Source organism: Phoenix dactylifera, unplaced genomic scaffold, assembly GCF_009389715.1.
Source record: "Phoenix dactylifera cultivar Barhee BC4 unplaced genomic scaffold, palm_55x_up_171113_PBpolish2nd_filt_p 001313F, whole genome shotgun sequence".
In the NCBI taxonomy this organism is placed as follows: Eukaryota; Viridiplantae; Streptophyta; class Magnoliopsida; order Arecales; family Arecaceae; genus Phoenix; species Phoenix dactylifera.
This window is the reverse complement of record NW_024068644.1, coordinates 1-114,036: the sequence shown is the minus strand read 5'-3', so window position 1 is coordinate 114,036 and position 114,036 is coordinate 1. Positions and strand designations below refer to the sequence as shown.

Sequence of the window (114,036 nt, the reverse complement as noted above, 5' to 3'; positions counted from 1 at the left end):
GATTAGCCAGCCATCAACATCAAAGACTCTCCCCTGTTACTTCTCTCTCTATTTTTTTTCTTTTTCTTCTCGGAAACAGGGCATCCCCTGTTTCCTTCTTCTTCTTTTCCTTCAACCCCAGCAGGCGGCCCCCCTGTTCTTCCTCTCGAATGAGCTTTCCTCCCCTATTTTCTTTTCTTCGATTGAATGGCTATCTTCTTCTTCCCCGAATGAGAGCTCTCTATTTTCGGATCAGAGGCCTCCTCATATAGATCCCCAGAGTCCATGAATCAATGATTCCCCTGATCGCGCGTGGGGAGGAGCGGACGGCAAGGATCTGCGAGGACCCTTGGGCTGATATTGGTGCGGACAATGCGCGCGGACGTTGCGACGCTTCACGGGATGCTGGTGGTGCCGAGATGCTTCACGAATGGCTTAGAATGGAGGAAGAAGCGGGCGCTGATCTCGGCTGGAGGTGCGTGAGATGGGCGGAAGAGGAGCAGGTTACGGTCCGGACTGCTGAAATCTCGGACAAGGGGCTGATCGCCGTGGGCTTGCTTCGCAGACAGCTGGGAACGTGGAGAGGGGGATGAACGCCGTGGCTCACTCGCGGGAGGCGGATGGAAGCGGGACCCTTGGCTCGGACGTGCAAGGACCCGGAATGGGCGGAGAAGACGGATACGGTGCCTTGCTGTGATGCTGGAGCTTGGAGATCTCGGGAGGTTGCACGGACAACAGGATTGCTGACGAAGAAGACTGCCGCGGGATGCTGGGAATCTAATGCGGAACTGGAAGGAGGTTGCACGCGGAAGGAGGAAGCTGGGAGGCGCCTTAAATGGGCGGAAGATGAGGGCGTTGATCGCGGGAGGCTTGCTTCGTGGACGCTGTGGAGGAGGAGGGCGGATGCGTGGGATCACACGCGGAAGAAGATGGATGCGGTGCCTTGCTGTTCGGGATCTCCTCGCTGGTCCTCTGTTACTAAGAATCGGGTGCACATATACTCGATGAATGGTGAATTCGATTAGACCATGATGAGGTTGGGCATACGCGGTCTGAGTCATGCATTTGTCTAAGCCCAATCTGTACTGAATACATATTTTGGCCTCGATTTACGATCACCTACACTCAACAAAAAATATAATATTAATCTAATGAGATTATCATTATCTTGTTAGCAATAATACTAATTTAAGTGGTATGTAGATCGCACTTTTGTGCTCTCATCACACCCCCCAACTAGCTTATTGCTAGTCTCTAGCAATTCAGAGTAAACAATAACATGAGAGTACATAAAGTGGTTGGTCAATCCTTTGACTTTTTATTAAAGCTAAAGACATAAAACTAAGATATGTACCCACTTTCGTAGAGCATCACGATTGCACCTAGCATGTGCAACAAGCCGTAAAACCCCTAGGTTACCCTAGTGGACGAGTGTTGTCTCGTGAGGATTTTCAGGGATGTTACCCACAAACATCATAAATGATATGACACGAGATCCTAAAAATATGAAAAAAAAAACCTAAGCTAATACACATGTAATTAATTAATATATATTTTCAAGCACGGCAACTTTGAAAGCAAGAAAAATATGAAAGTGTAGTGTGCATAAAATAGTAATGACTTTCTCAGAGTACTAATACCTCCACCACAACATGGTACCGCTTGAATTTTAGGTGTACTACTCAAGTTCACAAGTGTTTACTACAGTTTATTAGAGCCTGATCCATCAAATTTTCGGAATATCTCATGTTGTCTAAAATTGTCAAGAATGGTTCGCATAAAGAAGGAGCTATCAATCCCAACTAAATATCCAAAGTACACAAAGGTCCAATGCAATGGAGTCAAACCAGCTATTACCACATGTCACTGGGTTCAGCCCGACCAACCCTATTCATGCTTCTTTTTTTTTTAATATAGTGATTACAATAGTCCAACCCCGTTAGGCTCTAGCAAGGTCCATGTAGCGAGTTTTCAGCCAATAACTTCTGAACCAATTGGCTCAAGGCATTAGATGAAACACCCCTCGGGCTTAATTACTAGAACCAGACTACGCCACGAGGTTAGACTTGTCATCTCCTCTTTTTTTTTTCAAAATAGAGAAGGTAAAACTGAACCATATAATGTGACTGCAACGTGACTATAGGTCAACCATGGTCGGAACATAAGGCACTTAGATGATCTAGCCAGGGTATTCAACCTCTATCTTTATGTGAAAACCAAATCAAGAACCTTATAGTACAGACAAGGATACTCGTACTTCTTTACAGATATGGCTTAATAAAAATGCATTAAACAAATGTGAACTCCTGAGGCCTTCCTATTGTCATTAAGTATACGTGTGGGGATCTAATAATAGGTCTCTGATCAGTCATAGTATGCATGTGTTCCTTGTCTTAATAGTTGCACAAGCTCAATATGAAAATACATGTGCATTTGCTCAGAAAAGAAAGTAATAGAATGCAAAAACAAGTTTTTTTTTGGCTAAATATTTTCCTCCCTCCAACTTAAGCATTGCATTGTCCTCAATGTAAAAGATGCAAGAAAATTATATATGAGAGACAACAGAGAAAATAATATTGGAGAGAAGAAGAATACCTTGAGCTGTTGATTTTCAGAAAAGAAGACCTACAAAATAAGAAAAATAATCCTAACTAATATACACATATCTTTGCCTTCATGCTCAGTCATAAGAAGGTGCTCCCAAGAAAAAGGAGTCCTCTTCATCTGCAAAATTCTCAAGAAAAGGTTTTAACCTATGTCCATTTACCTTAAAAATTCTACCATCCCGTGGATTCTCAATCTCAACCGCCCCATATGGAAAAAACAGTTTTTATAATGTAAGGACCTATCCATCTTGATCGCAACTTACCAGAAAACAGATGTAAGCAGGAATCATATAAAAGAACTTTTTGCAAAGGTTCGAAAGATTTTTTTAAAATTTATTTATCATGTAAGATCTTCATTCGTTCTTTGCAAATTTTAGCATTGTCATAAGTATCTCTGCGGATCTCATTAAGCTCGTTCAATTGCAATTTTCTAGCTGGACCGGCATTATGTAAATCAAAATTCAATTTTCTAATTGCCCAATACGATTTATGCTCTAGTTCTACAGGCAGATGACATGCTTTTCCGTAGACTAGCCGGTGGAAGACATGCCAAGAATGGTTTTGTATGCAGTACGATAAGCCCATAATGCATCTGATAGTTTCAAGGACAAATCTTTCCGTGATGGGTTCACCGTTTTCTCTAAAATACGCTTGATCTCCCTATTGGCTAACTCTACCTGGCCACTAGTTTGTGGATGATATGGGGTAGCAACTCTATGGGTGACACCATACTTTTTCAATAAGGTCTCGAAAGGCTTATTACAAAGTGTTTTCCACCATTACTAATTATAACCTTAGGCATCCCAAATCGTGAAAAAATATTTTCTTTTAAAAACTTCAGGATAGGTTTGTGATCATTAGTCCTACAAGCGACAGCTTCTACCCATTTGGACACATACTCGACACCGACTAAAATGTACTCATATCCAAAAGATGGTGGGAATGGGCCCATAAAATCGATGCCCCAACAATCGAAAATTTCGATAATAGTAATGGGTTGAAGAGGCATCATTTGCCTACGAGTTAGACTTCCAATACGTTGACATGGATCACATGTCCTGCAGAACTCGTGGGCATCTTTGAACATAGTAGGCTAATAGAAACCACATTGCAAGACCTTTGCAACAGTTTTCTTAGAAGCAAAGTGTCCACCACAAGCATCAGTATGGCAGAAAGAGAGTACGCTTTGTATATCATGATCCGGTATGCATCGTCTAAAGATTTGATCATTGCAATATTTAAATAAATAGGGTTCGTCATAGTAATAATTCTTTACTTCGCGCAAAAAAAATTTTCTATCTGTCGACCCCCAATGCTCCGAAATCCGGTTTGTAGGCAAGAAAATTTACAATGTCAGCGTACCATGGCACAGTAGAGAGTGCAAACAACTGGTCTTCAGGGAATGAGTCTTTAATAGGAAACTGTGGCACCGAATCATTAAAAACTAGCCGTGATAAATGGTCAGCAACCACATTTTCTACTCCCTTTTTATCTTTGATGGTGATGTTAAATTCTTGGAGTAGAAGTATCCATCGTATTAGGCGTGGTTTGGCCTCTTTCTTATCTAGCAAATATTTTAGTGCTGCATGGTCTGTGAAGATAACAATAGGAGCACCAAGATATAAGAACGAAATTTGTCTAATGCAAATACTACTGCAAGCAATTTCTTTTCGGTGGTGGTGTAATTCATTTGAGCATCGTTTAAGGTTTTGCTTGCATAGTAAATGACATATGGCTTATTATCCTTACATTATCCTAGGACAGCTCCTATCGCATAGTCGCTAGCGTCGCACATAATCTCAAAAGGTAATGACCAATCGGGTGGTCGCACGATGGGTGCAGTGCTAAGCATAGACTTCAACTTTTGGAATGCTTCTGACAGGTTTCAGTCCAATTGAATGGTGCATCAAGGGACAGGAGGTTACATAATGGTCAAGCTATGACACTAAAGTCCTTGATGAACCTCCTATAAAATCCGGCGTGACCCAAAAATGATCGAACATCTCTAACCGTCTTGGGTGCAGGTAGCTTAGCAATTAAATCGATCTTAGCTCTATCTACTTCCATGCCCTTCGATGAAACAATATGTCCTAGGACAATTCCCTTTGGTACCATGAAGTGGCATTTCTCCCAATTCAATATCAAATTCTTTTCTATACATCGAGGCTAAAACTGCTTGTAAATGTGATAAGCAATCATCAAATGAGTCACCAAAAACGGAGAAGTCATCCATGAACACTTCCAAAAACTTCTCGTTCATGTCTTCAAAGATGCTGAGCATGCATCTTTGGAATGTTGTAGGTGCATTACACAACCCGAATGGCATTCGTCGAAAAGCAAATGTGCCAAAAGGACAAGTGAAGGTAGTCTTCTCTTGATCTTCTGGTGAAATTTCAATTTGATAATATCTCGAATAGCCATCGAGAAAACAATAGAAATCATGCCCTGCAACTCTCTCCAACACTTGGTCTAGGAAGGGTAGAGGAAAGTGATCCTTTCGTGTGACCAAATTCAGCTTTCGGTAGTCAACACACATGCGCCAACTCATCGGGACACGAGTTGGAACTAGTTCCCCTGGTTCATTTTCTACCACCGTCAAACCTGACTTCTTAGGAACGACTTGAGTAGGGCTTACCCACTTGCTGTCGGAAATTGGATAAATAATACCCACGTCAAGCAACTTGAGGACTTCTGCCTTAACCACATCTCTCATTGTAGAATTTAACCTTCGTTGCATTTGCCTTGTGGTTTTGGCATTGTTCTCCAAATATATCCGGTGCGTGCAAACTAAGGGGCTAATCCCCTTCAAGTCAGCAATAGACCACCCTAAGGCTCTCTTATGATTTTTTAGAACACCAAGTAATTTTCTTTCTTGGATATGATCAAGTCCAGACGAGATGATTACAGGAAAAGTATCTTCGGGTCCAAGAAAAGCATGCTTAAGTTCCTTTGGTAAGGGTTTCAATTCGAGCTTGGGTGCTTGCTTATGGGGATGGTACTATTTTCGCCTCTCGAGGCGACAACCCTCTCAAATTCTCCTATTTTCGGTCTCCACCTATTGACCATCTTGATATCCAAACTATCCACAATAGGTGTGACTGACAAATCACCATCATTGGTGCCATTAGGACACCAATCAATCAAGCTATCATCGGATGGATCGTTAATTGCTTTAGCTAACAAATATTCTTCTGCGATGGTTTCAACCCAATCAACCTCCTTACTCTCTTCGGGATCATTAGGTTGTTTGCACACATTAAAAATGTTCAGTTCTAAGGTCATGTTACCAAAAGAAAGCTTCATGACGCCATTCCTACAATTAATCAATGCATTAGAAGTTGCAAGGAATGGACGTCCTAAAATGACCGGAATCTGAGACCGTGAGTTCGAAGCCGGATGTGTGTCCAATACAATAAAATCGACAGAAAAGTAGAACTTGTCTACTTGGACTAATACATCCTCGATAATCCCCCTTGGAATTTTAACTGACCTGTCAGCTAATTGCAAAGTGACGGAGGTTGGCTTCAACTCACCTAAACCAAGTCGCTCATATACAGAATATGGCAACAAATTCACACTCGCCCCTAAATCTAACAATGCTCGCTCTATCCTAAAGTCGCCTATGATGCATGAGATGGTTGGGCAACCTGGATCCTTAAATTTAGGGAGAATGTTATGCCGCAAAATAGCACTCACATTTTCAGTTAAGAATGCCTTCTTCTTAACATTTAATCGGCGCTTGACAACCTTCAAAAATTTGGCATATGAGGGTACTTGTTTGATTGCACCAAGAAGAGGTATGTTGATCTTTACTTGCTTAAAAAAATCAAGAATTTCAGAATTAGGTTCGAGCTTTTGCAACGGCTTTAACCGTTGTGGAAAAGGTGGAGGAAAAGGACATTCAACTTTCTCGGTAGAAGTTGGGACCTCAACTTCTTCTTTGTTCCTTTCATCGACTTTGGGAGCATCAGAATTAGAAGTGACTCACGGTCTCAATGGGACGGTCTGATCGATGACTTTTCCATTACGCAAAGTCATAATGCTTTTTGCATGTTCTGTATGCGAACTAGAGGGAGCCGTATTATTACTACCGTGCACTTGTGGGTTAGGTTGGGGTTGAGCTGGAAGCTTACCCTTCTCTTGGGTACTTAGGACGGTAGTCAACATTGACAATTGGTTCCTTATATCTTCAAAATTTCGAATATTTTGAGCATTGATATTAGCTTGACCTTGTAGAAAAGTTTGTATAGATTGCAAGGTATCCTCAATATTCGACTTTTGGGAGGGTGGTGATGCAAAAGTAGGATGTGCAGGTGGAGGAGCTGAATGGTGTGACTGTTGAGGATGATCGTTTCTCCACCTAAAATTTGGATGATTCTTCCAACCAGGGTTATAGGTATTCGAGTATGGATCGTTATAAGACTTTTGGTAGGAGTTCATAGCATTTGCTTGATCGTGCAAGACTTCTTTGAATGCCGGTATGGTGGGGCAATCTGTAGTGGTATGACCCGACATATCGCAGATACCACAACACTCGTTTCTAAGCTCTATAGTCTTGACAGGCTCAACCTTCCTAAGCTCAATTTCTTCTACTTTCCTAGTGAGGGCTGCCATTTTAGCATGAAGATCATCCTCAGTTTTGAGGTTGTAAAGGCCTCCCTATACAGAGCTAGTAGGCTTAGGTAAAGACTTATTGTTTCTATCCCCGTTATCCCAAAGTTGGGCAGTTTCAGCAAGGAAATCCAAATACTCCCACGCCTCATCAGGGTGTTTTTCTAAAAATCTACCATTGCACATGGTCTCTACAAACTGTTTCAACTGTGGAGATAAACCTTCATAAAAGAAGTTAATGGTTCTCCAAGTTTCGAATCCGTGATGAGGGCATGAGAGAAGAAGGTCTTTAAATCTTTTCCAACATTCATAAAATGTTTCATTATCTTTTTGTTGGAAATTGCTGATATGTCTTTTCAAAAAGTTGGTTCTTTGTGTGGGGAAGAACTTCTTTAAAAATTCTCTCTGCATATCTTGCCAAGTTCTTATTGATCTAGGTCGCAAAGAGTTTAGCCATGTTTTGGCCTTATCCTTTAGAGAGAAAGGGAATAATGTCAGCTTGAGGACATCCTCGGTGACGTTTGGCACTCTAAATGTAATGCTCAATTCTTCAAAATCCTTTAAATGAAGATACGGACTCTCGGACTCTAACCCGTGAAACTTGGGCAGCAATTGAATTACCCCTGGTTTGATGTCAAAATGTCCTACATTATCAGAAAAAATTATGCATGAAGGCTGACTAGTCCTAGCCGGTTGTAGGTATTGTCTTAGAGTCATAACATGGGATTCTCGTTCTCGATTGTGGTGACTCCCCGCATCTTCATTTAAATCAGCCATCTCACAAGGTGTGAGATACTGCGAAGGAATTTCAGGGGTATGTCCTAATGGATTATCTAAAGTTGTACGACTTAATCGACCGATGTCGTCCCTATTCCACCTTAGCATGCAAAATATTTTCCTCTCTTTTTTTTCTTTTTTTTAAAAAAATAATAAATATAAGTACCAACTAAAGATACCCTAAAACGACACCCTAAAACAAAAATATATTCATAATCAAACATGCAACAAAACATTACACCTCAATTTCTAATGTTTTTTTTAAATTTTTAGACAGCTCCTAACTGGTTTGAAGAGGGCACCTAAGCCTCCAATCCGGTCTAATGAACCGAGTTGACCAGGTAAGCTCCCAAGTAAGTGGAGGGGTCACGATGCGTCGCAAAGGTCCCACTTAAAACCCACTTGCCTCGAACAGATGAACTGTCTCCCTTATAAAGACAAAGCTTGCCTAGACATCAACTAAGCCACAGAGCGAAATTGGTGCAACTTTCGGTGGTCTTCATCCTATTGAGCTCGAATGTCCTTAGGGGCCAATGTCTAGTTGATTTTAGTTAAGCTTAGGATATTTATGCACTGGGGTGATTTTTGGGCTAAGGACGAGTGATGAAATTCCGACCTTATCTTTTTAAATAGGTTCAGCCCTTAGAATATTTTATGTTGATGCCTTATATTATATGCAACAATCAAGAAATTTTTTTTTTAATATTTTATGACATGACATTAAATTTCATTGAATAGGTGATCAAGCAAATTATTTATTTTTTTTAAAATTTTATGAGTTGAAGTTTGAAATTTGAATTCTGAAATTTGAAATTTGAAATTTTAAGTTTTTCCTCTGTTTTTTAAATTTTTGAATAATCACCCTTGATCTTTTCTTAAAGTTTTTTTTCTTAAATTTTCAATTAGCAACAAGGGTTAATGAGATATGATAACAATAAAAATTCTGATTCTAAAAAAATTAAATGCAGAAAATTCAAAACAGAAAGCAGAAAGGTTTCGTATTAATCAATCAGACCGTTCAGATTATTGAAAATTGTGTCTTGCACCCGCTGACCAAATTTGAGTCCAATCAGACGGCTACTTTCTATGATATCAGAGTTTGATGCAAACTGTGTAGGGAATTAAAAATAGTAGTAAAGATTTAATTTTTTTTTCAAAAGAAAAATACTAACTACTAAGGTAAAAATTAAATCTAAAATTATACTAATAACTCAGCCGTTCCCCGGCAACGGCGCCAAAAACTTGGTGCTAAAGTAAAATTGCTCTTCCAAGTGCAGGAGATTCGCACAAGTAGTATAACTCGGAAGTCCGAGGTCGATTCCTCAAAGAACGATCTATGGATTATTAGCGTAATCTCAGATTAATTAATTCAGTTAATTTGTTGATTAAGATGATGTTTTGCAAATAGAAAACAAATCAATACACAGAGAATCAAAGTATGGATAGATTAAGATGGAGTAGGGATCTGGAATCCTCCTTGATAATTTTGCATTCAAGAAATAAATTCTTCGATTCTTGATTAAAGATATAAATGTAGCATAGATCAAAGTATGGGATATATTTTAGGGACATATGAACTCTATTTCTAAGCATTTATCGTGCCTATTACATCAACGACAAATCAAATACTAAAGCGGTCCACATGTCGATCAACATAAACCATTAAAGAACTATCTACAAAATAATTATGCAAGAATCCATAATATATTAGAAATATAAATCTATAAGAATTAAAGGTTTAGAATTTACTTCAAAGATAGCAATACATCAAGGGTTCCTCCATCACCCTTCACCTAAAGGATTAGCCAGCCATCAACATCAATGACTCTCCCCTGTTACTTCTCTCTCTATTTTTTTTTTCTTTTTCTTCTCGGAAACAGGGCATCCCCTGTTTCCTTCTGCTCTTTTCCTTCAACCCCAGCAGGCGTTCCCCCTGTTCTTCCTCCCGAATGAGCTTCCTCCCCTGTTTTCTTTTCTTCGATTGAATGGCTATATTCTTCTTCCCCGAATGAGAGCTCTCTATTTTCGGATCAGAGGCCTCCTCATATAGATCCCCAGAATCCATGGAATCAATGATTCCCCTGATCGTGCGTGGGAAGGAGCGGACGGCAAGGATCGTGCGACGCTTCACGGGATGCTGGTGGTGCCGAGATGCTCACGAATGGCTGGAATGGAGGAAGAAGCGGGCGCTGATCTCGGCTGGGAGGTGCGTGAGATGGGCGGAAGAGGAGCAGGTTACGGATCCGGACTGCTGAAATCTCGGACAAGGGGCTGATCGCGGTGGGCTTGCTTCGCGGACAGCTGGGAATGTGGGAGAGGGGGATGAACGCCGTGGCTCACTCGCGGGAGGCGGATGGAAGCGGGACCCTTGGCTCGGACGTGCGAGGACCCGGAATGGGCGGAGAAGACGGATACGGTGCCTTGCTGTGACGCTGGAGCTTGGGAGATCTCGGGAGGTTGCACGGACACGGGATTGCTGACGAAGAAGACTGCCGCGGGATGCTGGGAGATCTGATGCGGAGCTGGAAGGAGGTGCACGCGGAGGAGGAAGCTGGGAGGCGCCTTAAACGGGCGGAAGATGAGGGCGTTGATCGCGGGAGGCTTGCTTCGCGGATGCTGTGGAGGAGGTGGGCGGATGCGTGGGATCACATGCGGAGAAGATGGATGCGGTGCCTTGCTGTTTGGGATCTCCTCGCTGGTCCTCTGTACTAAGAATCGGGTGCACATATACTCGATGAATGGTGAATTTGATTAGACCATGATGAGGTTAGGCATACGCGGTCTGAGTCATGCATTTATCTAAGCCCAATCTGTACTGAATACATATTTTGGCCTCGATTTACGATCACCTACGCTCAACAAAAATATAATATTAATCTAATGAGATTATCATTATCTTGTTAGCAATAATACTAATTTAAGTGGTATGTAGATCGCACTTTTGTGCTCTCATCAAGGAGGAAGACGGCGGTCTAGGGCAGCACCGGAGAGGAGGAAGACGGGGCCTAGGGCAGCGTCGATGAGGAGAAAAAGGAGAGTAGCTAGGGCAGAATGAGGGCTCGGGGTCAGGCACTGGGTTTGGAGGGGGTCTTCGCCTTCGACAATGCTTATAAGCGTCATCTTAGGTCTTGACCTTCGACGACGCTTATAAGCATCGTCTTTGGTCGAAGGACAACAACGACACTAAAAACGTCGTCCCAACTCCACTCCCCATGCTTTCCAACGTCGTCTTAGGTTGAGACCTACGACGACGCTTTTAAGCATCGTCTGTTCCAAATTTACCGATGCATCTTCTTAGCGTCGGCATTCAAGAGTCGGCTTAGCTTCTTTTTTTTAGTGATAATAGAAATTAGAGTAGGTGATTATGGTAGTTGTTTTGTAGATGCACATACATAAATAGGCACACAATCACGAGTGCCATAGTTCCGATAGGTAATCTCTTTTGGATACAATGTGTAGGAGGTCATTCTTTACTTCAAACAAGAACAAAATATTTTAGGTTAATCTTAATTTGTTATTAACTTTCTAATCTATATCATGTACTGGCATAGTTAATGAATTAAATCTTTGCAAAAGAAATGTACCAATATTTGGTAAATTTTTGAAAAATTCAAGAAATATTGTAGCAAGGATCAGTTGAATAGTTATGCCATATTGATTTGCGATTCAGTCATGGATGTGTTGTAAAATTCATGAATTTCACAAACAGTCTGCTAGCAAATGAATGGTTGGTGACACTTAGTGCCATGGGCTTTAAAACTCGTAGGCTTTCAAAAAAACGACCCAAATGCAGTCAAAGCCTAGCACCTCAACTGAACTCTCCCATTGTGACTTATGAGCTCTAATAAATAAAATAAGAAAAATCTTTCATCTCTATCTTCCTTGTCTCTTATTAGGGCAAGAAGTGGGCCAGGGTCGGCTGGGCCATGCCCTTGCCCGAATCCGGCCAGAATTATTTTTAAGCTTTGCGCCGGACTTAGGCTCAAAATTTTTTGGATAATCCAGGCCCCAGCCCGATCAGAGCTTGATTGGGCCGGACCGAATTATCCATTTGAGTCAAAAAAATAAATCTAGCCCGAACTAGATTGAAGTTTAATATTTCATAAATGGACTATCCAAAAATAGGGAGCTCTCTTATAACACAAGTAAATGATGCATGATACCTCATTCTCTGCTAAAGCCATTCTAATTTGTTCTTTACTTTCTCATCATTCTCTCCAAATAATAGCATACAAAAATAATTGGGTTCGGGCCTGAATTCGGGCTCCTTTTTGGACCTTGTTTGGGCTCAGGCTCGGGCTAAGCCAATAACAACCTAAGCCCATCTAAAAAAATAATGGGCTTTATCTTTAAGTCCAAGACCGAACTGAACTTTTTTAGGCCTAGCCCATAGCCCGATCCGAGTCGGCCTATCCTGAGATGCTTTGGTCCAGCCTAAGCCCATTTCCAGCCCTATCTCTCATATTTTTGAGCTAAATGTCGTAGTTTGACATGGCTAATAGGACGGTGCCGCATGGATTTATAAATCTCAACTAGTTTTCCACCCCATAGCTTAAACTTTTTGAGCAGTAAGTCCTTGACATGTGGTATCAAAACCAGGTCTAGTATGTGTCATAGTCTTATCAGTCATGTGGATCTGTCACTAAAGATACCTGGGATCATGTAGGACCTAGGCCATTAGTGGACCTCTCCTCTCAAGTAGGAGCAAATTCGTGATGAGGACAACATGAGGTTGTGTGGGAGAGGTTATCATAGTTCCACATGGCTGATATGAGGCTAACACATGGATTTATAAGGCTCAGCCGGTTTTCCACCCAATAGCTTAAGCATTTTGGATTGTGAATCCATGACAGGTAGGCTTTTTAGGCTATGAGTTGTTATCATAGAGCTCCACTTCTTTTGTTATCTCTCTCTATATGAAGTATCAAAAGACCCTAATAGCCAAACTATAGTAGTTTGTTGACAAATTTGTAGCCCATTATCAAAGATATAACTAGAGAAGCTACATATCTCATTGGAGCTAGTTTTTTTTTATTTGCTGGGGAATACTGCACGCTAAGCTATTTTCCTCTCTCTACTTGATACCACTCAACTCCTCTTTCTCCTTCAGTTGTTAACTATGAACACCTCAAACATTTATCCACAAACCTCTCAAAAGGGCACGTTCCTCTTTGTTTTTGACGGAGAGCTTATTATTGTGATAGAGTTGTTGTCACATGCTTACTGTTGTTGCTGATTAAATAAATACATTAATCTAAATTTTATGTTTTTTATTTTTTCTAAATTTTTCTTTTTTCAAATTTGCCAGATTATTTTTTCAAATTATAAAATTTTCAAGCTCATTAAATTGAACCAAAATATGAAGCTTGTTTATCATGGATAAATAAACAAAATGCCAATAGAATGTGTTCAATGTCCCCATCTCTCCCTTTGCATCTGGAGAAGTGGCAGGGATGCGAAAGCCTCAATGATGTAGAATAATAGAAAACGGCGACAAAGTATTCTTCTCCATGCAACTTTCTACCAAAATCAAGGCAACACGAGGATGAGCTCTAATTTTCTAGAGCCAAGTGATTTTAATGTTGTACTTCATCTGATATAAAATAAAGAGCTTGGAGAAATTCTTAGTCCTTGGCTTGATCATGTTGCATGACTTTGCTTGAGATAGTTGAATCAATAATTGACAAAGGAATGTGATGGATCTAGTTAGCCAACTTATTAGAAAAAAAAATTATGAACTTGATAACATTCCAAGAACCTGATTTGGTAATCAGTATTAGAAAATATAAAATATATAAATAAATCTACCTTATCCTATCAGCTTAAGCTTTTAGGATAAGTGGTGATTTTAACATGGTATCAGAGCAGAGGTCTTGAGTTCGAACCCAGTTCCGTACTCTTTAACCCCATTATTAAAAAAAAAATTCACATGTTGGGCTCGCCCATTGAGGAAAATCCGACCCACATGTGAGGGGGAGTATTAGAAAATATAAAATATATAAATAAATCTACCTTATCCTATCAGCTTAAGCTTTTAGGATAAGTGGTGATTTCAACTATCAGATCAAAGACCTTCATTCCTTCCAACTTTTTTTTCCAAAAATCAAATTATTTTCCTCAAATTTACCTTTATAAATAATTGTACAACTAAAAAATAAATTTTATTTAATAAAAGTTGCATAGAAAAATAATGCTACTACATTTTTATTTATGATCTATTATTTTTTCTCATTTTTAAAAGTGAATAATAATCATATTACAATTATAATGCTAGATAATAGTTCAGTAGGGTTTATTATAATGGCATGATGTATCATTCAAAACCTTGCCATGAGATAAATAAATATATGAACATGCCTCCCGTTTTTATATCCTGCATGGCCATATAACCATTATAGTGGCCATTATAATGATTACTACCCTCCAATTATGTAATGTGGAAAATATAACAGCTATCACCTTCCGTTATCTCCTTTTATTTCATTTTATAGTGGCTTGTTGTAACACAAATAGTATTGTTCAACATGAAATAATAGCCATATTGCTTCCTATTATTGGTTGTTGTAATAGCTATTATAATACAAACAATGATCATTATTTGTTGTATTTCTCTAGGATGAAATTTTGTAATTTTTGAGTGGGGGGCCAGCCCCTATATAAGACTTCCACCTGGCAACATTGTTAGTGTGCTAATAAACTCATCACAACAATATAACCTAATGTAATTTTTTTTGGTACAAAACTCAATGTAATTACTATGATAAAATAGTAATAATTGCTATCACCCAAATGGGGAGTCATATGTTGGGAAAAAGATAGTCAATTCTTGTCTATTTTGTTCTTTTTATATGTTAAAAAATCTTTGATGGAATATTTTTTTATGTACTCCACAGTATCGAAAAACAGAAGCTATGGAGTAGGATCCGGCAACAGTAACAAATATTGATGATGATGTTTATGAGATCCCACACTAGTATTTTACGATAGCAGAGGGAGATGATATTAGTCATGGAAGATGTTGCATTGATTTAGGAAGGTCTAGTCATGGTAAAGGTGGAAAAGTTAGAAATTTTAGTCATAGAATATTTGTAGATATTGGCATCTCTACCCTATACATAGGAAGTAGAAGAGATCTACCAATTTTATTTGACCATGCCCTATCCTAGCGAATTCAATTATGGAGACGCCCTTATGATCAAATGTTCTATATATAAAGCACATTCTCATTTAATGTGGCAAAATTCTACCTCATGTGAAGAATGCTTCCTGCACTATCCAATTATGATAGATAATATAGGACCCCTACATCATATGTCTTGTCTTGCAAATTATTACAAAATTAAATCATTGGATAGTGAAAGAAATTATTCAAAAGCATTGAAAGATTTGTGAGATATATGATTGCACCTTAATAGCGGATGGCTAGAAAGATCAACATGGAAACAAATTGATAAACTTTTTTTTAGTCTATTATTTAGATGCATTTATTGTATTTCTTCAAAGCATTTGCACATCAAGTTTAATCTTATAAGAAATAATTGAACAAACTAGTCCAGAAAATGTTGTCCAAGTAATTACAAATCATGAATCTTGAGGTAAGGTAGCTAGAAGAATACTGAAAATGAAGTATAAAGAGTACTCATTTTGGAGTGCATATGTTGCACATGTTTATGATCTTTTATTACATGATCATGAGAAGAAGATGGGGTTCATCTTAGAAGTAGTTCACCAAACTAAATCTCTCTCTTCCTTTAATGATAACCATGCATGGATGCTCGCTAGATTTTATTGATGCTCCAATGGCAAATACCTTCTCTAACTTGCCTTAGTTTGTTTTTCCACTACCTACCTTGTCACTTCCTTTTATATCCTGAAGAGTATCATAAATCATATCAGTGCTCTTTAAATGCTATTCTTTTCTACCAAGTTGAAAGTGAGCCTTTTGTCAAGGGACTCTAGTATGAAAAAGGCCAGGAAAACTAATTTTAGCAAAACTTCTTGAAGGAGGCAAAGAAAACACTAGCTATTGGTGAGCTTTTTATTAAGCTTATTCATCTAGTTGGTAGTCATATGCTTACAATTGTCCATATGTAAGAAGCTTCTCCTAACTCAAATAGGTAATTATAATGTCACTAAACAAAGAAAAGAAAAAATATAAGGGATATGAAAATTATAGATAATAGAAAGGTCAAGTGCATAATGATCTTCATATCGCAATACATAAGTTAAATCTTCTATAGTACATTTGTATCAAAAAAATTTAGCATTGCAAACACGTAAAAGGAATTTGTACTTTTTGTGATGAAAATGCATAATCTAACCTCGAAAGAAGCTTCCTTAGCAATTATAAAAATAATATTAATTTCAATATAGTCATATATCTTTTTTTAGTATTTACATATCAATAATAACTTTATATGTATACTAGTTTATGGATTCTAAATAGGGCTGAAAACACCGATTAAATATTAGTATATCCATATCTGTTTCCAAATTTGTCAGTGGATATGGATATGAATACAGATTAAATGGATCTCATTATGAGTATCCATATTTATTCTAAACGGATATTGATGCAAGTTAAATATTCATTATCTCTATATTTTCTCTATTCAAATATGAATATAAATCAGATATTATTCAAATATAAATTGAACTTTGGGTGAATCTTGATAATGAAAATCAATATAAAATATGTAGTAAGAAAGGATGGGTATAGCATCCAATATTAAGGTTGCATATGAGGCACAACTAATTAGGTAAGGGTCTAAATTATAGTTATTAAACTTAAATAGAGATTGACCTAACCAAGGGACTATATCATTAGTTCAATTAGATTTATAGTAAAAATATATTAAAAATTAATTAGAAAGTAAAAATATATAACAAAAAATCAACAAATATCTACTTTATTAGATAACTTTCAAAAAACTTTTGTATAGATGTAATAATATGTTATATGTATTAATATTTTTTAATATTTTATACAAATTTTTTTTGAAAATACCATGAGGGAAAATCTAAAATATTTCATTTTATTATAATGAAAATGATTGATTTTTTATAAAAAAATTGATAAATAACATATGAAAATGCTATTTTTATGAAGTGAATAAGTTTTAAAGAAGTATAATAAATATGAATATATGGTAAGAACAATTTTTGTCTCAATGACTAGGTGACTTACTCGAAGCATACGAGGTTGATCCTCGGCAAGAATGACATTTTAAATAATTTTTTTTGCGGATATCTAGATCCGGATCCGGCAAAATTCATGAATGGGTATTCAAATCTGAATCTGAATCCTAACATGATACCGAAGTGGATCTTATCAGATAATATCTGACTTATTTTTAGCCCTAATTCTAAAAACAATGCTGGCATAATGGGAAGCCTAACAGCTTCAAGTAGTGTTAAGGATGGAAATGTCAGTAATTTAACTTATTTTTAATATTAAATAAGATCATGTATAATCGTGGCCACCATTCTGACCATAAACTTTGCAAGGCAACAAAATGGTGGTATGGTTGTGGAGGAAATTTGGAGGCTTTACAAAAAGTACAGTCAGGCTGCTACCTCATATGGTTGTGAGTAGAACATAAGTAGAGCATATTTTTGATGAGATACATTCACGAAAGAAGGAATAGTTTTGAAGGCAAACAATTAAATAATCCAGTTTTTGTGCATTACAGTACTCATCTTTAGGGCTGAAATAAAAATTAAATATATGGACCCTATTTTGTTTACCATTAGTTTTTGGTGTATCCAATAGATGATTGGCTAGAGGATCCCAAAGAGGGAGTTGCTCTTGGACCTCAAGAATTGGAGCATGTCAACCAAACAAGACTTGGTTAGATATTGAAATAGATAAGTTGCTGTATAGTACTAATCCTGCACAATCTATGTTTGCTCAAAATCTTGAATTGCCAAATAATTGGAAAGGAAATCTACTGTTGAATCTTCGGATGATCAATATTTTTAGGTAGCTTTCATCCATAAGTTGGAACATTGCTGCTTGATCATTAGACTTTCTTGTTAACCAAGGTGGCACTCAATATGGAAGCACCTAGTAAGACAATATTCAATACCATGGCACTTGATATGACCACGGTGGACCATTATGGTTTAGAAGGACACAAAAAACCAACCATTCTTGGGTGACTAAATTTTTTTATTTTCATGATACGAACAATTTCCTCTTGGAGTCAAGATATTATTATTAAGATGGTCTCTTATATGCCATCCAAGGTTTATTATTAAGATGGCCTCCTATATTCAAGGTTTGTATAACTATTAATTGAATTATTATGCTGTACTTAGTGATTATATTTGGTAGATGATTTAGTTGAAGTTTGTATTGCCTAATTAATTAATTTCGATCATTGTTAAGTTTATCTTTCAATTATTACTTAAAAACATGTTTAATTAAATCATATATTTATTTTTTAATAAAAATAATGTTTGAGTAACTATGCTCTCATTTTTTTGTTTTACATTTATGTTGAAATATCTGTTCAATTTCTAGAAAATATTCTTGACTAGGCATCTAAGGAAATGATGAAGTAGAAGCTCCTTCAATTAAATTATAAGGTATATCCTCCACAAATTCGGGATTTCTATGCAAAAGCCTTGCCACATTGAAGTTTTTCGGTGATAATGGATTCAATTACAGTCCTTTTATAATTCCACAAACAAATAATTCTCCATAATTATGGTACACACCTTATTCACAATTATAAATTTACTCTTTTGTCCTCTTATTACAATGGGTACTTGGATCGTTGCAGTTCTCTTTTAGAAGAGATATTGTCTTTGCTTTCGTCCCTGACTTTGGCTCCAAGAACTTATCCTTTGATATTTTATTGAGAGATGATTATCCATTAGGGATATTAGTATTGATAAGGATGTTTGAAATATAATAGTTTTTTGAAGAAAACAAGTATACAATGTATGAAGGATTAACAAGCATCCCTACGCGTACAAGTTTGTCATCCTTCAATGAAATGAAAGAGGCCTTATTCTCCCCTCTTACGATATTTATCTATTTTTGGTTATCACAAAATTGTAACTCCCAAAAGGAAATAAAAACTTACAAAATAATATCAAAATGATAAAAGATGAATTCAAATAATGTTGCTATGGTGCTAATTGTTCATGTATTTAACTATTCATGTATTATAACAACTATACGGCCGCTTTTTCTCATAAAAAAATCTCCATCAAAAAGTTGACCAAGTATATAATACATCATAACTATTAAACAACTAATGATGGTTACAGAGATACCCTTATAATAGAGTAATATGTTATTTCAAACTTCAACACCAAGGCTATAATTTTAAATAATGGTGTTATAATGACCATTTCGGCAACTCCCTTCATATTATTATGAAAAATAAAAATATAATAGCCATTATTTTCTATTATTTATCATTCTTTCCAATTATAATGGAACTTTATAACAAAAATAACCCATTATTTTTTTATTCTAATGCTATTATAATGGCTGTAATTTTACTAATTATTTTAATATTCAATTTTTAAAAATAATTTTAAAATAAATAATGATAGTTAAATTGTTATAATAGTCTATAAGTTTTTCGGGATCCATTATGATGTTATTTGAGAGCCGTTTTTTTTTTTGGTACAACGGCTGCTCACCCTACTCTAGTGTAGGAGCAGCCAGCAGAATCAAAGGCAGATGTGGCCAACATATTTTTTCAAAGTGTTGCGCAGCATAGGAAGCGACCCAGTCTGCAGTCTTGTTTGCTTCCCGATACACGTGCACTGCCTGGGAGGCACTAAGAGTCTCTCAGCATCAGACGGATACCACAAAGTAGGGGACTCCCATCCTCCCTCCATCCTTCCTTTTGTATCCAGTCAACCACTGTGGCCGAGTCTCCCTCAAGAATGATGCGCTCAGCTCCCAGCCTCCATCTTGCGTCGGAAATGTGAAAGGGAATCCTAGGTTCTTCGGTGTTAAGCATGCTGAATTTTTTTTTTTTTTGAAAACCATGGCTGAACCTGATCGGGTTGCCTACGTACCTCTTCATAAGGGGGATCAAGCCATACGTAGTTCTTTTTAAATTTCAAAAATGCAGCGGAAAAAATCGAATCAAATAATTTAATTCGTGCATGCTTACAAGATCAAATCTAGAAATCAGCATCGTAAGAACATATAGGATTATGCCGGAATCGTTTAAACAAATATGCTAAAACTTTATGCATGATTAACTATCAGATCTGAAAGGTAAACACTCTATTCCGATTAATCTCCGAATATCCATCGAATGGATTCTGGAGATAACTCCGTGAGGAGCCCCAAAGGAGGGTAAAACCTTGGAAAATCGGACCTAGACCCTGACTCCAAAATAAAAGATTAATATAGAATTAATACCTTTTATGATGGAAGAAACTTATGAATCTGATTCTTGACTTCGTAGCCACACACACGAATGGCCTCTATGAGAAGTACATGCAAAGCCCTAGGTAGATCGTCTTCCGCGGAAGTGCTAGCTCGCGCAGGAATGCTGCAATGGCTGAAGCTTTCTCCTTCTAAATACTCAACCTTTGATTGTTCTTCAAGGAGATGGAGGATGGACGTGAGAAAGAAGGAGAAGAAGGGATGGAGGCCCTTAGAAAATTTTTTCAGAATTTTTTGAAACCTCTAAATATGGTATATCTTGAACCCAAGGCATGGGGATCTTTTATAGCCAAAAGACCCCCCACGTATCACACCTAATTTAGCCAACTAATTTGGGTGATAAAATCTCCAAAAAACTCTGGTGGTTTGAAAGCTAAGAGGAGATAAACATATCCAAATTTCGTGCATTTTGGATCCCTAAAAGATAGAAATTCATGCATCCAAAGTTCAGCCGCAGACCACCCTATTTCATGCACCATGCAATCCCTACAAATTAGGAAATTCATCTAAATCCTTCTAGAAAGATTTATGGTGCCATTTTTATAGAAAATATAGCCCCACGCCTCCTCTATTCTCATGCCAATTTTTGGCCAAAAATAAAGAGGATAGGCATGAAAAATATTGGGGATAAATCAAGGTGTCATTTTTTTCCAAGAAGATAAAGATGGGTTCCTAAAATTTAGGGATTCTTCTCCTTATCCAATTCTGATTATTTGGACTCATAATCCTCATAAAATAAGGTCTTCTAATTGATTTGGATCAAGCCCAATCCAATTGGGTCAAGTTCCATCAATTGGATCAAGCTCAATCTACTTGGGTTGAACCCAATCCAATTAGGTCAAACCCTGATGCAGCCCAAATTGAATCCTATTCAATTTGGCTCAACCTAAGCCCAATTACTCAATCAAATTGAGTTCATTAGCAATCTAATTGCTAATTAATCCTTCAATAATTCAATAATTATTTTAATGCAACTTTTGCTTTGGATAATTTGTCAATCGAATTGACCAAATTATCCCTGAATGATTCTCAATCATCAATCAACCATTTGATCAACCTAGAAACTTCTATGCGTGTGACCTCATAGGTTCGAACCTAAGCCGGTAGTATAGGAACGTCTTCCTATACTAATCGATGTGACCATCTAGCAATGGTACCCGACGTCCGGATAGGCCGAATATATGCGAAGCAAATATTCTGGAACCCTGGACTATGGTTACTGTATAATTCAATCCCTTTGACTCTTGATGCCAGGATGACTTAGAGCTCACTGTCAACCCTATAATTAGTACATCCATTATGTGATTAACTTTAGATATCCCGTAACTCCTCACTAGGATTACCCTGGCCAAGGTTTTGCTAAATTAATCGCAAGACATCATCTTCTGTTTCCAGGAGGGGTCAATTCCATCTCGACTCACAACTGACTATGCAAGTACTTGACTGCACCCAGTGACCTTCTGTCACTGAATTAGAAATTTAGGTAGTCCGGTACCAAAGTACAGTGAGTTGCTTGCTAGTCACAGGTTGCGATCTCAGGTCAGAGGGCCAAACTTATACCCATATCCACTCGGAACATCTCTTGACAGTAGAGCATTCCGGAATTGGTCACGTTCAGTGAAATATACTCCTACACTTCACCTGTGTGGCATACCAGTGTCTCCACACTCCTTGGTTAAGAGGACAACCAACGTATATGTCACACAACGATCTAATCTCAATAATACGGTCGTCACAGTAACAACATATCATTTGGTCGCGAACCAGTTTAAGGACTCAAAGATAAATCCTCCTTTATCATAACATAAGTCCTAAGGACTTCATCATATAAGAGTTAATTTGAAGATGAAATGATGAATAATGCCAAATAACACTTTATTAATTTGTCAATTCATTTACAAAATTCAATCATCAATATGTTGACGATTGACATTTAGGATACAAATCCCAACAACTCCCACTTAGCCTAATGCCAATCGGCACAGTATCTAATACCCATCTTCGACTTGTGTTCGTCGAACTCTTTGATGCCGAGGACTTTGGTAAATGGGTCAGTCAGATTTTCTTTTGTATCAATTTTCTGTAGAATCTACCACTGTGTGCGGCTTGGAACTCTTCCAGTAGATAGCACCACCCTTAAGAGTAAAGATAAAACCCGACACGCTTTTGCTATCATCTCGATCTGACTGGAAACTGGAATCAGTATAACCCTCAAGTTTCAAGTCAGAATCACCATAGACAAGTCACTATGTTGCCCAAGAAGACAACCCAAGAGGGGGGGGGGGGTGAATTGGGTTTGAATTAATTCTCGACCAATTAAAAACTATGATTAGTAATTAACTAAATCTATTGCAAGCAAATTAGTTAAGTTACTAGATGAGGTGAATGAAGAGAGAGAGAGAGAAAACAGCAACCAATACAAACATGAACCAATTTATAGTGGTTCGGAGCTAACCCTTGCTCCTACGTCCACTCCCCAAGCTTCACTTGGGAGTTCACTATAATACCCCGGATTACAGCCGGTTGTTTTACAAGTTCACAACCCAACTTGTTGTTTTTGCGAGATCACAACGAACTCGGTCGGTTTTCACAGGCTCACCGACTAGAACCACCCGATTGTTTTTCCGGGATCACAATCGAACCCTTACACCGTTGGTTTTAACTTCGGCTCACCAACAAACCTTACAACCCTTGATTCAATCTCCTGATTGAATCAAGTAAGAAAATAGTTTGGGAAAAGTTACACGGAAAGCTTCTTAACAAGCAAATATTAAACAATATGAAAAGAGAAGAGTTAGAAGTCCTCAAACAGATTTTGGAAGAGGAAGAAGGAGCTTCTCGAACTCTGAGTCTCCTCTTTGAATGCACTGAAGATCTGATGTCAGAGGAGAGCCTTGAATGCGAAGGAAAGAGTTTGTTGGATGGAGTTCAATGTGCTTCTTCCTTCTTTCTCTTATATTTACTCTTGAGAGCCTTTGGTAGGTGGAAATTCCTTTTTGTTTGAATGGAATAGCTCTCTTGGTGTCTACTACTGTTCACTCTGGCTATTTAAGCAGTCCCCTTTGAAAACTAGCCGTTAGACACTAATTTGTGGCCGTTCTGCATAATCTGCAACTCCTGACAATGTATCCGTTGGGGTCGGAGTCGACTCGCTCGATCTGGAGTCGACTCGGCTATTGCTGGAGTCGACTCATGCTTTCCTGGAGACGACTCGCCCACTATTCAGAATTTGAATTAAGGTGCTGTCCCGTTCTGGGGTCGACTCGGCCAAACCTGGAGTCGACTCACCAATATCCGGAGATGACTCGGCCCTCTGGAGACGACTCGTTCTCAGGGTTCCAGAGATCTATTTTTCTGCATTTCTTTCTCGAGTCGACTCGGATCATCTTGGAGTCGACTCGGCTCTCAGAGCCCGAAAATTGATCCTCTGTCTTTAGAGTTGAACTGCCTCGGAGTCGACTCGGATCGTCTTGGAGTCGATTCGGCTCTCAGAGCCCGAAAACTGATCCTCTGTCTTTAAAGTTGAACTGCCTCGGAGTCGACTCGGATCGTTTTGGAGTCGACTCGGCTGACTTGGGGTCGACTCTCGTATTCTCGGAGTCGACTCGTTCACAGAGTCACTTTATTTGGTTTTCTGCCTTTCAGTCTGCTTTCCTCTGAGAGTCGACACGCCAAACGTTGGAGTCGACTCGTCAAACGTTGGAGTCGACTCGAATTCTTCTGGAGTCGACTCGGTAACAGGGTCCAGAAAATACTTCTCTGTCTTTCTGTCTGTTACTCCTTGGAGTCGACTCGGAACCATCGGGAGTCGACTCGGTAAGCATCGGAATCGACTCGAAACCATTGGAGTCGACTCGGTGACAGGGTCTGAGATTCATCTTTCTGTCCTTCTGTCTATTCTCAGTTGGAGTCGACTCGTAGTGTACCGGAGTCGACTCAAGCTCGTGCCAGAACCTCTAAAACACTTAGAGTCGACTCGTACTCTTCCGGGTCGACTCGAGCTTCAGACTTTGGCTTAAATTAGTTCAACACTTAGCCAAATGACTTTGAACAAAGGCTCGATGTTATTAAAGATAAATTTACATATATTTGCCTGAAACACTAGATTGTATTCATTAGTACAACTTGAAATATACTCAAATGCTTTGAGCTCATCAAAATCAAATAGGGGTATAACCAATCACTCCACAATCTCCCCCTTTTTGATGATGACAAAACATTGAGTATTTGTAAAGTGAATTGCTCAACCAAAAGGAGATTTATAATAAAGTTTTGAAATGAATTCAAATATCTAGTCATTTAATTTATCCAAAATTGAAAGGTATGAAACAGTAAATTCTGAAATTAAAGCTTCCCCTTTCATTTGGAATTATATAAGCCTTCATATTATGCAATCAATTGTTTGGCTTATATGTGTTTAATGAATTTGCTTTCTTAAGATTTCAGATTCTCCCCCTCAACATATGCATTCAATTTTGTTTAGGTTCTCTGAATTTTCTTTTAATATCTTGAAGCTTTTGAGCTTAAATTCTTACTTTTAGAGGAAAAATCTGACAATTTGTTTTTAAGGATTTTCTTTTTAGTGATTCCCTTTACATTTCAATTCATCATATTTTCTCCCCCTTTTTGTCATCATAGTAAAAAGGCACAATACATAGAAAAGCATTAGAACTCAAGAATGCACAATTTTGAAAGGAAATTTCTACTCATTGTATTAAATTCAAAATTTGAGTACAAGTGTGATTACATATCAAAAAAGTCCTCAAGAGACTGTACATCATAAAAACAGATAAAAATACAGTAATTTTTCTTTGTAGTGGAGGATGTGGCTCCCGTACTCAGTCTAGTATGTTTGATGACCATGCTTAACCCCTCATTGACGTTCCCTAGTTATTCAAGGATCTTCGAGGTGGCCCTAGACTGTGTCGAGGTGAGCTGGGTCACACTTTCTTGGAGGGTGTCAAGTTTGTAGATCAAGGCATTTGCTAGCCTTTCTGCACCCTGACTTTGGCTAGCTAGCTCATTTCTGATGCTGTCTCGCATCATCCTTGTGTCATCCTTTATATTGCTAATGTTCCAGTGTTGAGCTTGAACTAGGCTCCTTATGTTGTAGATTTCCTCCTTTAGGTCTGCAACCATCTTGGATACGGCTGCTAAGGAGGGAACGATGTCAGTGGAGGGAGCAGTCAGGGGACCTCGGAGTTCTCTCAACAAGTCATCTCTCAGCTCCCTCACAATGTCATGTCTCATCTCCCGGAGCTGCTCAGAGCTGATCCGGACTTCCAGGGGCTGCTGAGGTGGTGGTGCAGTAGAGGGTCCGGCTGAAGTGGATGGGAATGAAGGACCAGAAGTGGAAGAAAAAGTGGGAGGAGCTATGTAAGGATCCTGGTCATGATCAGGACTAGGTGAGTGATGGGTGGTAGGGTTGGATGGTGTGGATGAAGAGGTTTTCCTAACCCAGACTCCCTCTACTTTATGGAAGTCCATCCTGTGAAGAGTCCCCTCACCCATACGATCAGTGTACCTAAGGAAACGTGTGGGTTCTCCCTCAAGGATAGGGACCTCAAATTCCCTAAAAATAAGAGTAAAGAGCATACCATAGGGAAGGCTTAGCCAAAGCTTATCTAAGGGTTCGCAGAGATATCTATAGATTAGCTTTGGGAAGTTTATAGGAATGTCATGTAGGATGTAGAACATCAATGCTAGGTCCTTTTCTGAGATGAAGTCAAACCGACCAGTCTTAGGAAAAAGGGTCCTAGATATGATGCTCAGGAGGAGTCGCATTTCAGCCGTAAGCTGATTTGCAGACACCTCCTCGAGGGGGGATTGGGGTGGTCTCCCTAAGATGGCCGTAAGGGCCTCTGTCCTATCTGTAAGATGTGTGGGAGCGATCCCATCGCAAGATAAGTGGAGGATCCTAGCAATGAGATCTTCGGAAATGAGAATGGGGACACTGGCTACTACTCCTTGGACACCACCGCCACCCCTTGTGACGGTCCCATAAAATTCCCGAACTAACCCCGGGTAGGTGGGGAGGTCAAGAGAACAAAAATATTCTAAACTTTGGGCTCTAAGGTGATGCCCTAGGTTGAACCCTTCCCGGGAGAGGAAGTCAAAGCTGACTTTCCTCCCGGAAGAAAACTCGAGGGAGAGGACCTAGAATGGGTCGGAGACGAGGTCGGAGACGACTCTAGGGTTTTGGAACAGTGGCGGCCGAGAATAGAAGTGAGGAATAAACGTTTTGATTAGGGTTAAAACTCGGATTTCCGACCTTGAGTCGACTCCGGTAAGTCGCGAGTCGACTCGACCTCGAGTCGACTCCTAAATATGCGCGAGTTGACTCGCCCACGAGCCGACTCTGAAATCTATTTGAGTCGACTCGAACTCTGGCACATAACCAAAAAAAACTTGTTATTACCGTGCCAAAGGAGAGAGTTATGGAAATATCTAAGATTTAAGATCTGATTTGATGACCATAGATAAGAAATCCTATATCTAACATAAGCTAATCATCAAAATCAATCATTTAGAGGGGAGTATCACAAGAATGGATCAATCACTCCTAATCCTCTTCTAAGAATGCAAAATCGATCTTCACTCAAAGGTTTTGTAAAGATATCAGCAAGTTGATCATCAGTACAAACAAATTGAAGTGTCACATCACCATTCAGTACATGATCTCGTATGAAGTGATGTCTTATCTCAATGTGTTTAGTTCTTGAATGCTGAATTGGATTTTTAGTTAGATTAATGGCACTTGTATTATCACAGTTTATGGAAATTTTATCTTGTTTAATGCCATAATCTTCAAGTTGTTGTTTAATCCACAAGATTTAAGCACAACAACTCCTGGCAGCAACATATTCGACTTCTGCCGTAGATAGTGCAACCGAGTTTTGTTTCTTGCTAAACCAAGAGATTAAGTTTTCTCCTAAGAATTGACATGATCCGCTGGTGCTTTTTCTATCAAGTTTACAGCCAGCAAAGTCTGAATCAGTATACCCTATTAAGTTTATGCTTGATTCTTTAGAGTACCATAGACCTATATTTTTTGTTCCTATGAGATATTTAAAAATTCTCTTAACTGCAATTAGGTGTGATTTCTTAGGATTAGATTGATATCTAGCACACATGCATACACTAAACATAATATCAGGTCTACTTGCTGTAAGATATAGTAAAGATCCTATCATAACTCTATACAGCTTTTGATCAACTGAATTACCTGATTCATCTTTGTCTAGTTTGCATGATGAGCTCATGGGGGTGCCAATTGCCTTATTTCCATCCATATCAAACTTCTTTAGCATTTCCTTGATGTATTTAGCTTGATTGATGAAAATTCCTTCCTTGGATTGTTTGATTTGAAGTCCGAGGAAGTAGTTCAATTCTTTCATCATGCTCATCTCAAATTCACTCTGCATTAACTCAGCAAACTCTTCGCAAAGACGATTGTTAGTAGCACCGAAAATAATATCATCTACATAAATCTGCACTACCAACATATTTTTGTTTTTCTTTTTCAAAAATAGAGTTGTATCAACATTTCCTCTAGAAAATTAATGGTTTAATAGAAATTTGCTAAGTCTTTCATACCATGCTCTAGGGGCTTGTTTTAGACCATAAAGTGCTTTGTTTAGTTTATAAACATGATTGGGGTATTGATGATTCTCAAAACCAGGAGGTTGTTCTACATAAACTACCTCATTAATATATCCATTCAAGAAAGCACTTTTTACATCCATTTGGAATAATTTGAAATCTTTATTGTATGCAAATGCTAGTAACAATCTAATTGCCTCAAGTCTAGCTACAGGAGCAAAAGTCTCATCAAAATCTATACCTTCTTCTTGATTATAGCCCTTTGCTACTAGTCTAGCCTTGTTTCTAATCACAATTCTATTTTCATCAAGTTTATTTTTGTATATCCATTTAGTTCCTATGATTGAGTATTCAGTGGGTCTTTCAACTAAGTTCCATACTTTATTTCTTGTAAATTGGTTAAGTTCCTCTTGCATAGCATTTATCTAATTTACATCACTTTCAGCTTCTTCTATGTTCTTAGGTTCAAAGTGTGAGACAAATGCAAGATGATTATTTAAGTTCCTAAGAGATGCTCTAGTTCTAACAGGTTGAGATGGATCATCTAAAATTAATTCTTTAGGATGACCATGAGCATACCTCCAAGCCTTAGTAAGCCCATGATCAACAATTACCTCTTGGCTTGTTGAAGTTTCTCCAATTTGCTTCGGTTCATTCTCTTGTAATGTCATATCATCTATCCTTTTCTCAAGTATTCCTGCATCATCATCAAGAGCTACTCTCTTGCTAGAAGAGACATCATTAGTATCATTAAAAACAACATGTATAGACTCTTCAATAACAAGAGTTCTTTTGTTGAAGACTCTATAAGCTTTACTTGATGTAGAATATCCCAAAAAAATACCTTCATCAGATTTAGAATCAAATTTGCCTAAGTTATCTTTGCCATTATTATGAATGAAACACCTACACCCAAAAACATGAAAATAGTTTACTTTGAGCTTTCTATCTCTCCAAAGTTCATAAGGTGTTTTCTTTATAATTGGTCTCAATAAAACTCCATTTAATATATGACATGACATGTTAATGGCTTCTCTCCAAAAATACTTAGGAAGGTTACTTTCACACAACATGGTTCTAGCCATTTTCTCTAGGGTTTTATTCTTTCTTTCCACAACTCCATTTTGTTGTGGTGTCCTAGGTGCAGAGAAATTATGAGTTATCCCCTTTTTACTACAGATCACTCCTAATAGCTATAACTGAAGCATTTTTTGAGTTAGTTACTTCCTTATGAAATTTCTTAAATACTGAAAATGCTTCATCTTTATGAGCTAAAAACATGACCCATGTGTATCTAGAAAAATCATCTATAATGACAAGATCATACTTGTTTCCACCAAGGCTTGTGGTTCTAGTTGGTCCAAAAAGATCCATGTGAAGTAGTTCAAGGGGTCTAGCAGTAGAGACACAATTTATGGATTTAAAGAAACTTCTAGATTGTTTGCCATATTGACATGCTTCACAAATTTTATTTTTCTCAAATTTTAGCTTCGGCAAACCAATCACAGAATCTCTTTTAACTAATTTTGATATTGTATCCATACTTGCATGACCTAATTTACGGTGCCATAACCAACTTGCATCATTGACTTTAGAATCACTAGCTACTAGGCAACGGCTATTATTAGCGAGATCTTCAAGATCTACTACATAAACATTGCCACGTCTTATTCCTTTGAATACTAAGCTATTGTCAATTGAGTTGGTTATGATGCATAGAGATGGCTTAAACAGAACATCAAAACCTCTATCACATAATTGACTAACGCTAAGTAAGTTATGCTTAAGACCATCTACAAATCATACATTACCAACGAAGGTTGAAGAGGTGATTTGTACTTTACCTATGCCAACGATGTGACCTTGGTTATCGTCTCCAAAAGTCACAGCACCTCCCTTTTTAGGCTCTAGGGTGAAAAATTGCTCCTTGTCATCCGTCATGTGTCTTGAGCAGCCACTATCCAAGTACCAACAGTTTTTGTCGACTTTGGCTGCAAGACACTCCCACACAAGGAAATCATATAATTTTAGGTACCCAAGTTTTCTTGGGTCCTTCAAGGTTAGTAATGTTGGTTTCTTTTGGAACCCAAACCTTTTTAATTTTTCTTTTAGCTTCTACTTTCCTATGGTCACACACATTAGCTTTATGTCCTACTTTTCCACAGCAAAAACAGGTTATATTTTTAGTTTTACTTTTCCCAGCTTTTACAAAAAAGTTTTTAAGAAACTTTTGCTTATTCTTAGGCTTATACCCTAAACCAGCTCTATTAAACACAGCTTGTTGATTATTAAGGATCATCTCCAATTTTTCAGAACTATATGTAAACTTTTCTACAATAGGTTTGTATTTTTCAAGTTCTTTTGTTAACTTCAGTTTTTCTGTTTTTAGTAAGTTTAAGTCTTTTGTAAGATTATCTTTTATAGTTTGTTTACTGTTTTTAAGTTCTGAAACTTCCTTAGTTAGTCTTTCGTTATCTTTAATTAAGATATTAGTTTTTTGAGTTAACATTTGGTTGCTTGTTTTAAGTTCTAAATTTTCTTTGATGATAGAATCCTTGTCCTTAATTAATTTATCGTACTTATGGGAGTGAGATTGATTAGTTAGTTTTAATTCTTTATTTTTAAGATTTATTGTCTTATATTCATCCATTAGTTCATTAAAAGCATCATACAATTCATCAAAGATAAAATCTAAATGCGTTTCAGATGTTACCTCATTTTCATTTGCCATAAAACAGAAGTTGGCCTTTTCCTCTTGTTCCTCATCCGATGATGATGATGATGAATCGGAGTCCGTCAAAGTGGAGACGAGAGCTTTCTTTTTCTTGTATCTGCTGCCCTTATTCAGTAAGGGACAGTCGACTCTAAAATGTCCCGGCTTCTTACATTCATAGCATCCGATTCCCTCACTTTCCCTTTTCTTACCTTTATCCTTGTTGTAGGAACTTGAGGAACCTCTCTTCTGATGAACGGACTTCTTCCGGTTGATGAATCTTCGAAACTTTCTCCCAAGAAGAGCCTCTTCATCATCTCCCTCATTATCTTCTTCTTCGCTGCTGCTACTGCAAGATGGATCTTTGTTAGAAGAAGTAGATTTGAGGGCTATTACCTTTTTCTTATGAGAGGATTCTTCTTCGCTGTGTTATTTCATCGTAAGCTCATGCGTCATCAGGGATCCAAGAAGCTCCTCGAGTGGTAGCTTGTTCAAGTTCTTGGCTTCTTGAATTGCCGTTATCTTGGCTTCCCATAACCTCGGCAAAGATCGAAGAATTTTTCTGACAAGGTCACTGTTAGCATAACTTTTGCCAAGGCTTTTTAGACCATTGACAATATCAGTAAATCTAGTAAACATGCAAGTGATAGTTTCATTAGAATCCATTTTAAATAGTTCATACTTATGAACTAGCATGTTTATTTTAGATTTCTTGACTTGATTCGTGCCCTCGTGGGTCACTTCAAGTCTGTCCCATATCTCTTTTGCAGAATTGCAAGTAGAGACTCTATTGAATTCATTACGGTTTAAGGCACAATAAAGCACATTCATCGCTTTGGCATTTAGTTGTGCCTTCCTTCTATCATTATCATCCCAATCTTTTTCAAGCTTGGATATAGTAATGTTATCTACAAAAATAGAAGGAATGTATGGTCCATTAACTATGATGCTCCAAATCTCATAGTCTTGGGTTTGGATAAATATCCTCATTCTAGCCTTCCAATAGGTGTAGTCGGTTCGATTGAAGAATGGAGGCCTATGGGTGGATTGCCCCTCAATAAGTGAAGATCCAAAAGGGGTTGTCATTTTGATCTTTTACTCTTTTAATATAAGAGCTCCTGCTCTGATACCACTTGTTGCCCAAGAAGACAACCCAAGAGGGGGGGTGAATTGGGTTTGGATTAATTCTCGACCAATTAAAAACTATGATTAGTAATTAACTAAATCTATTGCAAGCAAATTAGTTAAGTTACTAGATGAGGTGAATGAAGAGAGAGAGAGAAAACAACAACCAATACCAACACGAACCAATTTATAGTGGTTTGGAGCTAATCCTTGCTCCTATGTCCACTCCCCAAGCTTCACTTGGGAGTTCACTATAATTTTCCGGATTACAGCCGGTTGTTTTATAAGTTCACAACCCAACTTGTTGTTTTCGCGAGATCACAATGAACTCGGTCGGTTTTCACAGGCTCACCGACTAGAACCACCCGATTGTTTTTTCGGGATCACAATCGAACCCTTACACCGTTGGTTTTAACTTCGGCTCACCAACAAACCTTACAATCCTTGATTCAATCCCCTGATTGAATCAAGTAAGAAAATAGTTTGGGAAAAGTTACAAGGAAAGCTTCTTAACAAGCAAATATTAAACAATATGAAAAGAGATGAGTTAGAAGCCCTCAAACAGATTTTGGAAGAGGAAGAAGGGGCTTCTCGAACTCTGAGTCTCCTCTTTGAATGCACTGAAGATCTGATATCAGAGGAGAGCCTTGAATGCGAAGGAAAGAGTTTGTTGGATGGTGTTCAATGCGCTTCTTCCTTCTTTCTCTTGTATTTACTCTTGAGAACCTTTGGTAGGTGAAAATCCCTTTTTATTTGAATGGAATAGCTCTCTTGGTGTCTACTACTGTTCACTCTGGCTATTTAAGCAGTCCTCTTTGAAAACTAGCCGTTAGACACTAATTTGTGGCCGTTCTGCACAATCTGCAACTTCTGACTATGTATCCGTTGGGGTCGGAGTCGACTCGCTCGATCTGGAGTCGACTCGGCTGTTGCTGGAGTCGACTCATGCTTTCCTGGAGACGATTCGTCCACTGTTCAGGATTTGAATTAAGGTGCTGTCCCGTTCTAGAGTCGACTCGGCCAAACCTGGAGTCGACTTGCCAATATCCGGAGATGACTCGGCCCTCTGGAGACGACTCGTTCTCAGGGTTCCAGAGATCTATTTTTCTGCATTTCTTTCTCGAGTGGACTCGGATCATCTTGGAGTCGACTCGGCTCTTAGAGCCCGAAAATTGATCCTCTGTCTTTGGAGTTGAACTGCCTCGGAGTCGACTCGGATCGTCTTGGAGTCGACTCGGCTCTCAGAGCCCGAAAATTGATCCTCTGTCTTTGGAGTTGAACTGCCTCGGAGTCGACTCGGATCGTCTTGGAGTCGATTCGGCTGACTTGGGGTCGACTCTCGTATTCTCGGAGTCGACTCGTTCACAGAGTCACTTTGTTTGGTTTTCTGCCTTTCAGTCTGCTTTCCTCTGAGAGTCGACTCTTCCTTGTTTAGGAGTCGACTCGCCAAACATTGGAGTCGACTTGAATTCTTCTAGAGTCGCTCGGTAACAGGGTCCAGAAAACACTTCTCTGTCTTTCTGTCTGTTACTCCTTGGAGTCGACTCGGAACTGTCGGAAGTCGACTCGGTAAGCATCGGAGTCGACTCGAAACCGTTGGAGTCGACTCGGTGACAGGGTCTGAGATTCATCTTTCTGTCCTTCTGTCTGTTCTCAGTCGGAGTCGACTCGTAGTGTACCGGAGTCGACTTGAGCTCGTGTCAGAACCTCTAAAACACTTAGAGTCGACTCGTACTCTTTCGGAGTCGACTCGAGCTTCAGACTTTGGCTTAAATTAGTTCAACACTTAGCCAAATGACTTTGAACAAAGGCTCGATGTTATTAAAGATAAATTCACATATGTTTGCCTGAAACACTAGATTGAATTTATTAGTACAACTTGAAATATACTCAAATGCTTTAAGCTCATCAAAATCAAATAGAGATATAACCAATCACTTCGCACACTAGTCCTTAGTATTTCTCAAATACTTAAGGATGGTTTTTACAACCTTCCAGTGGTTGCTACCTGGATCAGACTGGTATCTGCTCACTACTCCTAGCGAGTATGCCACGTCTGGTCTAGTACATATCATGGCATACATTATAGATCCCACTGCCGAAGCATATGGAATTCTATCCATACTATCTCTTTCTTGAGGGGTTGTCGGACAATCCCTCTTAGAGAGGTTAATTTCATGGCCCATCGGAATATAGCCTTTCTTGGAATTAATCATACTAAACCTCTTCAGTATAGTATCAATGTATGTGGATTGGGATAATCCAAGCAATCTTTTAGATCTATCTCTATAGATCTTCATCCCTAGGATGTAAGATGCTTCTCCCAAATCCTTCATGGCAAATTGAGATGATAGCCATACCTTTATTCCTTGTAATGCAGGAATATCATTTCTGATTAGAAGAATGTCATCTACATACAAAACAAGAAATATAATAGCTGAACCATTTGCCCATTTATAAATGCAAGGTTGCTCTTCATTCTTAATGAAGCCATATGATTTGATCACCTTATCAAATCGTATGTTCCAACTCCGTGAAGCTTGCTTTAATCCATAAATGGATTTTTGAAGCTTGCACACCTTAGACTCATCTGCAGATATAAAACCTTCAGGTTGCATCATATACACCTCCTCTTCCAAATCTCCATTTAGAAAAGCGGTCTTTACATCCATTTGTCAGATTTCATAATCTAAAAGTGCTGCTATCACAAGCATAATCCGAATGGACTTGAGCATTGCCACGGAAGAAAACATCTCGTTATAGTCAATACCATAACGTTGGCGATATCCCTTGGCAACCAGACGGGCTTTATAGGTCTCCACCTTTTCCGTCTGAGCTCCATTTTTTTTTGAAAATCTACTTACACCCTATGGGTTTTATCCCTTCAGGTAGGTCAACTAATGTCCATACATCATTGACCTTCATGGATTCCATTTCGGATTGCATGGCTCCAAGCCATTTATCAGAGTTATACCTCTGCATTGCATCCATATAGATGATCGGATCCTCATCGTTTTCATCAAGTTCGACAGGATTCCCGTTCCGAACTAAGAAACCGTAGAATCTGCCCAGCTGACATGGTACTCTACCTGATCGCCTTAATGGTGCATCTAAAATGGGTTCTGGATCTGATCTAATTAAATCCGACTCAATTGATTCAGTAGATGGTGTCGGGTCTTCTACATGTTGAATTTTCCTAAGCTCAACATTAGAGCTTTTATTTTCTTTACTAAGAAATTCTTTCTCTAAGAAAACAGCTCTATTGCTTACAAACAACTTTTGTTCTTCAGCAAAGTAGAAGTAATATCCTTTAGTTTCTTTAGGGTAACCAACAAAGAAATATCTGTCAAACTTGGATTCAAGTTTGTCTGTTTTCCAACGTTTGACGTACGCCGGACACCCCCAAACCCTAAGGTGAGAGAGCATCGGCTTACGTCCAGTCCACATCTCATGTGGTGTTTTATTTACCGACTTACTTAGAACCTTATTTAGAATGTAGCAGGCTGACTCAAGTGCATATCCCCAAAAGGATATGGGCAGACTTGCAAACCCCATCATGGATCGAACCATGTTTAACAGAGTTTGATTTTTCCTTTCTGATACACCGTTATACTGTCGTGTACCAGGAGGAGTCCATTGGAAGAGAATCCCATTCTCTCTTAGATATGTCAAAAACTCATTGGAATGGTATTCACCCCCTCGATCTGACCAAAGAGTTTTAATACTCTTTCCAGTTTGTTTTTCTACTTCATTACGATACAATTTGAACATTTCAAATATTTCAGATTTATGTCTCATTAATAGACATAACCATACCTCGAAAGGTCGTCTGTAAATATAATGAAATATGAATACCCACCTTTAGCATCTATGCTCATTGGCCCATATACATCAGAATGTACAAGGGTCAATAAGTCACTAGCTCGTTCATCTTTTCCAGTAAAAGGTGATTTAGTCATTTTACCAAGAAGGCATGATTCACAGGTTGTTAATAATTCACAATCATTAACATTGAGAATTCCCTCTTTACTTAACCTGTTCATCCTGCTCTTGTTAATATGACCTAGCCTATGATGCCAAAGGTAGATATCCATGATATTATCTATTCTAGGGCGCTTACTTGACTTGTACATTACATTAACAGGCTGTGACAATATGTATATGCCATTACTCAATTGTCCATGTATTACAGTAACACCATTCATAATGATATCACAAAAATATTTCTTTATTGAGATTTCATAACCGTTTATGGCCAAAAGGCCTACGAAAATTACATTCAATAAGAACGTAGGACAATAGTGACAATCACTCAAGACAACTACATGAGAATTGAAAACAAGTTTGAGATTTCATAAAGCAAGAACTGGAACAGATCTTCCATCTCCAATATTCAGGAATCTCTCACTATTTCCAAATCTCTAATTGACCTGAAGTCCTTGCAATGAATTGCATATATTAAACGGACTTCCAGTCTCTAATACCCAGGTCGAATTATCACATATAGAGAAATTACAAGATGTTATCATATAAATACCTTAATCAGCAACTGATTGCCCTTTTCTCTTGCTTTGCCTGTTCGGATCAAGTGAGGCAAGGTACTGAGGATAATTCCTCTTCTAATGCCCCTGCTTCTTACAATAGAAACATTCTGCCAGATTGTGGTCAGCCTTAATCTTTTTTGTCTGAGTTGGCTTAGCACGTTGCACCTTTTTCTTATGATTCTTATTTTTCTTCTTTCCTTTCTTAAAGGTACCACGACCCCTGGAAGAACCTCCCACTAAATTCACCGACCCTTTTAGGAGTTGGTGATCCTTCTCAAACATTTGTAGTAAATCCAATAATTGGTGATAATTTACTACCAGTTTCGTCATACGAAAGTTTGTGAGAAATGGGCAGTACGAACCAAGAAGAGAATTCAGTATAGCATCCTTCCCTAATTGATCATGTAGGAAAAATCCGAGAGTGCCTAGGCGTTCGATTAACTCAATCATGTACAATACATGATCGGTCACCGAAGCCCCATCCTTCATACGTGCGCTGAAAATAGCACAACTAGTCTTGTGCCTTTCAACGTCATCAGGAATACCGAATGACTCATTCAACACTTGAATGATGTCTTCCGGCTGCGCATTCTCAAAACGCCTACTAAACTCATCATTCATTGCAGCGAGCATAATGCAACGAACAGTAATATGATCACTGAGCCACTTCTGCTAAGTGTCTCTGACCGTACCCCGTGCATTAGCAGCGGGCTGCTCAGGTGCGGGATCTGTTATCACATAAAGGATCCATTCATGCTCTAGCACAATTTTCAGTTTTCTATACCAATTATTGAAGTTGGGACCAGTCAACTTGTCATTATCCAATAATGAGCGAAGTGACAAATTAGTGGTCATTTCTGTATAAACGAAAATTTGGCTATTAGTATATAAATTGACTAAACACATTAGACTTGGACTTTAGTCTAAAGGTACTCCCACTATTTTATACAAATTGGTAGTCTCTACCTCCAATTCGAAAAATTACTCTTAATTCTTTAGTGGGCACTAGAACCCAATAGATCGCATATAGGCCCGAGTGTGGCTCGGCTAACCCATATGCACCTATTGGTAGGTTCTAAATCAGTTGCTTCACCAAGCAACTTCTAGTGATAATTTTGCCCTAGGTTCTTCGGCAGGCATGTGGCGCCTCCACCGAATACCCTAGTCAGGTCCAACCATTAAATGATAGGATTAAGTCTAATCAACTAATAGACAACCAAGTCCGAGTGTGGCTCGGCTCACCTGACCGCCTATTGAAGGTACACTTAACTCATCATATATTGAATGACAATTCCAATGCTTGATAAGTACCAGGCGTGTCGCACCTCCAATAATTATCAAAACATTGGACCCATTATCACCCAACTTAATGGGAGGCTATGACCTAGTTATCCCCATAACCATTTCATTTTAGGGACCTAATAATTTTAAAGAATTTTATAATTAGGATAGATGAGAAGATCCGGTTAGTCTAATTTCTCTCACTAACTTCACCAAATCAGATTAGACTGAAACCGATTAAGGAGGCACCTAAATCAGTCAAACTGATTTTCCTTATAGGCATGGGCTAACTCGAATATTAAGTGCTCCAATCAAAATGTGATTGACCATGTCGGCCAGGTAAGTGAGATCGGTGGAAGGGATATGTCATTAACTCGACAAAGACGAATCAGTGCGAGTAGCTCCCAATTAAAAACCACCGGTCAAAACTGCCAAACTTACCTTAGACACCGACTGGTTAATCAATTTCGATTTGATTACTCAAATGACTCGGGCTACACCTCTGAGCCTAAATCAAGTTCCATCTTGGTCTAATCAAAAATATGGACTTGATCCATCTACAACTATTGTAAATTGACCTAGAATTTTCTTAACCTACTCTTGTTACTACTTAATTAGATTTGATCAATTAATTCTATTTGTCTATGTATAATTCTAACCTTAGGTCTAACCCAATCCTAGGAACTTGATTCAAGCTAACCCATATGCCCAAAGAATTATGTAATGTCAATTAATTGAGTTACAATTCTATTTCATAACACTTAATTCTCAATTAAGTTTAGACTTACGAAAGTTTTGATCATTGCATAATTCTTTTTAATTACATATTAATTACAATCTTTTAGTTCTTAAAATATATTTTCAGATCTGAGTATTTGTAATTAATCATATGTAATCAGATTTAATTCATGTTTAAGTCATTATGTTTTATGTTGATGCATCACATATACATAACTACATGAATTAATTCAAACAACATACATCTTATGTAATAATTTTTTTTTTAATTTTTAGATCTAATTTATTCTTTAAAATTAGAGATCAATTGAATCATAAATTTAATTTAGATCTAATCTAAATAATATTATGATTTCAGATTTGTTTATGTTACAAATCTTAACACAAACATGCATCATATGCATTCAAAATTTCAGATCTAGTTAATCATGCATAATCAGCAATTAAATCAATCATAAAAAATACTTTAGATCTAATCAAAATATGTTCATGATTTCAGATTTAATTACAAAAATTAAAACATAAAAGTTTAAACACGAATCTTGCTCTGATACCACTGAAAGGAAATCCTAAGTTCTTTGGTGTTAAGCATGCTGAATTTTTTTTTTTTTTTTTTGAAAACCATGGCTGAACCTGATCGAGTTGCCTACGTACCCCTTCATAAGGAGAATCAAGCCATACGTAGTTCTTTTTAAGTTTCAAAAATGCAGCGGAAAAATCGAATCAAATAATTTAATTCGTGCATGCTTACAAGATCAAATATAATAAATCAGCATTGTAAGAACATATAGGATTATGCTGGAATCGTTTAAACAAATATGCTAAAACTTTATGCATGATTAACTATCAGATCTGAAAGGTAAACACTCTATTCCGATTAATCTCCGAATATCCATCGAATGGATTCTGGAGATAACTCCGTGAGGAGCCCCAAAGGAGGGTAAAACCTCGGGAAATCGGACCTAAACCCTGACTCCAAAATAAAAGATTAATATAAAATTAATACCTTTTATGATGGAAGAAACTTGTGAATCTGATCCTTGACTTCATAGCCACACACACGAATGGCCTCTACGAGAAGTACACGCGAAGCTCTAGGTAGATCGTCTTACTCGGGAGTGCTAGCTCACGTAGGAATGCTGCAATGGCTGAAGCTTTCTCCTTCTAAACACTCAACCTTTGATTGTTCTTTAAGGATATGGAGGATGGATGTGAGAAAGAAGGAGAAGAAGGGATGGAGGCCCTTAGGGAATTTTTTCAGAATTTTTTGAAACCTCTAAATATGGTATATCTTGAACCCAAGGCATGGGGGTCTTTTATAGCCAAAAGACCCCCTACGTATCACACCTAATTTAGCCAATTAATTTGGTTGATAAAATCCCCAAAAAATTCTGGTGGTTTGACAGCTAAGAGGAGATAAACATATCCAAATTTCGTGCATTTTGGATCCCTAAAAGATAGGAATTCATGCATCCAAAGTTTAGCCGCAGACCACCCTATTTCATGTGCCATGCAATCCCTACAAATTAGGAAATTCATCTAAATCTTTCTAGAAAGATTTAAGGTGCCATTTTTATAAAAAATATAGATCCACGCCTCCTCTCTTCTCATGCCAATTTTTGGCTAAAAATAAAGAGGATAGGCATAAAAAATATTGGGGACAAATCAAGGTGTCATTTTTTTCCAAGAAGATAAGGATGGGTTCCTAAAATTTAGGGATTCTTCTCCTTATCCAATTCTGATTATTTGGACTCATAATCCTCATCAAATAAGGTCTTCTAATTAATTTGGATCAAGCCCAATCCAATTGGGTCAAGTCTCATCAATTGGGTCAAGCTCAATCTACTTGGGTTGAACCCAATCCAATTAGGTCAAACCCTGATGCAACACAAATTGAATCCTATTCAATTTGGCTAAACCTAAGCCCAATTACTCAATCAAATTGAGTTCGTTAGCAATATAATTGCTAATTAATCCTTCAATAATTCAATAATTATTTTAATGCAACTTTTGCTTTGGATAATTTATCAATCGAATTGACTAAATTACCTCTGAATGATTCTCAATCATCAATCAGCCATTTGATCAACCTAGAAACTTCTATGCGTGTAACCTCATAGGTTCGAACCTAAGCCGGTAGTATAGAAACGTCTTCCTATACTAATCGATGTGACCATCTAGCAATGGTACCCGACGTCCGGATAGGCCGAATATATGCGAAGCAAATATTCTGAAACCCTGGACTATGATTACTGTATAATTCAATTCCTTTGACTCCTGATGCCAGGATGACTTAGAGCTCACTGTCAACCCTATAATTAGTACATCCATTATGTGATTAACTTTAGATATCCCGTGACTCCTCACTGGGATTATCCTGGCCAAGATTTTGCTAAATTAATCACAAGACATCATCTCCTGTTTCCAGGAGGGATCAATTCCATCTCGACTCACAACTGACTACACAAGTACTTGATTGCACCCAGTGACCTTCCGTCACTGAATTAGAAATTCAGATAGTCCGGTACCAAAGTACAGTGAGTTGCTTGCTAGTCACAGATTACGATCTCAGGTCAGAGGGCCAAACTTATACCCATATCCACTCGGAACATCTCTTGACAGTAGAGCATTCCGGAATTGGTCACGTTCAGTGAAATGTACTCCTACACTTCATCTGTGTGGCATACCAGTGTCTCCACACTCCTTGGTTAAGAGGACAACCAACGTATATGTCACACAACGATCTAATCTCGATAATACGGTCATCCCAGTAACAACATATCATTTGGTCGCGAACCAGTTTAAGGACTCAAAGATAAATCCTCCTTTATCATAACATAAGTCCTAAGGACTTCATCATATAAGAGTTCATTTGAAGATGAAATGATGAATAATGCCAAATAACACTTTATTAATTTGTCAATTCATTTACAAAATTCAATCATCAATATATTGATGATTGACATTTAGGATACAAATCCCAACAAAATGCCCCCCATGCTGCCCTAAACTCCACCCGTATAACTGAGCGCCCATCGGCACTCCGGACACCCGCAACAATTATCTGTGAATCATGACCTCTAATCACAAAACTCACACCGGCCCTGCCGCCGACTCTAGGACCACTACCATCGAAGTTCACCTTTACATAGCCGAGGGGTGGGGGCTCCTAAGAGATAAGGAAGAACCTGGGAGCTAAAGTAGCCGAACGGGGTCCTACATGTTCCTAGCCATCCCAAGTGAACTTTTCATAGTAGTAGCCCTGATGATCTCAGTCGCCTGGATACGGGCTCTCTCCACAATACTCCACGGAGACTCCCGCCTGTCGTCGAAAACCTTGGCGTTATTATCCAACCATATGTGGTACGCCATATAGGCCAATTGAATCCCCCACGCCACCGTCCTCGAGCTTCACATAGCCACCCTCAGCTAGTGTAGTAGGTCATCTACAGATCGGGTAGCCTGACACTGTAGAAGGCCCGCGCAGCTCCAGATCTGTAATGCCCGCTCACATCCAAGCAACACATGATTGATGGACTCCTCCACATCCGGAAACCAGGCACAACTTTGAGTGATCCAAACACCCCTCCCCGCCAACACTCCCCTTGTAGGTAGGCAGCCCCAAGCCACTTTCCATAGAAACAGGGCCACACGAGGTTGGACCCGCAACCTCTAGATCCACCACCATCCATTTGCTTAACAACCTCCCCTCCCATCACCCCCCGGATATCCATGATGCATACCCTAGATCTGCATGTAGCCGCCCAAACCAACCTGTTCGTCACCTCCATCGCGGGTAGCAGAATAGCCAAGATCAACTCAGCCAGCTTCACCCCAAAGACCTCCCGAATTAGTGGCTCGTCCCACCTGCTCTAGGCTGGAACAGTCAGGTCGCTCATTCGACGGCCCTCTAGCCTTGATGGATCAAAGAAGGTCGGTATACGACAAAGTGCCTCCTTCAATATCCAGTTGTCCTCCAAGGCATCTATAGAGCGCCCATCACCCATCGCCCACCGGACCACAGCCCGCATCATCGACGCATAGGAGCAAATCTCCCTCCAAATAAAGGAGCATCGCCGACCAGCCTGAAACTTCCTGGTCGCTATGTAAACTCCATACTTGGCCCTCAGTAGGGCACTCCATAAACAATCAGGCTCCAGTATAAATCTAGCTGCATGTCGCGCTGCGAGAACCTCCCTAGACTAGATCCCTAGACCGCCTTAACGTATCGGCTGATACACAACCTTCCATGCCATCAGGTGTATACCCCTTCGCCCTCCTTGGTTGCCCGAAATAAATTTTCTGAATAGCTGCTCCAACGACCTCACCTCAATAGGGACACCAGCACTATGGTATTCGACAGCAAATAGATCGGTATGGAATTAAGAATCGATCGCACCAAGGTAACCCAACTCATCATCGACAAAGCTTTGGTCTGCCACCCCTCCAATCTACATCTGATACCGAGCTCCACATCCGCACAATCCCCCCTCCGAAGCCGACGACCCATGATAGGGATCCCCAAGTACCTCATGGTCCCCTCCTGCTCCCCCACCCCCAATATCTTCCTGATAGATGCCTTCACCTGCGCCTTGATTTTGGGGTTGAAACTGATCACCAACTTGGCCAAATTTACCCGCTGGCCTGAAGCTGCACAATACTCTCCCACAATTCTCCATATAACCCTTGCAACCTGCCTTGTAGCTCGCACAAAAAGCAGTCATTCATCAACAAAAAGTATCTGAGTAGTCGCCGCCCCCGGGCTGTACACCTCCAATACCCAGGACTCCGCTGCATGCCGCAGACCTCTAGATAGCGCGTCCGACCACAAAATGAAGAGTAATGGCGATAGTGGACACTCTTATTGCAGTCCAACAGATGACTCGAAGAAATGTGTGGACGAATCGTTGATCAAAATGGCGAAGGAGGAAGATCAAACACACCCCATGACCCAACCAATCCAATCCTCGTGGAATCCAAATTCGGCCAGTGAGTACTGTAAGAAGTCCCAACCCATCCTATCATGGGCCCTCTCCATATCTAGCTTAATCCCCATAAGGCTCCTCCGACACGAGGCATTCTGAAAGTCATGCATGAACTCCTGAGTGATGAGAATATTATCAGAGATGCTCCATCCTTCGATGAAGGCACCCTGCTCAGGACTAATAAGCCTTGGTAAGATACACCTCAATCTGGCTACTAATACCTTGGTCGTGGCCTTGTACAGGATGGTGCATAGACTAATAGGTCGGTAGTGGAACGGCTCCACAGCATCCTATCTTTTAGGAATCAAGATGACAAAGGTCTTCTTCCAATCCGCCGGCATCGAAGTTGTGCTGAAGAACTGCTAGACCGCCTCATCTACGTCTCGTCTGATCACAGGCTAGTATCTTCTAAAAAAATATAGAGGGAAACCCATCTGGCCCTGGAGCTTTATCCTCAGCTAGGGACCAAAAAGCCTCATGAATCTCCTCAGCCATGATCGAACTGGTCAACACCGCATTCTCCTCCTCCATGACCCTAGTAGCTGGTGGCTGTATTTTTTGCGGGATCCCACTGCTCACCTAGTCCGTCCACCTATACCCATAGAACTGCTCAAAAATCCGCTTGATAGCATCGGGGTCCTTTGTGGTCTAACTGTTAGGTCCCCTGGCAACCCAAATCTATGCCTCTGTCTTCTAATGATTGTCGACTAATGGAAGAACTTGGTATTTCTATCCCCCTCCCTGATCCACTATATCCTAAACTTCTGCTTCTATAGGACGTCATGTTGCTTGAGAAGAGAATCATACAAGGATAGCTGCCTCTTAAGCTCCCCTAACTCCACCCCAGTTAAACCCCCCTCTGCTCCTCTCGGACTTGCAGCTCTGCTATGGCCACCTCCGCCTCCTTCACCCTATCAAAAATATTCCCCACCTCCTCCCTATTCCACCGTTGTAGCCACCGCTTGGTTATTTCCAGCTTTCGAGACACTCTGTACATTGCATCCCCCCGCACCGGCACCATCCATGCCTCCCGAACCACCTTCCATGTTTTGGGATATGATAACCAAAACTTTTCAAATCGAAAAGGACAATAAAAAAGAATCTGTATAGAGGTGCTCACCAGTATCGAACAGTGGTCCGAAGCAATCCGAGGGAGGTGGCTCACCTCATAGTTCGAAAAACTCTAGATCCAATCTGTCGTAGCAAACACTCAGTCTAGTCTCTCCCATACTCTGTTCTGCCCCTGTCGGTTGTTGCACCATGTGAATCGTGGGCCAACAAAACCAAGGTCAGTTAATCCATTCCCAGCAATGAAGTCTTGAAACTCCCTGGTCTCCCTCTTATTGGTGAAAGGCCTCCCTCTCATCTTCTCCTGCAGCCTATCTATAACATTAAAGTCTCCGACCACCATCAACGATTGCCCCTGCTGAGCCAGCTTCATTACTTCATCCCATAGCACCCTCCTTTCTCTGAATTCCGTACTAGCATACACCGCCACTAGCACCCATGGCACCCTAGTGCCCTCTGAGATCACCATAACTACCTACTGATCATATAATGAACACATCCAGATTGCAGGCTTCTCTCCTCCACGCTGCCAAAATGCCACCTAACAAACCTCTTGATTCCACTACATAAGAACCCCACCCCCTCGGCAGGGATCTTCTAGCCCATATCAGACTCCGTCCGGACAGCCGAGTCTCAAATAAGACGCGGACCTCCGGATCATGAAGCTCCACCAATCTCCAAAAAGCCGGGGTGAAAGGCTGTTTGTTGGGCCACGGCAATTCCACAAAAATATCTTCATACAAAGATACGACCCTCCTCCCTAGGCCCTACCCCCGTCCCACTCAGCAACTCCGTCTCCTCCACGCCGCCCCCAGTGGGTTCTAGCAACACCCCCCTGATCTGCTTTAGGATTTGCTTGTGCTGGGAGCCTGGCATCAATGACTTCTCCCCACCACAGACCCTCCCGTGCCAGCCGACCCTTCAACCGTGCAAGACGCCCCCACATCCTTCTCAACGACTCAACCAGGTGCCATTTAGGTTCTGTTGGGGGAAAAATGGACCACCCCACAAACAATTAAAGTACCCAAATCCGACAGAAGGCCGAGCTCATGTAGGATGCCGAGCTCAGAAGGCTGCCAAACTCAGAAGGCCGAGACCAAAAGGCCGAGCTCAAAAGGCTGCCGAACTCACAAGGCTGCCGAGCTCAGAAGGCCGAGACCAGAAGGCCGAGCACAGAAGGCTGCCGAGCTCAGAAGGCCGAGCACAGAAGGCTGTCGAGACTAGAAGGCCGAGCACAGAAGGCCGAGCACAGAAGGCTGCTGAGCTCAGAAGGCTGCCGAGCTCATTCAGGCCGAGCTCATACAGGCTACCGAGCTCAGAAGGCTGTCGAGCTCAGGAGGCCGAGCTCATGCAGGCTGCCGAGCTCAGAAGGCTGCCAAGCACAGAAGGCCGAGCACAGAAGGCCGAGCTGACCTCAGAAGGTCGACCTCGTCGTCCACATGTTGCGGCCATGCCCTGCAGCAGCTTCACCGCACCATGCTTTACTTGCCGGCCACGCCACGACATATCAACCAGGGACCATACCCTGCTACGACTGTCAACGCCTCACCATTCCCAAGAATGGACTGCACTGCGCGCCACAAGCAAGCTCTGACTGCACGCCATCTCCTTCCATGATGGGAACGGGCCATCCACGGCAACTCATTAATTCCACGCCCACGTCGAATCGTGACGGTAACCCATTAATTCGCCTAGTTACATTACAGGTAACCCTAGCACTCCCCCTATAAAAGGGGAGCTTCTTCCTCTAAAAAGGGGCTTCTTCCTCCCAAGGGAGGGTGGGGGACTTCAATATACAGTCCATCTCTTTCTCCAAGATTAAGCCCCCCTCTGACTTAAGCATCGGAGGGTCGGCGCCGGAAACCCCGGCCACCGGCTTCTTGCAGGTCCTCCGGAGGACGCCGCTCGCCGACGGACCGCCGCCCGCCAGTGTTCGCCGGAGCTCCTCCTCCTCGGTCCGCGGTCACCTCCGGGTCCAAATTCCAGCAACAGTTGGCGCTAGAGGAAGGGCCCGAGTTGCGGCCATGAAACTAAGGAGCAGAGGAGTCTTTAATGCCTCCCGGCATCGTGCTCCAAGTCCCGAATGTTCAGTCCAGAATTCACCACCAAGATCTCCGGTAGATCAAGTTCCACAAGTCCAACCCGAGCAGTTCGACGCGCTGATGCAGCAAGTCCAAGCGCTAGCCATTGCAGTCCAAAGCCTGCAACAAGTGGATGCCCCTCCTGTGCCACCTCCACGGGTTCACGTCAAGCGGAGGAAGAAACTTTCACCCGAGCCATCTTAAATCAGGCACGGCTCCTGCTGCAACGACGTGGAACGTGGGGGGAACCAGTAAGAAGTAGTAGCCCGAGTCTTACGCCAACGAGTTGGAGGGGAAGAAAAATAAAAGCTGAGGTCTGGAGGAGGAGAGTTATGGAACTTTAAAATGGGATTGTAAGCCTCTGTGGTAAAGGGTACAGCCCCATTAAATCTCATTGCCCTTCAAACTCTTCTGTCTTCCAGCAGCAAGAAACCAGCATGTACTCCCTCCTCACGGGTGTATGTCCTCAGGATGGCGCTCGTAACGTTGCTCTCCTTCAGAGCGTCGCCATCACCGAAGCCCCCGCTGAGCTCATGCAGGCCGAAACGAGCTCATGCAGGCCGAGCCAAGCTCAGAAGGCCGAGCTCGTCATCCACATGCTGCAGCCACGACCTGCAGCAGTCTCATCCAGGCCGAGCTCATGTGGGCCGAGCCGAGCTTAGAAGGCCGAGCTCATGCAGGCCGAGCCGAGCTCAGAAGGCCGAGCTCGTCATCCACATGCTGCAGCCACGACCTACAGCAGTCTCATCTAGGCCGAGCTCATGCAGGCCGAGCCGAGCTCAGAAGGCCGAGCTCATGCAGGCCGAGCCAAGCTCAGAAGGCCGAGCTCGTCATCCACATGCTGCAGCCACGACCTGCAGCAGTCTCATCCAGGCCGAGCTCATGCAGGCCGAGCCAAGCTCAGAAGGCCGATCTCGTCATCCACATGCTGCAGCCACGATCTGCAGCAGTCTCATCCAGACCGAGCTCATGCAGGCCGAGCCGAGCTCAGAAGGCCGAGCTCGTCATCCACATGCTGCAGCCACGACCTGCAGCAGTCTCATCCAGGCCGAGCTCATGCAGGCCGAGCCGAGCTCAGAAGGCCGAGCTCATGCAGGACGAGCCGAGCTCAGAAGGCCGAGCTCGTCATCCACATGCTGCAGCCACGACCTGCAGCAGTCTCATTCAGGCCGAGCTCATGCAAGCCGAGCCGAACTCAGAAGGCCGAGCTCATGCAGGCCGAGCCAAGCTCCGAAGGCCGAGCTCGTTATCCACATGCTGCAGCCACGACCTGCAGCAGTCTCATCCAGGCTGAGCTCATGCAGGCCGAGCCAAGCTCAGAAGGCCGATCTCGTCATCCACATGCTGCAGCCACGACCTGCAGCAGTCTCATCCAAGCCGAGCTCATGCAGGTCGAGCTGAGCTCAGAAGGCCGAGCTCATGCAGGTCGAGCCGAGCTCATGCAGGCCGAGCCGAGCTCAGAAGACTGAGCTCGTCATCCACATGCTGCAGCCACGACCTGCAACAGTCTCATCCAGGCCGAGCTCTGAAGGCTACCGAGCACAGAAGGCCGAGCTCAGCAAGCTGCCGAGCTCAGAAGGCTGCCGAGCTCAGAAGCCCGAGCTCAGAAGCCTAAGCGCAGAACACCTCTCCTAGAAAATCGAGCCAAAGAAAGCTGGTGCTAAGCCAAGTCCTGAGGGACTTCGAAACTCGAAAGCCATCAAAATATCTCCAAAATGTACAAGATGCCACTTTGACTTTAAATAATTTTAATATTTTATCTATCTCCAGGTCGGAGAATGCAAAAGACGACCTACGGATATCTCTATCTCCAACGTCGCCCCACTCCAAGTGGGAACGCACGATCACCAACAGACAAGGCCATCTTCGGTCTCCATCTCCATCAAAGACCCCGACTAAGTTCGAGATGCCCCGAGTATCGATAGTGCGTTCCCAGACCCCTCGACTTCGGAAAGTGTCGCAGGTCGACAGTGCGTTCCCAGACCCCTCGACCTTGCGCACGATCCCTCGACTAAGGTCGAGATGCCCCGCTGAGTCGACAGTGAGCCCAAGCTCCCTCGGCCTTGGAAAGACGGGGTAGTACCTTCGCGGCCCTCCGTGGCGCTCGACATCGACAACGGGGTAGTACCTTCGCGGCCCTCCGTAGCGCCTCCTCGACTAAGTTCGGGATGCCCCGAGTGTCGATAGTGCGTTCCCAGACCCCTCGACCTCGAAAAGCGTCGCAGGTCGACAGCGCGTTCCCAGACCCCTCGACCTTGCGCACGATCCCTCGACTAAGGTCGAGATGCCCCGCTGAGTCGACAGTGAGCCCAAGCTCCCTCGGCCTCGGAAAGACGGGGTAGTACCTTCGCGGCCCTCCGTGGCGCTCAACATCGACAACGGGGTAGTACCTTCGCGGCCCTCCGTAGCGCCTCCTCGACTAAGGTCGAGATGCCTCGATAAGTCGACAGCGAGCCCAATCTCCCTCGACCTCGGGAAGACGGGATAGTACCTACGCGGACCCCCGATGCATTCAACGACATTCGACGATATTTCGGCGACATTCAACGCCATTCGACGCCTCCTACGACAACACGCCCCGATCTGAGTGGGGGCACCCTGCTGAGTCGACCACAAGCCAAAAAAGGCTGCTGAGTCGATCTGAAGCACTTAACTCCAACTGCATGAGAGGTATACCCTACTTGGCATGCACATCTCCATATATATTTGGCTATATTACTGGATGATCGACGATTGGACTACTTCCTTCGTCCAAGCCAAAAAGCAGCTCGAACTCGGAAGTCGGGGTTAGTGTTGGGGGAAAAATGGACCACCCCACAAATAATTAAAGCACCCAAATCCGACAGAAGGCCGAGCTCATCCAGGCCGAGCTCATGCAGGATGCCGAGCTCGGAAGGCTGCCGAGCTCAGAAGGCCGAGCTCCGAAGGCTGCTGAGCTCAAAAGGCCGAGACCAGAATGCCGAGCTCAAAAGGCTGCCGAGCTCACAAGGCTGCCGAGCTCAGAAGGCCGAGACCAGAAGGTCGAGCACAGAAGGCTGTCGAGCTCAGAAGGCCGAGCACAGAAGGCTGTCGAGACCAGAAGGCCGAGCTTAGAAGGCTGCCGAGCTCATACAGGCTGCTGAGCTTAGAAGGCTGCCGAGCTCATGCAGGCTGCCGAGCTCAGAAGGCTGCCGAGCTCAGGAGGCCGAGTTTATGCAGGCTGCCGAGCTCAGAAGGCCGCCAAGCACAGAAGGCCGAGCACAGAAGGCCGAGCTGACTTCAGAAGGTCGACCTCGTCATTCATATGCTGTGGCCATGCCCTGCAGCAGCTTCACCGCACGATGCTTTACTTGCCGGCCATGCCACAACATATCAACCAGGGACCATACCCTGCTACGACTGTCAATGCCTCACCATTTCCAAGAATGGACTGCACTGCGCGCCACAAGCAAGCTCTGACTGCACGTCATCTCCTCCCATGATGGGAACGGGCCATCCACGGCAACTCATTACTTCCACGCCCACGTCGAATCGTGACGGTAACCCATTAATTCGCCCAGTCACATCACAGGTAACCCTGGCACTCCTCCTATAAAAGGGGAGCTTCTTCCTCTAAAAAGGGGCTTCTTCCTCCCAAGGGAGGGCGGGGGACTTCAACATACAGTCCATCTCCTTCTCCAAGATTAAGCCCCTCTCTGACTTAAGCATCGGAGGGCCGGCGCCGGAAACCCCGGCCACCGGCTTCTTGCAGGTCCTCCGGAGAACGCCGCCCACCGACGGACTGCCGCCCGCCAGTGTTCGCCGGAGCTCCTCCTCCTCGGTCCGCGGTCGCCCCCGGGTCCAAATTCCAGCAACAGGTTCCACTCCCGGTTTTCCTCCAAGGCTCTTAACAGCGTCGGCTTCCCCTGTTCCCACGCCATCCACCTTCCTTCCTTTGAACCCCATCTCCTCCACCGCCGGCGATAACCGCAGGGCCACCGTTGACAACGATCGCGTCGCCTTGGCCGTGCTCTTGCCGGCCACCCATGGGGGCTGAGATGCCGATCTGGGCGTCGGGGCTGGGGATGACTGTCGCACCGGCACCAGGCCGCTTCCTCGTCCCCTCTCGGAGTCCCCCAAGGCTCCTCCGGCCTTCCCTCCATCCGTGAAGGAGGTTCCGGACTCCATGGCAGGCCCCGTGCTGGATCTCCTGGACCCACCGAAGAAGAAGCCCGATCCACTTCAGTCTTTTCGTAGTGGGCTCCGGACGGGGCCCGACCCAATTCCTTATTCGGCCCAGGCCCAGGTTCGGAGCTCTTTCCGCATTGGCCTAGGCCGGTCGAAGTTGCCTGGCCTTGATTGCCCTGGCCCAGCCTGCGTACGCCTCATCCCAGATCCGGCTCGACCGGCCTAGGAGCTCGGTCCGCTTACGGAGGGCTCCGGGCCCGCTTCAGCGCGCCTTAGCACAAGCGACTCCGATCTCTGTGGGCTTGGTCCGGCGTACCTCTGCTCCACCCGATGGGCCACCCGGTTGCACCAGGCACACTGCCTCACCTAAGTTGGCGCCTCCCCTGAGCTGCCCGCCTCCGCTCGCCGCCCCACCAGTTGCTTCCCTTGTTTCTTCCATGGCGACTGTAGTCGGCGACTTCTGTCGGGCGACCTTCGTCGGCTTCTGCCTCCCTTTCAGATCTGGGGGCGAAGCCAGTGTGGCCGACCCCTCCTTCCCCAAGCATTCCTTAGCCCTTTCCGCTATCGGGTTGGATGGCTTCCGACCGGGCACCTCGCCCTTCCCGGGGCCCGAGCTTCCGGCCGCCGCCTGCTTCGTCGCTCGGATCTGGTTGGTGGTGATCTAGGGGCCTAGGACACACTTGCCACCCCCCCGGAAGCCAATGCCTCGTCGGTTGTCCCTGCGTCCTAGTGTCCTCCCAATCCTCCGTGGCGGCGGGAGGTCCGGCCAACAATCACCCTCGCCATGGCTAATAATACCACATTTGAAGCACACTACCGACAGGCACTCGTAGACGAACTCCTGCCAAAATCCGACATCCAGGCCTCGAACGAACACCCCCGGCCGTAGGGGTAGTCTGGCATCGACCTCCACCTTCACTCTCGCGTAACCCGCCTGCCGGTGCTCCCCGGTGAAGCGGTCCACTGCAACCGGAAGACCTGCCGCTATAGCCACCTCCATTATCGTGCCCTTCCTCCAGAACTCCATGGGCAACCCCGGCATCCGGACCCAAACCAGCAGCCGGTTGACTCTGTTCACCCTAGGGACGAAGCCACCGCTCCACGACGAGGGGCTGGCCAGCTACCAGCCACGGTCCTCTCACCATCGCCGCCTCCCGATCGTCCGCCTTCCTGAACCGAACGGCGACATGATCCTCCGCTATTTGGAAAGTCTCGGCCGCGTAGCCGAGTCCCCCCTTCGAGCTCAACTCCTTCCCCATCCATTCCGCCGGGACCTTCCTGGCGAGGCTTCGGACAATCACCGCCGAGGAGCTCCAGCTGCTCCTCTCCTCCTCCAACCCTCCGGTGAGACCTCCAGAACGCCGGTGTAGTGTCCTTGGAGTACCTTGAGCTCCGCCGACGAGATGTTGTGACTTGTCCAGAACACCTGCCGAGAGCGGCCTCCAGCCATCTCCGCCCAAGACGGGACCGACCTAGAACCTCGCGGCACAGCATTGGCCTTACCTTCGCTCGAGGCCTTGGGAGCCGCCCTTTCCTTTCCGGCCCCTCCTCCGATCATCCTTTCGTATACCAGGCGTTTGAGGAAATGCCTCAGCCGTAGCACAAAAATTGGCGCACCAGGCGCTCCGCATCATGCGCTCTATATAGTTGTTTCTTTGACAAAGACGGGTAAACATTGGAAAGCTTTGAGCCCGTGGATTTGCCGGCAACAGGGTTTCATTAAAAAAAAAAAGAAAAAAAAGAAAAAAAGAAGAAGAAGAGAGAGAGAGAGAGCACAACAGTGGGCGTGATGTACGTTTCCGGCGTTCTCCGTCAGATTGTTTAGTAAATCAGCCAGCGGAGCAACGGTAAATCGATATTTCTGTAAAAATTTAAATAATTACCATCGAAGCGGACAAAACGACGCCATATACGCGCTAAAAAGACTTCCCGCTATTCCAAGCTTCCTTGCTTTCCGAGGCAAGACCTCTTACCTCCCCTTCTTAATCCACGCCCGCCCAAACCCCCCTCCCCACCCCCACCCCCCCCAACCCCCCTCCCCACCCCCCCCTCCCTCCCTCCCCCCGGGGCGTCCGCGCTGACGGCCGTTTCCAGACGTCGAGACTCTTCGTACCCTTCACCATCACTCCGCACCGAGAAGGACCAAACCCTTAGCAAACCCTAATTCCACCTTTGTTGCTCTTCTTCTTGAAGGGAAGCGGGAACCGAAGAGTGAGGCGAAGAAGGGCTCTTAGGCGATGGAGGGAGGGGCGGCGCTGGCAGCGACCCTGTCGGAGGAGCTCCGGTGCGGCAGGAGCGACGGCAGGTCGTGGAGGTGCATGAACCGGCGGATCGACGGGAGGAGCCTCTGTTCATTGCATGACCGGCAGAATCTGGTGAGGTCCCAGATGGCTAGGGTTTCTCTGGGATCAAGAAAGGCTAGATTTAGGGTTTCCGTTGCCAAGGTTAGGGTGATCTTGGTGAGGTTTCAATTTCTTTTTCTTTTTTTCTTTTTGAGGTTCATTCTTTTGAGCATATGCTGGTTTTTATTTTGCTAGAGCAATGAGGAAGGGAAAGAAAGGATTTTGGACCTGTTGGGCGAATGTAAAAGGGAGGCTTTGGAGAAGTTGAGTAGGAGAAGGAAAAAATTGAAGTTGAGGAAAGAGGGTTTAGAGAGAATCTCCTCTCCTGTTGCTGCTGCACTTTCAAGTGGTTCCGGAAAGGGGGTTGGTCTTGGAAAGATGGCTTCGGTGTGTAGTTATTCTGTTTCAGCTTGGCTTTCCTTTTTCTTTATTTGGTTTTATTTTAAATTTTGGTAATCGCATTAGGCTGGTCGGCCAAAGCCAGGGAAGAATGTGACCTCCCTTACTTGTCATCAATGTCATAAGAATAATAAAGGAAGAGTTGTGGAGTGCTTGACGTGCAAAAGAAAGAAATACTGCATTCAATGCCTCAAGCGATGGTGAGGGTATTTGTATCTCTTATCACTGCTTTAGTAGCTATATCTTACCTGACTTGAGCTGTAAATCATTGCATTAGTGTCATAATTTGCCTCATGTTTCTTGGTTAGCTTATTGTTTACATCTGTATTGTTGCTTTGAATTTGTTATTGGCTTGTCACAAATTGCTGAACTTGGGTGCGACTTAACTTGTAAAAAATGACTTCACATCGATGTTTTGACTGTAAATATGTTTCTGTTCTTCCATTTTGTTTAATTTAGAAATGCATGGCAAAGTTTTGCTGACTGATCTCTAGTTGTTTCATCTGGATCCTTATGGACTTCCATAAGAGCTTTGAACAGTGTACAAGCTCTTTCTTCCCCTTTTTGGTGAAACTTTTAAAAGGAATTGTGAGCCCTGGCTATTATAGGAGATTCTGAAATGGATTAAAAGATTGATTTCCTAGCAACCAGTACCATAACCATCAAGCCTTGTGCCAACTATTTGGGAGTCTGCTTATGGATCATGATACACCAAGGATTCCTGTTTAGTGCTACCTCGGATGTTATTTCAAGCATTTTCATATCCATTGACATGTATTGTGAATTTTTCTTATTCTAATATTGGTTGTGGAGCTTCATCCATTTCTTTGAGCACTTGTATTCATTGTTTATTTTGCATATTTTCAAAATTCAGGTACCCTAAGTTACCAGAAGCTGTATGTGCAAAAGCTTGTCCATCCTGTAGAAGGAATTGCAATTGCAAGTCATGTTTGCGCAGGAAGGAAAATGCAAGCGTCGGCTTTCAGTGTTTTGCATTCTTAATCAATTTATTCTTTATTGGTGTCAGCATTTGAAACTCTACTTTAAGAATTTATCTTACAACTTGCTTCTGCCATTTCCTTTTCAGCCTTCAGGAGTGAATATTAAGATAACTGACAAAATAAGGTATTCTTGTTATATGATACATGTCCTAGTTCCATTGTTGAAAGAACTATGCCGAGAACAAATGACGGAGAAGGAAATTGAGGCTAAGATTCAAGGTATGGCCTGTATCATGCTGTATCTTAAGTTATTTACTGTTGCATTTTTCCATGAAAAATAATATTGATATCTGATACATGTTTCTCCAATCTAGGGCTTCTGTCAAGTGAAATAAAGTTAAAACAAGCTTGTTTTTCTGCGAGCGAAGGCATCTACTGGTAGATCACTTTCCTCTAGATAAAATAATTGTTTATTATGAACCTATGCTTATTCTGTGAATAGTGATCTCTGTAATGGGTTTGGGGCAGCAAAAACTGTGGAGCCTCTATTGTTGACCTTCACAGAAGCTGCAATGCCTGTTCTTATGCCCTTTGCCTGAGTTGTTGCCAAGAGCTTCGTGATCTCCACCTACCTGGAGGTGAAAGGATGAAATCTTTACAATATAAAGCCATAGGGAAGGGTTATGTGCATGCAGGACTTTCTGCAGACAAACCGAGGCCGTTGACAGAATGGAGAGCCAACAGCAATGGCAGCCTGACCTGTCCCTCGAAGGAACTAGGTGGCTGTGGTAGTTCTCTTTTGGATCTGAAGCATATATTTTCTGAAAACTGGCTTTCTGAATTAGAAGAAAAAGCTGAAGCACTTCTTCAAACATTTAACTTTGTAAAACTTCCTGATATGTCTGCCCGTTGCTTCTGTTTCAATCCATCTAATCGGGTAGATTATGAAAGGGAAAAATTAAGAAAAGCGGCTTGTCGAGAGGAGTCTGATGATAACTTCATATACTGTCCTAATGCGGAAGAGATTGAGCAGGATGAGCTAGAGCACTTTCAGCAGCACTGGTTTAAAGGTCAGCCAGTGATCATCCGCAATGTGCTTAATTTCACCTTGGGCTTGAGCTGGGAGCCAGAAGTTATATTGCGTGCATTGCGTGAGAGGTCTAAGATCAAGGAGGAATCAGATCTTTTTGAAGTGAAGGCAATCAATTGTTTGAACTGGTCCCATGTTAGTTTCATCACTTTTTTGCATCAAATTCTCTCTGCAATAGTTATGTATTGTCATTTAAAATTATATATTCAAATCCTTAAATTCTTGCTTATCTAATAAGAACCAACATTTTTTCTTAATTTTGAGCTCACAATTAGTGTTACTATTTGTTACATGTTTCTATAACTTAATAAATTCAATACGCAGCTATAAAGTGAAAGGTGTGCATATGCATTTAATATGTCATGCCGCTACTTGTAAATTGATAGGTAGCTAAGAGAAAGCATAATCTTGCCATCTAAGTGAATGATCTTTTATGCTCTATTGATTTTGTTAATGTAATGTTAATATTAACTAACTACAATCTGAAATACCTCTTATCTTGCACTAGGTATTATGAGGAAATTAGCATATAACATATAGCTAATCATGATTTATTTATATAATTCCTTTTTCTTTGATACAAAATTACTGTTCTAATAAATTTGGGTGAAAATAATTTGTAAGGGATGTGTAGATTGGCTTCCAACCGAATGTTGGAAAAAATTCAGGAAAGCCTTTTTGTACTCAAAATCTTCCGATTCCTAATGTGGTTCATGACTTCATGCATTCATTCATTAGTTTTTGGCAAGTAATTTGATGTCCTCTGTTTTATGATGCAAGTAGAAAGATCTAATGGGACAAAAATAATTTGATCTAGTTAAAAAAACTAAAAACAGTATAGTAGCAGATAGTTTACGTAACTGACTATGGCTTCAGTGTCTTTTTCTTCTTTGAACCCTTACTTAGAAATAAAAACTGGGATTGGGCACCAAAGCAATTATTTGCTGGCTCATAGTGCATTATATCACAGGCTGAAAAAGAGTGACAATGCTTTTTATCCTGTTTTGCAATATGGTTTACATGGACACTGTGACATTTCCACATGAATTTCACTCCTCTTTTTTCTCTTCTTTTGTCTTTTTCTCGTTTTTGGTATGCTAACCGCTTTGCCAACTGTACTTTGGTCAAATGGTTATGCAATTCTTCTGTTCTCATTCTATGAATCAACACCTACGGACAGGGGCACAACTGAAATTTAATATTGTTAAATATAAATTTTTGTATACTTGTTAGTTGCAGTTCTTCTTATTTTCATTCTTCTTCTTTGTTATCTATAGTTTGGATTTCATATGGATCTTCCTAGAAACTCATGGTCAATTACTTATACCTTATTCTTTTCTTATGAAACTGAAAAATGTGGTTCTAATTGTCATGAATTATGCCAATTTGTAGGTTGGGATGCATATCTACCGGTTTTTCAGAGGATACACCAAAGGATGGATTGAAAAAAGCCGACGGCCAAAGATGCTCAAACTTAAGGATTGGCCCCCAGCTAGTTATTTTGGAGAGCGCTTATACTGCCACTGCAATGAATTAATTGGTTCTTTGCCTTATCAGGAATACACAAATCCAAGAACTGGATTTCTTAATCTTGCATTGAAGTTGCCTGAAAATGTTAGGAAACCAGATTTGGGACCAAGGTTGCATGTTGCTTATGGACTTAACAAAGAAATAGGCAGGGGAGATTCGGTGACCCTGCTTCACTTTGATCAGACTGATACAGTATGTCTGATAAGAGATCTCATTGGGATTTTGTGTTGTGTTCGCCGAGCTGTTAAATCTCTTATAGAAATACTGAAACATTTGCAACTTCATTGATGGTTATAATTACATGAGTGACCTAATTTTTTTAAGCCACTTTTGGGTACTGCTTTGTTTTATTGTCCTCATCTTTATTCTATCTTGTGATTTTGTATCTTCTGATAGTTCTTGCCTGTGAGGGCTAAACATTTAGTTGAACCATTATAAAGAAATGGAAATAAATGAAATACCAGTCATTCTAGAGAGTTTCTCTATGAGATAAGACCAGCACATGTTTGACAGGCCTGAGAATTCAGAAAAATATGATGAGCTTTTGGCTGAAGATATGGTCACTCTCTTCTTATATACCTTTCCTTTGCTGTTCGATATCTTTTCCAATTATCAATAAAAAAGGGACATGGCTATGGCATTTCATTCTTTTCTACGAGTTACCATATGATGATGTTTTGTTGGATTCTAGTTCTTAAGCTCATTTTTTTACTAATATATGGTAGTTAAAGATGTCTATATGTTTTATTTACCAAGTTCCAATAATAATGGTTTCTTTACCATATATGACAACTAGTTTCACTAGCATAGACTAATTCATGAATGACATCATAAGTGCTTTTTAGCTTTTACTTGATTTGAATGAGAAATTGTGTTTCATATGATATCCTATTTATTTATTTATTTAAATTTCAGGTGAATGTTTTGACTCATATGACAGAAGTAAACCTTTTTTTTGATTGGAACTCAAAGGAGTTGAAAAAGAGGCATGGATATCAAGATAACAAAGAAGATATCAGTACCAATCTGAAAATGGATGAAAAATACTCAGCACCACCTGCAAGTAATTACACAGTACTGGACAACATTGACTTAAATAACACAAATGATGGGAATGTATTGTCATTTAAACCTTTTTCTCCTGAGGATATCCTTGATGAGCAAACAGGAAATGCAGTCCCTACTTATAATGGTTGTAGTCTGGGAAAATTAGAATTGACAACCAGAGACCAAAAATATCTAAATAGTTATGTTTCCAATTTCAATGTTGAAGCAGGTGAGCATGGTGGTCCTTACAAGCAGAATATAGGTGTTAAATTTTTCTCTGCTGATGGAACTAGAGATTATGCAAATCTTGATGAACTGGTCAATGAAAAAGAACAAGAAAATAACTTCTGTAATTTCAATGACAGACAGTTGTCTCAGAATGAAGATATAGAAAAAACATGCAAGACCCAAGATTATCAGAATATTGCTCATGAAATCCATACTGAATCATCTGCAGACAATCCATTATCATTGATGGCTGCTTTTCAGGTGCAAACTCAGGTTGATTGTGTAATTTGTGAAGAAGATGGGCGAAGCACATCTTGTAATGTGAGCAACCAGCTAATGGCTAACAGAGAAGAACAAGATAAGATGGGTCTTAGTCAAGAAGAAAGGATGCATGGCTATGTTGCTCATGGTGATTTTGATGTTGATGGAATTCATACAAAGGGCCCATCTACTGTGAAATCCACATCAGTGTTTGATGATAATCAGGCTCGTGCCTCATCTAATGAACTTTTAATATCTGACTGCTTTGTGGAGAAAACAGTTCAGTGGAATGTGTCGGATATGGTAAGTACTAGGAATGAAGCTTGTAAGGAGAGATGTAATCAGGATATTGATATAACTTCAGAAACAGGTGACATAGTTGGGGAGACCATAGAGCACAGTGGAGATGTTCATTTATTCGTTGTAGACTCTGAAAGAAATGAAGAACTATGCTGGACAGATGGGTCTTCGGTGTCTATGTTGACAAAAATAGATGTAGAAAATGCTGTATCTGGAGTACATAACTCAGGATCTGGTTTGTATACTTACATCAAGGATAAGAGTAATGAAAGAGACAGGGAAATTAGTACAGTTGAAGAGCAAAATAATGATGGAGACATGCATTTACGTGTCAAAGGAACTGAAAATAATGGAAAACTTTGTTGTTTGGGAATTGATCAAAATGGAAGGGCTGGTTTATCTTGCATAACAGCTGATAACAATGGAACATCAGATGTCAGAGTTGAGAATAGCAAAGGAAAATTTGAAGAGAAAAAGAAAATTAGTCAAGGAGGATATACGGGAAGACCTCCAGGATTTACTAAGAAGTTGGGCAAGGTGATAAATGGTGCTGTTTCTAGTAAATTGCACAAACCATGCATAGCTGACAGTGTTTCTATCAAAACTGAGTATCATCAAGAGACTGTTATGACTGGATTTTATAAAAATAATTCTGTAATAAGTGCTGATACTCTTATGAGAGGTGAAATTGGAGAGGTTGGCCTTGCCAAAGAGAATAGCAATAGGAAAGTGCAGATATCTGTTGAAACTGAAAGAAATGTGGAAACTTGTTGCACTGGTGAGTTTCTCATACAACAGGGTGCCACTAAAGAAACTGGAGTTGCTGATAGTGGGCATGAAGTTCAGAAAGAAGGATCCAATGGGAACACTGATAATAATGCTAAAAGAGCTGATGAAGTTGGTCACTCAAAAGAGCAGGGTAACTCAAATATGTGCTTATCTGTGGTCAAAACTGAAAGGGATGGAGAATCTTATTGTTCAGGGATGGATTTATGTGATGGTGCTTGTACTGTTTTGCCTGGAATAAAAACTGAAGATGGCGAGGCACATTTTGTAGTAATCAAGGATATAGAGGGAAAATTTATGGACAAAAAGAAGTTCCTCCAACCTAGAAAGGTAATGGGAAATCCTCCTGGATTCATTAAGAAGTTGGGCAAGGTGGTGCATGATGGTGATCTAAGGGGACTGCATAACAATGAAGAAGCTGATCATTTTCCTGACAAGTATAAAAGAATTGGAGAAGTCGACCAGAATGAAGAACAAGAAGCAAATGATTCAAGCCTTGATAGAGGCACAGTTGTAGCTGATGATACTGTTTTGGTTGCAACGCAAGGTGCAGGGTCTGACTTCGTTGGAGTCACATCGGAAGGAAAATTTGGAGATGATGGTGTTCTGCAGGAATTGCAGAACAATGAAGAAGCTTATCACTATCCTGACAAATGTAAAAGCATGGTAGAATTTGACCAAAAGGAAGAAAACGAAACAAATGGATCAGGTTTTGCCAGTTGTAGAGTTCTAACTGATGATACTGTTGAGGTTTTTAGGAGCAGAGAAGTAACTGATGATGTTGTGGAGGTTACAATGCAAAGGGTAGGACCTGACATCACTGGACTCACACCAGAAGGAAATTTTGGAAATGGTGTCGCAAGGGAATTGCAGAACAAAGAAGAAGCTGATCAGTTTCTTGACAAGCCAAAAAACATTGGAGATTGGAGGGAAGGACAAGAAGTAATTGATTCAAGCCTTGCTAGTGGCAGAGCTCCAACCGATGATACTGTTGAGATTGCTAGGGGAAGAGACGTAACAGATGATACTATTGAATGTGCAATGCGAAGGATAGGGCCTGACTTCACTGGACGCATGCCAGAAGGAGATTTTTTTGGAGATGATGTTGTGAGGGAGTTGCGGAACAATGAAAAAGCTGATCACTATCCTGGAAAACCTAAAAGTGTTGGAGAGGTTGACTGGAATGTGGGACTAGAAGCAAATGATTCAAGCATTGCTAGTAGGAGTGGTTTAACTGATGATACTGTTGAGATTGCTAGTGGAAGAGCCATAATTGATGACACTATTGAGTTTGCAATGCAAGGGGCAGGTCCTGACTTCACTGGACTGATGCAAGATGGAAATCTTGGAGATGATGGTGTTATGAGGGAGCGGCAGAACAATGAAGAAGCTGATCACTATCCTGACCAACCTAAAAGTGTTGGAGAAGTTGACCTGGATGAGGAACAAGAAACAAATGATTCAAGCCTTGCTAGTGGCAGAGCTCTAACTGATGATGTCGTTGAGGTTGCAAACCAAATGTTTGGAGCTGGCTTTATTGGATTCACACCTGAAGGAGAATTTAGAGTTAATGTGGGGAAGCAAATTATTCCCTGCAGCAATATACCTGGAGATGCTGTAATGCATGTAAAAAGGATGGGCAAAAGAGCTAGACAGAAAATGCGGAGAAGAAACCCTGCTGATTTAGGACTTAAGATGAACAGAATAGTTGATTCTTTTCATAATGAAACTTTAAGCATGGAAGAAATTGATAGAAGTGAAAAACAAGCAATGAATGATTCAAGCCTTTCTAGTGCCAGAGCTCTTGCTGGTGGCACTGTTGAGGTTGCCAAGCAAAGGGTTGAAGCTAACTACTTCAGAATGGTGTCTGAAGGAAATTTTGGTGTCAATGTTGACAAAAAAATTGTTCTCTGTAGTGATATTCCTGAAGATACTGTAATGCATTCCAAAAGAAAAAGAAGTAGATGTTGGAAAGAAGAACAGGGAAGAAATCCTGCAGGTCTGGGAACCAAAATGAAGAGAAAACCTAATTCTTTTCCTATTGAAGCTGAAAGCTTGAGAGAAGTTGATAGAAATGAAGAACAAGAAGGAAATGATGCAAGCCTTCGTTGTGGCAGAGCTTTAATTGATGTTACTGTTGAAGTTGCAAAGCAAGGGTTTGGATCTGACTTCACACGACATGTGCCAGAAAGAAATTTTGAAGATAATGTGGGGAAACAGACCATTTTGTCTTATATTCCTGAAGATGCTGCAGTTCCCATCAAAAGGAAGAGAAGTGGAGGCAGGAAGAAAAGGCAGGGAAGGTATCTTGCTGGCTTGGGCATCATAATGAAGAGAAAACCTGATCTTTATTCTACTGAAACTGTAAAGCTGCTGGATGGGAAGATTCCACAAGAGAAATCTGATTTTTGTATAACTGGCACTAGAACTGTGGCTAATGAATTGATTGATTTTGAGAGGCACATTCAGGGAACTGGTATTTCTGGTTTCTCACTGAAAGAGGGCCCTGAAAAACAAACTCATGAGTGCAGTGGTAGTCCTGAATGTTCTGGTATACGTGTAGGGAAAAAGATAATTGGAAGCCAGAAGAAAAAGAGTAGAAAAAAATCAAAGCTTTCCGGTGGTAGATTGAGGGGTAAACCTGATTTTGTTCCTCTTGGAATTGAATCAAATGGGGATGTTGGTGGAGATAAAGCACAAGATGTTGCTGGTCCTAGTTTATTAAGTATTGGTTCTGTAACTAATGAATCCCTTCATGTTAACCAAAATGGAAGTGCTGGTGAGTCTCATCTTCCACAAAATGGTTGCTTTAACATGCCTGGAAATTTTGAGTATGGTGTAGAGAAGACATATGCAGGAGGCAGCAAGAGGAAGTCGGATGGAAAGCCAACTAACTCCGGTGACAATAGGCAACCAGAACAGTCAGAAGGTGCTGCTGTATGGGATGTTTTTCGGAGAGAAGATGTTATGAAGTTGCAGGAGTATCTCAAGAGGCACTCTGCAGAGCTGAGAGGTCTCCACTGTTCTCCAGTAGAGCAGGTTAGGATTAATCCTATGTCAGCAAGATTGTGTTTTAGCATTTTATCTGTTGTTTCATGTTACTATTAATTGTGCTTTTTTTTGTGTGGTAATTGAACTGCACTTTTATCATTAGCTGGTTCATCCGATCCATGACCAAGCTTTCTATCTGACATCAGAGCATAAAACAAAGCTCAAGAAGGAATTTGGTAAGTTCATTCCTACTTGATTTTAATTATTATTTTTCTTATAATTAATATTATTTTCCACTTTTATGACATCTAATACTTGGCACTAGTGGGATTACAATCTTGTCAACAATGAATCTAACATGACTCTCATAAGAATTCCACTATAACTAAAAAGGGGTTTGTTCATTCTTGGAGTTCGTTCAAGGATGGAAGCTCAAGCAACTTTATGGGATGTCATGTATCTTTCTCTTTTATCTAATTTCTAAGTTCTGACTAGATGGATGAATTTTAGAACAATCATATTGGTAAATCAAACAACCACAATCCTATAGGTTTTCTAAGCATTTAGGATAAAACATGTTTTGAAGATCCATAATGCACCAACAGATTACTGGCATTACACATTTTTTCAACATACTTGTGACCTCTTTGTAGCATATGGAATCAGGGGTGACATTATCATGATAGTATGAGAATCAGTTAGCAATAAGTTGACATAGTTTCAAAGGAGCATGTACCAAGTAAGAGTATATTGGATTCGACAGTATCTTAAGGGGGAACCAGGATGCAAGATTCTGTAAGGTGCTTGAGGACATTTTGTAGTTTGGGAATGCTCAGATGCCGACTAGGCTGGATCTCCTCCTAATAGAGTATCCATTTCTAGTCATGTATATTTGAGAGTGCCAAGGTCTTTGATATGAAAGAATTCATCAAGATGTAGCTTGCGAGAAGCAATACAAGAAGGGTAATCCCCGGTTATGATCATATCATCAAAATACACCAAGAGAGCAGTAAATCACTTCCCTTATACAACAATAAATAATGAATAATCAGCAGCAAATTGTTGAAACCTAATCTGCTTAAGAGTAATACATTTATCGAACTAGTTGCAAGATGCCTATTTTAGACGGTATAAAATTTATGGTGCCGACAAACTTGTGTCTCCCTCCTTCATGAAAAACCTGGTGGCAAGATCATATATACCTCTTTATGAAGATCCCCATGAAGGAATGCATTGTGTATGGTGCAAAAACCAACCTCGAACAGAATCAACAAGCACCGAAGGATGTCTTATTGCAGTTGATGCCTTCTATTTTATTCGCTAGAGAGATATTTGGTACTTATATAGGACTAGGGAATCCAAATAATATTTTTCGGCTAACCTTTTTGGGTGAGGTCCTAGGTTGTTACAAATGATATCATAGTAGACCCGGTCCATGACCTATGTAGACTCGGAGATACTTTAGCACTGGCCTATTTGAGTTGGCCACGAGCTGATCGTGGTGTTTGTGATTGAATTTGAATGGACTTGGACCCTAGCGAGGATGCCAGGGCTTAAACAAGGGGGAGTATGTGAGAACTCGTGCAGGCATGTGTTTAGTCCCACGTCGGTTATTCGCCAGGGAGATCTTGCGTACTTATATAGGACTAAGGAGCCCAACTAATACCTTCCATCTAGCCTTTTTAGGTGATATTCGGGTTGTTATAAAGTATATTTTATTGCTACTAGTCGAGCCTTGTAGAGCTCAGCTAAGGCCTTGTATTTAATTTTATAGACCTATTTGCTACCAATAGGCTTCTTTCTATGGGGGAGTTTCTCCAAGATCTAGGTGTTATTCTTCTCTAAATCTGCAACTTCTTGTGCCATGGCCTCTCACCAATTGGGATCTTTGATTGCTTGGGCAAAAGAAGATGGCTCATCACCTGAATAGATGGCGAAAGGAATTCAAAATGCGAAGGGGAAAATTTTCTGATGAGAGACATGATTAAAAATGGGGTTGGAGTTACTTGGGGAAGAATCATGGAGTGATGAGATGGCAATTGTAGCACTAGTAAGAGTTGAGCATACATAGTCGTTGAGGTATGAAGCTCTAGCATGGTTGTAATAGATCACCTTGGTGCTATTTTAGGTGGTTGGTGTGTAGGGACATTGATTGCTTATGGTGTCATGTTGGGTGCGGGGACTGATATGGTAATGATGGTGAGAATTTGCGGAAGTAGGTTCTAAAGCAATATTTTGAGGTGACTTAGGGGTGGCTGTTGTGCTTCTTGCAATTGCTTTGGGCACTTCTATATGGTGCAGCCTCTGCGGGCAACATGGGTGCTTGGGAGGCACTTGGATCATTTGTTTGAAATGGGAACTCATGCTCATAGGATATGACATCTCTAGAAGTAAAAGTCATTTTGGTATGAAGATCTTACATTCAGTAACCTCGCTTCCCTTAGGGATATCCAACAAAAATGCAATGAGCAGCATGAGGAGCAAAGTTACTTTTGGGCAATCTATGGTTATGAGCGTAACACAATCAACCAAGCACATGTAGTAAGTCATAGTTTTGTGGTTTGGATAGAAGGACATCTGAAAGAATGGGTGCGGGAAGGCAATTTATGTCATCAAGAGTATCTGGCCTTAATGACAAATCTTCTAAAAGTCCTATTTTAGGCATGTTAGAATATCTCCCAAATCCTCTATTTTAGATAGTCAATTATGCAATTTATTGTATAGATCCTATATATTAGGAAATAGAGGTAGGGGCACGTTTTGTACAGCTATAATAGCAAGAATAGCGTAAACTTTCTTGTACAGATAAACTTTCTTGTACAGATACTTCTCTATTTAAGAGAGGTATAATCGCATAATGGAGGCAGGTTCTTTTGACATTTTGGCATGGTATCAGAGCTATCTTGGAAATTTCTCTCTTATTGTGATTGTCTCGGTCTTGGAGTTCTTGGAGATTCTTGGTCTATTTTTTTTGGAGTTCTCTTGTGCGGCAGTTTCCTGGCATTATTTTGTGCGTGGGCTCTGTGGGGGTCTGTGCGATCCTTCTGGGCGTGGCGTCTGATTTTCTTGTGTGTGATTCTGTGGAGTTGCTTTGTGCAGCAGTTTCTTAGAATTCTTGTGCTGAGGTGTTTTGTGCACTAGTTTCTTGAAGTTCTTGTTGCGATTAGCTAGCTGTTCTGTGTGAAATCGGTTGACCCGGTGTGCTGGTATTCTTACAAGTTTCTTACACATCTTACAGTAGTTTTTTTATTATTCTTGTTGTCTCTGACTGTTATTATATCTGAGAGAGGAGAATCATTCTGTATTCGGTTCACGGGCAAAAACTACTTCATTTGGAAGTTTCAGTTTGAAATCTTGGTCAAAGGCAAGGAGTTATGGGGACACATTGATGGTTCCACAAAGTGTGACGGAAGTGTTGCTGACAAGACGTCATGGAAAACAAAAGATGCAAGAGTTATGTCTTGGATCATTGGCTCTATGGAGCCCCACATTATTCTTAGTCTGCATCCCTACAAAATGGCTAAGGGTATGTGGGACTATCTGAATAAGGTTTACCATCAAGACAATTCTGCTCGATGTTTTCAATTGGAGTTTGAGCTTGCTGGTTATTCATAAGAAAGTCGGTGCATTCAGAATACTACTTTGTTTTTCTGAATCTTTGGACTAAATATTCTACTCTCATATATAGCAAGGTGCCATCTGAATTCCCTGCTGTAATTCAAGAAATCCATGAGACCAGCAAGAGGGATCAATTTTTCATGAAGTTGCGGCCTGAGTATAAGGTTACACGCTCTAATCTTATGAATCGTGATCCTCCACCTTCGTTGGACATCTGTTTAGGTGAGCTTCTAAGAGAGGAGCAACACATAAGGACTCAGGTAACCATGGAGCAGCAAGCTTCCTCAAGTGGGCCTCTGAATGTTGCTTATGATGTGCAAGGAAAGAGTAAAGGCCGTGACATGCGATCATTTCAGTGCTATAGTTGCAAGGAGTATGGGTATATTGCACGAGATTGTACAAAGAAGTTCTGTAATTATTGCAAAAAGAATGGGCATATCATCATTGCATGTTCTATTCAACCTCAGAATCGCCAGCAAGGGGCATACCATGCTGTTGTGTCTGCTGCCCCTCCCGTGCTCACTGTTGATGCCTCATCCTCGTCCACTCCAGCCTCCACAGGTGCTGTAACTCCCGAGATGATTCAGCAAATGATCATCTCTGCTTTCTTTGCCTTAGGCATCTTAGGTAATCGCAAACCTTGGTACTTTGATTCTGCTACTTCAAACCACATGACATCTTCGCCAACTATCGTTACACATGTCAAACTGTATGATGGTAACCTTCTTATTCACATAGCTAATGGGAGTGCTTTGCCCATTACTGCTGTTGGAAACTTGAACCCTACCTTGGATAATGTTTTTGTTTCTTCTGAGTTATCCACTAATCTCCTTTTCGTTGGACAATTGGTGGAAAACAATTATGATGTTCACTTTTCAGTTTTCACCTACTGGTTGTATTGTGCAGGATCGAGTGTTAGGGATGTTGATCGTGAAGGGGCCTAAAGTGGGTCGTTTGTTTCTGCCATACAAAACCATTCCTCCGGCGATGTCTTGTTCCTTTCTGCTATTTGTATCAATTCACCGCATGTATTAGAATATTATGCTCTGATTCTGGTGGTGAATATATGTCAAATGAGTTTTATGATTTTCTTCAGCCAAAGGGGATTCGTTCGCAGCGGTCTTATCCTTACACGCCTCAACAAAATGGTGTGGCTGAACAAAAGAATCGTCATCTCCTTAATGTGGTTCGCACATTATTTTTGGAGTCTTCCATTCCGTTACACTTTTTGGGTAAGGCCCTTTCTACAGCCGTTTATTTGATAAATCACTTTCCTTCCCCTACTTTACAGCATGATTCTCCTTATTTCCGTCTTTATGGTCGTCATCCTGATATGCTAACTTGCATACGTTTGGTTGTATATGTTTTGTTCCTCCCCCTCCTGAGCGTACTAAACTTACTGTCAATTGGTCAAATGTGCTTTCCTCGGTTATGCTATGTCTCAGAAGGGATTCCTATGCTTTGATCCCTCTTCGCAGCGTCTCCACATTTCTCGGAACGTGGTCTTCTTTGAGTCTCAGTATTTTTTTCAGTCTCATGCTGACCCTTCTTCGTCTATAGTCTGTTTACTAGATTTTTCTGCTTCGGAGAATGAGATCTCGGACTCCGCTTGGTTCAAGATTGGTTTTATGTATGCGCGATGATGCCCACAAGACACTCTTCTTGATGTCCCTCCAACGCCTTCTCCACCTTTGTCCGATCACACTCTGGCACCTGATTCTTCACGACGCTCCACACGGCCCTCACAGCCCCCTGATCGGTATGGTTTTCCATCTACAGACATACTTCATGTTTCTCTTTCCACTATAACTACCACCACTATTCCTTCCTGTTATAACCAAGCAGTGCAGCATGAGTGTTGGCAGCAGGCTATGCAGGATGAATTATGTGCTCTTGAGGAGAATCAGACATGGGAAGTGGTGCCTTGTCCTCCTAATGTGAAGCTTATTGGGTGCAAGTGTGTGTATTTGGTGAAATTGCATCCAGATGATCTTTGGATCGCTATAAGGCACGTCTGGTTGCACTTGGTAATAAGTAGGAGTATGGAATTGATTATGAGACGTTTTCTCCTGTTGCCAAGATGACCACGGCTCGGACACTCTTAGCCATTGCTGCTTCTCAGTCTTGGCCGCTCCACTAGATGGACGTGAAGAATGCATTTCTTCATGGTGATCTCAAAGAAGTTTATATGTGGCTTCCATCTGGTCTTCACAGCTCTTCTCCGGAGCATCTCTGCCGGTTGAAACGATCTTTATATGGCTTGAACCAAGCCCCTAGAGCATGGTTTGAAAAGTTTCGGTCTACATTGAGGAAACTTTCTTTTGTTTAGAGCCGCTATGACTCCTTGTTTCTTCATACTACTTCGGAGGGTAATGTATTCTTACGGGTTTATGTTGATGACATCATTATCACCGGCACTAACTCGGCTATGATTGGTCAGTTTCAGAAGTCCTTAAGTGCCTCTTTCCATATGAAGGACTTGGGTCCTCTCACCTACTTTCTGGGTTTGGAAGTACATTGGACTTCCACGGGAGTTTTCTTGAATCAGCATAAGTACATGACCGATCTTATTTCTCTTGCTGGTTTTGCTGATGCTACACCTATGGATACACCGATGGAGATCAATCTTAAGTTGCCTAAGGAAGAAGGGGACCTTTTGCCTGATCCTACTCTCTGTCGAAAGTTAGTTGGCAGCGTGGTTTATTTGACTACTACATGCCCAGACATTGCCTTTGCTGTTCAGCAAGTGAGCCAGTTCCTCACTACTTGGCATCTTCACATGGCTGCAATTCGTCGTATCATTCGATATCTTCAAGGGACATCCTCTCGAGGCTTATTCTTTCCATCTGGTTCTCCCCTCACCTTGATAGCTTATTGTGATGCTGACTGGGCTGGTTGTCCTGGACACGACGTTCTACCACTGGCTGGTACATGTTTCTTGGTAATGCACTGATTTTTTGGAAAGCCAAAAAACAAGATGTGGTCTCTAAGTCCTCACCTTGACAGCTTATTGTGATGCTGATTGGGCTGGTTGTCCTGGACACGACGTTCTACCACTGGCTGGTACATGTTTCTTGGTAATGCAGTGATTTTTTGGAAAGCCAAAAAACAAGATGTGGTCTCTAAGTCCTCAACCGAGGCTGAATACCGTGCTATGTCTGCTGCTGGTGCCGAGATTGTTTGGCTTTGCGGACTTCTTGCTGAGCTTGGTTTTGCTCAATTAAGCCCTACTCCTCTTCATGCAAATAACACTAGTGCCATTTAGATTGCAACCAATCCAGTTTATCACGAGCTTACTAAGCACATTGAAGTTGACTGCCATTATATTCAGGAGGCTTGTGAAAGCCGTGACATTTCACTTCTGCATGTTTTCATTGATCTCCAGCTTGCGGAGGTCCTTACCAAAGCCTTGTTTGTCAACGATATTAGTTCTTGATTAGCAAATTGCTGCTGATTGATCTTTCAGTATCATTTTGAGGGGGGTGTCATCAAGAGTATCTGGCCTTAATGACAAATCTTCTAGAAGTCCTATTTTAGGCATGTTAGAATATCTTCCAGATTCTCTATTTTAGATAGTCAATTATGCTATTTATTGTATAGTTCCTATATATTAGGAAATAGAGGTAGGCGCACGTTTTGTACAGCAAGAATAGTAAGAATAGCATAAACTTTCTTGTACATATAAACTTCCTTGTACAAATACTTCTTTATTTAAGAGAGGCATAATCGGATGATGGAGGTAGGTTCTTTCGACATTTTGGCAATTTATGAGGTAGGTAGCAGTAAGAATACATTCATCCCAAAAAGAGATTGGTAAATTAACGGTAGGTAGCAGTAAGAATACATTCATCCTAAAAAGAGATTGGTAAATTAATTTGAAAACACAGTGCATGAGCAACCTCTAGAAGGTTTTGATGTTTGCATTCCGCTGTGCTATTCTATTGTGGGGTATTGTCGCATGTTTTTTGATGAATAATACCATTTTGGCAAAGAAGGTTTGCATAGCAGGAGTAAACTTAGCTCCATTATTAATCCTAATTTGTCGGACTTGATAATGAAATTGTGGTTGAATTGTGGTTTCAAATCCTTGCGGGGCATTCTGCAAGACGTCGGGATGGGGTACAATCCCACGTATCGGGATAGGATTGTCTGGTCATCATCTTAACATCTTGATTGGTGCATCCCGTGACATCTCCTATCTCAAGTATCAGGACGGTCGGGATGACGACGCATCCCGTTCCTAGAAAAAATTGGGTTGGCCTTGTCCCATGGGATTTAAAACCTTCATTTGAACCATAGCACAAAAAGCAATAGAAAAGCAATAGGCTTCAGATTTGTATCTCCTAAAGTAAACAAGAAGAGTGAAGAAAATCATCAACAATTGTTAAAAATTAGTATGCCCCCACTATGTGAAGGAGTTTGATATCCACCCCAAGTATCACAATGAATTAAGGTAAAACATGAAGTGCTTTTATTATTACTCAGAATAATGATTTCCGATGTGTTTGGAATGATGACAAGCATCACAGCGTAGACTAAAATCATTAATCATATCCTTGGACATGCTAGGAATTTTCGACAAATGATCCAAGGAAAGATGTCCAAGCTTAATGCCATAATAAAGACGAAGGCTTACAAGTCGGAGGTGAAGCTCTTGGTGCTGGTGGTGGGCAAAGTGGTATACACATTATATTAAGGTCAGCCGAACCAGTACCGGATCCATATCGTACCGAACCGGTTCACGGACCGGCACACCCATTTTTTTTGGAGTTTTCAAAAGGTTTAATTGGCAATTACTCTTTTTGAATTTTTGCAATGAATTTAAGTTTAATTTGATGTTTTTTTATGTTTTCTTGATATTTTTTTGATTTTTTTATGTTTCTATGATTCCGGTTTAACCTAGCTGATGCATCTTATTATTTTAAAATGATACAAATCATAAAATGAACAATATAAAATATTCTCAAATCAAGTAGTGACATAAAAATTAAAAAATAATACAATCAATTATATACATTTAAAGTCCAACATATATACTGATATCTAAAATTGGATCGAGTAGCGATGCCTTTCATAGATATCTAAATTATTAGCATAGTTAGAAGGCACATTAGCCCGCTTCTCTAACCAAGCGGCGTAATCTTATATGTTCATCCCATAAGGAACGCACGTCGGGTTATAAGCACTTTTGGATCTCTCGCTGAAGCTCTGACTTTGATAGGCGTCCTCTGGCTACTGATACAGCTATAGAGGGACCCATCTGAATATGCTGGCAGCAAAATTCGACCTATGAGATGCTTCAAACTGTGTAGGGTAGTAGCCATTAGAGGATGTCTCAGACAAACCATATTCATATCTGTATCCATATGGGTCATTGGCTGTGGATAATAGGATCCAGTATACAACTCAAAATCTGATACGTCTATGAATTCTACTCCACGTGTGAGGGCCCAATTCGAGCCCTATCTGTCCACCTCATCCTGCTGCCCCTGATCATCTAGGCTCGCCTGTATGGCAGTCTAAATTCGTGCCTCGTTATCCGGAGCAGATGTCTACTCTGACTCTGTAGATTGATAGGAAGTTGGCTCTGCCGCTCGATGGTCTACCTCTGCCTTCTTGGCAACTTTTTTCTTCGTTGCTTTGAAATCAACGAAGTGCTTTTTTATCAACTGTTGAACTTTCTTTGGGCATTTTCGGTACATAGATACGTCGGAGTAACTACCAGTTAAGTGTTGCTTCAACCTGGTTATTTCTTCTTTCTTGAATTCTGTGTTGCACCAGTTGCACTTCCGATAGTGTCGGCCTGGGAGCATTTGTTTATGATCCTAGCCAATGTCACGCTTTAGGTCATTTTTTCTTGATAGCTCCATTCCTGCAGGTTTATCAAGAATGTTAGTTTATGAATTATTTAAAAATAGCAAAATTAATTTACGATGAAAGTAATTTTTTTATCTTAAACAATATATCGGAATTATCTAAAACATAAGCCTAATTTTTTTATTTATTTATATATTTTTAATAATTTTTAAATTTAAAAATATGTATAAATATCATAAATTCAAAAATATGACTCCTATCTCAGAAATTACTTCTAAATTATGGAACACATACTACTAATTTTTCTAATTTTTGGTATTATTTATATATCTTGTATTATTTTTCGAATTTAAAAATAATTTTAAAATATTAATATTTGAAAAAATTAATTTTAGCTTAGATTCATGTAGAACGCAACAATGGATGCTACATATATTTTTCTAGGCCCTCGCGCATGCATCAAAAGTTATTTAATTTTTTTTCAAATTTAGGCCTAGGCCACTGTGCGCATGATTGCATTAAATTTTTATTATTTATTTTAAAAAATTATTTTTTTAATTCAAATATATATTTTTAATTTTTAAAAATATATATAATCTGAAAATTAAAATTTTTTATGTCAGCATGTACATCATCCATAGATCTACAATATATAAAAAATCAAGCCCAAATAGAAAATTTTGGCATAATCTTCTTTCATTTTGAAATTTTTGAGCTATTTTTTCAAGCCCTCTCTTCAAAAAAGAAGGAAAGGAGATAGGGAAGAGGAAGCACACCTTATTTAGCCTTGGATCTTCCTTATAGCCGGAATCGGTGTTTGTGGATTTTTGGAAAGGGGAAGCGACGGAGCCGCATACAAATTGCGTTGGGAAGGCCTTCTCGGGCCTTTCCAATGCCACCTAAGGCCTTTAAAAGGCATCAAGTGGTAGTGGCAATATTGCCATACCCAACCTAGTTCGACATCAAGTTGATTCGGTGCGAACCAGCCGATTCGCACCTAGTCGGCACCGAGCCGACTGGTTTCGGCTGGTTCGGTCGATAAAGAACCGGTTCTGATCAGTCCAATAGCAGTTCTGGTCGGAACCAAATAGGATTGCTGAATGGATTTGGTTTCACATCAAATCGGCTCGGTACTGTCCGAACTGGGCGGTTCGGCCCGGCTTGGCAGACCTTGCATCATATTGCATCTGACCCATTCTAAGTAGCCTCTTTGAGGTGAGGTCTTGAAAGAGAAAATGGTGATGAAAAAATGACAACTGGTGGCTTGAGGATGAACTAGAATTCTTGGCCATCGTTGTTGGATGTTTGAAGATGGAAGAATAAAGAAAACAAGGTCTCAAGCAAGGAGTCTGCTGAACCGGGCCGAACTGCCCGGTTCAGCCAGTATCGAACGGATCCGGTTGTAAATCGGGTCGGTTCGCTAATAGAAAACGGTTTTGGCCTAGCCGGAACCTCAAAAGGACGGGCCAAAATCGGTCCTTTTTGGGCCAGAACCGATCGAAACCGGTCGGAACCGATCGAAACCGGCCCGAACCGATCGAAATCAGCCGGTTCGATGTTGACTCGGTGCGAACCGACTGGTTCCACCGAGTCAGATAGCATTGTGGCATTATTACCACAGCGCAGCCACTATGGCACTATCTTAGTTTAGTCAATTGATGAGTGAGTGAAGTTAAAACAATACACAATGTAAACACACAAGAAGTATGGTGGTTCGGTGCTCTCCAAAGCACCTACGTCCACTCCCCAAGTGACCCATTGGGAATTTACTATAATCCTGCGGATTACAGTTGGATTGTTTTCCGGGCTCACAATCCAAAAATTTTTACTTTGGTTTTCCGGGATCACCAAAAATCTGTTGGTTTTACGGACTCACCAACGAACCTTCACAATTGGTTTTACGGGTTCACTAACAAACCTACACCATTGGTTTTACGGGCTCACCAACAAACCTTCACCGTTGGTTTTACGGGCTCACCAACAAACCTTTACAAGGTGATTAAAAAGAAGAAAGTTGAAACTCCTAGATGAGCAAATATAACAATTATAGGCTACAAAGAAGAGTTTAGAATATAGTTATCACTTGAGGAGATATCTCTCTTCTTTGTCAAGATTGCTTCACTCTTCAAGGGTTGATGGAGCTCTTGATGTTCTTTAGAATCTGCTCTACCACTTCCTTTTGATTCTTTGAGTGAAGCACTTGGATGAAGAAAATTAGGGCACTTGTCTTTCTTGTGTAAGCTTTGATATTTTGCAAAAGGATGTTTTCTCTGATGAATAGTGTCACTTTAAATAGTTTTTCTCATCCATTGGACACTCCCCATTGGTTAGATTTCAAAAACTAGCCGTTACTTACTGTTGGGAGGACAAAAAGTACTTCTGCAGAACTAGCCGTTATGCTTCTGCCCGTGCTGGGGTCGACCCAACCTTTCCTGGGGTCGACTCAAACCACTGTTCATCAGACTTGGGGTCGACTCAACTTTCACTGGGGTCGACCCAACTTTCACTGGGGTCGACTCATGCTACATTGGGGTCGGCCCTCTCAGGAAACACAGAACCTTATATTTCAGCCGTTTTTCACTGGGGTCGACTCAAGGTTCAGTGGGGTCGACTCAAGTTCCATTGGGGTCGACTCTCTCAGGGATTCCAGAGACCCAGTTTTGAATGACATAGCCTTGGGGTCGACTCATGTTTAGTTGGGGTCGACTCAAGGTGGGGTCGACTCAAGTTACGTTGGGGTCGACCCTCTCAGAGATTCCAGAGACTTGTTTTCTTGAGGCTTGAAGATGGGGTTGACTCAAGCAAGCTTGGGGTCAACTCAACTACTGTTCATCCGTGCCATTTTTGCAGAAGTGTGCCAGATGGTTCCATGATGTGCCGGGGTCGACTCCATCAATCTTGGGGTCGACTCATTCCACACTTTGCTGCAACTTAAGGTTAGATTCATCCGTATAATCAATGAAATATACTTCAAGCAATTTTGAATGTATGCCATGGTATTGCTACATACTCTTTAACAATGAAAATTACTATTGTCCCCTTAAGAGTACGTTTCACTTGAAACTTTGCCGAATTAGAATTTAGAATTCACTATCTCTTTTCTATCGCAAATTTTATCTCATTATTAATCATTGAAATACATCTTGATCTCATTCTTTTAATGTACCGAGAGTGACGAACTCAGTAATGATGTATCAAATTAACTTGTAATATTTAATTAGATATTCCCTCAATGGTTGTGTTAATTATCAAAATAACACTATCATCCTTAATCTCTCCCTTTTTGATGATTACAAAATATTGAGTATGAGCAGATTAATACTTATCTTAAAATTAGTTTGAGAAGAGCTCAAGTTGCTGAATTTCAGCTTTTCAAATTTGAGAGTGAAGTCTCCCCCTTTTTCATCCAAATATTGCCAATTTAAACTTTTGATTTTCTCCCCCTTTCTTTTTTATTTGGTTAAAGATGAAACTTCAAAAATTTGAGATAAAGCAAGAGTTTCAGATTATGTATCGAGGTATGACAGGTATGTGCCAAATTCTGAAATTTGATTGAAAGTTTAGACATTAACATTTTCATTGTTACATATTGCTCCCCTTTAAGTGTATATTATCTCCTATTATATTTTTCAACCTTGTTTGTCAACTTATTGCAACTTCTTTCTTTTTTTGCTTCTTCCCCTTTTTGTTATCATCAGATAGGTGCATGGCAATAGATTAGTAGACGCAGTAAATAATAAACAGTCAAGTTTTACTGATCAATATGGAACATTGTAGTACACTAACGCCAAAAATACAATGTTCTTCAATTAAAGTGCACAGTACATGAACAACACAAAATACATATGAGAACTAGATAAATTCTAGGCACTAATCATAGTGCTAATATCAGCCTAGGGGGTATCTAATGGCTGTGATCTAGTCCTCATCCTCCTAGCATAAGTGGCGAGGGGAGGTCGAGCTTGATGGGACTAAGTTTGGCGTGGACCTCGCTGAGCTGGATGACTCTGTGCCGAAACCTCTGACTCAGCTGCTCGAGGCACAGATGGATCATGAGCCTCTCTCTCTCCGTAATGCTCCCATCTCCTCTCTAAGGTCGCTAATCTCAGCAGTCATAATGTCCATCCTGCTTGTCAATCCATCAGAGAGAGTCCTCACCTGAGCTGACACAAGCTCAGTCATCCTACTCCAAAAATCCTCTGTGCACCCTGTGGGTGTGGATGACGAAGGTCCAGCCTCTGAAGGTGCTGTAGGATGATCCGCATGTACCTCAGCCTCAGGGATGGGGTTTCCAACCTCTGGTGCATCATCCTCTGGTGCATGTATCCCTGCTCCTGCACGCATCCACTGCCCGTCCACCTTCTCATAATCCATGCGAACTAGGGACCGTGCAATGTAAGTGTCAGTGAATAGCAGATGCCTGTAGATCTCTCCCTCCACAGATATGTCATGCTGTCGGAAAACCAGGGTGAGTATCATACCATAGGGCAGGGAAACTCTTGACTTACATATAGCCTCTCTCATCTGCCTTATCATCATAGCTGGGAGGTTCAGGGGAATGCCCGGAATAACGTGCTCCATAATGACCAAATCTCTCTCAGATATATGATCAAATCTCCCACTTTTCGGAAACAGAATCCGACCTATGAAGTTGTGCAACAACCTCATCTCAGCTGATAGGGAGCTCGCTATCACATTCTCGGAATAGTCAAAATCATCGTTCTCAAAGATCAACTGTAGAGCTCTCAACTTGTTTTCCGGCCTTTCCGGTGTAGCTCCTTCGCAGGGGAGATGAAGCAACTCACTCAGACTTGCTTCTGAAACCCTAACCCTTACACCTCGAACCTCGGACACAAGCCCTTCCGGTCCAACTTTTAAGAAGGCGTAGAACTCACGAGCCAAGCCTGGGTAGGTCACTAAATCTAGGGAGCAAAGATACTCCTATCCTTGCCTTCGGATCCAATCTTCCAAACGGAACCCTTCTTGATCCAAAAATTCAGAGTGGATCCTTCTCCCCGTGGTTACCGGTCTTCCCGCATATTTAGCAAGTTGAACTGAAGGGGAAGGAGGTGGAGGAGGCTCAACACGTGTCTCACCTTCTGGGGGAACTGTAGAGGAATCTCTAGCATGACTATCGACACGGGTTGTGCGTGAGACTCTTCCGGATCTCTTGGCAACGGCTCGTTTGGGTCCCATTCCTTCCAAGATCTTGATCTAACGGCTTGGGGAAGCAATCTAGCACTATTTAGAGATGATTGGAAGGGATTGAAAAGTGGAAAAGAGGGTTTTAGGAAGAGGACAAGATGAAACAGTGCCCTAACATTGCTCATGGGTCCCTCTTTTAAAAACAGGGTCCCGCCGTTAGGTCGACCCCAGATTTTTCTTGGATCGACTCAACATGGGGTCGACCCCATTCTGGCTCGGGTCGGCCCCAGTTCAGAAAATTTTCTTTTTAAAAATTCTTCCTGTTACGGGGGAACTCAGCCACCATGCCCCACGTGACCGGCACACGCGCCCAAGAAGACTACAGCTGCCCCTTGATCCAGTAACCCGACCCCGAGTCGGATATCTTCGGCTTCGCAGCCCGACCCCGAGTCGGCTGCCCCTTGATCCAGCAACCCGACCCCGAGTCGGATATCTTTGGCTTCGCAGCCCGACCCCGAGTCGGCTGCCCCTTGATCCAGCAGTCCGACCCCGAGTCGGATATCTTCGGCTTCGCAGCCCGACCCCGAGTCGGCTGCCCCTTGATCCAGCAATCCGACCCCGAGTCGGCAATCTCTCGACAACGACAGGCTGTTCCCCTGAAGCACGCCGCGACCCTCTGCTCCACTACTCCCTGCAACGGTCGTATCCGGCGCTGCTCCACGATCTCCTGTAACAGCCGTACAAAGCGGAGCTCCACTACGCCCTGTCATGGCCGTACCCAGCGCTGCCCCACGACGTCCTGTAACGGCCATGTCAGTGGCAACTCCATCGTGCCACACGATGACCAACCCCCCGGAAGGACCCCCCAGCCTGGTATATATGCGGCTGGGGGGAGAAGGGGGGAGGTAAGCAAGAACTTCCAGTGCATTCTCTTACTTGCTACTATTATCTCTCCTTCTCCTCCAATCTCCTCTGACTTGATCGTCGGAGGGCCCCCACTACCCCAGTGGTGGTGCGAGGCTTGCTTGCAGGTTTTCCGGTGGAAGATGGAGCGCAATCAACACCAACCAAGGCAACTCAGACGGAATCCCGTTCACACCGCTGTGCCAATCGTTCTCGGTTTGGACCACCAGCAACAGTTGGCGCTAGAAGAAGGGACCCGAATCTCAGAGCGATCGTAATGGCACGGCGAGGTGGTCGTGGAGCTTCCAATGCCTCCGGTCGCGGGGCCTCTCGCGCCTCCGGCCGGGAGGCCGCTGCGTCTCCAACACATTCTCAGCAACACTCCACCGTTCCACCCCCATTCAGATGGTCGAAGCCGCTCAGTTCGACCAGTTAGCCCAGCAGGTTCGCACCCTCGCGGAGGCAGTGCAGAACCTGCAGGGTGTGATGTCTCGGGCGCCGCAGCGGGCCCAGGAGCCGCTGCTACCTGAGCGCTCACCTGTCCTCCTCAACCCGCGCTCCTTCCTCTCCCATGTGGAGGAGCGCCGGCGCGAGGAAGATTCTCGAGCACGGTCCATTCTGCCGGGACCTTCCCATCGGAGCTGCGCGGGGTACGAGAGGCGGGCCCGGGCGCGTTCCCAGACCCCCCAGTCCTCAAGGAACCCGCGCTCCAGTCGGTCCCCCTCTCGGTGCTCCTTGTCTCCCACCCATCGGTCGCGCGCCCTGGACCGGCGGGTGGACGATCTCCACCGACAACTCCAGGTCCTGAAGGGCCACTCCAAAGATCCCTTCGCCGACTTGGAGATCTCCTCCCAGCCGGCGCTTGCCTCGAGGATCCTGCGGACCCCGAATCCGCCGGGGTTTAAAATGCCGGCGATCGAGCCCTATGATGGGGCGACGGACCCGCGGGATCACGTCGAGAGTTTCAGGACCCTTATGCTCCTCCACGGAGCATCAGATCCTCTCCTCTGCAAGGCCTTCCCGGCGACCCTCCGTGGCCCGGCAAGGGCGTGGTTCGCCGGCTTGGAGGCTAACTCAATCCAGTCCTTCGACCAGTTTACTCGCCTCTTCATCACCCATTTCGCCGTCAGTAGCCGGCGGCGACTGGTCTCCGACTCCCTCTCTGATGTCCGGCAAAACGAGGGAGAAAGCTTGCGGGATTATCTTACCCGCTTCAACAAGGCTACGCTGGAAGTCCGGAACCTGAGCCAGGAGGTGGCTCTTTCAGCCCTGAAGCGTGGCTTCCGAAAGGGCAGACTCACCTTCTCCCTGGACAAACGCCTGCCGCGGAGCTTCCCGGAGCTGTTGTCCCGGGCGAACCAGTATGCGGACGCCGAGGAGGCGGCCGCCCACCGGAGCAAGGAGGCCGCCGAGATCCCTCCAAAGCTCGGGAAGAAAAGGCGAAAAGAGGCACGCCAGAGGAGGAGCCCGACGCCTCAACGTCGGCGCAGAAGCCTGTCGCCGGCGAGGAACCACGGCGCCCTACGCCCTCGTTCTTCGCCCCGACGTTTCAACCGGTACACTCCTCTCCTGACTCCCCGGGCCCAGATCCTCATGGAAATCAAGGGGCGGGAGGACCTCCCGGTCCCGAGACAGATGAAGAAGATTCCTGGGAGGAGGCCCTCTCGGGCGTACTGTGAGTACCACCGGGACCACGGCCACGACACCGAAGACTGCTTCCAGCTTCGGGACGAGATCGATGCTCTCATCCGCCGAGGGCGTCTCGGTCGATATGTGAACGACCGACGTCCCCCCGCAGACCCGCGTCCGGCCGACCCGGCCCCTCCGGAGCCTCGGGAGCAGAATCGACCCGTCGCGGGCGTGATCCATACTATCACTGGGGGCTGCCCCCGGCCCGAGAGGAACGCAGGGGGCTCGACTGAAGCGTCAGGGGCAGCCGTCGCAAAGAGGCAGAGGGTCGGTAATGTAATCACTTTTTGTGATGAAGATGTAAAGGGGGTTCAGACCCCCCACGATGATGCCATGGTGATCTCCCTCACTATGGCAAACTATGATGTAAGGCGTGTTCTTGTGGATAGTGGAAGCTCAGCTGATATTTTGTTTTACGAGGCCTTCCAAAAGATGAGCTTGTCCAGACAATTGTTGCACAAAACATCCACCCCCCTCATAGGATTCACTGGTGACGCTATCTCGGCCGAAGGTGTCGTTGAGCTGCCTGTGACTGCGGGCGTTGCGCCCGCAGAAGCCACGGTGCGGCTCGGGTTCTTGGTCGTCCGTGTTCCCTCGGCCTACAACGCTATCCTCGGACGACCCGGACTGAACGCCCTTCGCGCGGTGGTCTCTACGTACCACTTGCTCATGCGGTTCCCCACGGCGGCCGGGATTGGAGAGGTCCGAGGTGACCAACCGACCGCAAGGCAATGTTTCCTAGCAACTCTCAAAGGGAAGAAGCCCGTAGAAGCCTTAAGCGTCGAGTCCCTCGACGCCAGAGACGAGGTGGCCTTGCGGCACGGGGAGCCGGCCGAAGGTGTGATCGAAGTTCCCCTCGAGGAAGGTCGCCCGGACCGGACGGTCCGGGTCGGCACCAATCTCGACCCGGGAGCTCGGGCTCGGTTGGTGGAATTCCTCCGAGCCAACGCCGATGTATTTGCCTGGTCGGCGGCCGATGTACCTGGGATCGACCCGGAGGTCATTTCTCACGCCCTCAACGTCGACCCAACCCACCGACCAGTAAAGCAGAAGAAGAGACACTGTGCCCCGGATCGGATCCGGGTGGTCGACCAGGAGGTAGACAAACTCTTGGAGGCAGGATTCATAAGGGAGGTGAGCTACCCCGAGTGGCTGGCAAATGTCGTACTTGTCCGGAAGGCGAGCGGGAAGTGGAGGATGTGCGTCGACTACACCGACCTGAACAAGGCGTGTCCCAAGGATAGCTTTCCGCTTCCGCGGATAGACCAACTGGTCGACGCGACTTCCGGATATCAACTGCTGTCTTTCATGGACGCCTTCTCCGGCTATAACCAGATAATGATGGCTCCACAGGACGAGGAGAAAACTGCCTTTATAACAGACCGGGGGCTGTACTGTTACAAGGTAATGCCCTTCGGTCTGAAGAATGCTGGCGCCACTTACCAGCGCCTCGTCAACAAAATCTTCGAAGAGCAAATCGGCCGGAACATGGAGGTGTACGTGGACGATATGCTGGTGAAGAGCCGCCATGCAGACCAGCACATCGCGGATCTGGAGGAGACTTTCGCCACCTTGCGGAAGTTTTGCATGAAGCTGAACCCAGCGAAGTGCGCCTTTGGCGCTTCGGCCGGGAGGTTCCTCGGTTTCATTGTCAACCAGCGGGGGATCGAAGCCAACCCGGACAAAATCAAGGCCATCCAAGATATGTCCCCTCCGACCAAAGTGAAGGAGGTTCAGGAGCTCGCTGGGAGGGTCGCCGCGCTCGGACGATTTGTGGCAAAATCGGCCGAACGCTGCCAACCTTTCTTCAAGGTGTTGAAACGCCCGAAAGACTTCCTCTGGACGGCCGAATGTCAAGCAGCATTCGACCAGCTCAAGGAATACTTGGCGTCTCCTCCCCTGCTGTCCAAGCCGCAAGAAGGGGAGATGCTCTACCTCTATCTGGCGGTCTCCCCAACCGCAGTCAGTGCGGTACTGGTTCGGGAAGAGGCAAAGCTCCAGAAGCCTGTGTACTACATCAGCCGGGTCCTACGGGATGCCGAGACGCGGTATACGAAGGCTGAAAAGATCGCCTTCGCGCTGCTGACCGCGACCAGGAGGCTTCGCCCCTATTTCCAGGCCCATTCTGTCACCCTCTTGACCGATCAACCGCTGCGGCAGATCCTCAGCAATCCTGAGAATGCGAGACGGCTGGTGAAGTGGGCAGTAGAACTTGGTGAGTTCGACATCCGCTACCAGCCCCGACCCGCCATCAAGGCCCAGGCGCTCGCGGATTTCCTCGCTGAGTGCACGGTGCAGGAGGCGGAACCTAGGTCGCCGGAAACACCCAGCCTCGACCTCCCGATTTGGACGCTTCACATCGATGGGTCGTCGAACCCCGAAGGTGGAGGGGCCGGGCTGGTCCTCACCAGCCCTGATGGAGTGATAGCCGAGTATGCCTTGAGGTTCGGATTTCCAGTGACCAACAACGAAGCGGAGTACGAGGCCCTAGTCACGGGACTCAAACTCACCAAGGAGCTCGGCATCCGGCGCCTGAAGGTCTTCACCGACTCCCAGCTGGTGGTCGGGCAGGTCCGTGGGGAGTTCGAAGCCCGGAACCCGACCATGCAGAATTACATCCGGAAGGTGCAAGCACTCATTCCCGACCTCGGCAGTGTCGACATCCAGCAGGTCCCAAGAAGTGAAAATGCCAGGGCCGACAGGTTGTCTCGCTTAGTGAGCGCAGACGCGCACAACTTGTCGAGGGCGATCTACCTGGAGACCCTGGATGCCCCGAGCATCGGCGAGGCTGGAGCGGTGATGGCGATTGATCCGGAGCCGTCTTGGATGGACCCGCTTGTCGCCTACCTCGCCGAAGGGATCCTCCCTGAAGACGAAGATCAAGCTCGGCGACTTGTTATGAAGTCCGCCCACTACGTACTCTATGAAGGGAGGCTGTATCGGACCTCGTTCACCGCCCCCTCTTAAAGTGCCTCCGCCCCTCGGAAGCGGCCTACGTCCTCGGCGAAGTCCACGAAGGCGTTTGCGGATCACACTTGGGGGCTAGGTCCTTGGCGCACAAGATCATGAGGCAAGGCTATTATTGGCCTACCTTGTTGGAGGACTCAAAGGATCATGTACGGAAATGCGACGCCTGCCAGCGCCACGCCAACGTCCAGAGAGTCCCTTCTGTCCCCTTGGCACCAATCACTGCACCCTGGCCCTTCGCCCAGTGGGGAATGGATATCCTCGGACCATTCTCCGTCGCTTCAGCTCAGCGGAAATTTTTGATTGTTGCAATCGACTACTTCACCAAGTGGGTGGAGGCAGAGCCGCTGGCCACTATCACGGAGGCGCAAGTCCGAAAGTTCGTGAAGAAGAACATCATTGTCCGATTTGGGGTACCTCGGGTCCTCATCTCGGATAATGGCCGACAGTTCGACAACAAGCATTTCCGTGACTTCTGCGAGGAGTTCGGGATCGAGCATCGGTTCACATCTGTGTCGCATCCCCAAACCAACGGCGAGGCCGAGGTCACAAATCGGACAATCCTCCAAGGAATCAAAGCGCGAATCGGTCGGACGGGGCAAGCTTGGGTCGAAGAACTCGAGAATGTCCTTTGGGCGTATCGGACCACGCATCGGACCCCTACCGGGGAGACGCCTTTCAGCCTAACCTATGGCACGGAAGCCGTTGTCCCCGTGGAGCTCGGACTCCCCTCACCTCGGGTGGCCGCGCACCGACCCGAGGCCAATTCGGAGCAACTTCGAGGGAACCTGGATCTCTTGGAAGAAGCGAGGGAAATGGCGCAGGTTCGGATGGCGATGTATCAGCGGAGGGTGGCCCGATATTACAACTCCAAGGTCCGACCGAAGCTTTTCAGAATCGGAGATCTGGTGCTAAGGCGAGCTAAAGCATCTCAACCTGCGGAAGGTGGGAAGCTAGCGCCAAATTGGGAAGGCCCGTATAGGGTTCGCTGGGTAAACCGACCCGGCTCCTACCAGTTGGAGGCCCTAGATGGTCGAGAAATTCCAAGGAGCTGGAATTCCGCTAACCTGCGGATGTATTACCAGTAGAACGACAATGCCAGAAAGACAGTTCAAAAATGTATAACACTTTTCATTTCAATAATTTCTGGTTACAACGGCGTGCTCGTGTGATTACAAGGAATTCCCAGAGGGGAATTAGGGTGTAAAGAAAGTAAAGAAGAGGTGGAGACTCCGAGGAGCTGGAGATCTGGGATCCCGAAACCTCCATCCGAAGCGGCTGCAATCCCACCGGAAGTGGGTGCCTCCAACCGGAGGCGCCATCCACGCCTCACGAAAAAGACGAGGAGCCGCCGCAGACGAAGCTCCCGCTGCCTCCAGGGGAACGCCACCTCCAAGGGATATTTCGGTCCTCCCCAGTGTTAGGGGAGAGGAGGAATACAAGGGAGAAGAGCATATGGAGGCGCGGTCCCGGATCAGGCGCCTGGTGCGGAGCTCAATCGGGAGGCCGAACTTCAAGAAGGGGAGACGTGATCCCGGATGAAACGCCTAGAGCGGAGTTCCGCCGGGGAGAACCTCCTTGTTGATCCCAGATGAAACGGCTAGTTGGCGGAAGTCGCGAAGGGCGCGCCTCCCGTTCCTTCGGTAGGGGTCTCTCAACCATGCGCCGGAGAGGAGGCCCACGATCCATGGCAACCTGAACAGCTCCGGCTTGGCAGGCTCCATCGCACCTGCACCTATATTTATAGCCAAACTGCGGCCCCCCGGTCGTTCCGATGCGGGTGGCTCCAATAAATGCGGGCGCATTGAATCCGGAGCCGATCCGGCTCTCGAGGCGTATCTTCCCGCGATTTCCTAAGCGTTATTCTCCTTAATCGCATTCTTTGTGCAGGACACTCCGGGTGGCCTGTACCCCTAGGTCCACATATCTCCGCTCGCGCCCCAGGACGCATCCGCCTCGAAGAACGCGCGTATCGCGGCCGCTTAACTGACACTCCTCGCAAGCAGCAACTGGCGATCCGATTTCCCAGGTAACCCCTTAATTAGCATTTAATGCCCATCTGGTGTTCCCCAGGCGACGCTTGGAGAGGAGGAGAAACACGATCGCAGCTGGCCACGGAGAAATCCCGTCGGGCGGCAAGCGACAGGCGCACGACCAGCGAGCGGAATTTTCCGAGGCTCGGCCCTCGGATGCCAGGCTAACCCGATGATCATCCCGGGAGCAGACTAGCCTGAAGCCCCGACCGGTCGCCTCGGCTTGCGCCAGCCTTGGCCGACCAACGAGCGGAATTTTCCGAGGCTCAACCCTCAGATGCCAGGCTAACCCGATGATCATCCCGGGAGCAGACTAGCCTGAAGCCCCGACCGGTCGCCTCGGCTTGCGCCAGCCTTGGCCGACCAACGAGCGGAATTTTCCGAGGCTCAACCCTCAGATGCCAGGCTAACCCGATGATCATCCCGGGAGCAGACTAGCCTGAAGCCCCGACCGGTCGCCTCGGCTTGCGCCAGCCTTGGCCGACCAACGAGCGGAATTTTCCGAGGCTCGGCCCTCGGATGCCAGGCTAACCCGATGATCATCCCGGGAGCAGACTAGCCTGAAGCCCCGACCGGTCGCCTCGGCTTGCGCCAGCCTTGGCCGACCAACGAGCGGAATTTTCCGAGGCTCGGCCCTCGGATGCCAGGCTAACCCGATGGTCATTCCGGGAGCAGACTAGCCTGAAGCCCCGACCGGTCGCCTCGGCTTGCGCCAGCCTTGGCCGACCAACGAGCGGAATCTCCTGAGGCCTGACAACCCTCAGATGCCAGGCTAACCCGATGATCATCCCGGGAGCAGACTAGCCTGAAGCCCCGACCGGTCGCCTCGGCTTGCGCCAGCCTTGGCCGACCAACGAGCGGAATTTTTCGAGGCTCGGCCCTCGGATGCCAGGCTAACCCGATGGTCATCCCGGGAGCAGACTAGCCTGAAGCCCCGACCGGTCGCCTCGGCTTGCGCCAGCCTTGGCCGACCAACGAGCGGAATTTTCCGAGGCTCGGCCCTCGGATGCCAGGCTAACCCGATGGTCATCCCGGAAGCAGACTAGCCTGAAGCCCCGACCGGTCGCCTCGGCTTGCGCCAGCCTTGGCCGACCAACGAGCGGAATCTCCCGAGGCTCGGCCCTCGGATGCCAGGCTAACCCGATGATCATCCCGGGAGCAGACTAGCCTGAAGCCCCGACCGGTCGCCTCGGCTTGCGCCAGCCTTGGCCGACCAACGAGCGGAATCTCCCGAGGCTCGGCCCTCGGATGCCAGACTAACCCGATGATCATCCCGGGAGCAGACTAGCCTGAAGCCCCGACCGGTCGCCTCGGCTTGCGCCAGCCTTGGCCGACCAACGAGCGGAATTTTCTGAGGCCTAACCCTCGGATGCCTGGCTTAGCGCCGGAAGAATTTCCTGGGGCCTAACCCTCGGATGCCTGGCTTAGCGCCGGAAGAATTTCCTGGGGCCTAACCCTCTGGGGCCTAACCCTCGGATGCCTGGCTTAGCGCCGGAAGAATTTTCTGGGGCCTAACCCTCGGATGCCTGGCTTAGCGCCGGAAGAATTTCCTGAGGCCTAACCCTCGGATGCCGGGCTTAGCGCCGGAAGAATTTCCTGGGGCCTAACCCTCGGATGCCTGGCTTAGCGCCGGAAGAATTTCCTGGGGCCTAACCCTCGTATGCCTGGCTTAGCGCCGGAAGAATTTCCTGAGGCCTAACCCTCGGATGCCTGGCTTAGCGCCGGAAAAATTTCCTGAGGCCTAACCCTCGGAGGCCTGGCTTAGCGCCGGAAGAATTTCCTGAGGCCTAACCCTCGGACGCCTGGCTTAGCGCCGGAAGAATTTCCTGAGGCCTAACCCTCAGATCCCTGGCCTAGCGCCGGAAGAATTTCAAGAGTCGGGAGTCAGCGAGACGCTACCAAGAGTTAAAAAGAAGGACGAAAGTGAAATGAAGAAACTCTATTTGCATTAACTTTCATTGTTTCAGGGCCGAGACCCATACAACTTGGCAAAACGCCAACACACAAAGAAAAGTACAGAGGGTCAGCTTGGAGGAACCCCCGGGTCGGGAACGCCCGGCACGTCTGCAAGGGGTAGGGAGACGGTTGGAGAATCAGCAGGCAATGGCGCCGGAGGGGAGTCGAGAAGGGAGATCCCACTCAGGTCAATTTCGGGGTACTTAGCCGACACCCTTGCCAGGCCTTCCTCGAAGCCTAAGACAAAGGAGTCGGACCCCGCGTCCGACATGTCACGGACGAACTCGTCAGACTGACGATAGGCCTGTACCGCCCCCGACATGTCACGGGTGAACTCGGCGGACTGACGATAAGCCTGTACCGCCTGACGCCCGATCTCCGCACTCTTCTCGGCCAGCGCCGCCTCTGCTCGCTCCATAATCTGAGCTTTTGCCTCCAAGACCTTCGCCACAATCCGGTCATCCGCCTCGGAGGAGACCCTCAGCAGATCAGCCTGGGCCTCCTTGTGCTTCGCCTCGGCAGCGATGCGAGCAGCCTCAGCCTCCTCCAGGCGCGAATGAAGCTCCTGGTCGCTCGCGCGGGACTTCTCCAAGGCCGACTCCAATTCGCCCAGCTTGGCTTCAAGAGACCGGGTCCGGTTGCGGGCGTTGTCGGCTGACCGCTGGGCCTTCTCCCACCTCTCCCGGTAGTCGGCAGCCTTCCGGGACTGCTTCTCGGCCCGCTCCTCCGCCTTCTTGATCTCGCCCTCGAGACCCGAGGCAACCTTGAGTTGCTCCCGAGCCTCCAACAGTTGCTTCTCGAGGGTGGCGAAGCCGAGTGCCCGCTCTTCGGCCACCTGGAGCCTCGTCTCGAGGTCCCTGGTCGTCCTCCCCGCCGCAGCCTGACCTCCCTCCTCTACTGCCTTCAGTTGGCTCTCGGCCCTCGCCAGAAGCCTCGCCTGTTCCTCGTAGCACTCCTCCAGGCGGATCATGTACTGGGCGAGCTAAGAGATAGGAAAAACGAGGGCGTCAGGCGGGGATCAACAGAGCCTATAAATGATGAAAGCGACCAAAAGAACACTCACCGACATGAGACAGACGCAGCTGGCAGCCCCAACGTCAGGGACCCTCATCTCCCGGACCCGCCTGCGGTCCTTCTCCAGCAGCACCGTCTCGATGAGGTTTCGGGCGCCGGCGAAAGTGAAGGCCGACCCCGACTTCTCCCCGGAGTCGGACGGTGGTTCTGCAGCCTTACCCTTACCCATCGCTTGGGGAAGAGTCATGCTGACCATGCTCGGGGCGGGGACCGCCCCTGGAATTGACAGGGTCCCGCTCGGCCGGGGCCTCGGCGCGTCCCTCCTCGTATCATCCGGAGCCGACCGAGTCGAAGGCTGGGCTGGGGACCGATCACGTCCAACCCGTCCATCCCGGGCGCGCCCGGGTGATGCCTCCGGAGAAACGGTAGTCTCGGCGTCGGAGGGCTGATACAGCATCAACTGCCGGTCCGCGCCCGCGGCGTCCCCCTGATCGGCGGGTCCGGACCCGTCTGTCGGCGTCGGAGTCGCCTGCCGGCGGGACTTCTTCGCCGGTGGGGCCCCGCTCGGAGGAGCTCGTTTCTTCCTCCGGACTGCTTCCAGTAGGGACGTCCTACCAACAGCCGTTGCCTTGTCCGACCGCATGACGTCGTCGATCTCTGCAAAAAGGACGAGGTGGTCGGAGGTTGAGAAACTGAAGGAAAGAACGAGACGAAAGAGGAGAAAGGAGCTAAAAAAGAAATGGTGGCGGGCTCACGGTCAGCGGGGACCGAGCTCAGACCGACGTTCACCAAGGTATCCTCGGAAATAAGGCGAGCCACCGGGGGGAGCCGGCCCTCGGCAACCAACTCCTTCAAGACGGCGACGCCATCGGATTCCTCCCTCGACAACCTCGATAAGCCAATCGGGGACTTCATCGGCGTCTTCCAGGTTGCCCTGATTCCCCAAGAGGGATCTGCGTCAACGAAAAAGAAGCGCCCCTTCCAGCCGTGAATGGAGGTAGGAGCCTCCTTGACAAGGCCGCACCCTCGCCGCGCCGCAAAGCACCACCACCCTTTATCCTGGGGGTGGCCGCTCAGGCCGTAGCATTCCCAAAAGACATTCAGGGTGGCGGGAACCTCGTGCATGCGGCAGAGAACCTGAAAGGCCGTCAGGGCGCGCCATGAGTTCGGCACCAGTTGCGTCGGCGCCACTCTTAAACCCCGAAGCACCTGAACGACTAAGTCCGAGGGGGGAAAGCGGAACCCGGCCTGAAGAATGCCCTCATTGATGGCAACCTTCCCTGGAGGAGGATGGGACATCCTCTCCTCAGGCCCCGGGAGTGTAACATTGCAGGCCTCGGGAAGGTGGTATCGAGCCACGAACCTATCTAGGTCTTCGGCGACCAACTCCGACTTAATGCGGTCTGCTCTCACTTCGCCCATCCCTAATGGCCAGTGAATCTACGGTCAGGACAGGGTCAAGAAGGGGGAAAGGACCGGAACGACTGGAGTACACTAATACAAAAGGAGAGTATGGAGAGCCCTAAATTAAAGAATGGGGCAACTCACCGGAAGAGAAGGAAGAACGGCTCCGAGAGCGTCAAAGGAGGAGCAAGCGAACAGTCCGACGGCGATGACGGCAGCGCAAAAGAGAAACTCGAAGATGTCTGTAAAGAGAAAGGCGGACGGAGGACCCCCGGTTAAATAGGCGGAAAGGTGGGTGACGCCTCGGTGACGCCAGAGGACGCCTGGCTGCCGAAGGGTCGCTCGCGCCCCAAAGGCGAATCGACGCCATTAAGGAAGGGTGTCCGCCGAAATCCTCAGACTGCCAGGTCAGCAACAACCGCCATACGCCATAAAGAAGGCGGGGAGCTCGAAGCGCGCGCGCCTCTCCGAGGGATGGCGGCAATCTCGAAGCATCACTTCCTTCACCCGTTCCCCTTCTGGTTCCAGGCTCGGAAGTGGGGGGCTACTGTTACGGGGGAACTCAGCCACCATGCCCCACGTGACCGGCACACGCGCCCAAGAAGACTACAGCTGCCCCTTGATCCAGTAATCCGACCCCGAGTCGGATATCTTCGGCTTCGCAGCCCGACCCCGAGTCGGCTGCCCCTTGATCCAGCAACCCGACCCCGAGTCGGATATCTTTGGCTTCGCAGCCCGACCCCGAGTCGGCTGCCCCTTGATCCAGCAATCCGACCCCGAGTCGGCAATCTCTCGACAACGACAGGCTGTTCCCCTGAAGCACGCCGCGACCCTCTGCTCCACTACTCCCTGCAACGGTCGTATCCGGCGCTGCTCCACGATCTCCTGTAACAGCCGTACAAAGCGGAGCTCCACTACGCCCTGTCATGGCCGTACCCAGCGCTGCCCCACGACGCCCTGTAACGGCCATGTCAGTGGCAACTCCATCGTGCCACACGATGACCAACCCCCCGGAAGGACCCCCCAGCCTGGCATATATGCGGCTGGGGGGAGAAGGGGGGAGGTAAGCAAGAACTTCCAGTGCATTCTCTTACTTGCTACTATTATCTCTCCTTCTCCTCCAATCTCCTCTGACTTGATCGTCGGAGGGCCCCCACTACCCCAGTGGTGGTGCGAGGCTTGCTTGCAGGTTTTCCGGTGGAAGGTGGAGCGCAATCAACACCAACCAAGGCAACTCAGACGGAATCCCGTTCACACCGCTGTGCCAAGCGTTCTCGGTTTGGACCACCAGCAACACTTCCTTTCCTCCAATCCTTACAAGTTCTTTATGGGACAATGATACATGAGTAAGGAATCTATAAATGACTAGTTTAACTAATGTTTCATGGATTTTTCGAAATGTGAGAAGAGTATCATGAGACAACATGCTCCTTTTTATATCTCCTCAATCAAAAGGATCACATATGCCTAATTCTCTCCTAAGCATGCAAAATCTATCTTCACTTAAAGGTTTTGTGAATATGTCAGCTAATTATTTCTCAGTACATACATGCTCAATACATATGTTCCCATTTTTCATATGATCTCTAATGAAATGATATCTTATTTCAATGTGTTTGGCTTTAGAGTGCTGAATCGGATTTTTAGTAAGGTTAATGGCACTAGTGTTATCACACTTTATAGGAATGTTGTCAAGTTTAATTCCATAGTCCTCTAGTTGTTGCTTGAGCCATAGTACTTGAGCACAGCAACTCCCAGCAGCTATATATTCGGCCTCAGCCGTTGACAATGCTACCGAATTCTGCTTTTTGCTAAACTATGATACTAAGTTATTTCCGAAAAATTGACATGTTCCACTAGTGCTCTTCCTATCTAATTTGCAACCAGCAAAATCTGCATCAGAATATGCAAGTAAATCTAGATAGAAGTCTCTAGAGTACCATAAACCTATGTTTGTGGTTGCTCTTAAATATCTAAGGATTCTTTTGACAGCAGTTAGATGTGACTCCTTAGGATCTGATTGGTATCTAGCACATATTCCCACACTAAACACTATGTCTGGCCTACTAGCAGTAAGGTAAAGCAAAGATCCAATTAAGCCTCTATAAAGCTTTATATCTATACTTTTTCCTTTTTCATCTTTGTCTAGCTTACTAGTGGGATTCATTGGGGTGCCTATTCTCATGTGATTTTCATTCCCAAGCTTCTTTAATATTTTCTGTGTACTTAGTTTGATGAATGAAGATATCTTCCTTAGTTTGCTTGATTTGTAATCCGAGAAAGAAATTTAGTTCTCCCATCATACTCATCTCGAATTCTCCTTGCATTAATTTAGCAAACTCTTTGCAAAGATTATCATTAGTGGTACCAAAAATTATGTCATCTACGTATATTTGAACTACTAGTAGATTTTTGTCTCTTCTTTTAAGAAAAAGTGTTTTATTTACATTTTTCCTACTGAAATCATTATTCAGTAGAAATTTGCTTAGCCGATCATACCAAGCTCTAGGTGCTTGTTTCAATCCATATAATGCCTTTGTAATCTAAACACATGATTTGGCAATTCATGATTTTCAAAACCAGGAGGTTGCTCTACATATACTTCTTCCTCTATAAAATCGTTTAAGAAGGCACTTTTTACATCCATTTGATACAATGTGAAATTCATGAAGCATGCAAAAGCTAGAAGTAATCTAATAGCTTCTAATCTGGCCACGGGAGCAAATGTTTTCTCAAAATCTATCCCTTCTTCTTGATTGTATCCCTTAGCTACAAGTCTAGCTTTATTTCTTATAACTATTCCATTTTCATCTAATTTATTTCTAAAGATCCATTTTGTTCCAATTACAGAGTTATTCTTTGGTCTCTCAGTTAATGTCCATACATTACTTCTTTTGAATTGATTTAATTCTTCTTGCATAGCATTTATCCAATTTGTGTCTTTTTTAGCTTTTTCATAAGTCTTGGGTTCTAATTGTGAAACAAAAGCAAGATAATCATTTAAATTTCTAAGAGAGGATCGAGTTCTTACCCCTTGAGATGGATCACCAATGATTAAGTCTTTAGGGTGTCCATGTGCATACCTCCATTCATGGTATGCTGTATCGGTCGGTACTGGCCGGTACCGGACGTACCGTACCCGTACCGATGGGTACCGGTATCGGTACGCCAATGTCGGTACGCCTGGCATACCGCATACCATACCGTACCGACATTCGGTACGCCCATACTAGTGCGATACCGGTACGGGGTTCGGTACCGGTACGGCGAACCTTGCCTCCATTTCTTTGGCAAGTTTTGAGATTGTGGTGGCACGCGATCATTTTCCTTTTCTTGATTTGGCACGTCATCAAGATTCAATTTTTCAAAGTCAATAATTCCTGCATCATCAAGAATATTTTCTCTCCTAGGAGACTCACTATCAGACTCATCAAAAATGATATTAACTGACTCTTCAACTACAAGAGTTTTTTTGTTGAATACTCTGTATGCCCTGCTAGATATAGAGTATCCTAAGAAGATACCTTCATCTGACTTGGCATCAAATTTACTTAGATCCTTCTTGCCATTGTTTAAAATGAAACATCTACATCCAAATACTCTAAGATATTTAACAGTTGGTTTCTTATTCTTCCAAAGTTCATAAGGAGTTTTTTTGGTTATAGGTCGTATCAAAACCCGATTTAGAACCTGGCAAGCAGTACTTATAGCTTCAGCCCAAAAGTACTTTGGAAGATTTGACTCGCACAACATTGTGCGTGCCATTTCTGCCAAGGTCCTATTTTTTCTTTCAACAACCTCATTTTGTTGAGGCGTTCTAGGTGCTGAAAATTGATGTGAGATGCCATTTTCATTACAAAATTCTTCAAAGTGTTGATTTTCAAATTCAGTTCCATGATCACTTCGAATTGCTATTAAGGTGAGCTTCTTTTCAGTTATGATATTTTTATAATATTTCAAGAATGCTGAAAATGCTTCATTCTTATGTGTAAGAAATGAAACCCATGTATATCTTGAAAAATCATCTACTATAACTAGTCCATACTTCTTCCCTCCTAGACTTGTGGTTCTAGTGGGTCCAAATAGATCCATGTGTATGAGTTCAAAAAGCCTAGTGGTTGATACTATATTCTTTGATTTGAAGGATGATTTTGTTTGCTTTCCTAATGAGCATGGTCCACAGATTTTGTCCTTTTCAAAAATCAATTTTGGCACATCCTTTATCAAATCCTTCTTGACTAGTCCTGATATTAAGTCCATACTAGCATGTCCTAGTCTACGATGCCAAAGTCAACTTAGTTCATTTTTCCTTTCTTCATTAGTAATTAAACATAATCCATTTTTCTTGCCTAACTCATGAAGATCTACCATGTAAATATTTCTCAGCCTTTGTCCTATAAGTACAATGCTATTATCTTTAGGATTTGTGATTATGCATACTGAAGCTTCAAATGTGACTTTAAGACTTTTATCACAAAATTGACTTATGCTAAGTAGGTTATGTTTCAGACCATTAACTAATAAAACATTATTTATAAAGGTGGATGGAGTAATGTAAATTTTACCCTTTCCAATGATAAGTCCTTTTCCATTGTCTCCATAGGTTACCACTCCACCCTTCTTAGATTCCAAGGTGACAAATTATTCTACGTCACCTGTCATGTGTCTTGAACAGCCGCTATCTAGATACCATCGTTTATCCACCTTATTAGCTGCAAGACACCCCTGCAATCAAGATCAAGAATATGCTTTAGGTACCCAAACTATGTTGGGTCCTTTAGGATTAGTACTTGATGTTCCTTTTGGAACCCAAATTTTTTTGGATTTTAGCTTATAATTATTACTCAATTGTAGCTAGACTTTCTATAGTTACACTCATATGCTTTATGTCCTAATTTATTGCAGCAATGACAAGTTATATTTTCATTTTTGGCTTTCACAAATATGTTCTTTAAGTATTTTTGTTTCCTATTTGTTTTATATCCTAGTCCAGCTTTATCATATACAGCTTTTTGACTATCAAGAATCATATTTAACTTAGTTGAGCTAAGTGTAAACTTGTCCACTAAGAATTTGTATTTTTCAGCATCTTTTTTTAACTTGACATTTTCAGCCATTTGACTTTTGGATTCATTGGTGAATCTCCTACTTAAAGTTTCATAGTCATTAGATAGTTTTTGCTTTTCTTGGATAAAAGATTGATTTTCATCGTTTAGAACTTTATTTTTATTGATTAATTTCTTGTGTTCTTCCATGAGTTCTAAAAATGCATCATGTAATTCTTCAACAGTAAAATCACATTCAAGTTCAGAATCTACCTCATCGTCATTGGCCATATGGCAGATTTGGGCCGTCTCTTGTTGATCTTCCTCTTCCGAACTTGACTCCTCACTTTCACTCCATTCAGCCATGAAGTTCTTCTTCTTAAGTTTTCTTGCCATCCACTTCAATTTCGGACAATCTATCTTGAAATGCCCGGGCTTGTTACACTCATAGTAAATTGGTGTTTCCTTTTTCTTTTCTTTGTCCTTACCCTTTTCTTTGCTTGAGCTACCTTTGAGGAAAGGCTTCCTTTTATGAAATTTCTTCTTTCCTCTCATGAACTTTCTGAATTTTCTTCAAGCATAGTCATTCCTTCTTCATCATATTCCTCCTCATCATCAGATTCTTCTGATTCAGTTTTCTGTTTTGGAGTAGTAGACTTCAAGGCAATGGTCTTTCTTTTCTTGACCTCATCTTCTGAATTTTGCCTCATGGTCAACTCATGGATCATGAGTGATCCTAGAAGTTCTTCTAATTGCAGTGTATTGAGGTCTTTTGCTTCTTGAATTGCTGTTACCTTGGGCTCCCAAACTCTTGATAGAGACCTGAGAATTTTTCGCACTAGTTCAGAGTTAGTATAAGACTTTTCTAAACTCTTTAGCCCATTTATGATTTCCGTGAATCGAGTAAACATTTCAGTTATGGACTCAGTGGATTCCATTTTAAATAACTCATACTTATGTATTAATATATTTATCTTTGACTCCTTGACTTGATTAGTTCCTTCATATGTGACCTCCATTTTATCCCAAATTTCTTTCGCGGAGGTGCAGGTAGATATTCTTTTGAATTCACTTACATCTAGTGAACAGTAAAGTACATTAATTGCTTTAGCATTTAGTTGTGCTAGTCTTCTATCACTCTCATTCCAATCTATTTCTGGTTTGGGAATGATTGTGCCCTCTATACTAATTGTGGGTGTGTGTGGTCCTCTAGTTATGATATTCCACAATTCATAGTCTAGAGCTTGAATGAATATCCTCATCCTAGCTTTTCAGTATGTGTAATTAGTGCCATTAAACAGAGGAGGTCTATTTGTGGATTGCCCCTCGCTCATAGAACATCCTACTTGGGTTGTCATGATCTTTGTATCTTGATTGTGAGATCAACAAATACTATATGAGCACCTTGCTCTGATACCACTTGTTGCCCAAGATGACGAGCCAAGAGGGGGGGTGAATTGGTTTCTCTAAATTTTTACTATCTTAGTTTAGTCAATTGATGAGTGAGTGAAGTTAAAACAATACACAATGCAAACACACAAGAAGTATAGTGGTTCGGTGCTCTCCAAAGCACCTACGTCCACTCTCCAAGCGACCCCTTGGAAATTAACTATAATCCCGCGGATTACAGTTGGATTGTTTTTCGGGCTCACAATCCAAAAACTTTTACACTTTGGACGAAAAACCTATGTTGGTTTTTCGGGATCACTAAAAACCTATGTTGGTTTTACGGGCTCACCAACAAACCTTCACAATTGGTTTTACGGGTTCACCAACAAACCTACACCGTTGGTTTTACGGGCTCACCAACAAACCTTCACCGTTGGTTTTACGGGCTCACCAACAAACTTTTACAAGGTGATTAAAAAGAAGAAGAAAATTGAAACTCCTAGATGAGCAAATATAACAATTATAGGCTACAAAGAAGAGTTTAGAATATAGTTATCGCTTAAGGAGACTTCTCTCTTCTTTGTCAAGATTGCTTCACTCTTCAAGGGTTGATGGAGCTCTTGATGTTCCTTAGAATTTGCTCTACCACTTCCTTTTGACTCTTTGAGTGAAGCACTTGGACGAAGAAAATTAGGGCACTTGTCTTTCTTGTGTAAGCTTTGATATTTTGCAAAAGGATGCTTTCTCTGATGAATATTGTCACTTTAAATAGTTTCCCTCATCCATTGGACACTCCTCATTGGTTAGATTTCAAAAACTAGCCGTTACTTACTGTTAGGAGGACAAAAAGCACTTCTGCAGAACTAGCCGTTATGCTTCTGCCCGTGCTGGGGTCGACCCAACCTTTTCTGGGGTCGACTCAAACCACTGTTCATCAGACTTGGGGTCGACTCAACTTTCACTGGGGTCGACCCAACTTTCACTGGGGTCGACTCATGCTATATTGGGGTCGGCCCTCTCAGGAAACACAGAACCTTATATTTCAGCTGTTTTTCACTGGGGTCGACTCAACTCTTTTTGGGTCGACTCAAGGTTCAGTGGGGTCGACTCAAGTTTCATTGGGATCGACCCTCTCAGGGATTCCAGAGATCCAGTTTTGAATGACACAGCCTTGGGGTCGACTCATGTTCAGTTGGGGTCGACTCAAGGTGGGGTCGACTCAAGTTACATTGGGGTCGACCCTCTCAGAGATTTCAGATACTTGTTTTCTTGAGGCTTGAAGATAGGGTCGACTTAAGCAAGCTTGGGGTCGACTCAACTACTGTTCATCCGTGCCATTTTTGCAGAAGTGTGCCAGATGGTTCCATGATGTGCCGGAGTTGACTCCATCAATCTTGGGGTCGACTCATTCCACACTTTGCTGCAACTTAAGGTTAGATTCATCCGTATAATCAATGAAATATACTTCAATCAATTTTGAATGTATGCCATGGTATTGCTACATACTCTTTAACAATGAAAATTACTATTGTCCCCTTAAGAGTACGTTTCACTTGAAACTTTGCCGAATTAGAATTTAGAATTCACTATCTCTTTTCTATCGCAAATCTTATCTCATTATTAATCATTGAAATACATCTTGATCTCATTCTTTTATTGTACCGAGAGTGACGAACTCAGTAATGATGTATCAAATTAACTTGTAGTATTTAATTAGATATTTCCTCAATGGTTGTGTTAATTATCAAAATAACACTATCATTCTCAACATGAGATCGGGACTACGGTGGACGATCTGGTAGAGTCCGCGAGAATACAATTGCATATAGAAGACGGGCTCTTCGAAGTCATTTAGGAGGACACGATGCAGCTACAGATGACCTCGCACGTGGAGTAGGATTTATAGACATATCAGGTTTCGAGTCATATACTGGATCTTATTATCCGCAGCCACAGACAACTTATGACCCATACGGATACGAATATGGATATGTTGCGTCTGAGGCATCTTCTGGTTGCTACTATCCTACGCAGTCCGGAGCATCTCACGGGTCGGATTTTGTTGCCAGTATATTCGAATGGGCCCCTCCACAGTCGTATCATCAGTTGGAGGACACCTCTCAGAGCCAGAGTTTCAGCTAGAGTGCTTATAATCCGACGCGCGTTCCTTATGGGATGAACATATAAGATTACACACCGCTTGGTTAGAGAGGTGGGTTGATGTGCTTCTTGATTATGCTAATAATTTGGATATCTACGAGAGGCATCGCAAGTCGATTCTATTTTAGATATCAGTTTGTATGTTGGACTTTAAAAGTATGTAATTGATTGTATCTTGATTTGAGAATATTTTATATTTATTTTATGATTTGTATCATTTTAAAGCAATAAGATGCATCATCTAAGGTAAACTGGTATCATAGAAATATCAAAAAACATCAAGAAAACATCAAGAAAACATAATGTTAGACTTAAATTCATAGCAAAAGTTCGAAAAGAGAGAACTACAAAAAAAAAAATAGGCCGTGCCGGCACACCTTATCGGTTCGGCTGTTTCGATTCGGCCTGAACCGAGCTAGTACCAAATCGTACCGAGCGCCGACCGATACGGGTCCTGGGATCGGTTCGGTGGACCTTGGTCTCAAGAGTTGTAGGGCTCTGATACCATGTAAAATTGGTATAGCTGGAGCATGCACACAACCCAACCTTTATTTTATGAATATATATATAATGGCTATGATTACGACAGATCCTTTAACTTGAGGGATGGAAAGGCAAGATAAGAGGAACCAAAAGAAAAAAAAAAAGAAGAAAAACAAACACCAGCTACACTACTATATTTGTAGAGACAAGAATCCCACCAACTTTTCCTCACAATCCCAAGAATTCATCATCATATGCTGTGAACCAAATCCCATGTATTTTTACAGAAAGCTTTTGGTGTTCATTTGTTCAATATTCCTCATCATGCTTAAAATTTATTTTTGAAGAGACCTGTTAAAAAGACTTTGAGCTTGTCCAAGAAGTTCTTACTGGTTTTTTTCTGTCAAATTATCTTGTATCCTTATGCTTTCAAATTACCTTATCTTTTGATATTCGGTTCCTTTTCCAAATAATATGGTCAGGAGATAGACTCTTAAAACATTTTTGGTAATATTTTCATCTCTAAGTAAGCTATCATATTTTGAGTGCTTATGTAGGTGTAGAGCCTTGGACATTTGAGCAAAAGCTTGGTGAGGCTGTCTTCGTTCCTGCTGGATGCCCTCATCAAGTCCGAAATCTGAAGGTTAGTTAATACTGAAGGTGGAGCTATTTATTAGGCATGAACAGTTTATTTAATCCTTGAATCTGCCAAGGACAATATTTGAGGGAAATTTACAAGCCTTGATGCAAATCACGTCTGAGACATTGATTTTTAGATTGTTACTAATTTTTTTTATTCTAAATAGTCATGTATGAAGGTTGCGCTTGATTTTATGTCTCCTGAGAGTGTTCATGAGTGCATTCGTCTGACGGAGGAATATCGTGCCCCCCATCGTCATGCTTGGGGACAGAAACTAGAGGTTGGCTTATTAACTATAATGCATTTTCTTTTCTTCTAACACATTTCTGTTTATATTCGTGTAAATGTACAAATTTAGTTATTCTAATATCTTGGCTGGAAACATTTATTTGCATGTTTTGCCAGCAAAGAATGCATAGTTAGTCTATATTTGCATGTTGTATCATTATTCATGCTATGACGTTTTTCTTATATGTTCATTGTGAACAGGTGACGAAAATGGTTGTTTATGCAATCAACCAAATTGTAAAGGATTTAGAAGATAGAAAATCAATCTTTATGTAAGTAAACCAGACTCCACTTTACTTGCATCTACCATTTGTTTGTGCTTTTGCAACTAGAAGTTTGTACCATCACTAGTTTGCTTTCTTTGTTCTTTTTCATGTCATTCATTTAATGCATGAATTGGTGCTCTCTATGCATTGCAATTGTTGCAACATATATATGGAATAAGAACACTTTATGCTCTGTAGTGTTCATGACTTACCTTTAAGTCCCTCAGTTGGAAAAGAATAAAGAGGCAAATTATATGAACTTGTGAAGGAACATGTTGGAGGTAAGATGAGATCTTCATTGGACTCTGTCCAATTTTTCTTCTAAAAAACAATGAGATCTTGAAAGTAAGATGGCAAATGATCAAAGTGCTTGCATATTCCTCCATAAGAACAGAATATCTAATTATATCATTTGTTGTAGTATTAGACTTAGACCTATAAATCACATACGAAGTTATGATGGAGTGTAGTGAAAAACCTAAAACAAGTTATAAAATATTGGGATTCTTATCAGCTTTAAAATAAGAAGTCATTCTTAAGGCATTTTTCTTTCCGATAATGCAATATTTTTTCTGACAAATAAAAGGGCCATGCATCAATTAATTCAAATTAATTGTATTATTTAATAATTAATTGGTGAAAGGCTAAGGCAGAAAGTTGCTACATCTGGACCATGAATCATGGAATGCGGAACCCTCCCGAACCGGAAGATTTTGCCCGTTCCGAGCCGTACTGGTGGCTTACCGGTATGGTTCCGGCTTTGAAAACAGTTCGCTGTTGGAGTCGGAGAAGAAAAAGAGAGAGAGAGCGAGTGGTGGAGGGAGGGAGGAGCGGTGGCAAACGCTGGTGGAGGGCCAACGGAGGCTGCGGGGGGGCGGCGGATCTCCAAATTTTTTTCCGCAGCCTCCGCCGGCCCCCCACGGCCCTCCACCGGCGTCCGCCACCACTCCTCCCTCTCTTCCCTACTCGCTCTCTCTTTTTCTTCTCCTTCTCCAACTCCAACAGGTTGTCTCTCTTGGTATGGCCCGACACAGTCCGTGCTGACTCGTGCCACCAGGCAACCGGTACGGGGCCTAGTACCGGCACGGTACACCTTGCCATGAATAGCTTGCAAAAGGGAAGATATCAGTAAATATATTGTTACATAGTGGGAAAAAACTTATGTAAATACTTAATTGACACTACAAGAGAAAAATAATACACATTCATAAAAGATAAAATCCCAATACCAAAAATATTGAACAACAGCAAAATTTTGGTGCCCTGTAGGACACAATTAAACACATGAGATACTCCATAACATGCTTGCATGTATTTGCTGCTATATTTAATAGGCGCCACCTCTCTCTCTCTCTCTCTCCCCCTTTTTTTTTTGCATGACAGCATGATTACACAACCCTAGAGTAGATACAACCAATAGAATCAGAAAACAAAATATCATGAAGCAGCTTAGGAATGGATGCGCTAGAGTCCCAAATCACCGAGTCTAGATTGTTGGCAACGAAAGATGCCACCCAATCTGCTGTGTTATTTGCTTCCTGATCAATGTGCATAGCTTCAAAAGCCTCCAAAGAAGCACCAATCATCTAAATATCTGAAAATAGAGGATGAATTCCCTTTGAATGGGCTTTGAAGCGTGCGATCCTGCTAATGACAATCTTAGAACTCCCTCAATCATGATCCTGTAAGTAGAGGTGTTATACACCAATCCTTTCTATGCCCCTTCCAATTTTGCCATTGGTGTGTAGTATCATACAAATGCAATCCACTTGTGACAACATTGAGGATTTCAATCCTCAAATTTCAAAGCCTGCACCACTGCTCACCACACTACCATCAAAATTGATCTTGAGGAAGCTTGGGGGTGGAGGTTTCCATATGAAATGGATCCGATGTGAGGATGCAGAAGCTGCAAGGGAGGAACCTGAGATTTTCTTTATCATCAAAGACCTCTCCAGGGTGTGAGAGCTAGTGAACTCTTCTGCTTGGGTGGTTGCCTACATAAAGACCATTTGGGGCCTTAGCATTGCCCTCAAATATGCAACTGTTCCTTGCTCCCCATATGTGGTGGGCTATATAACACACTAAAGTCGCATGATTGTGAGTGGCAACACGCTGCAACTCCTGCTGAAGGCCCTGCGAAAAAAGGTCCAGGGGAATGCTAAGCCAAGACGCCACAATGAGAATGACTGCCATACTCCACACTCGTGGCTTTTGGGTGCTAAGGAGAACATGCTCGATTATCCCAACTACTTTTGGGCAACAATTATAATATGGGGAGACTTGAATACCCCTCCGATGTAGAACTTCATGGCAGGGTAGATGATGCCATGCCACTATGGGATGAATCTTCACTTTCCATATCCACACCATATCCCTTCTTACTGAAGGGCTGTGACAATAGAGCTTATAAAAAACACCGAACCATTCCAGCCCAATCTATCACAAGTCCCATGAATCGGTAAGGCAAGAGACAGCATTTTCTGAGCCAGGCCATCACCAAAAACCTGCTTGATGAAAGCCACATCCCACCCCCGACTCCCTCTGTGATAAGGTCTTTAACCTTCATATTTTCCATTGCAAGGCAATCCAATAAGTAAGGGTGCAATTGAGGGGGAGCTGCAAGATCTAGGGATCATTGAGAATGCTGATCAAATTTCCGTCCCCAATAATCCATCTGATGCTAGTCATGATCAAAAGAGCAGATAGCTTTCCAAATAAACGAGCTATTATTTGGTGGAACTGGATTGGATGTAGATTCCCAAGTGCCATATTTAGCTCTCAGAGTAACCAGAAACTCCTTGAATTCAACAGGAAACTGATGACATTATTAGCCCAGAAGGCATCATGACGAGCAGTGAAAGGCTGGAAAGTGAGGCCAGCCTCCTTTCTTGGTTGACACACCACATCCCAGGCTAAGAGATGCACCCTCTTGGAACTGTCAGTGTAGCCCCACAGGAAATTTCTTAACAAACTCTCTAGCTTGTGGATGACTGCCCTCGGCACAATAGTGCTGGTCATTTGATAAACTGGAACTGCACAAAGCACCAACTTAACCAACACCCCTCTGCCCATCATAGATAGAGACTTTTACTTCCCTCCCTTCAATCTATCTTATACTTTTTGTATTAGCTGAGAGCAATCTCTGGTATTTGGCATCCTCGTAGTGATTGATAGGTGTCACCTCCTTGAAAATCACATGGTCGGGTTAATTTTGTGTTCCTTGGGACCTATGCTTCACAACCTGATAAAACCTTAAATTCCATGCCTTATCCATCTATATCTTTCCTAGGTACATGGAAGTTTGATTTGCCGATTTTAAGGACATATTGCAACTAATCTTTCTACTTGGCACCAACCTTTTGTTTTGTATAGTACTATCTGGTTCCTTGTTAAGGAAACTTTGGGGTAAAGAAAGGCTTCCGATGAAAAATAGAAGATTAATTTACAGCAAGGTCCGCCGAACCGGTATCAGAATCTATACCGGTTAGCGCCTGGTATGGTTCGGTACTAGTTCAGGCCGAATCGAACCGGCCGTATCGGCACGTCCTATTTTTTTTGTAATTCTCTCTTTTTTTATACTTTTTCTATGAATTTAAGTCTAATGTGATGTTTTTTTGATGTTTTTTGGTGCTTCTATGATTCTGGTTTATCCTAGATGCATCTTATTGCTTTAAAATGATACAAATCATAAAATGAACAACATAAAATATTTTCAAATCAAGATACAATCAATTATATACATTTAAAGTCCAATATACTTTTAAAGTCCAATATACATACTGATATCTAAAATTGGGTCGAGCGGCGATGTCTCTCGTAGATATCCGGATCATCAGCATAATCAGGAGGCACATCAATCTACCCCTCTAACCAAGCGGTGTTGTAATCTTGTATGTTCATCCCATGAGGAAGACACGCCGGGTTATAAGCACTTTTGCTGAAGCTCTGGCTCTGAGAGATCCTCTGGCTGATAATACGGTTGTGGAGGGGTCCATCCAAATATACCAGCGGCAAAATTCGACCCTTGAGATTTTTCGGGTTGCATTAGATAGTAGTCACTAGAAGATGTCTCGGACGCACTATATTCATATCCGTATCTGTATGGGTCATAGACTGCATGTGGCTGCGGATAATACGATCCAGTATACGACTCGAAATCTAATACATTTATGGATCTTACTCCACGTATGAGGTCATCTGTAGCTGTATCATGTCCTCTAAATGACCTTGAAAATTAAAAATTTTTATATTATTATATACATCGTCCATAGATCTACAACATGTAAAAAAATCAAGCCCAAATCAAAAAATTTGGCATGATCTTCTTTTATTTTGTAATTTTCGAGCTATCTTTTCAAGGTGCCTACAAAAAAAAGAAAGAAGATAGAAAAAAAGAAGCACACCTTATTTAGTCTTGGCTCTTTCTTCTGACAGTCTGAATCAGTATTGTTTGTGGATTTTTTGGAAAGAGAAAGGCTTGGACTGACCATTGGGAAGTCTTTCTTGGGCCTTCTTCAGTGGCGTTCGGCTTTTAAAGCCAAAGCCCTACCACAATGCCCACGCTGTGGCAATAATTCTGCACCCATTGACTCGATGCAAACTAACCGGTTCGCATAGAGTCTGGGTCTAACCAGATGCCACAGCATGGCAATAATTCCACACCCTTGACTTGCTGCGAACTGGACGGAATCGTCCGATTTCGGCCAATAACATTGGGGGCCGGAACCGTTTTTCTATAGCGAACCGAACCGACCCGAGATCGGGTCGGTTCGGTTCTGCCTAAATCGGGCGGTATGGCCCGGTTCGGCAGACCTTAATTTACAGTATTTGAAACTTGCCATATTGGCTGTTTAGTTCAAGATTTGGAAAATTTGGCAGCAATGTGCAGGCAACTAAGGTGTCATATAGCAGATATGCAATTACGATAAATGAAATTCATAAAAATAGATAAAAGTAAGTGGAAAATAAGAAATTCATAAGAAATTTTTTTTCGGTTAAACAAGAAACATTAAGTAGGGTAGCAGAAGTGTAGGATGAAAGGAGAAGTGTGCCAGGGGGAACTAAAAAGGGAGTAGGGATAGTCGGAGGAGAGGAAGAGGCAAGAGGATTAGGCAGGTAGGAAAGGAAAGAGAGGTGAGGAGATGAAGGGGAAGGATGAAGAGGAGGGAGGGAGGGAGGGGAAGGTTATGCTGTAATTTTAATATGTTTAGATACACGTATGCAGTATGGTAGGGAATAATGGAGCATTCTATAGCTTTTAGCTGCATGTCCACACCTCAGTCCCTTAGCTTACGCAATTTGTTAAGTCATGCATATAGAATCTAGAAAGCACATGTATTTTAAATAAAGTGACTACAGTGATGACTAACTATATTTATTTGAATCAATAACCATGTACTATAAGAGTAAAGGAAGATAGGACCGATGCAGACAACTATTAACATAGTTGAAAAGAAAATAATATTTACTGCAATTCCTGATGTGGAACTAAAAACATTAAAGAAAATAATAAAGATAAAATTAAAAACCAGAAAGAGTGCAAGAGAGGGAAGACAAGGTGTACACATCCTTCACAAATTGGCTTTTGGAGTGAGGTGTGATGGGTGAAGGCACACTCTTTCCATTATTTGGATTATAGTGTACGAAAAGAAAGCAGCATCAATTAAAAACATTAGATCATATGTTGCATGAGATGTCATATTTCAATTATTGAAATTGTGAAAAATTAAGTTCCACACAGTAAAATTTCAATATTATCCTTTAAACAATCCAACTAATCAGAAAGATGTTAAGTAGCTAAACACATTAAAAATTTGCACGTTTGAACAAGTATAGTTGAAACAGTTCAACTAAAAGTAGCTGCTCTGATTGGCTTTTTTGATAACCTTGAGTGGCATACTACATGGTTGCAATAAATATAAACGTGCCAGCAATAAATAAAGCCTTCTCTGGAGCGGTCCAATGTGTGCAATCCCATACATATTGAAGCCATGCTATGACTGCTGCCTTGAGTTGAAAGGTTAACTACACTAATCTAAGGAGAACTTTGGATAAAGAGAAATGAAATATGAGAGAGAGAGAGAGACACCTAATCTACCATGATGATAATGATGTCAACATGGTTTGGCAAGATGAAGTGTCTTAAGTCTTAACAATTGAAAGCACCTGAGCTCCATTCCATGCATCATTAGGGGTTCTTGATAACTGTTTGTGCTACAAAACCTTCTTGTGTTTCTTGATAGTTCTTGATAATACTTATGTTTTTCATTGGGCATGCTGCTGTAGATTGTCACCTTATTACAGGGCCGTCTGTGGGAATTTAAGATTAGAATCTCTGGAAAACCAAACTCATAAAGATATGGTTGCGTTAGCACGAGGCTTATCACTGACTATATCATATGTCGTATCAGGTTGGAGAGAGAGTAAGATAAGGAGACGCGTGAAACAGACAAAAACCCTGATATATGTCGTGTTGAAACCATGTCAGGTTTTGTCCCACATCATTGCTTGGCAAACTTGTGTCTTGGAGTTCTACTTTCTGGTCGTCCAAATTTTGGCCGATGTAGCTCGGTGATACTACAGCAAAATTTTGTAAATGGAATCTGTAAATATATAAGGTGGCAGAAGTTCGAAGACTGTTGCCTTGTTTTTTGAAAGCTTTGGTCTCACTATCCTTCTTGGCATATGTACTGGCTGCTGCCAGATGTGAAGCATCAGTGTGTGTAAATGTGACTGTATGTACTGAGTACTGTATATATGTGAATCTGGACGGTTAGTACACCTCATTTGGTAATATTTTCTTAGAAGGATAATCAGCTCCCTGAATGTGGGAATTCTTCGAAAATTGCATTATGCTGCAGTTTCAAGCAGTGCTTTGCTTATATTTCCCTTACAGTCGGCTTCCAGTTGGGGTTTCGCCGGGATCGTCGAGGGTGATCTTCCTGCTACCTGTTTACCCTAATTGCATGCGCCTACTCAAGTTTCCAGTGCAGGTGCCAGGTGGTGGTGTGGGTGTCTGGTCTGGACAAGTCCAGGCAAAAACCAGTCTGGACTCTGTTGATAGAGTGAATATGCATTCTCCTTTGGGTAACTGTGAGACGTCCGATCCTACACCTGGATGGCAATGCATCAGTGGCTAGGCAACCCAGCCTCAAGTTTCCAATCCTAGTGGGCACCAGGCACCCATATCCAAAAGAATAGGCATTCTTCATTTCCCTCCCGCCAGCTAACCGGGGTCAAGCGGCCATTGTTTTTCACATCTTACTCTCACTGTTCAAACCTTCCCATGAAGGATTCCTGTTTGTTTCACCTATTTTTTTTCATGGTTGCATATCTTGACAGGTATGAAATGGGATTGTCTCTCCCTCCTGTTATATAAATCAAATGCTGCATGCTTTATTTCATGCAGGAGATGTCCCCCTTTTTTTTTTTCTAATAATGTCTAATCCAACAGCATTCTGCTAGATAGCAACAGGTTTTATAAATATTAACTGCTTATGGTGGATTATTCGACGGTTGTGCAATGGGTTAAAGCGGTTGTTATACGGGCCGTTTCTAGAGCCAGTGTGGATGACGTTCAGTGGGGTGGCATTTATCCCGAGGTGGAGATGGATCCTGAGGCTCAAGGGGTGGACGTGCCTGTGGCCGAACTCTCGGATTTTTCTCTATGAAGATTTTAGCATGGAATTGTAGAGGGGCGGCAAAGCCGTCTTTCATGTCGTCTTTCAGGAGGTTGGTGCAGATCTATGGATCAGAGATCTACTTCCTCTACGAAACATGTTTGTTCGGTAAAGGGCTCTGCTTTATAGAGACAGATTGGGAGATCTACGCAATAGCAATAGAATCCCAAGGGCTGTCTGGGGGTATTTTGGCAATGTGGAAGCGGGGTGTGGCGTTAGTAGACGCTTTCCACTACTACTCCCAACAAGTTATTAAGGTTGTCTTGGATTCCAACGCAACACCGTGGGTTTTAAGCGGAGTGTATACGAGCACTGACTATAGGACTAGGAGAGTCTTGTGGGACGAAATCACCCATGTAGTCGCCCAGGGGTTTTCGTTAGCGGTGGTGGGAGATTTCAATTGTATCCAGAACGCTAGCGAGAAGAGGGGTCGTAGGGCTTTTACTGACACAATGGATAGGAGGGAGTTCTGTGATTCCTATCGCAGACTCCGGACCGCGGTTTACCTGGTGTAACAACCAGTCCGGTAGAGCCAGGGTTTGGGAGCGGCTTGATAGAGCCGTGGCGTCTATTGATTGGATTATCCGGTTTCCTTCCTATCGAGTCAGCCACTTATCTCAGATTGCCTTGGATCATTGTCCGCTACTGATCTCGATGGCATTTGACTCCAGTCACCATTGCTCCTTCCGCTTTGAGAAGGTTTGGTTGTCTTACCCTCAGTCTTGGGATATTGTCCGAGGAGCTTGGAGCTTGCTGGTGCGTGGCGATGCCATGCATAAGGTTTCTCGAAAATTGGAGCTGACCAAGAGGCGGCTGCGCCGCTGGAACCGCGAGGTTGTGGGCGATATTTTTAGAAAGTTGGAGGAAGTGGAGGGCCTGATAGCCGACCTTCAAAGGAAAGAAGATCTTGAGGGTGCACTGCCTGAGGCTGGCATGGTATGCTTTCGAGGGCTTCTTGCCACTCATCACTCGATCTTGCGACAACGTGAGATATTCTGCAGACAGAAATTTAAAATCCAGTAAGTCAGAGAGGGTCCATCGGATCGCGGTCATCAGAAGCCAGAGGAATATGATCCAGTCTCTACGAGACGAGACGGGTCAGCAGGTGGAGGGGGACTTGGCGATTAGACAGGTCCTGCTTGATTTCTTCCGCTCTAGATGGATAGAAGATAGGGAGGATGATGAGGTTGACCAGCTCCCGAGGGATGCCACAGGTATTGGTGGTGTGGAGAATGAGTTACTGGCCGACATGGGTATTGGCGTTACAGAGAATGTGTTATTGGATCGACAGGTGGTGGAGGAGGAGGTGCGAGAGGCGGTCTGAGCCTTGGGAGAGAATAGGGCTCCTGGTCCAGATGGGTTCCCACCTTTCTTTTTTTGGAGATACTGGGGCATCGTTCGGACGGCGGTGGTTGAAGCGGTTCTGTGTTTCTTTAGTCGGGCAGGGATGCCTGACGACTGGAAGATCACATTTGTCATGCTGATACTGAAGCGTCAGGATGCGGTGGAACCAAGCCACTTTAGGCCTAGCAGCTTGTGCACAACTTTATATAAAGTTGTGGCAAGAATATTGGTGGAGCGAATGAAAGCCTTGCTTCCCGAAATCATCTGCCAGGAGCAAGGAGCTTTTGTGAGAGGTAGGAGCATATCCGACAATGTCATGTTAGCCCAAGAGATGATGTGGGATCTTCAGCGGGCCCCGAGGCGGCGAAGCCTGATGGCTGTCAAGCTGGACATGGAACAAGCTTATGACAGAATCAAGTGGAGTTTCCTTAGGCTGCCTTGGAGAGTCTTAGTTTCCACGAGACCTGTATTGATTGGGTGCTGGGGTGTGTTTGGGGACCGAGGTTTTCTATTCTAGTCAACGACACATCGTCCCCATTTTTCAAATCCACCATAGGGCTTCGGTAGGAATGTCCTTTATCCCCATACTTGTTTATCATTTGCTCTAATGTCTTGTCTCGGGCACTACGGGCTGCGTGCGCCGCCGGGGAGCTGGAGGCTTACATTCCAGCTTCAGGGGCCCAGCTGATATCTCACTTACTCTTTGCCAATGAATGTCTCCTCTTGACGAGGGCGCGAGTAGAGGATGCACGAGCCCTCAGGAGGGTGCTGGCCGACTACTGCGCCACGTCAGGGCAGAAAGTGAATGCCCAGAAGTCCACCATCTCCTTCAGCCCTAACACGACGTCTGGGGTTCGATGCGAGATCCGAAGAATTTTGGGGATGCCAAAGCAGGACAGGACCTGGAGCTACCTGGGTGTACTGATCTCAGGTAAGAGATTGTGAGTATTTGAGTGCTCCGAGCTGGTTCAACGGGTCCAGAACAGGCTGAAGGGATGGCGGGCCACGTCTCTATCTATGATGGGTAGATTGATGCTGATCAGATCTATACTTGGTTCCATGCCCATCTATCTTATGGCAAACATAGTGGTGCCAAGGACAGTGCTATTGAAGATTGAGCGGCTACTTCGTGGTTTCTTATGGGGCTCGCATGGTGGTGGTCAGGGGGTGCATCTGGTGGCATGGAAGAGCATCTGCCTCCCATTCAGTGCGGGTGACCTTCGGGTTCTGTCTCTCTTGGAGAGACGGGAGGTGCTCATTGCCCGGCATGTAGGTCCAGTTCTTTTTGGAGCCGCAGGGGTTCTGGAGTCGGACCATGGCAGCCCACTATGGGTGGATGGGCCCTGAGGCACTGGTACGAGGGCAGAGATGTTTCTTTCTATGGCGAGAGATTGCGAGTTACCTGCCTACTGCGTTGATGCACACTAGATGGCTGATAGGTGATGGGCGCAGTATTGATGTGGCTGAGGACCCGTGGGTAGATGCCCTCTCCTTGCAAACATTGGCCAACTTTGGTTAGTGTTGAGGCGGCGGAGGGTCTGCAGGTCTGTGATCTCCGTGGCCCTGGGGGTGCTGCTTGGGACAAGTCTAGGCTGGTCCAAATTTTTGGAGGGCATCTGGCTGAGAGGGTCCGTTCCCTCTCGTTACATAGGTGTGTAGGTCCGAACGTGCGGGTCTGAAGCACCTCTACCAGAACCAACGTCAGGGTGGGCGACCTCTCCCGCATTCTCTGGCGGTAGTATGAGCTTGGGCCAGACTACGCCTAGATATGGCGATTGGGACTCCACCCGAGGGCAGCACTGTTCCTTTGGAAGGTGGTCTGGACCGTCTTCCGACAAGAGCAGTACTTAGTGGACGAGGACTGAGAATTTCTTCAGTATGTGGGGACTGGTGTGGACAAGACGGTGAACCATGCCTTTTAGTGCACATGGGCTAGGGCGACTTGGCGACTGGCAGAGATCCCGCGGAAGGTTCGAGGCCGAAGAGACCAGTTCCTATAGGCCATGCGCCGATGTTTGGAGTCCCCATTGGTTCGCCAGGAGGCAGCTTGAGCGATTTGCACGTCCTACCAGATCTGGCTGGCTAGGAATGCTCAAACCTTTGGTGAGCGCATTGCGTCGCCGAGATTTGTGGTGGAGAGTGCTCGTGTCCAAGCGACGAAGCTCAACCACATCATACCTGACGTAAGAACCTTGACAGTTCGGGACATCTGGGGTTTCCATTTTGCTTCGGCAGTATCATGTACGGTGTTTTTCACCCGGGAACCCCCACCTCTGAGTTTTCTCAAGGTCAACTTCGATGGGTCTGTATTGGACGGAGGTTCGAGGGGTGGCGTGGGTTTTGTTATTTGGGACCCGTCTGCTAAGGTCGTGGCTGCAGGAGGCAGTCAACTTTTTGATATATCGGTTCCGAGTACGGAGCTGAGGATCGCATGGGCGGCCTTCATCACGCCAGTGTGTGTTACGGGCCAGTTCCATTGTCCTGAAAGGACTCGGCCACGGTCATCAGTTGGATCCGGGAGAGCCCTAGGGGTAATGGTTGTGTCCACCCATTGCTCCGAGATATCTGGACAAAGGTGAGGGATGGAGGGGCCTTCCAGGCCAAGCATGTTTTTTGTGAAGTTAACGGGGCTGCGGACTGGATGGCTGCTTATGTAGCCATTCATTCCAGTAGTATCCTATAGGCTGGAGATGGGGAGTTGTCCATAGGTGGAATTTCGGAATGGGGTATAGTTACACCAGACGGATTGGAAGAATTGGATCAGATAAAGTAAAAAAAAAAATTTTAATAAATTATTTTTGTCTCCAAAAAATTATGGAGAATTATATATTGGGGGGGTGTTGGGGGTTTGCATGAATACCATTCTAAAATTTAAATTCGTATGATATCCTTTTAAATTTATATTTATTTTTATATCCTCATAAAATACTATTTTTATACAAATGCTCTTAATATAATGGTTTTTTCTAATGCCTTTAATAAAAATCATATTTATTTTAATTAAAAATAAAATAAAATTTTTAATTTTTTTTCTTTCTCATTGCAATCGCCTTATAAATATTTTTTTTTGTATATCTACCCATTAAGAATATTTTAGTCATTTTAGTTTAAAACCATTAATTTTCTAATGGCGTTAGATGGCATGGGGTATGTACTCCAAAATAAGAAATAAAAAAAAGGTAAAACAATAAAATGACTGTTTTACGAGGGCATACATGCAATATGAATTTAGAAGGGTGTTCATGCAAAATTTTGATATTAAGAAGGATATTTTATGCAAAAAAATTCTAATGGTGAGGCGGCGCTAAATTACCATCCATTAAATACTGATTTTTCCTTAAGCCATCTTTACCACCAAGCAAACACAACTAAGTTTAGCCCTCCTGGTAGGAATGTACTCATTGAACAAGGTTTGTTTTTTTTTAAAAAAAAACACCATTAAGTTCAGCTTTTCTTGTAGAATGTACTGCATTGAATAAGGGTTTTTTTTTTTTGATAAGATAGATAGATAATATCATTTTAGTATGGCAATACATCTACGTAGGTCAGAATATTAAATATGATGGAAAGCAAGGGAGAGGCCTCATGGCTGTTCCCGTTTTGTCTTTTTTTTTTTGCTAGGAACGGGTGGATCATATCTGACGGTTACGGATACAACCCAATAAAGTCAAAAAATAAGATACCTCGGAGTACCAAGGGCAACTCCCCATCTCCAGCCCAAATGTCATAGAGCAATGGATGGTCACAGCCTTACCCCTTGGACCCTCTGGATCCAACTATAACGGTAGCTGAATCACCCTCCAGGATGATGGACCTGGCCTGTAACACGCACTGGGCATGGCGAAGGTCCGCCCAGGCATGCTATCAGCTCAGCTCTGCACACGGAACCGAAGTGTCAAATAACTTATTACCCCCAGCCGCCACCAATCCTGGCAAACGGGTAACTGAATAACAAAACCCGCGCCTCCCCTCGTGCCACCATCCAGGACTGACCCATCAAAGTTGACCTTGAGGAAACTCGAGGGTGGGGGCTCCCAGGTGAAAAACACCGTACGGTGAATATTGCCGAAGCAGAATGGGAACCCCAGATATCCCGAGCTATCAATGTCCCTCCAAATGGGGATAGTGTGACACAGCTCAACCGCCTAAATGCGGGCACTCTTGACCACAAGTCTCGGCGACATAACGTCGTTCGCCGAATGTACGAGCATCTCCTGGCCAACCAGATTATGGTAGGCAGTGCAACTCGCTCGAACCCGCCTCCTGATGAAGCACCGGGGAATTCGAGCCTTGACGCATTGGCCTGTAAGAACTGGTCCCCCATGGCTCCACACCACCTGCGGGACCCCTGCCAACACGCCAGTAGCTTTAGCCCATGTGCACTGGAACAAGGCATGGTCCGCCGTCTCGACCATACTGCAAACCCCACACTCCAATGGAATCCTCAATCCTCGACCTCCAAGTATCGCTCTTGCAGGAAGGTGGTCCTAGGCCACCTTCCAGAGGAACAACGCGACCCTCAGGTTGGAGTCCCAATTCGCCAGAATCCAGGCACAATCCAGACTAGACTCATACTCCCATCTAAGAATGCGGGAAAGATCGCCCACCCTGACCCTGGTTCTGGTAGAGGAACTCACACTCGTACAATCCAGTCCACCACTCCGTGGTAAAAAGAGGGAACGGACCCGCTCCGCCAGATGCTCCTCGAAGAATTGGGCCAATCGAGTCTCATCCCAACCGGCCCCCCCGGGGGTCATAAGATCACAGACATGTAGACCCTCCCCAGCCTCGACACTAACCGTAGTGGGCCAAAGATGCAGAGGGAGGCCGTCGACCCATGGGTCCCCGGCCACATCAATGCTCCGCCCGTCGCCTATCAGCCATCGGGTGTGATCCGACACCGTAGGCAAGTACCTCGCTATCTCACGCCACAGAAAGGAGCATCTCCACCCTACTCGAGTCCAGCCCTTCGGGCCTGCCCCCCATAACGGACAGTCATGATCCAGCTCTAAAACCCCTGCGGGCTCCAGGATGAAGCGGGTAGCATGCCGGGCGAGGAGCAGCTCCCGTCTCTCCAGGAGAGACAACACCCTAAGCCACCCTCACCGAAAGGGAGGCAAATACTCTCCATGCCATAGGTCACCTTGGTCCTTTCCATGCGAGCCCATAAGAAGTTCCGAAGAAGTCGCTCGATCTTCACTAGAACTCCCATTTTGTCCTTCAGTACATAAGGTTGAAGAAGGTTTTCCATTGTAGCGGGAAAAAAAATGGTTTTGTAACGCTTAGACCATGAAACGCTCTTCCAAACCACCAAATGCTACCAGTACCCTCGACCAAGTCACCCATCTCAACCGCTGCTTCGTCTTCCTCCTACAGCGATGCAAGTCTATGAGCGAGCTGAAGCGAATCCACGCCCAAATCACCACCCACGGGCTCTCCGCTGACAACTTTCTCATCTCCAAACTCCTCTTCTCCGCCGTCTTTGACTACGGCGACATCGATTACTCTTGCCGGGTATTCCGAACCCTTCCCGCCCCAACCACCTTCATCTATAACACTCTCATCCGAGGCTTCTCCAAATCCAAGAACCCGAACTCC

General features: G+C 43.8%; 1 protein-coding gene and 1 non-coding gene across 2 annotated transcripts; both read left to right on the top strand.

The window, feature by feature from the left end:
- The first annotated feature begins 7,452 nt into the window (after positions 1 to 7,452).
- On the top strand, positions 7,453 to 7,561 carry LOC120108396. Its single transcript, XR_005509765.1, has one exon. It is a non-coding gene; the product is annotated as a small nucleolar RNA R71 (small nucleolar RNA).
- A 43,450-nt stretch (positions 7,562 to 51,011) lies between these two features.
- Positions 51,012 to 106,208, top strand: LOC120108395. The gene is given in 15 exon segments (XM_039121996.1): positions 51,012 to 52,527; positions 52,874 to 53,124; positions 53,218 to 53,409; positions 53,488 to 53,621; positions 54,296 to 54,435; positions 54,438 to 54,641; positions 54,737 to 54,800; positions 54,891 to 55,587; positions 56,845 to 57,174; positions 57,898 to 62,643; positions 62,759 to 62,831; positions 98,776 to 98,861; positions 99,025 to 99,138; positions 99,348 to 99,418; positions 105,826 to 106,208. Coding segments are annotated over 14 exon segments (7,074 nt in total). The 5' UTR covers positions 51,012 to 52,527; positions 52,874 to 52,917; the 3' UTR covers positions 105,842 to 106,208.
- The last annotated feature ends 7,828 nt before the right edge of the window (positions 106,209 to 114,036 follow it).